This window comes from Podarcis vaucheri (genome assembly GCF_965113315.1).
Source record: "Podarcis vaucheri genome assembly, chromosome: 11".
NCBI lineage: Eukaryota > Metazoa > Chordata > Lepidosauria > Squamata > Lacertidae > Podarcis > Podarcis vaucheri.
Genome location: NC_138749.1, coordinates 65,190,765 through 65,308,901, shown reverse-complemented (window position 1 = coordinate 65,308,901; position 118,137 = coordinate 65,190,765). Strand labels below are relative to the sequence as shown.

General features: G+C 45.5%; 1 protein-coding gene across 3 annotated transcripts; it reads left to right on the top strand.

Annotated features, from left to right (window-relative positions):
• Nucleotides 1-5,258: 5,258 nt before the first annotated feature.
• MAMDC2 (MAM domain containing 2) lies at nt 5,259-88,615 on the top strand. Of its 3 annotated transcripts, XM_082241572.1 has the most exons (14): nt 5,259-5,310; nt 5,402-5,518; nt 33,382-33,653; nt 34,842-34,926; nt 36,220-36,357; nt 53,918-54,174; nt 55,454-55,547; nt 59,266-59,412; nt 61,087-61,352; nt 81,875-81,968; nt 83,665-83,817; nt 85,499-85,758; nt 87,202-87,286; nt 87,830-88,615. In XM_082241572.1, exons 1-14 carry the CDS (start codon nt 5,277-5,279, stop codon nt 87,892-87,894), a joined length of 2,067 nt encoding a protein of 688 aa, XP_082097698.1. In that variant the 5' UTR covers nt 5,259-5,276; the 3' UTR covers nt 87,895-88,615. The 3 variants fall into 3 exon arrangements, with proteins under 3 accessions (XP_082097698.1, XP_082097700.1, XP_082097699.1); XM_082241573.1 differs by lacking the exons at nt 5,259-5,310; nt 5,402-5,518 and adding an exon at nt 10,963-11,156; XM_082241574.1 differs by lacking the exons at nt 87,202-87,286; nt 87,830-88,615 and having other exon boundaries at nt 83,665-83,813; nt 85,499-85,657.
• The last annotated feature ends 29,522 nt before the right edge of the window (nt 88,616-118,137 follow it).

The following is a 118,137-nucleotide window of genomic DNA, read 5'->3' as shown; positions in this document are numbered from 1 at the left end:
AAAGGTTGTAGCCTCATGATTTTGGTCTGTATCTGTTGTTCTGCTGTTGAAGCTTGCAGTGCAGCAATAAAACTGTTAGCATACTTGCAAAGCTAAGTAGAACCTGGTATGATTTCAAATTGGATGGGGGACTATCCAGTGGGGCGTGTTGATATTTCTGCATTTCAGGGGGTTGGACTAGATTGCCCCGGGGCCCCTCCTAACTCTGTAGAACTATGATTAGCAACCTATTCCCTTATGACATTGTTGCATATTATGTCATAGTTGAATCTCTACCAATACTTCACAAGATGATGAGAGACAAAGTCTGTTTTATAACGTGCAGAAAGGTGGTGGAGCTTGGGTCCAAAAACGCAGCACATGTTTCTTTGGTGTGACACAGAAGACGTGTACAAACCGTGTGTCTGTGCAACCTAAACATGTCTATTTGTAACAAATGGGGAACCATTGAAGCTTGTGCCACAGAAGATCTGGCCCAACACTGCAGGAGAGGTGGGTAAGGGAGTTCTCCTGCTGCCTTTGCCGCAGTGCTCTGTGAGCCTTGGTGGTTGAAAGTAAGGTGAAAGGTAGAGGTTTTATAGAAGCAAGACTGAGCCTTCTTGCCCTGTACTGTACATTGTATTGCGATGGCATTTCAATATGTAAACCATTGCGGCTGGGAATCCCTAGTGCTACTCATTGTTGTCCACAAATACAGGGAGAGTTACTACTTTTTGCATAAGTATTCTCCACAATCTCTCTGGATTTTTATTTTCTCTTGCTATTCTGGACTTTGTGCAATGGGGCTTTAGCTCTAAGAGCCTCTAAAGTGATGGGTAACCTGTGACCCTCCAGATATTGGAATGCAGTTGCCATTATTCCTGACTGCGGTCCATGCTGGTTGGAGCTTATGGAGTTGGAGCTCAACAACATCTGGAGAGCCATAGGTTCCCCATCCCTGCTCTAGAGAATAACATACGTACATGTTCAAAAATCTGTTTTGCAGGCCATCTGGCATTCCTTGCAAAAAGTATGGAACGTGCTGCTACACTTAATATATCCCTAACTTACCAATATAGAGATTCACTGAGAATGTTATTCTTTGAATCAAGTACAGTAGAACGTGATCAGACAGTTCCGCTACTGGCAGTGTTGTCTTATTTCATCTTTTGGAGGCAACTTTACTGCACAGGAAGATTTCTTTTTCTAACTCACCCTGAGTGAAATGCATCTACTGACATTTTTAGTTTTCACTTAGCATTCAGTTGCATGTGGCTACGAATATACACTGGCAGGAGAGCAATTTGAGCACATTTGTCAAGCAAGTTCACAGTACAGCTTGTATCGTTTCCAGCATGCATTTGGCAGAACTGCAGCCCAGTTCATTAAAATAGTCACTCTATTGTATATACATTTTAAGCAGATGTCTGTTTTGTTTTGCCCTGAGCAAAAGCTGGCTAAGTGAGAGATCTAAGACAAATGCCAACACTATGCATCATCCTAAAAAACTGGGCTATGGAGAATATCCAGTAAATACATTAATAAAGTGGGCTGAGCTTTGGAAACCAGGTTTGAATATAGACGGTATATGTGAATAAAAGGGCATTGTTGTCGAGCACTGCATACGCATTTGTTTTGTGGGTTGCGGAAGAGTCTGGGTTTAAAATTAGCCAAAAGGCAAGTCTGAACTAGCCCAACTGGGTGGTTTTAAAAAAACCACACACTACAAAACTTGATTTTTTTTGCTTCTCGCTGATGCTAGGCAATGAGAAATTTAAAATATATTTAGAATACAAAAATGTCTAATGGCATATCCTTTTGGAGAACAGGCAACTTGGTTTAAAAAATGCAAACATGGATAGTACGTTTTTAGAAATGATACTGATACCACATTTTAAACATAAATATCTAACATAATTTGGTATGGAATCTAGAATTTGTGGGCATTGTTAATTCAGGATGAAAACTGCAAGAGATAGTTTACATTCAAATGTATGCTTCTTCAGTACCACAGAGAGTATGTGGAGTGTACAGATGTTTAATTGACTACATTTCTTCTTTAACCAGGTCAGGTTTGGGGGAAACCCATTATCAAAGTGACAAAGGGGAAAAATGAATGGCTTCCCTTAAGGCAGAGGGAATAGTGTTGTCTGAGCAGTCTGTATTGTACGGCAATGTAGATGCTGCAAACCAGGGATCAGGAAGATTGGGCCTTCCAAATGTCACTGAATTACAAGTCCCATTAACCCTGGTCATTGGCCATGCTTACTGGGGCTGATGGGAGTTGCAGTTCAGCAGCAGCTGGAGGGCAAAAGCAGTTCCCTCCCCCTGCTGAAAAGTGAGCCTACTTGAAGTTCCTCCTTGATTATAAGCTCTTTAAAGTCTGCTGCCCTTATGAATATGACTGTAGAAATCTCTGTTTAAGCAGCAGGTTATTCAGTGAAATCTTGTACATGAGGAAAAAGTGTCCTTTATTCAGTTAGCCTTTTGGGTGCTGATTGTTAGGGGAGCAAGCGCTTCTGATCCTGAAGCACATACATAGGATGGTTCCGTTTGTCCTGCTTCCCCATAAGTCCACATAGTGTGCTGCCAGACAGGAATCCATCACATACCAGCAAATTCATGTCACACAATTATAGTTGATTGGGGAGGTCTTGCACAACAAACCTGCACCCCTAAAATATTGGAATTTTGCAAGACTGGCCCACTCATGAGGTCAGGTAAGGAGGCCATCTCAGCTGGCAGGATCCACCAGGGCAACAGATCCCGATGTTGTTCTCCCCCCCCCCCCGGCGCGGTCATGATGTAGCAGCTCTTCCTTTACTCGTTCTTCCCTGGCGCCATTTTGAGGTCTGCTTTAGGTGCCAAAATGCCTTGGGCCAACCCTGATTTTTTGTGATAAGGAAAGTGAAGGAAAATGCACTGGGAAGTGTGAGGTAACACTTGCTCTGATGCCTCTGGTATATTTTGTACAGGTTTATTCCATCTTATTGCTTCCTGTTAATGTGGGCTATGGGATTAGTGATCAACAGATTGTTAGTTGCCCTTGAATAGCATTACAGTGGTACCTCGGGTTACATACGCTTCAGGTTACTGACTCCGCTAACCCACAAATAGTACCTCGGGTTAAGAACTTTGCTTCAGGATGAGAACAGAAATCGTGCTCCAGCGGCGCGGCGGCAGCGGGATGCCACATTAGCTAAAGTGGTGCTTCAGGTTAAGAACAGTTTCAGATTAAGAACAGACCTCTGGAACGAATTAAGTACGTAACCAGAGGTACCACTGTACTGAAATCCCCCAGTATCAATTTCAGTTCCCACCTGGAAGGGGAAATTTGGATTATTGTATTAATTTATAATAGTGAAATTGCTTTTTAAAAATAGTTAAAAGGTACTAAGAAAAAATAATCAGAGGAAACCGTTATTAAAGTCTTCCACCACCCCTACAGGAACAACACTGGGGCAATTCAGAGAGGCTATTCAATGGCAAATAAAAACCAGCTTGTGAATATTCTCCTAGCAATGACATGAGATGAGTCTTAATTTAAAGGCACAGGGAAAATCTAAATAGCAATTATCTTTTACTATAATAATAATAAGAAATAAATTTTAAAAACTACAAATCAGCTCAGGGCAGGGGGACATAGGAAGACAGCAAAGAAACACTAGATTGCCATGGACTTAGAAATGCTTTTTAAGGATACTCTGTAAAAAGTGAGTGAATAAAAGATGGCAATTTGAGAGGAAGTGGCTCTTGCAGCACCAGAAGCAGCCAGTTCTCCGTCCAATCTCTGTGTTTCATTACAGAACCTCAAAGGGCTATTGTAAGGAAAGAGAGATTAGGCTGCAAATGCAGGACTGTGTTTACATATGCACAACTGAGAACTAGATTGCTGTGAAATATTTATACACATGCTTTATATTTCAGGTTCTTATCAGTGGAGACTGGGAGATACAGCATGTGGCAAACCAGTTTCCATTTCCTGCAAAACATTCAGTTGTTTATCTTAAAAGCCTTTTGAGATAACTTAAAATGTTTGTGAGTTTATCACTCCAAGGCATTGTTCTTGTTTAGTCGTTTAGTCGTGTCCGCCTCTTCGTGACCCCCTGGACCAGAGCATGCCAGGCACTCCTGTCTTCCACTGCCTCCCGCAGTTTGGTCAGACTCATGTTTGTGGCTTCAAGAACACTGTCCAACCATCTTGTCCTCTGTCGTCCCCTTCTCCTTGTGCCCTCCATCTTTCCCAACATCAGGGTCTTTTCCAGGGAGTCCTCTCTTCTCATGAGGTGGCCAAAGTCTTGGAGCCTCAGCTTCACGATCTGTCCTTCCAGTGAGCACTCAGGGCTAATTTCCTTCAGAATGGAGAGGTTGGATCTTCTTGCAGTCCATGGGACTCTCCAGAGTCTCCTCCAGCACCATAATTCAAAAGCATCCATTCTTCAGCGATCAGCTTTCTTTATGGCTTTATAGCTTTAACTATATGGATCTTTGTACAATAGTATTCCCATGTAATGGATGTCTATTTTAAAAGACCCAGGAAGGGATGGATTCTGCGAAGAAGGCTATGCAAAAGAAAGAAAGTGTGAGATGCACTCTGTTAAGTTGTGGGTGAACATATCAGACAACACAGTGATTCTTCAAACAGCTCTTGTCACAGAACAGAACTGAACTGAAGGGCTCAGTCAGCCTGCTTATACAGAGCTCCACTAGAACGCAACAGTAACCATTTTCTGTAACTATCCAATCACTGAACGCCACTTTCAATCCCTTATTTGCATATGTGGACCTGAGTGAAAACTATCTACAGTATCCCCCTGGTGGCCCAGGGTGAGAAGTTCAGTACATAGCAGACTCTGCAAAGGTTGAAAAGAAAGGCATGAAACCCAGATGATGCTCTCGAACAAGCGGCCCCATGAAGTGGCGTGGAAGGGGGCTGCCCCCCCCCCAGAGGCGCAGACCAAGCCGGGCTGCACGTCCTCCGAGCCCCCGCTGCCATTCCCAGCCCCCCGTCGACCCTACACTTCTGGGGCAGGGGGGGGGCGGGCGTGCTGGAGAGGCATCCGGACTCCGGCCCCGGGGCTCGCCCTTCCCCTGGCGCTGCGCAGCCCCCCGGGAGACCTGGGCAGGGCCTCCGTCCCTGGGCGGGCAGCAGCTGCTGGGCTGGCGGGCCGCCTTCCTCCTCCCTCCCTCCTCCGCCCCCTCCAGCCCGCCGGCCTTTTAACGCCGCTTCCCCTTCGGCGCCTCGGGCGGGGCGGGCGGGCGGGCCAGCCTTTCCTCTCCTTCCTCCGCGGGACGCGATGCTGCTGCTGGGTCTCCTCGCCGCGGTGCAAGGTAAGCAGGTGCCGGAGAGCCGCCCCCGGGCCGAGCTGGGGCTTCTCCGGGCTCCTCCCGCCGACTGAGCGCGCTCGCTTTGTCCCCGCAGCCTTGCGCGTCTCCGGAGCCCTGCGCCTCCCGCCCGCCGGCTCCTGCGCCTTCGAGGGCAGCGCCTGTGGCTACGCGTCCGAGCCGGAGACCCTGCCGTGGACCCTGAGCGAGGAAGGTAAGGAAGATGCTTCCGGTTCCCGCTCCGCCTCTCCGGCTCAAAGATGGCAGAGGAAGGGACCGTGGCGAAGCCTCCGAGAAGAGACGTCTGGTCGAAGCCGGGGAGAAAGCAGGCTTCTCGCACCCGCTCTGGGCGCCTCAGGGACCCCCCTACCCCCCCCCCCCGGTTAAGCCATACAAGAAGAGCGCAGACTAGATCCCATCCAAGGGCTTAACCCAACGAAAATGCTTTGGGAACTTCAGAGCACTAGTCTGCTGTAAGGCAGCTGCTTGTTCGAAAAGGTGAAAGCCCTCTTTAGTTGTTCAGTACAAAACACATGCAGGAGACCCAAGACTGCTCCAGAGGCTCGGCCTCCAGACACTGACATACATTTGGGGGGGGGGGTATTAATATTTTGCTGAATTACCTATAAAGAAGTAAAGTGATGCAGAAAAAAGAAAAAGGGGGGAAAGTGTAGATTCATGTCAGCTGTCAATGCACAATTTGCATCATTTGGAAAGGGAGAGGAGTGCATGTGCAGATGCACATAAGTCGGGTTTCCTTCAACTGGGAGGGAACAGTTACTGTGTGCACATTGGCATCTAGCTAATGCTTTTTTAGAAGTCCCTTTCAAATGTCGGAAAAGGGTGAAAATGCTTTGCAGAATAAAAGATTATTTATGACATACATACACACAAAGTGAAACCGGCAAAACATCCTAAAATCCAAACAGAGAAAAATAAAAGCAGCAGAAAAAATACCACCAGTACTCTCCAGAAAAGAATGTATACCCAAAAGCTAGGTGGAATGAGTGTTTCTGCTTTTTGAAACCTATTTCCAGGGAAAGCCTGGCGCTACCAGTGAAAAGGCCCTGCTCCGAGTACAAGAGTGGCTGGTGAAACCCAGCCAGATGGGCGGGGTATATTATTATTATTATTATTATTATTATTATTATTATTATTATTATTACATAAAAACCTAGCATCCAAAAAGGATGAGAAGCAATTGTCGGGGGGGGGGACCATTTTGTTGAAAACATTCCATGAGATCTAAAGCTTTTAACTTTCTACAGTAGTACCTCAGGTTAAGAACTTAATTCGTTCTGGAGGTCCATTCTTAACCTGAAACTGTTCTTAACCTGAAGTACCACTTTAGCTAGTGGGGCCTCCTGCCGCCGCCGCACAATTTCTGTTTTCATCCTGTAGCAAAGTTCTTAACCCGAAGTACTATTTCTGGGTTAGCGGAGTCTGTAACCTGAAGTGTCTGTAATCCGAGGTACCACTGTATTTGAAAGTGTTCTGCAACCTGACTGCTACAAAAGTGTTGTTGTCTGCTGTGGAGGGGCTGGGTGGTGGTGAAGTTTGGGCTGCTTGGCAGAACCAGTGGGGAAACCAAGTTGGCTCTGTCAGCGCATCCACATGGCCCTGGCTCCTCCTCCTCCTCAGTACCATCCAGGCAGGCCAGGTGTGGGGAGCTTCCCCTTCAAATGTTGCAGAGGTTCCCTTCCCAGCATCCCTGGCCACTGGCTATGCTCCCCGGGGATGATGAGAGATGCAGTTCCGCAAGCTCTGGAGGGCTAAAGGTTCCCCACACCTGAGGCAAGCTATGGCAGCGCCAGGGTCTGAAGAGTGTGCCCCACCATACTGGCCGCTACTGCTCTTCTGTAGGCAGCCCCCCCACCAGGCAGCCCCTCCATAGCCTCTCATGCTTGAGAAGATGCAGAATCCTTTTAAACCCGAGAGCTATATTCCCCCCGGAATGGGCAACGATTTGGGGGCCACATGGCAGTGGTGGGCTGGGCTGAGGCAGAGGGACAGCAAGCGTCAATCTTGCCTTTCTATGGTAAGTAAGTTCCTATATGTAATTCTTGCAGCCTTTTTTATACCCCCCCCCAATCCAGGCACACAAGGTGTTAACGTGGAATCATAGAACAGTAGAGTTGGAAGTGATCCTGAGGGTTACTTAGTACAACTCCCTGCCATGCAAGGGGGACACATCCCAGCCAGGCAAGACGACTCCTGGAGGATGTGGAACGGGCGTTGGAGGTTGAGGAGAGGGCATGGCCTGAAGAGAGACCCAGTCAGGACCGTAGTGGGGGCTTGGGGGCCATAGCCCCGGGCACACAACTTTTAGGGAGCGCAAGCCAGGCGCCCACACACAGGGATCCCTGTCCTACCCTGCACCACCTGGTTCTGGGGGTCTCTGGGCCCCAGAGCCCAGTCTGGCCTCACCTCTTGTCCCCAGGCCCCTCACTGGAGGGCTGCCTGGCCAGCGCTGGGGGAGAGTCTGCCAGCCAGGCTCCTCCCTGTGCGGACAGGCTGGCAGTGCACCGCCCCCCCTCTAGGCTCCGGTGGCAAGGGCTGGCACGGTGGGTTCTGTTTACCCTCCGTGTCCCGCAGCTGCCCGGCGTGTGTGTGTAAGCTGCCCCAGGCGCCAGCGAGCAACGCAACACTGCTGGTCCCAGAGACAGGGAGGGGGGTCTGGAAGGCGGCATTTCGCCCTGAGGCCTGGGCTTCCCCAGCTCTGTTCTAGGGACTCACATGGCATTGCTCTGAATCGATGCACTTGTAGTGTACTGTTTCAGACATTTCTTGTGCTTTATTTTAAGGACAGTTCAAGTAGATCCCTCATAAATTAATGTATTTTTTATTTTAAAAACCTGGTGCAAGTCATTTATTTATTTATTTTATGAATCTCTTCCCATGAGAAATCCCAAAGCAATTTTCAATAAACTAACCTATATAAAATAGTTACATAAAGAAAACAGTTAAAGAATTCCATATATGAGGACAATTTTAAAAATGTAAATATAGAAAGTTTAAAACAACAACAGCACATACATTAACATCAATTCAAATCCAAGACAGGTACCATCTTTAGGAGACCTTGAAAGGACAATAGAGAAGACAACTGTCTAATATGCAGTGGGCGCCATCAGGACCGGGTGGGAAAGGCGAGAGGACTCTTAACCTCAACTCTTCTCTCAACCCAGAGTGTGGCAGCTGGAGAAAGGTGAATTCCTGAGTTCTTTAAGAAAGGAGTGGAAAGTAAAACAGCCAATTGTAAGAATCTAAGGTACTACTGCAGTTGGAATGTTTCACCTCAGAAAAGTAAATTGAGTTCTGGTCCCCTTGCCTCAAAAAGCAGCTCTCCAGTGAGGCATGGCAGCAACATGTGGAACACTTCAGTTTAGAGAAAAGTGAGTAAGAGAAGACATGATAGAGGTGAATGAATTGCGCGGTAAGATGAAAGTGCTCTCTCTGTCTCTCATAATACTGGAACGTGGGGACACCAAGAAGGCTGAATGTTGGAAGTATCAGGACAAAGAAAGTGTTTAGCATATAGCTGGACTATAGAATTCACTCGCACAAGAGGTGGTGAATGGCTATAAACGATTAGACAAATCCATGGAGGATAAGGCTGTAAGTGGCTGCTCCACTTTGGGAGGCAATGTGACCTCCATAGACCAGGCACTCAGGTCCTTCTTGCAGGCTTTCCATCAGCATCTGGGTGGTCACTGCACACCGAATGCTGGACTACACGGGCCACTGGCCTGATCCATATAGACCACTAAGCATTAGCAAGTAGTGTAAACAATAAAACTGCAAAAAAGAAGACAGGTAAAAACAGTTTTCCAAAAGACATTTGGTGCCGCCTTGAGTCAACTCATCCTTCTGGGAAAGCCTGTAGAAATAGGAGAGTTGTGTTTCCTATTAATCTCTCAGTAGTATGCAACCATGTCAGAAGCACAGAATCTATACCAGTTACCGTATTGGCCCGAATATAAGCTGCACCCACAAATAAGCCGCACCTTGAAAAATGAAGGGGGGGGGGAGGAAAAAAACCCCACAATACCAAGGCTGCTTCCTGGGGAGGAGCCACACTGCTTTGCCGGCGACCTCCCCGCTTCTTTCCAGCAGCTCAGGGGAGGCTGGGGAGCAGTGGGCGGTCATGCTCCCAGGCTGCTTCCTGGGGGCTGCACAACTCCCCCCCCCGGAGCAGTCTGGGAGCGCAGGGCAAAGGCGCGCAGCCTGCCACTGGAGATAAGGGGGGGGAAGCTGCCAGCAAAGCAGTGTGGCTCCCCCGCTTCCCCCTTCGTTTCCACGGCTTTTGGGAGGCTTTGGAGCAGAGAGTAGCCACGCTCCTGGGCTGCTTCCTGGGGGGGGGGCACCACTTTGCTGATGGCATAAGGTCCCAAATATAAGCCAATGCGGGTGGCGCTGTGGTCTAAACCACTGAGCCTCTTGGGCTTGCCGATCAGAAGGTCAGTGGTTTGAATCCCTGTGATGGGGTGAGCTCCCGTTGTTTGGTCCTTGCTCCTGCCAACCTAGCAGTTTGAAAGCACATCAAAGTGCAAGTAGATAAACAGGTACCGCTCTGGTGGGAAGGTAAACGGCATTACCTCCGAACTGCCAACCTTCTAATCGGCAAGCCCCAGGCTCTGTGGTTTAGACCACAGCGCCACCCGCATCCCTTAAGGATATTGCTTAAGGATGTTCAAATACTGAATGAACATAACAAGGCAAATTGTCTTATTATTCTTAAACTTGCACTGAATTGATCAGTAAAATTAGATGGGCAGATGTGTCCCGGTTTTAAAAACATGACTGATTTTGTTTTGTTTTCTTCTCTAGTCAGGAATATAATCTGAGATCTGCTGATTTGCCAGTTTGCTAGTCCTGGAGATAGGCTGCAATAGATGGGCAGCTTGCAAAATAGACCTTGTGTATTATGCCATACTTATTTCTCCAGAGTTTAGCGATGTGAGCTGTGGGGGAAATTATGAAGTTTTGTGTCCTTCTGTGTGTGTGCCTCCAGTTTATGGGCACATCTGCTTGTCCAGGCAATATACTGAAATAATAAAGCCAGCATTATGATTTATAAATAGATTGTAATATTTATAAACATTTCTAAAATAAAAAAGACTTCGTGAATTATGCTGCAAAATATTTAAATATTGAGTGAGCATTTGTATAGAAAGATTTTTACCAGAACTATTGAATAGACTTTTATTTATTAAGTTTTGAGTTAATGTATAGATGCTTCAGATAAAAGGTTTGTCAAATGTCAGTTTTTCTTAATTGGTGCACCTGACTCTCAAAAGCCTCTTTGAAACCACGACAGTCTTGGTGCTCATTGCAGCTAAAATGGAAGACTGTTCTCTTTGCCCCACATTGGGCAAAAGGTTTCCTGCACTGCAAGGGATTGGACTAAATGACCCTCATGGCCCATTCCAGCTCTACAATGCTATGATTCTATGAATACTCCTTTAATTGTGTTTTAAAAAGTGATTTTGTGTTTGAATGTAACACAAGCTCTGGGAACTTCTCAGCTAAAATAGCCTAAAATAAACAAATAATGCAACTTATTTATTTATTTTATATTAACACATTTATATTCTGCTTAATATTTTAGAAATATTAAACCAGGGATTTGTGAAACCAGCACAAATGGGACACTCCACATGCAGGTGTAGCTCAGAATACTTGAGGGAACGTTTATATTTCTGACTGAAAGTTCAAATGTTAACTTATTCCATCTCTCTAGCCAAAAGAGAAAAAGAAGGGACACAAATGGTCAGATCAAACTGCTGAAGATTCAGAACAGAAAAGGCTAAATTAGTTGCCACTCTCTGAGGATCCCACAATGTCTTCAGGTCAGCTTTTTACAGCTAACAGATGCCTGGATTTTGATCTTCCTTGAAGGACTGCTTCAGATGTTTTCGTGTTCTTACGGCTTCTTCTTTCTCAGCTTCCATTTACATAAATTCATTATTTAGCTCTCCTCCTGCTGCTTTTCTCTCTTCTCTGGACAATCTTGATATCTCCTGTCCCTCTGAAATCAGATTCACCTCCTTGTAACAATCTTCTGACACACTGTGTCTCTGACTGACCAACCTTCTGGCCTCATTTCACTCAGAACAACCCTACCCTCAGTCTCCTAAAGTATCTCTTGTCACCTCTGTTGTTTGGGCCACAATATAATTACTTGAGAAAAAATTATCTAAGGGTTTTATTTTCAAATTCTCCACAAGTGCTATAGGCCATTCTGCTTGCTGGTTTCTCACAGGCATCCGGATAGCCACTGTGAGAACAGGATCATAGAATTGTAGAGTTGCAAACTACTTTTAATGCTTGAAATTCTTGCTAAGCACATTGGTATACTTATTCTGGAGTGCTGCTATTTGACATGTTTAGTTTTGCAAATTTAGCTCTGGCTGTCACTGGTGAATAGCTTCTGGAGACAAAGCTGAGCCCAGCTGTTGCTTTATGCTGATGAATTTATAGATACAAATCTAGATCCATTGGCCAGTAATAATAGTAATAATAATGTTGTTGTTTAGTTGTTTAGTCATGTCTGACTCTTCGTGACCCCATGGACCAGAGCACGCCAGGCACTCCTGTCTTCCACTGCCTCCCGCAGTTTGGTCAAACTCATGCTGGTAGCTTCGAGAACACTGTCCCACCATCTCGCCCTCTGTCGTCCCCTTCTCCTTGTGCCCTCCATCTTTCCCAACATCAGGGTCTTTTCCAGGGAGTCTTCTCTTCTCGTGAGGTGGCCAAAGTATTGGAGTGTCAGCTTCAGGATCTGTCCTTCCAGTGAGCACTCAGGGCTAATTTCCTTCAGAATGGAGAGGTTGGATCTTCTTGCAGTCCATGGGACTCTCAAGAGTCTCCTCCAGCACCACAATTCAAAAGCATCCATTCTTTGGCGATCAGCCTTCTTGATGGTCCAGCTCTCACTTCCATACATCACTACTGGGAAAACCATGGCTTTAACTATACGGACCTTTGTTGGCAAGGTGATATCTCTGCTTTTTAAGATGCTGTCTAGGGTTGTCATTGCTTTCCTCCCAAGAAGCAGGCGTCTTTTAATTTTGTGACTGCTGTCACAAAAATAGTAGTAATAATAATAATAATAATGCCCTTAATTCTCAGCTCATTTGTAAGCTCCTTATGCAGCCACACTGGTTTCCTGAGATGCCTCACACTTTTCTTTCATGTTGGAATTGTCTGCATTTGGGCCTTCAGTATTTCTCCTTTAAGAAACTCCCATCCATCTTGGACTTCCTTCTCTTTGAGTATTTCTGACCATGGGATCTCACCTAGTAGCTCCTTAAGCTTTTTGAAATTGGCCTTCTTAAAGTCCAGAGTGTTTGCTTTCCCTTGCCTCTGTATCATGAAACCTAGGAGGGCATGATTATTTCCTCTGAAGTTTCTGAGTACCATATTTTTCGCTATATTGGACACAGTTTTTCCCCTCCAAATATTGAGGGGAAATGTGTGTGCATCCTATGGAGCGAATGCAGGCTTGTGCCATAGTCGCGCGCAACCCTCTTTTGGCTAAAGAGGAAGCCAAAACAGCCAGCGCGATCCATCCCGCTGGCTGCCTTGGCTTGTGCCATAGCCGCGCACAACCCCTCCGACAGGGAGAGGCTGCACGGGGCTATGGCTTCTTTAGCTCCACGCAGCCTCTCTCGGCAGGGAGAGGTTGCGTGGGGCTAAAGGTAAAGGTAAAGGTACCCCTGACGATTAGGTCCAGTCGTGACCGGGGTTGCGGCGCTCATCTCGCTTTATTGGCCGAGGGAGCCGGCATACAGCTTCCGGGTCATGTGGCCAGCATGACTAAGCCGCTTCTGGTGGAAGAGAGCAAACACAGAAACGCCGTTTACCTTCCCGCTGGAGTGGTACCTGTTTATCTACTTGCACTTTGACGTGCTTTCGAACTGCTAGGTTGGCAGGAGCAGGGACCGAGCAACGGGAGCTCACCCCGTCGCAAGGATTTGAACTGCTGACCTTCTGATCGGCAAGCCCTAGGCTCTGTGGTTTAACCCACAGTGCCACCTGCGTCCCCTGCGTGGGGCTAAAGAGGAAGCCAAAGCAGCGAGCAGAATCCATCCCGCTTGCTGCCTTGGCTTGTGCCATAGCTGCCCGCAACCCTTCCGGCAGGGAGAGGTTGTGCGCAGCCTGTACGCTGCTCTTTGGGGCTGGGGGGTGGGAAAATATTTTTTTAATTGATTTCTCCGTCTGAAAACTAGGTGCGCCCTATGGTGCGAAAAATACGGTACTTCCACTTTGGTGATCAGTTCTTCCCTGATGATCTCCTTGTTGCTTTTTCCACCTTCTGGAAAATGAAATTGTCAGCAAGGCAATGGATTCAAATTCCACTTTGAATTTGAATTCAGGCTGTCAGATTAAAAGGAGAACAGTGTCAGATGAAAAGGAAGGGCAAGTCTTTTTAACTCCTGTGCCAAGACATCCATTGATCCTGACATTTAGCTCCTGGTAAGGCTGTACTCCTCTTTGGCTTTTGAAGACTGTGGAAGCACACCAACCCATTTAAGACAGCTCCTCCATTATATTTGGCCGTCCCTATCTTTTCCATCAGTTATCTGAGAATGGCAAGCAGGAGTTAAGAGAATCAGAGAAATTGTACTAAAGAATTTCCAGCAGGGATGGCCCCGTTGGAGTCTAATTACAATGTTGTGTTCTTGGGAGTCTTGATCATAGTACTTTTTAAACATTATTTGTGGGACAATTTTAATATAAACAATGGGATTTACCTCTGGCTAATTAGCATAGTGTGCCCATCAAAGGGGCATTTTTCCATCTCCGCCGTGCTATACTGTTGGTCCCTCTCTCACCCTGATCTTGCCACTGTGATCCATAGACAGTCACCCCAAGGCTTGATTATTGTAATTCACTCTACGTGGGGCTGCCTTTGAAGCTGACCCAGAAACTCCAGCGGGCGCAGAATGCCGCGGTGAGGCTCCTTATGGGGTCCCCGCCACGGGATCACATTCATCCAGTGCTATACCAGCTGCACTGGCTCCCGGTGGAGTACAGGATCAGGTTTAAGGTGCTGGTTTTAACCTTTAAAGCCCTACACGGCCTAGGATCCAAGTACCTACGGGACCGCCTCTCCTGGTATGCCCCACGGAGGACCTTACAGTCTGCAAATAATAACATCTTGGAGGTCCTGGGCCTCAAGGAGATTAGACTGGCCTTGACCAGGGCCTAGGCCTTTTTGGCCGTGGCCACGGCCTGGTGGAATGCTCTCCCACAACAGACCAGGGCCCTGCGGGACTTCACATCTTTCCGCAGGGTCTGCAAGATGGAGCTATTCTGCCAGGCCTTTGGTTGGGGTTCAGTCAGACTCCCCTTTCCCCCATAAGAACTTGTATGAAAGTGACCTTCCAACTTTTTGTCACAGGCTAATATAAGATCAGTATAAACAGTTGGGTCTGGTGAGCATTTAAGGTCCCCAACCCTAATCTGCGGGTTGCCATCTGATTAGATTTTACTCTGATTCTGATTTGATTCTAGGATGCATTTTAATTTTTTGTTTGATTTTATCTTGATGTGTTATATAATTGATGTTAGCCACTCAGAGCCCAATTTTGGCCGGGGAGGGCGGGGTATAAATAATAATAATAATGTTATGTACTGAAGTTCTCACCCTGGGCCAGCAGGGGGATAGTGTAGATAGTTTTCACTCAGGTCCACGTCAGTTATTTTAGGCGGGAAACCCTGGGTTGTTGTTGCTACAATGTTGACAGCCGGCTGCCTATAAAAGCAGGCCGGCTGAGCTGTTTGCTGATCAGTTCTGTTCCAGATTACAAAATAAAGAGCTGCTTTGGAGAAATCGCTGTGTCGTCTGCTATGTTCGCCCACAACTTAACAAATAATAATAAAAATAAAAATAAAATAACAATAATATAATTGTTATAATTATGATTTCTTGCACAGAAAGCAATTACTCAGCTCTTGTGGTGTTGGTTTTTCCTACCATGATAACCAACAATGAATTTCCTGGATAACATGCATCATTTGATGGCTTCCTCTTTACTCTTTCTGCATTGCCCCCCCCCACATGTAGGAGGTGGTTTTCACTGGCATGTGAACTTTTAAGGATAGTTCTGGTGTTTTTGTTGTATCTGGCGATTGTCTAATTGTTTTCTTAGACTCACATAATTAACTGTGGAGTTCTATTCTTATCAGCATATATTATATTGGCTCATAATAGCATATCCTAATAAACAAAAGCAGAATGAGAAAACTACAATACCTTTTTTATTCTAATTTATTTTAGTGTAAGTATTGTAAACTGCTATATAACCAAGTCGTGGTGGTGGCTTACAACAGTGCTGATTCAACAGCAACTAGGGCTGATTCCTTTTGATACTATGACATTTAAAACGGGCTTTCTCGGTGATAGTGCCCCGAATGGCCCCCCTTGGGAAGTTCAGCTGGTGCTTGTGCTGTTATCCTTTTGTCAGCTGCTTGAATATAAGCCACACCTTTAAAATTGAAGGGGGGGAGGGAACCCCCCCCCCAAAATCTGAATATAAGCTGCTCCATTCCTCTCTATTCCTGGCTGCATACGTGGGGGGGGGGGCGAGCTGTGTTGCCGGCGGCCTTTCCCCTTTCTCGCTCTCTCCCTTCCTGGCCTTGGGGGAGAGGACGGGGGGACTGCGCAAGGGGCACTCTCCTGGCACTGTTTGTCCCGCGCTCCTGGTTGCATACCATAAGGTCTCGAATATAAGCTGCACTTTAACTTTTCATGGTTGGAATTGGGGGGGAAAGTGAGGCTTATATTCAGGCTAATAAAGTAATTACCGTACTTTTCTGTGTATAACACGCCCCCTATTTTGGGGAACTGCAATTTCAGAAAGTGGCCCAAAGTTGTTGAGCTTTTTTTAATTTTTTGGGCATTCCTCAGCAGCCCTTGCCACAGCCACCACAGCCACCAATCACACTACAAATTGCCAGCTCGCAGCTGCAACCAATCACCCCTACCCACTACCCGTGTAGAAGACGCCCCCACTTTTTAAACCTTCTTTTTGAGTAAAAGAACCTAGTCTTATACATGGAAAAGTGCGGTATTTCCCCAGACTTTTAAGTATTGTGATTTTATAGAACCATCTATAGCATTTTATGGTTTTATGCATTTTAATTGAATCGAGTATTGGTTCTGCTTCTCGCATGCTTTTATGTTTGTTTGTTTGTTTTCCCATAATACATTTGTACACCACCATGGGATCAATGATGATGAAAAGTGGGATAAAATGTTTCTAAATAAATAAACTATAACTAAAACTAGGAGATTCCCAGTAGCATCAAAGTCCTTTCTTGTAATCTGCCTATTTTGATGGCAGTAATAGTTGATGCAAAACCAAAAGTTGGAAGCTGAGCAATGAGTGCTGGATGTTGGACCACGTTTATTTCAGAACCAGGTCACAAAGGTAGAAAAATTATCTAGGTTGCTTTGTGAAGTAAGTGCATGATGGACTTGATACAGCACATTGAAAGTATTCCTGCTGTTGCTAGCCAGATGCTTGGGAACAATACTGTGTTTACAGATATGAAATGATGATGATGAATATGCTTTTCCCTTCCCAGAACTTGTAATGTTCACATAAATGACCTTTTGGTTTAAAGTCATAGGGTTTTAATTAGCAACTAATCTGATCAAGTCGATGAAATAAATTTGACTTGATTAATCATTTGGTTTTTAATAGATTAATCCATTATTTTTTTAAAATACTTTCATAGCACCAAGTCATCAGCACATGTGCCTAGAAAGATTCCCTATTAGGTATACTTATTCCCTCTACCAGAGCAGCACCTTCCCCTTCCTCCGCAAATTTGTCAATAAGCCAAGATAGAAACTGAGCTGCTCTGCTGAACCCCAGCTGCCTTCTGTCCACCTCATTGATCAAATGGCTAAAGTAATAACTGTCCTGAGTGGAAGCGGCAATTTTAAAACATTCACCTTCCAGAGGCCCACAGATGAGGAGAGATGAATTAGCTGAGACCTCCCGCCAAGAAGATAAGCAATGGCAACCAGAGCAGCTGCCCTGTGATGGCCTGGGAATCTGATTCAGAGGCTGAACCTGAGGAGTCCCAGCCTGCACAGGAGTCCCCGTCTCCAGGGCTGGCTAAGCCGGGGCAGGGGCTTGAATCTGAAGGGCCTGCACCTGTGCCAGGTCCTCAGGAGCAAACACTAGATGCATCCACTCTGGCTCCGGAGGTGATCAAGGACCCATTGCCTGCAGGTGCGCCTCTCCCAGCCCCGTCAGGGGAAGGTGAGGTTGCCTCTGGGTCCGGTCACCCTCCAGCCTCTCCTGAGCTGCAGAGGCTCAGGGCCGAGAGGCGGAGGGAACTAAGTTCTCACAGGAGGAGTGCTCGCCTCCAGGCCAGGAGAGGCGAGTCACCTGTGGACCAGGGCTGCCCTATGCCTCAGAGGAGATAAAGGCCAGTCAGCCCAGTCCCAGGTTGCGGGAGCAACATCGTTCCTGCCAGCACTCTGCCAGCACTCTGACCTGCTCTCCCTGAGTTCCTGACCACGCCCGGCCCCTTGCCTTGGACCCTGCTTCGCCCTCAACTGACAGCCTCCAGACGCTTGACCCAAGACCGGACTCAGAACACGCCACACGGTGACCCCCCCCGGGACCAGCACATGCCCAATCTGGCATGTAAAGTGGTACATGCATAGTCTGAGAAGTCCTGAGTCCCAGAATAAAACAAGAAATAATAATGCATTTGTTGTTGTTGGCATCTGCCTGTCTCAAGAGACAATGGAGTGAAGTCAAACCTTTGTGTTAGCAGCACCCAAGTGACCTCCCCAGGACCCAGGCCTGGGCAGCGTGTCTGGAGCTCCTGGGTTGCCCAGATGCCAAGACCCTCCTCGCGCAGCCTGGCAAGAGGCTTGGTCCAAAGGAAAGCAGAGCAATACATTTGGCGCCACCTTAGCTGCAGGAGTTGCCAGAAAGAGGCATACAAGGTGCCATCCAACTGTCTTAGGGACCCCACTCAAGATTTGTGTAGGATTTACTCCTTGGCCTTTTCCACTCCCAAAAATATCCCCCAAGGCAGTGGGGGTGGGGATCAGAGTTGTCCTTCTCAATGATGGGCTGTTTTCCCAGGTTGATGAGCCCCATCTACCACTCACTTCTCTCTACAACATGTGTAGAAACTGCCTTATCGACCATTGGATGTACTATTTAATCATATTAAAAATATTAATCTTTCTGTAGGGCAATTTGAAAGTGATGCCCATGTAGTTATTCTAATATGTGCACTATCCCTAAATGAGCCATTGAATTCCATCAATAGTATATGACTTTTATTACAGACTGCTTTCCTTGTATTGAAAGAAAATATTGTGGGTGGGTGGGGAACCACCAGTATTCTTAATGGTTCCATGTCAGGGGGAGTCCTAGTTTAAAATCTTTGCTAGCTTTAGTAGGTTTGTCATATCCCTGGTCCATCCTCAGTTCCCACCTAGGGGGCCCAATCTGGATGAGTTAAATGGTTAAAAGTCCCTCTATATCCCCAAGTTCTGATTCAGAATTTTGATTCAAATCCAGCCCTTAGCACTGGGAGTTTGTAAAAGCACCTCGAAGACAATGTGTCTAATGCCACATGGACTTGGGCCCTTATTTTTGCCTCCACAAGGTTATAATGGAGATGAATAGCATCTGGGTTAGTAAGCATTCTGTACATTTAAAGTGCTGTGTTAATTATAAAATGGTAGAAATGTTCTTTGTGATTATGTGAAAATTATGGTTACATGAAGTTTTCACTTAAACTGGTACACTTTAATATAAACCAGCTTAGTCTTATTTATTTGAATGCACTTAGGTTAGTTATATGATTTATTTTAAGTTATGTGGATTACAAATAACACATGTCAGGTCATAGTAATGTTAATGGGAGTTTAGGAATTTGTTCCCATATATATTTTGCAGGTTCATTATTTTTCATAAGAGTATATTTATGCAATTGAATGGAAACATCAGAGTATTTTTTTAAAATCAGTAACAGATTGTTCCCTAAATATAGCTACTTTAGTGCTTATTTTAAACTAAGTGTTAAGTCAGGATTGTTATGATTCTAACTTCTATTTTAAAAAGGGCTTTTCACTACAGCTGTCTTATATGGTCATGAAGGCAGGAAGAGGTCTTAGTGCATGGTGGTAAAAATAACAGAAAATGAAGCACCATTGTCAAAACTTTCTTTTATTGCTATCCCCTTATTTATGTTTTTACACATCATCTGCTTTGGAGAATGAACAGAATGTCTAATGCTGTGGTCTTCAAACATGTTGCCTCCCATAAACCTTGTCCGTATCAATTCATGTGCCTCTGAATATCTGCCAAGGCATCCAGGGTACCCTGGACCACAGTTTCAAAACCAATGGGCAGATGCATTAAAAAAAGACTCAGAAACTGTACATGTCAGCAGAAGGCCTGCAGAAGGACTTCCGTTTGTACAATGGGGCTCCTCCCTCCCTCCCTGCATGCCCCCCCATTAGCTCTTGAGTGGTCTAGTGGAACCCCCTAAATAGTGTCCAGGGCCATTGTTCCGTATGGGAAACAGAAAAGCTAGTCCTGACACAATGATTGAAAGAGATGATGTTGAAATCCTCCTAAATAACATCTGCAAAGAAACAAAACACCACAAAACGAAACAAAAAGCCGGGTAGGATAATACACAATACCCTGACATGTGATTGGATGACAATTGCATCCTCTGCACACGCTATAAAAAATGGGGAAAAAAATTATCCAGTAGCACCTTATAGACCAACTAAGGTTGTTCTGGTATAAGCTTTCGTGTGCATGCACACTTCTTCAGATACAGATACAGATAAAAAAACTTGTGTACAAATAAACAAGATATAGCTTAAGTCAATCCTATTAGATATTAGAAATACAAGGTATTGTGTGGTCAAACTAGGTTTGACTCCAAGTAGACCCACTGAAAATTAATGAACATGACTGTTAGTTCCACTAATTTCAATAGGTCTACTCTGAGTAAGATTTACTTGAATTTCACCCATTACTTATAGATGGTAGAAGTTCTATTCAAAGAAGATACCAGCTGTAAAGGTAAAGGGACCCCTGACAGTTAAGTCCAGTTGGGTTGTGGTGCTCTGGGGTTGTGGTGCTCATCTCGCTTTACAGGCCGAGGGAGCCGGCATTTGTCTGCTCTGCAGACAGTTTTTCCAGGTCATGTGGCCAGCATGACTAAGCCACTTCTGGCGCAACAGAACACCAACACCAGAGCAGCGCACGGAAACACCGTTTACCTTCCTGCTGGAGCAGTACCTATTAATCTATGTTCTAATTCCTCACCCACAATTCAGCTGCTGCTGAAAGGATATTTTATTTTTTCCTTTATTCAATAAGCAGAAAAATACTGTCATCTTCCACAAAGTAGATAGAGGATACTACTTTAATGCATTAAATGGACTTATTAAGTGCTAGTAAGTTTCTCACTGGGCCAAGATACAGTAGTTTGAGCATGTAATGCCAATCCTGGCCTGACTTCACTGGCTGCCAATTAGTTTCTGAGCCCACTTCAAAGGCCTTTAAAGCCTTCAATGGCTCAGGACTGCAGTACCTCAAGGATGCCTCTCCCCATGTGAACCCACCCGGACCCTGCAATCATCCAAGGCCCTTCTTCATGTGCCTCCTCTGCAAAAGGTCTGGAGGACAGCAACGTGAGAAGGGGCCATTTCTGCGGTGTCCCCCCTTGTGGAATGCTCTCCCTAGGGAGACTCACCTCGCCTTTGGTACAGATCCAGGTGCCAGGCTTTTGGCTAATGAAGCAATCTATGGCCTTTATACTGGGCAGGAAGTATTGTTTTGTTTGTTATATATTTTTGTGTTTTTATATTGTAAACTGCCCTGTGATCGATGATCGAAGGGCACTATATAAATTTAATAAATAGGGGGAAATCACATTAATTGCATCTTTAGTGAATCTAACTGAATGACTGGGGGAAAAGTTTAGTAGTAGTCTAGTTAAAACTTTTTAAAATAATTGACAACTTATTCTTGGCTGCATCCAGTAATTTAAGTACACTTAAATACACTTAAACCAGTACATCTTATTTTAGCCTGCGACAAGTGTTTATTATAAGCAGAGTGTTCAAATGCATAAAGTCATGGTGCATAATTGTATGCAGAACTGGCAAACTAGATGGCATATGAAAATGTGTGGCAGCTGATTCTCATGCCACATTTTCCATCTACAGTGATCACAAGAGTGCTGTAGTTGTCTTTGTGTTTGAGTACTTGTGATGAAAAGGGCTCCTGTGGCTGAGAGGAGAAATGGGCAGCTGCTTGCATATAAAGAAATCAGATTGGTGAGAGAACCCTATTAATTTCATAGCTGGTTTCAGCAACAAACCTTTCTCCCAACCCTCCGTCCATCCCTCCGCTTTTTAATATGTTAGCGGCAATGCTTTTGGCTTAAGAATACAGCTTCTCCTTTCAGACAGCAAGAAAACTGGAGCATGTCTGTGGTTATAGTTCCAACTGTCTACACCAGTAGGAGTTTGCAAGCAATCTCAGTTTTTCCCAAATGATTTGTACTCTTTTTTATAACCACCAATAAATTAAAAACAGAGTTCCATTTCCACCCCTTATATTGTTCATTGAACTCTAGTTTTCTGACTTTATTTTCTTTAATCAAAATCCATCACGGTGCTGATAAAATATGTTTCACCATACCCAAGAATTTTGCTTTTGTTATTGTTATAAGTTTTGTTGTATGGTATGATTTGGTAATGAGATTCATTTTGTTGAATCTTTTTTGTTAGCATCCAAATCTTTATGATGTTCCATGAAAACTTGAGTATTGGATTTTGAAAACACCAAGGTTAGCTTTTTTAAAAAAAAAAGGGGGGGGAGAATGTGTGCCATACATCTTCTATTGTGTGTGCGCCTTTTTAAAAAGCAACAGCAGTATGACCTAATAGCTTTGAAATAGCTGCTTTGTCCATATTGCATTGAGCTCATTGAAGCAACCTTCAAGGTATTAATTACAAAGCTGGCTCATTTTACTTAACCATTGTTTGTTGAAAACAATAGTTACCCCATTTATGCATACTGAATAATCATTAGATCAGAATTCAAAATGACATTAAAAGATTAGAGAACTGGGCCCAAGCTAACAAAATGAATTTCAATAGGGACAAATGTGAAGGTTCTGCACTTAGGCAGGAAGAACCAGATGCACAAGTATAAGATGGGGTACAGCTGGCTCACTAGAAGTACACGTGAAAAGGATCTAGGGGTCGGTGGACCACAAGCTTTTCATGAGTCAACAATGTGATGCAGCAGCAGAAAAAGCTAATGCTATTCTAGGCTGCATCAACAGAAGTCTAGCATCCAGATTAAAGGAAATAATAGTCCCACTTTATTCTGCGTTAGTCAGACCACACCTGGAATACTGTGTCCAGTTCTGGGCACCGCAATTTAAGAAGAATGTTGAGAAGCTGAAACGTGTGCAGAGGAGGGCGACCAAGATGGTTAAGAGTATGAAAATCAAGCCTAATAAGAAATGGTGGAAGAAGTTGGGTATGCTTAGCCTGGAAAAGAGGAGACTGAGAGGAGACATGATAGGCCTCTTCCACTATCTCAAAGGCTATCACATGGAAGATGGAACAAGCTTGTTTGCTCCTGCTCTGGAGCGTAGCATTCGAGTCATTGGCTTCAAGTTACAAGAAATGAGATTCTGACTAAACACCAGCAACAATTTTCTGAGAGTAAGAGCTGTTTGACAGAGAAACGAACTCCCTCAAGGGGTTGCAAACTCTCCTTCCTTGGAGGTTTTTAAGCAGAGGGTGGATGGCTAGCTGTCATGGATCCTTTGGGTTTCTTCCAACTCTGCAATTCTATGATCGACTTATGGAGACTTGCTTATAGTTCAGTATTTTTTGCAAACACAGCCATTAAGTTTCATCACATTGAGAATGCATCATGTAGGGAAAGTTTTTGGGAAAAATTGCTAACAACATAATAAAATTGTAAGGTGGCTGTCAGGTTGCAGTTCCCATGGCCACCAAGAGGCAGCCATGGCAACTCTAGTGTGATGACAGCCCAGCAGTCAGGTGAGCAAGCGGTCTGGGTGGCAGGAGGCCAAGGCGAGCTGTTTGAAGTAGAGGGGGAGGTGCTCAAAGAGCAGATTGGCAAAGCACTGCCCCCATCACCATTGATCATGGTTGCAGTGGTGTTTAAAGGAGACCAGGATGAGTTTCAGAAAGCAGCGTCATGAGCTGGCAGGACAGTGGGGAGGAGGAAGAGGATCCTGGCGTGACTGGGACACACCAGAACAAGCTGGGGATGGATAAGGAGAGGTTGCAGGCAGGAGTATTTGTGGTATCAGAAGGCAAAAGTACATAAAAGCTTCCACAATCACATAATAAGAAATGCAGTTTTTAAAGTCTTGGAGAAATAAAAGGATTTGTTAGAACAAAAAACACCATGGTGGCTTTCCCCACTGGAAGCAATTATCTGTGAAAAAATTAAATAAGAAATGTAATTGGGCAACATATACAGTGGTACCTCGGGTTAAGAACTTAATTTGTTCCGGAGATCTGTTCTTAACCTGAAACTGTTCTTAACCTGAAGCACCACTTTAGCTAGTGGGGCCTCCTGCTGTCGCCGCGCCACCAGAGCACGATTTCTCTTCTCATCCTGAAGCAAAGTTCTCAACCCAAGGTACTATTTCTGGGTTAGCGGAGTCTGTAGCCTGAAGCGTCTGTAACCCAAGGTACCACTGTAGAGAGACCTGTTAACGGAGACAGATTACCAATTAAAATTGAAGGATTTTCAAGAAGTAAAAGGAAAGTTTACAGATTGGTTACAATATTTCCAGTTAAATTAAATATTTAAAAGTGATAAAAAGAAATGATTTACTTATGAAATTTCAAATTTTCAGAGAGAAATAATTGAAAGTGGTACTAAATTACTATTAAAAATGTATAACTTGCTGTTAGAATGGGAAGCTAAGGATGAAGAGGTCAAGTGTGTTATGATAAAGTGGGCAAAAGATGTAGGACATAATATTCAGATAACAGATTGGGAAAGACTGTGGAAGAATGATCTAAAATTTATGGCCTGTATCTTAAAGAGAATTATATGAAAATGATCTATAGGTGGTATTTAACACCGGTTCAATTGGCAAAAATGTATAAAACAAGAGAAAATAAGTGTTGGAAATGTAAAGAAATAGAAGGTATGTTTCATCATGTGTGGTGGCAATGTAAAGTTATTAAAAGTACTGGGAAATAATATATAATGAATTGAAAAAAATGTTAAGAATAACCTTTGTTAAAAAACCAGAAGCTTTTTTATTACAGGAATGGTTCTACCTAAAGAATATAAGAATTTGCTTATGTATGCAACAATGGCCGCCTAGAAATTGCTAGCCCAACATTTGAAAGAAGACGAAGTCTCCACTAAGGAAGACTGGCAAATTAAGTTAATGGAGTACAGTGGTACCCCGCAAGACGAACGCCTCGCAAGACGAAAAACTCGCAAAACGAAAGGTTTTTTCGTTTTCGAGTTGCCTCGCAAGACGAATTTCCCTATGGGCTTGCTTCGCAAAACGAAGCTTGCCCCGAGGACAGCGGGTCTTCTCTTTTGAAGCAAGGGGCGGCGGGGAGAAGCGATCTTCTCCCTGCAGCCCCAGGTCCGGGGACAGCGGGAAGCGCTTCCCGCTGCCCCGACCTCTTTTGAAGCAAGGGGCTGTGGGGAGATCGCGATCTCCCCGCAGCCCCTTGCTTCAAAAGAGGTCCGGGGGCAGCGGGAAGCACAGCGCTTCTTCCCCGCTGCCCCCGGACCTCTTTTGAAGCAAGGGGCTGCAGGGAGAAGCGATCTCCCCGCAGCCCCTTGCTTCAAAAGAGGTCCGGGGGCAGCGGGAAGCACAGCGCTTCTTCCCCGCTGCCGCCGGACCTCTTTTGAAGCAAGGGGCTGTGGGGAGATCGCTTCTCCCGGTGCTGTGAAGCCGGGCGGGGGGGCGGGAACACCTGCCCCAGCCGCCAGGCTCCGGAGCGCTGCTGCGAAGCCGGGCGGGGGGGGGCGGGAACACCTGCCCCAGCCGCCAGGCTTCGGAGCGCTGCTGCGAAGCCGGGCGGGGGGGCGGGAACACCTGCCCCAGCCACCCCGCTTCGGAGCGCTGCTGCGAAGCCGGGCGGGGGGGCGGGAACACCTGCCCCAGCCACCCCGCTTCGGAGCGCTGCTGCGAAGCCGGGCGGGGGGGGGCGGGAACACCTGCCCCAGCCACCCCGCTTCGGAACGCTGCTCTGAAGCGGGGCGGGGGGGGGCGGGAACACCTTCTGAAGGCGGGCGGGGGGCGAAAGTCTTTGTCCCCCCTGCCTGCCTTCCCAGGGGCTTTTAAATCGTCCCGGACAACGGAGAAGTCCTCTGCTGTCCCGGGGTTTTTTAAAATGCTGGGGGTGGGAAGAAAAGCCCTTGTCCCCCCCCCCCAGCCTTCAGAAGAGGTCCGGGGACAGACTGTCTCCGGACCTGGTCTGAAGGCGGTTTCCCTAGGAACGCATTAATTGATTTTCAATGCATTCCTATGGGAAACCGTGCATCGCAAGACGAAAAACTCGCAAGACAAAGAGACTTGCGGAACGAATTAATTTCGTCTTGCGAGGCACCACTGTATGCTGTAATGGCTAAATTAACTGGGAAACTTAGAAATCAAGATGATAACAAATATTTTAAAAATGGGAAATGTTTATTGTATATTTACAAAAGCAGTGTATGCAAGTAAATTCTTTAGCAGGATTTTTAAAAAAACACTTGTCATATTATAGACAATGTACAAAAATTGGAAGTATTCAGAGATAAAGATTTTATTGATATACGTGAATGAAAATATTATAAAGGAACCAAGGGAGGGGGTGGAGAAAATTCAGGGGATTCAAGTAATCCCATAGAGCGGATTCAATATGGATTGTATATATAGTTGTTTAAAATGTTTTATTTTATGCTTTTTTTCTTTCTAAAAAGTAATGTTTTTGTGAAAATTAGTAAGAATGTTATACAAAAAGAGAGCGAGAGAAGGAGAGGTTGGTGAAGAAAGTCCTGATGGGGCGAGGGAGGATGGTGATGGGATCCGGGTCAGGGCACAAGACCCACCCCAGCCGGACCAGAGCCAGGGGTGGTGCTCTTAGCTGAACAACATTCAGCAAATCCACTGTAACTCTGTGATGCACAATAATTACTTAGCTTTTGTAGCTCTTGTTGTGTATTGAGTCAAAGGATTTTATATCTGTATTATTATTGTCTGTATTTGCATTAGGGTAAAGTAACTGCCTTTTGGTTTCAAAGGGTACAGCTACTATTGGTGCATTTAAGCTGCTGTATTTGGATCCTCTGTCTTATTGGTTTCCTCCAAAAGGCAGGACTGTGATTGCCTGATATTGTTCCCTCCAAAATGTATCCTTTCTTGCTAGTTCCCTGTCCCTATAAATGTAGCTTTCCCCTCCTCAGACCTTAGTCTTGTATGCTTTAATAAAGAAGTGTTACTAGAGAACTGTCTCCAGCATATTATGTCAAGAGAGCTGAAATCACAAACCCCACGTCACAACAACTGGCGACGAGGATGGGATCCAGAATGCTGAGGAGCGGTTAAACGCAGCCCTGCCTCAGAGTCCGGATTGCAGCTAAGAACAAGACTCACTGGCCAGCTGAGAAGACGACCCTGCCCACAGGACAATGGAGAGTCCAACGGTATTGGAGCCCTTCCAGCCATCAGAGCCCCACACGTGGGAAGACTACGTCGAACGCTTCGAGTTCTTCGCAGAGGCTCAAGGGATCACCGATGCTAGCAAAAGAAGGGCCACATTCCTGAGCTACTGTGGGCCTGAGACCTTCAAGCTGGCCAAGGCATTGCTTGCTCCAGCAAAGCTAAGTGAGACATCTCTCAAAGATATTCTTGCCTGCCTAACAAACCACTTGGCGCCTACTGAGACCAAGATGGCTCGGCGGATGGAGTTTCATAAGAGGCAGCAGCATGCTGGGGAGCCTGTATCTGCATTTCTGGCTGAACTGCGGAAGCTCGCTCAGCACTGCGACTTCCAAAATCTGGAAGAGACTCTCCTGGATCGGTTTATCGGTGGTCTGAGCAGCAAGAAAGCCAGAAGACGCATCGTGGCTAAAGAAGAGGTTACCCTTGCTTCAGCCTTGAAGGAGGCCACTGCCACGGAGAATTATGAAAGAGAGGAGCTTGATGCCAGTCGCAAGGCCCCTAAGCCACAGATAGAAGTTGCGCATGCCATGGACGAGCTAGAGGCTACTCCGAGCCAGAGCCCAGTCCGTGGGGTCGAGTCAGTGCGTCAGGCCTGCACAGTGCACAAAGATCACCGAGGCAGGTGCCCAGGTTGTGGCGGAAACCATGAGCGGAAGAGTTGTCGTTTCTGGGATGCTATGTGCCGGACGTGCGGGAAGACAGGTCACATCGCCAGGGTCTGTAGATCGGCGGCGTTGGGAGCGACAGGAGCACCTAGACTGGAGCATCGCAGACCGGCCACAGCAACCCATTTTCTAAAGGACTGCCACTACATAACGGAGATCAACGGGAGGGTCGTGCAGTTCCCAGCGCAAGGCAAGGCACACGTAAAGGTGAAGATTGAGGGTCAGCAGTGCAACATGGAGGTGGACTCCGGATCTGGATTCACTATCGTGTCGGACCAGACCACGAGGACATTCTTCCCCAGGGGTAAGTTGCCCCCTCTGGAGTCCTTCCCGGCAACCTTGCAGTCATACTCAGCGGGCCGCATCCATGTTATGGGAATGTGTGCCGTGAGAGTTCAGTTCCGGGACAAACAGGCTGTACTCAAACTGGTGATTGCGAAGGGCAGTCGCCCCAGTCTCCTGGGCACTGACTGGTTCCCCGCCCTGGGACTGAGTATATCAGGGCTTAATTCAATCCAAACCTGAGATGAGCGAGGCATTATGCAAAGAATTTGCTGATCTCTTTAATGGAAAACTGGGTTGTTATAAAGGGCCTCCAGTTGACTTCGAGTTGGACCCTGGGGTGGCCCCAATCCGACTCAAACCAAGGCGAGTGCCATTTGCACTGCAACCCAAGATCGAAGCAGAGCTGGATAAATTGGTCAAGTTCTCTCACCCGTGGACTCTGCTAAGTGGGAGACTCCAATCGTCACGCCCCTTAAAGCAAATGGGGAAGTCAGGTTCTGTGCAGATTACAAATGCACTATCAATAAGGCACTCAGGGGAAACTCATACCCCATTCCAGTCGTATCACATCTGTTGGCTAAACTGGCTGGGGGCAAGGTGTTCGCCAAAATTGACCTGGCACAAGCTTACCAACAGCTGCCAGTAACCCCACAATCAGCGGAAGCACAGACTATGGTCACACATAAAGGGGCGTTCAGAGTTAACAGATTACAATTTGGAGTTTGTGTGGCCCCAGAGATTTTTCAAGGGCTCATGGAACGCCTGTTAAGAGGTCTGCCGGGGGTCTTGCCATTTTTTGATGACGTTTTGATTGCTGGAAAAGACCCACAGGAACTGGTTGCGCGTGTTCGTGCAGTGTTGCTCAAGTTCAAGGAGGTGGGGTTGCAACTGAAAAAGGAAAAATGCAGTTTTGGGGTGCCAACTGTGGATTTCTTGGGGTTTAAAATTGATGCATCAGGCATCCACCCCACAGATGCTAAGATTAAGGCCATCATCGAGGCACCACGACCACAGAACAAGACGGAGTTGCAGTCATTCCTGGGACTTATTAACTTTTATCATTCGTTCTTACCCCAGAAAGCTTCGGTAGATGAACCATTACATAGACTGTTGCAGAAAAAGAATGTGTGGCGATGGGGGCAGGGGCAGCAGAAGGCTTTTGACTCCTTGCGAGGAATGCTGAGTAGCAGGAGCGTCCTTGCTCATTATGACGAGTCAAAGCCTCTGGTCCTGGCATGTGATGCCTCTCAATACGGCCTGGGGGCGGTGCTAAGTCATAGGGAACCGGATGGGTCGGAAAAGCCCATCTCTTTCTATTCCCGTACGTTGTCGCCCACGGAGCGCAACTATGCTCAAATTGACAAAGAGGCGCTTGCAATTGTGGCAGGAATCAAAAAGTTCCATGATTATGTGTACGGTCGCCATTTCTCCATTGAAACGGACCACAAACCACTGTTAGGGTTGTTCAACCCGAACAAACAAACGCCACAAATTCTCTCCCCCAGAATGTTGCGTTGGTCTATATTCCTGAACGGGTTCCAGTACACCTTGATCCATGTGCCGGGGAAATGGTTGTGCCACGCTGATGCGCTGAGTCGATTGCCCCTTCCTGGCAGGAGCACTGAGGATCCTGCTCCAGCGGAGCACATAATGATGCTGGAAACACTTCCGGGGGCTCCTGTAACGGCTACTGATATAGCTGAGAAAACGAGGAAAGATGCTGTTCTCTCCCGTGTGCTCACTTGGGTGGGGAGACGGTGGCCAGGTGGTCCGCATGAAGACAAATTCAGGCCTTATGCGACTAGGCAGCACGAGTTGTCCATGCATAAGGGTTGTCTCCTGTGGGGAGATAGGGTGATCATCCCAGCACCACTGAGAAACAGGGTTCTTGAGACGCTTCACATGGGACACCCGGGAATGGTCAGGATGAAGTCGCTAGCCCGATGTTATGTGTGGTGGCCTGGAATGGACCAGAACATAGAACAATGGGTACGAACATGCAAGGCATGCCAAGAGGTGCGGCCAGAAGTGGCCAGAGCACCAGTCCACTGGTGGGAGCAGTCCAGATCTCCCTGGAGCCGGCTGCACTTAGATTTTGCTGGGCCATTCCAAGGAAAGGTCTTTTTGGTTATCGTCGATGCATATTCCAAATGGTTAGAAGTGGCGATGGTCCCTAGCATGGCATCAGCTGCCGTAATCAAGGTGTTGAGGCAGCTGTTTGCAACCCACGGGTTACCTGAGACCATTGTATCAGATAATGGGGCAGCTTTTGTATCCCAAGAATTCAGGGCATTCTTGGCTGATAACTTCATAAGAGGGGTCACATCCGCGCCCTTTCACCCATCCTCCAATGGGCAGGCTGAGCGCATGGTAAGAACAGCCAAAGAATCCATTGTGCGCTTAATGGAGGGTAACTGGTCAGCTCGCATCGCGCGAATGTTATTTTTGCAGCATGCGACGCCGTGTACTGCGACGAGCAAGTCACCAGCTGAGCTGCTCTTGGGTAGAAGACTGGTAACGGTGCTGGATTATGTCCACCCGGGTAAAATGCCAAACCGTAATTCAAGAGCAACCCCCCAGGCTGAGACTGACACAACAAGGTGTCTCGCCCCTGAAGATCTGGTCTGGGTGAGGAACTATTCACGAGGTTCGCGGTGGGTGGCTGGTGTGGTCACCCGGGCTAGTGGACCTGTGTCCTATTATGTGACCTTGGAAAATGGGCAAGTGTGGAAGAGACATATAGATCAGCTGAGGCGCCGGGCGCGCAGCAGGTAAGAATCAGATAATTCATCCCTGGCTAACGACGCAGAGCGGCAAGACCAGAGTGAAAATGGCCCAGAGGTGCAGTCACCAGGGGCTTCAGCAAATGAACCAGGGTCTGCTAGTCCTCATGATGATGAGGTACAGATAGGGGACCCTGAGATGTCTGGGACTCCATCTGTTCCTGACGAAACCCCTAGAGCAGCCCCTCTACCACAGGTAACACCCAATCCAGAACCGGCAACACCTGTTGTCAGGAGATCAAGTAGAAGTTGTAGGACCCCACAGCACCTGAGAGATTACGTCTGCTGTGCTCACTAGGGGGGGAGGGGTGTTGTGTATTGAGTCAAAGGATTTTATATCTGTATTATTATTGTCTGTATTTGCATTAGGGTAAAGTAACTGCCTTTTGGTTCCAGAGGGCACAGCTACTATTGGTTCATTTAAGCTGCTGTATTTGGATCCTCTGTCTTATTGGTTCCCTCCAAAAGGCAGGACTGTGATTGCCTGATATTGTTCCCTCCAAAATGTATCTTTTCTAGCTAGTCCCCTGTCCCTATAAATGTAGCTTTCCCCTCCTCAGACCTTAGTCTTGTATGCTTTAATAAAGAAGTGTTACTAGAGAACTGTCTCCAGCATATTATGTCAAGAGAGCTGAAATCACAAACCCCACGTCATAACAGCTCTCCACTTTTATCTCCCAGTCTTTAGGTTAATAAATATGAAAGAGTAAAGGGAATTGCATGCAGTGACAAAATTGCTTTACAGAGCTAACATAACTGTAGTGCAGAGACTTCATCTGCATTTCCGGCTTGCCAGACAGATGATATCGCTTGGTTCTGATTAAATGTCACATTCGATTGAGAACAAACACATTCTTGCTGTATTTTGAGAAGGGGAACAACAAATTCTATAGCGGCATTGACCTTTAGATAGGAGACCTCAGAGACACAATTTTAAACAAATGGCTGTTTGAGACAGAGAAAATGCTATGCTGCTTAGAATGAACAAAGCATTTAAACCCTGAGGGTGCCACTTAAGATATAATTCTGACTGTGGTGCTGTTGTGAATGTACCAAAAATGTAAAATGTCATGGTTTGCATCTACAGAAAAGCTTTCTCATATGTTTAAAGCCAAAATTCTAACCTACAATTGCAGTATAGATTTCGAAGTATACGCTACTTTGATAATAATATGTTGATCTTGGGTAAAAGCAAGATTATTTTGTAATGCTTTGTTTTACTTTGAATGTTAACTGATTACTGCAAGCAGAAATCAATCAGAATGACCTTTTAAAATTCTATTTAGGAATTAAAATACAGTATCTCTTGGCATTTGTTTTTACCTTTTAGGCCCTAACCAGATTTCATACTCTTCACTTCACTCTGAGGAAATAAAATTCAATTGATTTTAAACAGAGATTATATACCTAAATTAAGTGTGCCTGCAGTTATCAACTTCCTTGGAAGTGTGTTTAATAAAGCTATGGGAATAAAGACTGATGGAAGTGTTTCAGTCCTTATGTGGAGGCTGCCAATGAAAAAGGTTTCTGTGTAATGGCGCAGCCACAGGATTGGGACCAAAACATGGTTTGTAGCAACACTGGGGAAGCTTCCCCTCCACCAGCCCCACAGTGTGGAGAGGGCTGCACTTTCACAGGTATTTTGAGATGGATCAAACTGAAATCTAGGGATTAGAATGATTGTGTGGATTCCTGGATGCTTTGTTTTCCTTTGGCTCTCTGATTCAGGCCTGGAGGGAAGCTCTCCAACTTCACTGCTAGCTGGCAATTGTCCCGAGAGAGCCTCTGGGCAGCAAAGGACAGAGCGTGCTGTTCTTTGGGATAGGACGTCCACTCTCCACAGCGACACAGTGCCCTAGTGGTGTTGGAAAGAGAGCACATTGCGTGAAGAAATCATTATAGATTTATAGTTTTAGCTGTCAGGTGACATGATGCCAGCCTCCCTTTGGTCTTGGACTGCTTCAGCTGTTACTCATGCAGTCCAGTCTTGGGCCTGTTTGCCGACAAGCAAGTTCTAGGAACCTCAGTGGAGCTCATAGCTTTGAAGCATGCTTAGTATAGTCATAGTCATAAACATGTACATGTTCCCCTAGATTGCTTATAAATGCGCACAAATTGCTGGGAAATTATTATTATTATTATTATTATTATTATTAATTTATATCCCGCCCATTTGGCTGCATTTTTCCCAACACTCTGGGTGGCTTCCAACACATAAAACCATAGTAAAACATCAAACATTAAATACTTCCCTATACAGGGCTGCCTTCAGATGTCTTCTAAAGATTGTATCCTTATCTCCTTGACATTTGGTGGGAGGGCATTTCACAGGGCGGGTGCCACTGCTGAGAAGCCCCTTGCCTGGTTCCCTCTAACTTTACTTCTTGCAGTGAAAGCAATGCAGGAGGCCTTCAGAACTGGACCTCAAATACATATTTGTGTTCTATGCTGAGTGATACTTTTTACACTTTAGTGTTTGTGTGTCTTTTTTTTTTTAGAGATGGGGAATTCAGCGTATTTTCTAATTTAATTATGGATGTCGCACATAGTTTCTCTGTTACAACTGAATTTTGTTTCTGTATTTCTAGGTCATTATATTTCTGTGGACACCTCACAGGGAACAAATGGTGACACAGCTGTGCTCCTCAGTCCTGACCTATATAGCGAAGAGTGGAGCTGTCTTAGACTGATATATCAGATTGCAGCATCTTCAGAGTTACCAGTAGATCCTACTGCCTTAAACCTGTACCTAAGGGTGGAAGGTGAAAGTTTTGACCATTTGCTTTGGACAACCACTGAGCGCTCCGAGAGCTGGCTCATAGCTAGTCTAGATATACGAAACAGGACAGACAAATACAAAGTAAGTATAACATTCGTATGCTTGAATATCGTCTACATGCATATACATTGAACAGCTATGGGGGTGGGGAGGCTGTGCCCTCAAGGCAGCAGGAGAGCTGTGGGGATTTCCTGCAGAGGTTGTAGTTGACCTCTGTGTGTGAGGGGAGTGGCAAATGCTACCCTGGGTAAGAGAGGGGTCTGCTGTCCCTCTTGTGCACTCATTGTATCCCAATGAACACCTGAAAAGAGCTACAGGAATTGTATTATTATTATTATTATTATTATTATTATTATTATTATTATTATTATTATTACTACTACTACTACTACTACTACTACTACTTTATATTTTTTGAGGAAGACAACTGTTGCAGGAGCTACCAAGGTAATCATATTGGAAAAATCAAAGCTTTTTTGTTGGAATACAAACCGGATTCCTTCCCATTTTGACCTCTGACCAGTGGCAGAGCGCATGCTACCGCTCCCCAGGGGTGGGCATGCAGGGCACGGAGGGGCACGGACCTGGGAGTGGAGCTGTGGGCAGGAGCGCGAGAGCTGCTTCAGCAGCAACCTCGCCAAGGATGGGGTGGCAAAGTTGCCACCGACTTTCCTTTTCTCTGCCCTGGTGGTCCTGGGCCATCGCGCAAGGAAGCTGTCTCCATGGTTCCTTTGTGCGCCAGAGCCAGGCTTGTTGTAGGGGGGCCTGGTTGTGCCCCCTCAAAAACATGTTCCCAGGGCCACAGCTCCCTGTCAGCCCCCCCCCCACGCTACACCACTGTGACTGACTTCATTTATATGCAAAATGAGATTGTGAAAATGCAGATTTTCAGAGTTTATTTTGTTACCAAAATCAAATCTTAAATTAAATAGGGCTATGTATGGTATGTCAGTGTGTGAAATCATGAGCAATTATTTCTCTCTTTCATATACATGTAATCTCTGAACAGATATTCAGGGACTGTACTAGCTGAAGGTGTTAGGCATTGCCCTTTGTTAATAATAATTAATAATAATTTTATTATTTATACTCCGCCCATCTGGTTGGGTTTCCCCAGCCACTCTAGACTGTTCTTCAATAGAGTCTTGCAAGGAAAAGAGTCATTGTAGAGTCTTAATTCCAAAACTGAGATCTCTGCTGCTTCCTTAATTTTAATAAATGTTATGAAAAATATTAGCACTAATTTCCTGTTTTTGTCTTATTTTGTAGATTGTTCTAGAAGGCATCTTGGGAAGAGATATTTTTGCCAGCATAGCAATTTTTGAAATAAAGATAACTACTGGCTACTGTATAGGTAGGTGACTCTTGTAATAATCGACTCTAGTTAAAATTAAAATTTGGTGTTTAACTGTGAAACTGGGAACATTAACTCACATTGGTATAACATTAACATATTCCTTCAGATTGTTTTAGTAGCAATTTATTATTTTTTAAAAAATCCAGAACAAAGTCAAAGTATTGTAACTAACGTTTTATTTATCTTAAACTGAAGAACAGCCTAATTACTCTCACCTGTCTAGGGAATGTTGCACCAGTGCAAAGTTGCTACAGCAAAATATCTGGGATGTAACAATTGCTGCAGAGCAACTTCACGGTGTTGTCATGCAACAAATGAGGATGCAAAATATTTATGGCAGTGGCAAAAAACTTAATAGAGAGAGACGAAATGATTCACACGTGTCTGTAGTTGCTTGTGAGGTCTGGTGATGTTTTTGTGGGGGTATCGAACTGCAACAGAACAGAGTGGGGCTCCTTCTCAGTGGTCACTTTTATCACATATTTATCAACTGAGATAAGCCGTCAAGTTTGGAGGCACTGATCTAATTTACTAGAATAGCAGATTTGGAGATGAGTGTTACTTTTGCCATTCTGTCTTGCTGAGAATCTTGAACCATGGACAGAGCTTGTCTGAGGCCCTTGATGGGACTCTTGGTAGAATAAAGTTATAAACTCCAACTGAAAAGCAGCTGGTCCCTGGTGGGGCCCCTGGCCAGCGCAGCCCCCTGAGGCCTGGAGCAAGGGAACCCGGCTGCCTTTCCGTCCCCTGCTGACATGGGCCTGCATGTGGGATTGGGGAAACTTGGTTTCATATCCCAAATCTGCCTCTGATTCCCTGTGTGGTTTGAACCTCAGGTAGCCCTTTGTAATAGTGAGTATAATAATGAGGCATTGTACAAAACTGTTAAAAACTTTGTTTTGAAAGCAAAATAATAAACACCAGAGTTTATGGAAATGTGAATGTATAGATTTGCTTCCAGCCATTGCTGCTATTAAGTGAAAATTGGCTATCAATGGTGCATTTGAATTTTTCAGACAACTTATCCTGTAGCACTGGAAAGAAAGAAACCAGCCACATACTGACAGTTTGGTTGAAAGTTTAATGAGTGGGTGATGATGGTAACAGGTGGGAGGAGAGTATGGCTCAACATTTGTATATCTTTGTGAATAAAATAAGAAACATACTTTAAAAAAAATTATTAAAGGACTGTGCTGGTTATCGCTAATGCACCAGATGTTTAGGGATATTGTGCAATGAACGGTTGTGCACCATGCTCTCAGAGTTTCATTGTATGCTTTGCAACTGCAGAATGTAATTTTGAAGAAAACCATCTGTGTGGTTTTATGAATCGCTGGAACCCCAATGTAAACTGGTTTGTTGGTGGAGGAAATGTTGGAAATTCACAATCCATCCTTCCAAGAGATCACACTCTTGATGATGAGTTTGGTAAGCAAGAAATATCATTTGCTTGTTCACTGGAAAAGTGTTTTCATTTCTTGTTTCATCTATATGAGGGTCCTTGTTCTCATGGGAATATAAGAGCACAATTGATTTTTAAAAAATAGCATACAGCTTTAGAAAGTACACTGGAAGAAAGAGGGAAGGGAGGGGAATATGCAGACTAAATACGTTAATGGCATTTCTTATATAAAGGGGGCATTCCTCTGGGAAAAAAATCTGTTAACACTTTTTCTGGGGAAAACATCTGTTAACAGTTTTTCATGAAAGTCTACTCCCTAAAATACTTACATATATGACATACATTAGTGCAACTCTGCTCTTGACTATTTTCCAAGTAAATTGTGACCTACATCTTCACTAAATGTTTTCAGGCTTTTTTTTTTTCAAGGGTTGATAGGTTTTTAATTATATTCCCATTGAATAAATTCAGATACTGTGACTTATCTAGGCATTTTTCCAAAAACAATTTCTCTGGAATGTTGTCAACTGTGCATATAGTCCAGACTAATTATTAATTAGCACTGCTAATTAATTAGAACTTTGCTAATTCTAGATTCTCCTGTTTTTTAAGGAAGCTGAGGCTTTGTAGTAGAGCACAGGAAACCAGTGTGTTAGCCTTCAGATGTTGTTGGACCACAGTCCCCAGCAGGCCCACTCAACACGGCCAGTGGTCAGGGATGATGGGAGTCATAGTCCAACAACACCTGGAGATGTTGGCAGAAACTCTATTCCATGAACCACACCATTGAGAAAGTGTTAACTGTAACATACTGTGTAAAGAAACATGAATAGAAAGAATATGTAAACCTGTTCTTCATTTCTGTGGAGACTTCGGCTTTTCTGGGCCCTAGTATTGAATAGCCACGTAAACTCTCTGGGGCAGGTTGGATCTTCTGCTTTTAGGCACCACAGACACAACTAAGAGATGCCTCTTGGTTTTAATGTGGGATTTACTGTCGTTAGTTGTAAGTTGCTTTGAGTTGCCCTGAGCACATTTAATAAATAATAATTCAATAAATAATAAATAAAAACCCAAAAGCAGATGTTGCCCTTTACTTTCAGTGAGATGTAGATACAGATTTTTATTGGGATGCTTATTCCCATTCTGAAAGGCAAATTAGACATAATGTTAAATGCATTTGCATTTAATGTACACCAGCTGCGCTGTGTGATAATTATTGTTATGATACCTGGTAGGGACAGGAAATTTAACCCCTTTCCTGCTGAAGTCCTGACCATCATTGTTCCCAGAAACTGCTATTTGCATTGGGATTAAATGGGTCTGAGAGAATTTGTCCACACAAACAGAACCACAATACAATGGTACCTCTGGTTGCGCACGCTGTGGGTTACGAGCGCCGGTAACCCAGAATTAGCTGCTCCGGGTTGCAAACTTTGCCCTGGGATGCGAGCAGAAATCGCACGCCAGAGGCGCACACGCAGCAGGAGGCAGGCGTGCAGCAGGAGGCGCACTTTCACTAATGGCGCCTCAGGTTAAGTGTGGTTTTCGGTTATGAATGGACCTCTGGAATGGATTCCGTTTGTAACCAGGTACAACTGTATTCACTTGGAATTTTAATCTTGCCAGAGTGGTGCATGCTCTAGTTATCTCCCACTTGGACTACTGCAATGCGCTCTATGTGGGACTAACTTTGAAGGTGACCCGGAAACTACAACTAATCCAGAATGCGGCAGCTAGACTGGTGACTGGGAGCAGCTGCCGAGACCACATAACACCGGTCCTGAAAGACCTACATTAGCTTCCAGTATGTTTCTGAGCACAATTCAAAGTGTTGGTTCTGACCTTTAAATCCCTAAATGGCCTCAAAGACCCAGTATCCCTGAAGGAGCGTCTCCACCTCCATCGTTCAGCCCTGACACTGAGATCCAGTTCCGAGGGCCTTCTGGTGGTTCCCTCATTGTGAGAAGTGAGGTTACAGGGAACCAGACAGAGGACCTTCTCGGTGGTGGCGCCTGTCCTGTGGAACGCCCTCCCATCAAATGTCAAGGAAATAAACAACTACCTGACTTTTAGAAGACATCTGTTTAGGGATGTTTTTAATGTTTGATGTTTTATTGTATTTTTTTAATATTTTGTTGGACGCCGCCCAGAGTGGCTGGGGAACCCAACCAGATGGGCAGAGTATAAATAATAAATTATTATTATTATTATTATTATTATTATTACACGTACATACACATTTGCTATCTAGGAAAGCAGTCTAAATGTCTGCGAGATGAAACGCCTTCAGATCTAGGCTTACTCATGAAGCTCTCTTCATGTGCCCTAAGGGTAAAATAAAACAAATTGCCACCACTCTGAGTCTTTGCAATAAAGCCTGAAACACATCAAAATAAATAGTGAAAGAAGAATATTCTTACTTTTCTTTTACTAAAAGATAAACATTTTAAATTGAAGCAACTTGACCAGAAGTAGAATTTCTGGCCTCTTTAAACATTCAGAGAATTGTATTTATTGATTTGCCTTTTTAAGAAGAATTTGCCACCTTCTGCCATGCTGAGAAGAAAATAGAATATGTTTTTGGTTACAAATAATGCATCTACTAAATGAGCAGAGCAGTGTTGAGATGCCCGCCTTGCAGGGAGCTGGACTAGATGACCCTCGGGATCCCTCCGTCCTCTGTTAGGCTGGCATGTTGGAGCCCTAATAAGAAATACATTCACACACACCAAAGTGAGGGCCATGTCATCTTTTCTCCTACAAAAGTTTATATTGCCTGTGAAGTTTGTTTCCTCTGTTTCACGATCTAGGGATGAGACGGCAAATTAGAGGCTTCTTCAGAGATGTTAAACCACAAAGTATTATATTTGTTCAGTGGAAAGACTGAGTGTAGCAGATGCATTTTGCTCTAAAACTAGAGCTGATGTCAACTCCAGAGGCTACTTTTGCTCATTCAGCAAATTCTGCTTTTTTCATGTGATCTTTTGATGACAAAAGGGAGTTCCACAGCTACGTTTGCAGAACTTTATTTGACAGAGGCAAATAATATATGCAACCTTATGTTAGGATGATTCTTTCTGCATTTTTCTTTTCCTGCATAGTTGAGATATACCCTGAACAAACAAAAAAAAAGCATAATAAAAAAATTCCTTCCAGTAGCACCTTAAAGACCAACTAAGTTTGTTATTGGTATGAGCTTTCGTGTGCATGCACACTTCTTCAGATACACACGAAAGCATGCACACGAAGGCTCATACCAAGAACTAACTTAGTTGGTCTTTAAGGTGCTACTGGAAGGATTTTTTTATTTTGACCATGGCAGACCAACACGGCTACCTATCTGTAAAAAAAAGCATGATTTTGTAAAAAAATTAACAAGTAATGACGACTGAATTTTAAATTTTAAGTTTTTTAATGTTTTTCATATAATTGTTTGCATTGTTTTATTGTTCTATTGTGTGTGTTTTTGTTTGTTTTTTAAAGGTTTTATTTTGTTCTTAAAGGGAGGGGTCAGGGCTGCCAGGAAGTGGGTCCCAGCCAACAAAATGGCTGGGGCAGGTTACACATGGGGGGATGCACTGAGACAACCGATCTCAGTGATCACAGGTAGGAGGAGGAGTTATGCTAAGACCAGACTATCCCTGCCTCCGGGTCTGGTCCTGACTGAACGGATACTGGAATCAGCAAAGGATACCCACATGACCTGAAGGTGCTGCTGTGCAATGCCAGGTCAATGATTCATAAGACCACTGCCATCCATGACTTGATCATGGATGGAGGACTTGACCTGGCATGTGTGACAGAGACTTGGTTGGATGAAGCAGATGGGCCTGTTCTTGCCACTGCTTGTCCACCAGGTTTCTCTTACGCACAGCAACCCAGGCCTTGTGGGCGGGGAGGGGGGTTGCAGTGATTTTTAGGAAGTCATTAGTTTGCACCAGGCGTCCTACTGGGAAGACCCAGTTCTCTGAGTGCATGTTCTGGAAGTTGGGCTATAGGGGCAGAACAGGATTCTTTCTGGTGTACTGACCTCCCCGCTGCACCAAGGATTTCCTGCCCGAGCTGCTTCAGGTTGTGGCGGATGTTCTCCTGGAGACACCTAGTTTGGTTGTCCTAGGGAATTTTAACATCCATGCCGACACGACCTTACAAGGGGCCGCTCGGGACTTCGTGGAAAGCATGGCCTCCATGGGGCTGTCCCTGAATAAGTTTGGCCCAACCCATAGCCGCGGACATGCCTTGGACCTGGTGTTTACCTCTATGGGTGTTGGTGATCTGACATTAAGTAAAAGCGAAACGAAAGAAGTGCCATGGTCAGATCACTTCCTGGTGCAACTGGACTTCTCCGCGACCCTTCCCCTCTGCAGGGAGGAGGGACCAATTCGGATGGTCCGCCCTCACTACTTAATGGATCCAAATGGTTTCCAGAGAGTGGTAGGGGATGCTTTATCCCATGTTGATGGCCTTCAGCTGATTCCCTGGTGGCCCGCTGGAATGTGGAGTTAACCAGGGCTATTGACTGTTTGGCTCCGAAGCGCCCTCTCCGATTGCATGGAGCCCGGACAGCCCCGTGGTTTTCCACGGATCTGAGGGCAATGAAACAATCGTTGAGACGGCTAGAGCGCCGGTGGCAGAAAACTCATTCTGAAGCTGACCGGACACAGGTTAGAACTCAATGTCGAGCCTACCAAGTGCCGGTAGCGACGGCAAAGAAGACTTTCTTCACCGCCTCTATTGCATCTGCAGAAAACAGAAGCAGGAGACTTTTTCAGGTGGTTCGCAATTTAGCGGAACTACCTGCTACATCGGGGCTCAGTACGGGCCACATGATCTCCTGCAATGATTTTGGAAGTTTTTTGCAGATAAAGTCGCTCAGATTCGGAAAGAGGTAGACTCCACAGTCATAGGCGCCGACTCCATGGGGCTTGAGGGGGCCCGAGCCCCCTCAAAAATTCGTTTGGGGGGGCTCAGCCCCCCCAATAATCTCGGGCGGCGGTGGGCGCGTCCGCGGCTTTTATAGGGCGCCCGGCGCGCACCAGCTCGATAACGGGCACCCGCGCGGCGGGGGGCGCCGGGCCGGAGGAGGGGGGCGGCCGGCCTGTCTCCTTGGCAACCCCATTGAGCAGCGCCGGCTCCCCCGGAAGGGCCATTCCCCCGCGCCGCCGATCGCCAACACCGCCGACGCTGTGGCTGCCCGAGCCCGAGCCTGAGCCTGAGCCCGACCCGGAGCCCGAGCCCGAGCCTGAGCCTGAGCCCGACCCGGAGCCCGAGCCCGAGCCTGAGCCCGAGCCCAAGCCCGTCAGTCAGTCAGTCAGTCAGTCAGGAAGGAAGGAGAAATGGGGAGGGAGACGAGGGAGGAAAATTGCGCGCAGGGTGAAGAAAGGAGAAGGGCGAACGAGACGAGCTTCCAACCCAAAAAAGGGCTGGAAGACTGGGAGGATGCAGGATCGGGAAAGAAAGCGACGCCTTCCCCGCCCGCGACGTCGCCCGCTTGTCATTGGCAGCGCAGCGGGCGCCCAGAGGGGCTGGGCACTGGTGCAGGGCCACTCCGCAGCTGCGGAGGACAGCTGCGCGGCTAGCAAGGTGCGCCGCGTAGAGCGCGGCCCTTGTGTGGCCCGGTGGCCAGGCAAGCTCGGGCGGGGACCCCCATGCGAATCTAAGACGGGAGAAGAGGGCAGAGCAAAGGGGGTCCCTTCCCCAACCTCCGGCTCTGAGACTTCCCTGAGCCCCAGAAAAGCGAAAGGATTTTCTCTTCTTCTTTTTTTATAAATATTTTATTAAGTTTTCAAATACAAAGTTAGAAACATACACTGAAGAAAAAAGTAAAAGAACAAGAAAAAGAAAAAGAAGAAGAAAAGAAAACCAACCATTCAACACATTTTTTATATAACTAACTGGACTTCCTCGCATCTCCCTTACCCTGCATTCTTTATAATAAAGATATCAGCAAATTATTACCTTGTTTCGTACCTTATTTTGTACTTTTCAAATACTATACCTCTAAATTTAACATACTTTTCATCAGTTACTTATATCTTAAATTAAACATAGTATTACCTTAGATTTTGACCTTTTCTTACTTAAAATATAATTTCCTGTTTCCCAAATCTAATTGCTGAAGCTATAGTTTCCGAATCGTGTAAATTTTTAACATTCATACAACTTATATTGTTTTTGTAAATAGTCCTTAAATTTTTTCCAGTCCTCTTCCGTTGTTTCTTCTCCTAAATCTCGGATTCTGCCAGTCATTTCAGCCAGTTCCATGTAGTTCATCAATTGCGTCTGCCACTCTTCCAGTGTGGGCAAATCTTGTGTCTTCCAATATTTTGCGATAAGTATTCTTGCTGCTGTAGTTGCATACATAAAGAAAGTTCTATCCTTCTTTAACACTTTCTGGCCAACAATGCCCAAGAGGAAGGCCTCTGGTTTCTTGGGAAAGGTATACTTAAATACCTTTTTTAACTCATTATAGATCAATTCCCAGAAGGCCTTAACTTTTGGACAAGTCCACCAGAGGTGAAAGAATGTCCCTTCAGCCTCCTTACATTTCCAACATTTATTATCAGACAGGTGATATATTTTTGCAAGCTTGACTGGGGTCATGTACCACCTATAAATCATTTTCATAATATTTTCCTTCAAGGCATTACATGCCGTGAATTTCATACCGGTGGTCCATAACCTTTCCCAGTCCTCAAACATGATGTTATACCCAATATCCTGAGCCCATTTTATCATGGCTGATTTGACTGTCTCATCCTGAGTGATTTTCTCTTCAACCTGCCCTCCATCCTCTTGCAGAAAACTCTTTGCCTGCCCTGCCCGTATCTCGTTTTTGCTTTTTAATTCCACACACGCACCCTTCGGACTTCGTGGCAATCGGGCGCGTGGGTGCGTTTCCTAAGAGAGTGAGGACCCCCGCCTCCTCCCCACCTGCTCCCTTGCCAGCCAGCCAGCCGCGCGCCCTAGCCGGAGAGCCCCGACCATCCCCGTCGCGCAATCGGCTGGATCTCCCTTCAGCAGGCCGTGCTCACAACTCGGCCCAGGGACCCCCCAGCAGTGGATCTCCGGCTCAGCTGAAGAATCCGGCAACAAGCCCCCTCCTCCCCAATCGCTCCGCCGAAATACGCTCCAAAACCCCCCAGATAGGCCGTCGGCCGCCAAGTCTAGTGGCGCCCTGAGCGAGGGTCTCTCCCCAACACCGCCACCTCGAACTGCGTTCTCCCGGCTACCCGAGCGAACCAGCGGCAGGACCCCGGTATGGGCCCCCCCAATATTTTTTATAAGTCGGCGCCCCTGTCCACAGTGGGAGCAGGGCTGGGGCAGGAGAGTGCTAGAATCCTGTCTAGTCAAGTTGCATGGGGTCAATTCCAATCTGTTACCTCTGAGGATGTGGACAGGCTGCTTGGACGAGTGAAACCAACCACCTGTCTCCTTGATCCTTGCCCATCCTGGCTTATAAAAGCTAGCCGGGAAGGGCTGGGAGATGGGCTTCGTGGGGTGGTGAATGCTTCTTTCTGTGAGGGAGCCTTCCCAGACCCGCTGAAAGAGGCGGTTATTAAACCGCTTCTTAAAAAAATATCTTTAGACCCAGCCAATATGGCCAACTATCACCCAGTCTCAAATCTTCCATTCTTGGGCAAGGTGATTGAGCGAGTGGTTGCTGAACAACTCCAGGCACGCCTGGAGGATGCGGACCATTTGGATCCCTTCCAGTCGGGATTTAGGCCTCATCATGGGACTGAAACTGCTTTGGTTGCACTGGTCGATGATCTCTGGCGGGCAAGGGACAAAGGTGAAAGCTGTTTCCTAGTTCTGCTGGATCTCTCTGTGGCCTTTGATACCATTGACCACAACATCCATCTGGAGCAGGGGTAGGCAACCTTAGGCCTGGGGGCCAGATGTGCCCCAATTGCCTTCTCAATCCAGCCTGTGGACGGTCCAGGAATCAGCGTGTTTTTACATGAGTAGAATGTGTTCTTTTATTTAAAATGCATCTCTGGGTTATTTGTGGGGCATAGGAATTCGTTCTTTTTTCTTCTTTTTTTCCAAAATATAGTCCAGCCCACCACATGGTCTGAGGGATGGTGGACTGGCCCATGGCTGAAAAAGGTTGCTGACCCCTGGTCTAGAGGGGCTGGGAGTTGGGGGCACTGTTATACAGTGGTTCTGCTCCTTCATTCCGGGCCGTGTCCAGAAAGTGGTGTTCAGAAGCCTGGGCTCTCACTTGTGGGGATGCCTCAGGGTTCTGTCCTCTCCCCCATGCTTTTTAACATCTATATGAAGCCTCTGGGAGAGATCATCAGGGGGTTTGGGCTGGGTGTTCATCAGTATGTGGATGATACCCAGCTCTACCTCTCTTTTAAATCAGAACCAGTGAAGGCGGTGAAGGTCCTGTGTGAGTGTCTGGAGGTAGTTGGAAGATGAATAGCAGCAAACAGATTGAGGCTGAATCCTGACAAGACAGATGTACTGTTTTGGGGGGACGGGGCAGGCAGGTGTGAAGGACTCCCTGGTCTTGAATGGGGTAACTGTGCCCCTGAAGGACCAGGTGTGCAGCCTGGGAGTCATTTTGGGCTCCCAGCTGTCCATGGAGGTGCAGGTCAATTCTGTGTCCAGGGCAGCTGTTTATCAGCTCCATCTGGTATGCAGGTGAGACCCTACTTGACTGTGGACTGTCTTGTCAGAGTGGTGCATGCTCTAGTTATCTCTCACTTGGACTACTGCAATGCGCTCTATGTGGGGCTACCTTTAAAGGTGACCCAGAAACTACAACTAATCCAGAATGCGGCAGCTAGAGTGGTGACTGGGAGTGGCTGCCGAGACCACATAAAGATTAAAGAAAGAACGTATATGGGGGAAATAGTGCAATGTAGTGATAATCTCTTGTAGGAAGAGAACCATTGTTTTACCTCAAGCAAAGAAATAATGCATTTTCCAGGGATTTTTGACATTTATTTCAGCACTGATTATAGAATTGATGAAGCGCCACAGGCTAGGAGGAGGTGTTTTATTATAATAAACTTCTTCCAGACTCCAAGCCAGCACTCAAGGGTATGCAGTCCTCGCATCTTTTTGTTGTTCCTGCTGTTAAAATGCGTGGCACTTACTTAGGGTTGCTATATCTTAAAGAGCAAAAAAGGGACAGCCCAGCTGGGAAGGAGGGGCCCAGCCCCACCAGACCTGCAGCCGCTTTCTTTGGCTGGGGCTGGCAGTGGCTGCAGCGTGCAGAGCAGCCGGAGCCCAAACTGCTCGAGCCAAAGAAATCCAGAAATAAACAACAAATTTAATCTCCCCCAACACCCAGGCATTTCCTTTAAAATTTAAAAATCCTCCGGATGGGCATGTTGGCCACCCAAGAGAGGACATGTCCAGGATTTCCCAGACATATGGCAACTCTAGCACTGCTCCAAGGCAGTGCTAGAGTTGAAGAGTGCTTGAAGTGCTGCTTGAAGAGCAGGAAACATTAAATGCTTGATGATGCTGAAAGATGAAAGGAATAATTTACAGAGCTGGCTCATAAGTAACAGTAGCCTAACTACTGTTGTCTATGTTCTGGTAACCTCAAGGTTAGATTACTGCAATGTGTTATACGTAGGGTTGCCTCTGAAGACAGTTCGGAAACTTCAGCTGGTGCAGAATTCAGTGGCCAGGTTGCTGACGGTTTGTGCATATTACATCAATCCTGGTCCCTGAGTTTGCAGGGAAGCAGTTGAAGAAGGAGCAAAAAGGGTTTTCTTGTGTGTGTGTGTTTCCTTGTGGCTGATTAGCTGTTTTCCCTGTGTAAAGGTCAGAGGGGGCAGGGTTTCTGTTGAGGCAGGGGATTAGCTGTGGGAGGAGCTTATCAGAGTTTGAAGGGAAGCAGTTGAAGAAGGAGCAAAAAGGGTTTTCTTGTGTGTGTGTGTTCTTGGTGGCTGATTAGCTGTTTTCCCTGTGTAAAGGTCAGAGGGGGCAGGGTTTCTGTTGAGGCAGGGGATTAGCTGTGGGAGGAGCTTATCAGAGTTTGCAGGGAAGCAGTTGAAGAAGGAGCAAAAAGGGTTTTCTTGTGTGTGTGTGTTTCTTGGTGGCTGATTAGCTGTTTTCCCTGTGTAAAGGTCAGAGGGGGCAGGGTTTCTGTTGAGGCAGGGGATTAGCTGTGGGAGGAGCTTATCAGAGTTTGCAGGGCAGCGGTGCGCGCCTAGCGGCGCGCGCAGTTAAATCCATCTTTTAGATTTAGGGGAGCTAGTCTCAAACGTTGTTAGGGGAGATCTAGGTGTTTTTTTTGTGTATTTGTCCTGTCTTCAAGCTTTTTATGATGGAGGACCTCTGTAGCCAACCCCAACGACACGATCTCAAGATGGAAGGGGAGGGAACAGCTGCAGTCGCCTGCGATTCCTGCGCAATGTTTGCCATCTTGCCAAAGGTTGCAGGCAGCTTTACCTGCAGCAATTGCATGTTGATTGCCCTCTTAAAAGACAAAGTCCAGCAACTGGAGGAACGTGTAGCTACGCTCCAAAGAATTAGAGAGCTGGAGCTCTTCTTGGAAGCAACAGAGCACACCGTCTCCACCAAGGAGGAGACAGGGGACTCCCCTGAGGAGTCTAGTTCACCAACACAGGAGCCAGATATATGGAGAAACGTGACTCAAAGAAGTAGGAGGCCCAGGGTTCACTCTGATTGCTTAGAAATACACAATCGCTTTGAGGTCCTCTCCCCTAGCATGGAAGACGAAGAGCAGACTCCATTTGAGGATCTCTCCCTCATTACAGTCGATCAGGTATATGAAGACGAGCAGCAAAGTCAGTCCTCAGGGAATGTGCAGGCGACCTTGGAACGGACAGCTCACGAAAGAACCCCGACCAAACCCAAGAGGAGGCGTGTAGTGGTGATAGGGGATTCCCTACTGAGGGGAACAGAAGCAGTGATCTGTGGGCCTGACAAGATGTCTCGGGAAGTGTGCTGTCTCCCCGGGGCTAAGATCCAAGATGTAACTGAACGACTGCAAGGAATCATAAAACCCAATGACAAATACCCCTTCCTCTTGGTTCATGTGGGAACCAATGACACTGCAAGCAATAGCCTCCAGAAGATCAAAAGAGACTACGAGGCTCTCGGCAGGAAATTGAAGCAACTAAATGCACAAATTGTCATCTCATCTGTCCTCCCAGTTGAACGACGTGGCCCAGGGAGAGAGGGGAAAATAGTGGAAGTGAACAGCTGGCTTCGCAAATGGTGTAAACAGGAACGGTTTGGATTCTTAGATCACGGACTGCAGTTTCTTGAAGATGGACTTCTGGCAAGTGATGGGCTGCACCTCACAACGGTTGGGAGAAATGTTTTTGCCAAAAATCTCAGAAACCTCATCAGGAGGGCTTTAAACTGACTAATGTGGGGGAGGGAGACAGTGCTCCTGAAGGTAGGAGTCTATCAATTAATGAAGATGATCATCCAAATGTCATAGACCAAATGGAGCAAACAGCACGTGGACCTAGTGGTGGGAGGAAAAAATCCTTAAATAAGAGACATGGGGGAATGATTAATGGACTTCAATGTCTGTACACTAATGCGCAAAGCATGGGAAATAAACAAGATGAGCTTGAGCTCTTGGTACAGCAAACTAAATATGACATAATAGGCATCACTGAAACCTGGTGGGATAAGTCCCACGATTGGAATGTAATAATGGGGGGATACAATCTATTTCAGAGAAACAGACCAGACAAGAAAGGAGGAGGAGTGGCGTTATATGTCAGGGATGTGTATACCTGTGAAGAGATCCAAGATTTAGATCCTCAAAGCCAAAGTGAGAGTATTTGGTTCAAAATTAAGGGAGAGAAGAATAACAGAGACCTCATTGTGGGAGTTTACTATAGATCCCCAAGCCAAACGGAGGACATAGATGATGCCTTCCTGGAACAGATGGCCAAGCATGCAAAAGGAAGGGAGATAGTAGTAATGGGGGACTTCAATTACCCGGATATTTGTTGGACGTCAAACTCAGCCAAGAGCATAAGGTCAAACAGATTCCTCACTGGCCTTGCAGACAACTTCATTGTCCAGAAAGTGGGAGAAGCAACAAGAGGAACAGCCATTTTAGATCTGGTCCTAACCAATGTTGATGACCTGGTTAGTGGGGTAGAAGTGGAAGGATCATTAGGCGCGAGTGATCATGCTCTTCTGAAGTTTACTATACAGCGGAAAGGAGCAGCCAAGCATACTAGGACTCAATTTCTTGACTTTAAGAAAGCCGACTTCATAAAACTTAGGGAAGTGCTGGGTGAGATCCCATGGACAACAATACTAAAAGGAAAGGGAGTTCATGATGGCTGGGAGTTTGTTAAGAGGGAGAAACTAAAAGCACAACGTCAGGCAATACCAATGAGACGGAAACATGGAAGGTGCCTAAAGAAGCCAGGGTGGCTATCTAAAGAACTTTTAACTGAATTAAGATTAAAAAAGGATGTGTACAAAAAATGGAAAAGGGGGGAAACCACCAAAGAGGAATTCAAACAAATAGCCAGCACGTGTAGACACAAAGTCAGAAAAGCTAAAGCACAGAATGAACTCAGGCTTGCTAGAGAGGTTAAAAGCAACAAAAAAGGCTTTTATGGGTATGCTCGTAGCAAAAGGAAGAACAAAGAAACAATGGGGTCACTCAGAGGAGAAGATGGTGAAATGCAAACAGGGGACACAGAAAGGGCTGAACTACTCAATGCCTTCTTTGCCTCAGTCTTCTCCGATAAAGAAAACAATGCCCGACCTGAAGAATTTGGAGCAAATGATTCAGCAAAGGAAACACAACCCAGAATAACTAAGGAGATAGTACAAGAATATTTGGCTAGTTTAGATGTATTCAAGTCTCCAGGGCCAGATGAACTGCATCCAAGAGTATTAAAAGAACTGGCAGATGTGATCTCAGAACCACTGGCAGTCATCTTTGAGAATTCCTGGAGAACAGGCGAAGTCCCGGCAGACTGGAGGAGGGCAAATGTTGTCCCTATTTTCAAAAAGGGGAAAAGAGAGGACCCAAATAATTACCGCCCAGTCAGTCTGACATCAATAGCAGGGAAGATTCTGGAGCAGATCATTAAGCAAACAGTCTGTGAGCACCTAGAAAGGAATGCTGTGATCACCAATAGTCAGCATGGATTTCTGAAAAATAAGTCATGTCAGACTAACCTGATCTCGTTTTTTGACAGAATTACAAGCCTGGTAGATGAAGGGAACGCAGTGGATGTAGCCTACCTTGATTTCAGCAAGGCATTTGACAAGGTGCCCCATGATATTCTTGTAAAGAAGCTGGTAAAATGCGGTCTTGACTATGCTACCACTCAGTGGATTTGTAACTGGCTGACTGACCGAACCCAAAGGGTGCTCATCAATGGTTCCTCTTCATCCTGGAGAAGAGTGACTAGTGGGGTGCCACAGGGTTCTGTCTTGGGCCCGGTCTTATTCAACATCTTTATCAACGACTTGGATGATGGACTCAAGGGCATCCTGATCAAATTTGCAGATGACACCAAACTGGGAGGGGTGGCTAACACCCCAGAGGACAGGATCACACTTCAAAATGACCTTGACAGATTAGAGAACTGGGCAAAAATAAACAAGATGAATTTTAACAGGGAGAAATGTAAAGTATTGCACTTGGGCAAAAAAAATGAGAGGCACAAATACAAGATGGGTGACACCTGGCTTGAGAGCAGTACATGTGAAAAGGATCTAGGAGTCTTGGTTGACCACAAACTTGACATGAGCCAACAGTGTGACGCGGCAGCTAAAAAAGGCAATGCAATTCTGGGCTGCATCAATAGGAGTATAGCATCTAGATCAAGGGAAGCAATAGTGCCACTGTATTCTGCTCTGGTCAGACCACACCTGGAGTACTGTGTCCAGTTCTGGGCACCACAATTCAAGAAGGACACTGACAAACTGGAACGTGTCCAGAGGAGGGCAACCAAAATGGTCAAAGGCCTGGAAACGATGCCTTATGAGGAACGGCTAAGGGAGCTGGGCATGTTTAGCCTGGAGAAGAGGAGGTTAAGGGGTGATATGATAGCCATGTTCAAATATATAAAAGGATGTCACATAGAGGAGGGAGAAAGGTTGTTTTCTGCTGCTCCAGAGAAGCGGACACGGAGCAATGGAGCCAAACTACAAGAAAGAAGATTCCACCTAAACATTAGGAAGAACTTCCTGACAGTAAGAGCTGTTCGACGGTGGAATTTGCTGCCAAGGAGTGTGGTGGAGTCTCCTACTTTGGAGGTCTTTAAGCAGAGGCTTGACAACCATATGTCAGGAGTGCTCTGATGGTGTTTCCTGCTTGGCAGGGGGTTGGACTCGATGGCCCTTGTGGTCTCTTCCAACTCTATGATTCTATGATTCTATGATTCTATGATTCTATGGTCCAACTGCACTGGCTTTCGATTAGTTTCTGGGCCCAATTCAAAGTGCTAGTTTTGACCTATAAAGCTTTAAATGGCTCAGGACCACAATACCTCAAGGACCGCCTGTCTTCATATGAACCTACCTGGACCCTGAGATCATCTTCCGAGGCCGCCCTTTGTGTGCCTCCCCCTTGAGAGGTGCAGAGGGTGGCAACTCGAGAATGAGCCTTCTCTGCAGTGGCTCCCCGTCTGTGGAATGCTCTCCCCCGGGAAGTTCACCTGGCGCCTTCACTAGACACCTTTAGGCGCTGGGCAGAAACGTTCCTTCTTAACCAGGCCTTGGGTTGACCTGATCAACACCCCACACCCTTTTAAAATGTGGCTCTTTTGGGGGGAGGAAGGTATTATTGGGTAATTGCTCTTATTTTTATTTTATATACTGTGATCCTTTTATGTGAACTGCCCTGAAAGCTTCAAGTATAGGGCAGTATATAAATTCAATAAATAATAATAGTAACAACAACTGCATTTTAAAGACACGTGGAATTATTCGATGTTCTATCAACACAGGGTAATATAGCATAGTTCTTTGTCACCTTTTTGCGCTAAAAACACATTTTAACAATGAAAAATACTAGAAGTGGGATGTCTCAGGGCTAGTTTTAAAGACATATTGTACTCTGGTTCAGATACTTGATTATAACCTATCAATGCAGTAAATTAGTTATAAAGATCTGTTTATTTACTTTGGGTAAATACTAACGAATTGAGCTCCTGTCTTTGTATTCTGTATGGTCACAGAATACAACTTTCTGTGTATAGAATTAGAAATGGATATTGCAACAAACTCCCACGAGAATGGTTACCATAGAGGGAAAAAGAATAAATAGGAGGTGAGTGAGTTCTTAGAATTCCAGAGAGGTAGAAAGTGGCCCCAGCACCTTGCCTGGTCACACTTTTTGGTGCTGAGTACACATAGCCCAGACATTTCTAAATCTTTTTCGATCCAGCATTATGCTTTGGTTTTGGACAAAATTGTTCCATATAATTTGGCTTAGGTTTTACTAATTGGTTGCACCTTTAAAGAAGGGAAAAAAGATGTCCTGATTGAATTATGGTCAACATAAAATCTGTGTTGGAAATGCACCGGGAAGCAGGAGTTTGCCAGCACCATAAAAAGAGGCGCCCACTGTAAAGCCAAGTCTTTTCATAATCCAGAAGAGAAGTGGCCAGTAACTAAAAGTTGACAGTTTGAAAAAATGAGCCAGTTACTTCTGCTACTGTTGTATAATTCCTCCCTAGCAACAAGTATACACAATACAACACAAAAACTTTTCATGATGAAACATGTTGTTGTTTTAGTTTCTAGCCCCACAGTTTTTATGCACGTTAGCTTGACTAATGTCTGATATTTTCCTCTCTCCCTCTTTACCCCATCTCCTCAATGAAATAGTTTTTAAACTTTGAGACTACAAGCAGCCGTGGTGCTTAACTAGGTCAGCCTGGCCCAGTATTTTTGTATGTGTGCCTGAGGTGGAAAATCTAAATGGATCGCCTTTCTGCATATGTATTAGTCCATCGTGGTCTGATTGTCATGTCACACTCAGCCAAACGATGGTTCACTGCAAATGTGCTGGCTCTGGAGGAGATGGTAGCTCCTTTGGTCTTCCCTGGTCCTTTCAGGTCAGCATGGTGGGGCAGCTGAACCAGAGCTGGGCTTGGCCATTCACACCATACATTTCATGCACCCTGATACCACTGTCAACAGTCATTGCTGCCCCCAGGGAGTTCTGGGAGCTGTAGTTTGTTATAGAGAGAGGTTAGGACAGCCCTGTTACCCTCCCTGAACTACAATTTCTCAGAATGATTTAACAATCAATTCCTCTTCATAGGGAACTCTGAGAACTGCAGTACTGTGAGGGGAACCAGGGTCTCTTAACAACTGTTGGCACTTATAACAGCCAACTGTTCCCAGGAAGCTTTGGGGGAACCTTAGTTTGTTGTTTGAACCAGGGATCCTGCTTAAGCTCTCTCCTTATTACCTGTGACCTGTAGCCAAGGTTTGTTTGGATGATATGCTGTATGACACAGAACTAAAAGGATTCCAGGGAGTTCCAGGGTTGTGTTTTGGCTGGAAGATCAGGACACAATGGAGGCTACAGTGTCTTTATGAACTAAGATTTATTTACATTGGCTCCCAGTACGTTTCTGAGCACAATTCAAAGTATTTGGTGTTGACCTTTAAAGCCCTAAACAGCCTCGGTCCAGTATATCTGAAGGAGCATCTCCACCCCCATCATTCTGCCCGGACGCTGAGGTCCAGCTCCGAGGGCCTTCTGGCAGTTCCCTCACTGCGAGAAACCAAGTTACAGGGAACCAGGCAGAGGGCCTTCTCGGTAGTGGCGCCCATCCTGTGGAACACCCTCCCACCAGATGTCAAAGAGATAAACAACTACCAGACTTTTAGAAGACATCTGAAGGCAGCTCTGTTTAGGGAAGCTTTTAATGTTTAATAGACTATTGTATTTTAATATTCTGTTGAAAGCTACCCAGAGTGGCTGGGGAAACCCAGCCAAATGGGTGGGGTACAAATAAATTTATTATTATTATTATTATTATTATTACACATATTTATTATACCTGAGCGTTGATGGAAGGAGTGCAGAACATTGCACCTCAAGGTGCCTGTTGTTGCATCTCCCATGGCTTCAGCAAGCTTGGGTCCAGAGCAGAAGCCAGCTATGCACCCAGGTTTCTCCACGAAGCCTCTTCCAGCATCCCACGTGGAGTTCTGCCCCTCCTTCCTTCCTGCTCTTTTAGTAAAACTCCTGCAAAGGCCACTGTTCTCTCCTGTGGTTACATCATGTCAGCCTCCCCCTCCCAGTTCTCCTGTCTCTGTCCACGCATGGGGGTGGGGACAGTATTTGCATTGTCAATTAATCTTAATGGCCTGTTACTCTTGCTGTCTCTTTGTTTCTTGATGGCACCTCTGTCAGCCAACCTGAACAGGAAAACTGGTATAGCTTGCATTTTTACACTGTGTCTGGCATCTTCCCATAATGCTCCAAATATTTGCACTGGCATTCCTGAAAAACTTGAAGTAGAATGCTCAGTATTTGTTGTTTATAAAAAGTAACACATCCAATTTACTTCCCACTGTTTATATGTTGCAGAAGCCATTTCATTAAGCATTAAAAGAAGCTTCTCTGATTTTTAGGTCATTACATGTATGTGGACTCTCTCTATGTCAAACATTTCCAGGAAGTGGCTCAGCTGGTCTCACCTAGGACAACAACTCCCATGTCAGGCTGCTTGTCCTTTTATTACCAAGTGCAGCAGGAAAGTGGAATTGTATTCACTGTCTACATGAGAGACATAAATGGCTTTTATGAAGAACTTTGGAAAGCAGATGGTTCTGTGAGTAAGGATTGGGTCTTAGGAGAAGTTGACTTCAGTGCACCATATCCAATGGAGGTAAGGCTCCCAATACTGAACTGCACACTTGCTTATTCTACAGTTTGAAAAGTACTATCACATGAAAGTGACTTTTTTATGCCATTCTCTTTTCTTCAATATGAATAGTTAAAACTCATACAACTTGAATGTTCCACTTGAAAGTAGATGTCTTCTGACAAATTGCTCTCTCTCCAATATTGCTGTGAAAACTATGTTTAACATGCAGCCATGGAGTGTGTGTACAGACTTGATGCATTAAACAGTGTATTAAAATACTAAATAGAATAAATTGCTTTTTCTAGAAGATATGATCAATTTCTAGGATGAACCCTAGAAAAATTATGGGTGATCAGTGCAGTTCAGACAGCTTTGTGGAAAGTCCTTCTTCACAATGTTCTGCATGGAATGACCATACGGCTTGTGATGGCTCAGGGTGGGGAGGGGGTCTTCCCATGCTGATGGACTCACATGTTGTTTAAGGGTCCGTCCCAAAATAATTACTATATATTTTAATAATTATTTTTATATTTATAGCCTAACTTTTCTCCAAAGAGCTCCCTCCCTATTTTATTTTCATAACAGCCCTGTGAAGTTGGTTAGGCTGAGAGACTGTAACTGACCCAATATAGTGACACATTGTGGTGACAGTGAGCCTCATGGCAGATTTGAACAATGGTTTCCCAGGTTTTAGAACAACACTCTAACCCTTCTATCAAACTTCCCCCAAAAGAATATTCATATTGGATTTCTTCTATAAGAAAAACACCTTGAACTTTGATAGATACACATATTTCTATTTATGAGCACAATCAGGTTTAGTTTCGCTACCAACAGTTAAATGCTGGCGAATAGACGCATGTGCAATTGCCACACATTATGCTGTACATATGGTGTGCACTTATGAAATCTTACACAAGCTGATGTATGCACAGAGCAATCTGTATACACAACTGTATATCAATCTGCCTGCCATTGTTGGTCATTAGTTGCCTTTTATTTGAGTTATATGAACATCTGCCCCTGAAACAGGCATGAAGAACCTTGGCCTGCAGACCAAATTAAGCCCGCCAAGGATCTAATTTGGCCCATGAGGCTTTTCCCTAAGCCACGGTCATCTTCTCCACATGCCCTGTCCTCCTGCCAGACACCTGGAGGGTGTAGTTTCAAGCATTCCCTCTCATGTGTGGTATTGGGAGTTACGTAGCTTTGTTGCAATGAAATAATAAAACTATCATTATTAAGCTATTAGTTTGATTGGTACAACAATGAAGTTTCTCTACTTGGGTTTTGTTTCCAGGTGATTTTTGAAGTTGCTTTCAACAGTGCGAATGGAGGATATATAGCTCTTGATGACATTTCTTTCTCTCCCGTTTTCTGCAGCAATCGGACAGGTATGAATTTCCTCTCTGAGTTTTCTGATTTGCTGTTAGATTTCAAAATGTTACATGAATTTGCAAGTGCTGTACTTAGATGTATCTTATTTAGTGCAACTTTTTTATTTAATTAGTCGTGTAAATTGGGACCATCAGTAACTCAATAACACAACATTAATGGGGAATAATGGTAATATGTCACCTATAACAAATGACCACAGAGTTAAAAGAACTCTCTCCATTTGTATTTCCATTGTACAGTGGTACCTCGGGTTAAGTACTTAACCTGAAACTGTTCTTAACCTGAAGCACCACTTAACTAATGGGGCCTCCCGCTGCTGCCGTGTGATTTCTGTTCTCATCCTGAAGCAAAATTCTTAACCCGAGGTACTATTTCTGGGTTAGCGGGGTCTGTAACCTGAAGCGTATGTAACCTGAGGTACCACTGTATTTCTGTTATGTGTAATCCCAAACGTAGCAGACGTAGCAAACGTTGGTGATTTGGTGTCAAAATTGCATATAGATAATATTTTTAAATTGGGTGATATATAAGTATTTCAACAGTTTCAAATTTTGCCAAGTTTTGTTAATACTTTGTGCCACCTTTTCTATTTTAGTGCTAACATGATCCAGGTGTCATTTATCACAGAAAAATATGATGCAGGCCAAACTGTGCTCTTGGTATTCTCCATATATGTGGATATATAACAATTTATCTTTATTGATTTTTTACAACAGAAATGCTTTCTTAACATAAGATCGCAATATAAAGTTTCAATTTCTTGTTGATGTACAGTGGTACCTCAGATTACATACGCTTAAGGTTACAGGTTACAGACTCTGCTAACCCAGAAATAGTACCTCGGAGGCCCCATTAGCTAAAGTGGTGCTTCAGGTTAAGAACAGTTTCAGGTTAAGAACGGACCTCCGGAACAAATTAAGTACTTCACCCAAGGTACCACTGTACAACTGTTTCTAAATCATAATAAAGAAAAAACAAAAATATATTCTTTATTCTTTGACTTATTGATGTTCTAATTACCTATGACTTCCCTCCCCTTCTTACTTGGTTCTTTTAGAATTCTTTGTCGAATGCATATCATTGTGAATATAGATTGTTGGTGACCAGCTTATCCACTACTTTTAGATGTTTCTCATTACAATAATTACCGGTAATCTAAACCAGGCAAAAATTGTAATTCTCCACAGTGGTCTTTCACTTTGAATGTATTCCAGTCTTTGCTAAATTTTTGTTTCGCTTGATCCCTTCTCTGTCCCATCAATTTATCCATCTCAGTGTATTCAATCAGTTTGATCTGCCAATCTTTTATTGATGGTATTGTCTCACTTTTCCAGTTATTTAGATCTCTTGGGATCTCCCTCCCGATAATCACTAAAAGAAATGCCTCAGGTTTTGGGGGAAGTGAGATTTTAAACATTTTTTTCAACTTGTTATAAATTAAGTCCCAAAATTCCTTCATTTTTTTACAGGTCCATCAGGCATGATACATCAATTCTACTGCCTCCTTACATTTCCAGCAAAGATCTGAATTATTTTTGTACATTATTGCTAATTTCCTCAGTGTTATATACCAGCGATAGAAGACCTTCATGTAGTTTTCCTTAATAGAATAACAAGCTGTAAATTTAAGGTCTTCCCTCCACAGTTTTTGCCAATCTGAAAGTTGTATGTTATGACGTAGATCTCTTGCCCACTTTATCGTGGCAGATTTTACCTCCTCATCCTTCACCGATCATTCTAATAAGATTTTATACATTTTGGACAGTGTTTTATCGTCATTGTATATCAAGTCTCTTTCAAATCTTGAAAGTTCTTTGTTAAAGCCCCTTTTTATTTTGTTTGAATAGGTCATGTATTTGGTCATACTGTAACCAATTAGTCACTCTACTTTTTATTTCTTCAAAATTATTGAGTTTTAATTGGTTGCCTTCTTCACAGAGAATTTCTTTGTATGTAACCCAATCATTCATTATTTTAACCTTTTTTTACTGTTATGGCTTCCGTCAGCGACAACCACCAGGGTGTCTTTTGTTCCAAGATACCCTTGTTTTTTAACCTGACTGCGTATAGGGACCTTCTTATTACATGATTCGTAAAATCTGTGTGAACTCTCGCTTTGTCATAACATAGGTAAGCATGCCAACCAAAATGATTGTTAAAGCCCTCTAGGTCTAGTATGTCAGTGTTCTCCAATACTATCCATTCCTTAATCCAAGATAGGCATGCACCTTCATGATACAACTCTAAGTTTGGCAGTGCAAAAACCTTCTCTTTCTCTGTAATTTATAACTTATTCTCGACCTCTTGCCCTGCCAAATAAATCTTGTTATATCTTTCTGCCAGGTCTTAAAAGGTTTTACACTGTCCACTACTGGGATGGCTGGGAATAGAAAAAGCATTTTAGGCAACACATTCATTTTTATTGGGGAGATCCTACCCCAGAATGATAATTTTAACCTGTCCCATATTTCCAGTTTCTTTTTATTTCCTTTCAGGTTGGTATATAGTTGTCTTTATATAGATTTATATTCTTTGCCAATATCCAGATTCCTAGATATTTGATTCTTTTACAAGTTGTCAGTCCTGTAAGTTGTTGTAGTTCTCTTCTATCCTCCTCCCTCATATTTATTTTACTAACATTTTGGTTTTTTCTTTATTGAGTTTGAAACCTGTGACTAGCCCAAATTCTGTAATCTTTTCTAGCACTATTGACACACTTTCTTTTGGGTTTTCTGTTGTTATAGTCAGGTCGTCAGCAAAGGCTTTTACTTTGAAGGTCTTATTTCCGATAACTTATATTATTTTTCATGTGGCACCCTGGGAGAAATCCTGCTTTATCCTCATGAATATACTCTTTCAATATGCATTTCAATCTATTTGCTAGTATGTGTGCAAATATTTTGTAATCGTTATTAAGGAGATATAGGCTGGTAATTCTTAACTGATGTTGGATCTGTTCTCTTAGAGAAATATTGATTTATGTGTTTTTTATATGTTAGAGGGCTGTCACATTGAAAACTTTAAATTTCTACCATATATCTTTAAAATGGAGCAACAGCACAAAAATGGATCTATTTAAGCATGATATCTTGAAGGAGTTTTCATTCTTTTTGATATGTTATTAATTTTTATGGGCCATTTTTTATACTTAAAAGAAATAAAGACGACTCAATTTGTCATACAGATGTGAGAGGTTTATATCCGCTCGAGTTTTGCCATATTTATTTAGAGCAGGTATTAATTCTGTCCAGTGTGTAGAGGCAGACTTCCATAGGTTCACTGGTTTGATTTCCTGTTTCCATGTGTACCCAAGGCCATGGGCAGGCAATGGGACCTTAGGTGAAATGGGAGGTCTGGACACATCTCCCAAGAGCCTCCCCTCTTACTTACTTGTTCAGACAACTTGCACTGATGACCTGAGTGGGAAGGCTGCATGGGAGCATGGGAGGCATGCACAGACCTCCCGTCCCCCTGCTGGCCCTGTTGCATGGCTCCCACATATGCCCAGGTGGGTGCAGAGGGACCTTTTAACCGAAAGAGCGTCTTCACATCTGTCTGCCTTGGATAATATGTACAGCTGCCGTTAATGAACAAATAAAACAACATGGATTGTTGTCTTGATGCATTGTTGTTCTAATGCTTGTATTGCTCTGTGTACGCTTGCTTACCATGCAAATTCATTTTATCTCTTCCTTTCTCCTAACTACCTTTCAGAAATTTCCTTCAGTCCTTCACAGGCAAGTTGCAGTTTTGAGGAGGATCTGTGTAATTTTTATCAGGATCGCAAGGATGGCCCTGGCTGGAGCAGGGTCAAAGTAAAGCCTAATGCATACAGGCCAGGAGACCATACTACTGGCATGGGTAAGTGACAAATCTTCTTAACCTGAAGAACAAGCAGAACATACAGATGAAGTACCTCAATGTTCTGAACCCAATCGCACATTGCCATGAAAGTTTTGTGGGAATTCTGGAACTCCCAGCAATTTTTCCAAACTATTTTTCTTAGGTTGGCACAAAGAATAGACAACAGCAGCCCATGAAACAAAAGCCAGAGCACCAAAACAGGCATCACTATATTCTGGTGAAATGCCTTCTGGGGGCGGGGGGGGGGAGAGAAGCTGGTATAAATAGGAGGGGACAGGGGATCTAGCACTACTAATCGCAGGGGATTAAGGTACTGAGAAGCTGGTGGGATGGCTCGGTTTGGACCTGTGGGAACTGCCCAGCCTCCAAAATGCAATTCTCCCTCAGCTTAATGTTTCTCAGTTACAGGGTATTTTTTAGGGGTTTGGGAAACACTGGACATTCCTCCAAAGAAGAATGGGTAATGAAAGTGTGGGACACATGATAAATTGCAGATATTGCATACACTGCAGATGAGTAAATTCAAGTTTGATAACCAGTAATATAACAAATAATATGATACACATAATAAGTTTTTACTTACCTGAAAGGCAAAAACAGGATCAGTGATTTACTATGGACAAACACCAGAAAATATTGTTTCTGGGCAGCTGGAGGAGATGGCACACATGGGCTGAGGTTTGAATAGCTATTATAAAAACTGACTAAAAGGTGTTTAGCTCGGCTTTCGTGCCCCATCAGTTTTCTGAGAAGAGAATCAGCGGTCACATGGTGGTGACTGAAATCAAGATCAAGTGATAAATGCAATTCCTTGATATTCTGAAGTTGCTTTAAGTCCAAAATCCCCTGTTAACAGCTGCTTCATTAAAGGCTTAGTAAATGAAGTACTATTTAAGAACTCTCATAAATAGCATTTTCTCTGACCTCATTCCTCTCTACCTGTGTGTACGTCTGCCTGCCATTTTGGGATTATACTTCATGTATCTGGTGAAGTGGGTATCTATTATCTTCCATAATGCATATTATAGTATTTAAGGTGCCATGAGAATCTTTGTTACTTTACCTCAGAATACCTTTTCTGGTAAAAATGAATTTTACCAAACTACTTCAGATAGAGACTGGCTTAACCTGCAGTCTGTACTCACCTGGGAATAAGCCCCATTGAACTCAGTGGGTGTTACTCACTTCTGAATAGGATTGCATAGGATTGCACTGTCAATCTGGTGAGCAGTGAAGTGTGGTCAGTGACACAGCAATATGATCTAAACTATAATTCAGTATCCGACAATGTGTTCAATAGAGCTTTAATATCTACTGAGGAGCTGCTTGGGGGAAATGTGTTGTGTGATTTAGCGTCACGTCTGGAGGACCTTGGAGCCGAGTCAGCTGCCACCTGAACTGGTGAAGCCAGTAAGATTGAAATGTCTTGATCTTCAATAACACCTGGTAGTTGGCTAAATGCGATATAGGTGAAACTTATTTGGGAGGTTTTCTTTCAAACACTCATTTAGAAACATGGTGTTATATAATCAGTAATGGTTATAACTTGCAACTATGCCAGCAGAAATTTTCTGTAAATCTAGAATCCAATGAAATGCCTAAAAGTGTCCTAAAATGAGGTGATGGAATGAGTTGGCCAGAAATGTTTTTTAACATTGCATTGTTTTGCAGGTTACTACTTGCTAGCGAATACAAAGTTTACATCACAACCTGGGTACATTGGCCGTTTATACAGCACTACTTTGCCAGGAAATTTACAGTATTGTCTGCGGTTCTATTATGCCTTATATGGCTTTTTCAAAATGACTGATGCCCTGGCTGTTTACATCTTTGAAGAGAACCATGTGGTACAAGAGAAAATCTGGTCTGTCTTGGAAACTCCCAGAGGAGTCTGGACGCAAGTGGAGATTAGCTTCAAAAAGCCCATGCCTGCCAAGGTAATGACCAGTAATTTCTGTATGTCAGATTGCAGGGTTCCAAAGTAAGGCATGATATTTTCCCCCTTCTATTATTTTCCATTGAAACTTCCCTGACAGATGGGAATGTGATCACAGATAAAGATTTAGCCACTAAATGGGTTGAGTAGAAATTGGTTCTAAAGGCAATTTCCCAATTAATCAAACCAAAATTTGATATTTAAATTGGATACAATATGAGCACCTCTCCCAGGAAAGAGAGACACCAGCCACTACCTATTTGCTATAGGGTTCACCTCAATTTAAACTTTCCTATTGAGAACCCTACAACTGAGGTTAAGAAAAGAAAGGAGCCAATAATGGACAATATAGTTTTGCCTAGTCGTGTGACAACCTTATTGTGTTTGGCTGCTTGAAGGCCTGGGCAGGGGGGGGGGGGCTGCAATTCTTTACTTGTGGAATTATTGAGCACTGATAAGTCTCCATTAGCACAAGCATTTCTGGTAGGGGTGGTGATGTGCTGCACTCTCTGCAAATTGTTTGTCTATTACATGAAATAAGGCTTCTTCTTCTTCTTCTTAGAATCATAGAATCATAGAATCATAGAGTTGGAAGAGACCACAAGGGCCATCGAGTCCAACCCCCTGCCAAGCAGGAAACACCATCAGAGCACTCCTGACATATGGTTGTCAAGCCTCTGCTTAAAGACCTCCAAAGTAGGAGACTCCACCACACTCCTTGGCAGCAAATTCCACTGTCGAACAGCTCTTACTGTCAGGAAGTTCTTCCTAATGTTTAGGTGGAATCTTCTTTCTTGTAGTTTGGATCCATTGCTCCGTGTCCGCTTCTCCGGAGCAGCAGAAAACAACCTTTCTCCCTCCTCTATGTGACATCCTTTTATATATTTGAACATGGCTATCATATCACCCCTTAACCTCCTCTTCTCCAGGCTAAACATGCCCAGCTCCCTTAGGCGTTCCTCATAAGGCATCGTTTCCAGGCCTTTGACCATTTTGGTTGCCCTCCTCTGGACACGTTCCAGTTTGTCAGTGTCCTTCTTGAATTGTGGTGCCCAGAACTGGACACAGTACTCCAGGTGAGGTCTGACCAGAGCAGAATACAGTGGCACTATTACTTCCCTTGATCTAGATGCTATACTCCTATTGATGCAGCCCAGAATTGCATTGCCTTTTTTAGCTGCCGCGTCACACTGTTGGCTCATGTCAAGTTTGTGGTCAACCAAGACTCCTAGATCCTTTTCACATGTACTGCTCTCAAGCCAGGTGTCACCCATCTTGTATTTGTGCCTCTCATTTTTTTTGCCCAAGTGCAATACTTTACATTTCTCCCTGTTAAAATTCATCTTGTTTATTTTTGCCCAGTTCTCTAATCTGTCAAGGTCGTTTTGAAGTGTGATCCTGTCCTCTGGGGTGTTAGCCACCCCTCCCAGTTTGGTGTCATCTGCAAATTTGATCAGGATGCCCTTGAGTCCATCATCCAAGTCGTTGATAAAGATGTTGAATAAGACCGGGCCCAAGACAGAACCCTGTGGCACCCCACTAGTCACTCTTCTCCAGGATGAAGAGGAACCATTGATGAGCACCCTTTGGGTTCGGTCAGTCAGCCAGTTACAAATCCACTGAGTGGTAGCATAGTCAAGACCGCATTTTACCAGCTTCTTTACAAGAATATCATGGGGCACCTTGTCAAATGCCTTGCTGAAATCAAGGTAGGCTACATCCACTGCGTTCCCTTCATCTACCAGGCTTGTAATTCTGTCAAAAAACGAGATCAGGTTAGTCTGACATGACTTATTTTTCAGAAATCCATGCTGACTATTGGTGATCACAGCATTCCTTTCTAGGTGCTCACAGACTGTTTGCTTAATGATCTGCTCCAGAATCTTCCCTGCTATTGATGTCAGACTGACTGGGCGGTAATTATTTGGGTCCTCTCTTTCCCCCTTTTTGAAAATAGGGACAACATTTGCCCTCCTCCAGTCTGCCGGGACTTCGCCTGTTCTCCAGGAATTCTCAAAGATGACTGCCAGTGGTTCTGAGATCACATCTGCCAGTTCTTTTAATACTCTTGGATGCAGTTCATCTGGCCCTGGAGACTTGAATACATCTAAACTAGCCAAATATTCTTGTACTATCTCCTTAGTTATTCTGGGCTGTGTTTCCTTTGCTGAATCATTTGCTCCAAATTCTTCAGGTCGGGCATTGTTTTCCTTATCGGAGAAGACTGAGGCAAAGAAGGCATTGAGGAGTTCAGCCCTTTCTGTGCCCCCTGTTTGCATTTCACCATCTTCTCCTCTGAGTGACCCCATTGTTTCTTTGTTCTTCCTTTTGCTACGAACATACCCATAAAAGCCTTTTTTGTTGCTTTTAACCTCTCTAGCAAGCCTGAGTTCATTCTGTGCTTTAGCTTTTCTGACTTTGTGTCTACACGTGCTGGCTATTTGTTTGAATTCCTCTTTGGTGGTTTCCCCCCTTTTCCATTTTTTGTACACATCCTTTTTTAATCTTAATTCAGTTAAAAGTTCTTTAGATAGCCACCCTGGCTTCTTTAGGCACCTTCCATGTTTCCGTCTCATTGGTATTGCCTGACGTTGTGCTTTTAGTATCTCCCTCTTAACAAACTCCCAGCCATCATGAACTCCCTTTCCTTTTAGTATTGTTGTCCATGGGATCTCACCCAGCACTTCCCTAAGTTTTATGAAGTCGGCTTTCTTAAAGTCAAGAAATTGAGTCCTAGTATGCTTGGCTGCTCCTTTCCGCTGTATAGTAAACTTCAGAAGAGCATGATCACTCGCGCCTAATGATCCTTCCACTTCTACCCCACTAACCAGGTCATCAACATTGGTTAGGACCAGATCTAAAATGGCTGTTCCTCTTGTTGCTTCTCCCACTTTCTGGACAATGAAGTTATCTGCAAGGCCAGTGAGGAATCTGTTTGACCTTATGCTCTTGGCTGAGTTTGACGTCCAACAAATATCCGGGTAATTGAAGTCCCCCATTACTACTATCTCCCTTCCTTTTGCATGCTTGGCCATCTGTTCCAGGAAGGCATCATCTATGTCCTCCGTTTGGCTTGGGGATCTATAGTAAACTCCCACAATGAGGTCTCTGTTATTCTTCTCTCCCTTAATTTTGACCCAAATGCTCTCACTTTGGCTTTGAGGATCTAAATCTTGGATCTCTTCACAGGTATACACATCCCTGACATATAACGCCACTCCTCCTCCTTTCTTGTCTGGTCTGTTTCTCTGAAATAGATTGTATCCCCCCATTATTACATTCCAATCGTGGGACTTATCCCACCAGGTTTCAGTGATGCCTATTATGTCATATTTAGTTTGCTGTACCAAGAGCTCAAGCTCATCTTGTTTATTTCCCATGCTTTGCGCATTAGTGTACAGACATTGAAGTCCATTAATCATTCCCCCGTGTCTCTTATTTAAGGATTTTTTCCTCCCACCACTAGGTCCGTGTGCTGTTTTCTCCATTTGGTCTATGACATTTGGATGATCATCTTCATTAATTGATAGGCTCCTACCTTCAGGAGCACTGTCTCCCTCCCCCACATTAGTCAGTTTAAAGCCCTCCTGATGAGGTTTCTGAGATTTTTGGCAAAAACATTTCTCCCAACCGTTGTGAGGTGCAGCCCATCACTTGCCAGAAGTCCATCTTCAAGAAACTGCAGTCCGTGATCTAAGAATCCAAACCGTTCCTGTTTACACCATTTGCGAAGCCAGCTGTTCACTTCCACTATTTTCCCCTCTCTCCCTGGGCCACGTCGTTCAACTGGGAGGACAGATGAGATGACAATTTGTGCATTTAGTTGCTTCAATTTCCTGCCGAGAGCCTCGTAGTCTCTTTTGATCTTCTGGAGGCTATTGCTTGCAGTGTCATTGGTTCCCACATGAACCAAGAGGAAGGGGTATTTGTCAGTGGGTTTTATGATTCCTTGCAGTCGTTCAGTTACATCTTGGATCTTAGCCCCGGGGAGACAGCACACTTCCCGAGACATCTTGTCAGGCCCACAGATCACTGCTTCTGTTCCCCTCAGTAGGGAATCCCCTATCACCACTACACGCCTCCTCTTGGGTTTGGTCAGGGTTCTTCCGTGAGCTGTCCGTTCCAAGGTCGCCTGCACATTCCCTGAGGACTGACTTTGCTGCTCGTCTTCATATACCTGATCGACTGTAATGAGGGAGAGATCCTCAAATGGAGTCTGCTCTTCGTCTTCCATGCTAGGGGAGAGGACCTCAAAGCGATTGTGTATTTCTAAGCAATCAGAGTGAACCCTGGGCCTCCTACTTCTTTGAGTCACGTTTCTCCATATATCTGGCTCCTGTGTTGGTGAACTAGACTCCTTCTCAGGGGAGTCCCCTGTCTCCTCCTTGGTGGAGACGGTGTGCTCTGTTGCTTCCAAGAAGAGCTCCAGCTCTCTAATTCTTTGGAGCGTAGCTACACGTTCCTCCAGTTGCTGGACTTTGTCTTTTAAGAGGGCAATCAACATGCAATTGCTGCAGGTAAAGCTGCCTGCAACCTTTGGCAAGATGGCAAACATTGCGCAGGAATCGCAGGCGACTGCAGCTGTTCCCTCCCCTTCCATCTTGAGATGGTGTCGTTGGGGTTGGCTACAGAGGTCCTCCATCATAAAAAGCTTGAAGACAGGACAAAGAACTTCCCCCACACAAAAAAACACCTAGATCTCCCCCAACAAACGTTTGAGACTAGCTCCCCTAAATCTAAAAGATGGATCTAACTAGGCGCGCGCCGCTGCCCTGCAAACTCTGATAAGCTCCTCCCACAGCTAATCCCCTGCCTCAACAGAACCCTGCCCCCTCTGACCTTTACACAGGGAAAACAGCTAATCAGCCACAAAGAAACACACAGACACAAGAAAACCCTTTTTGCTCCTTCTTCAACTGATGCCCTGCAAACTCTGATAAGCTCCTCCCACAGCTAATCCCCTGCCTCAACAGAAACCCTGCCCCCTCTGACCTTTACACAGGGAAAACAGCTAATCAGCCACAAAGAAACACACAGACACACACAAGAAAACCCTTTTTGCTCCTTCTTCAACTGATGCCCTGCAAACTCTGATAAGCTTCTCCCACAGCTAATCCCCTGCCTCAACAGAAACCCTGCCCCCTCTGACCTTTACACAGGGAAAACAGCTAATCAGCCACAAAGAAACACACAGACACAAGAAAACCCTTTTTGCTCCTTCTTCAACTGATGCCCTGCAAACTCTGATAAGCTCCTCCCACAGCTAATCCCCTGCCTCAACAGAAACCCTGCCCCCTCTGACCTTTACACAGGGAAAACAGCTAATCAGCCACAAAGAAACACACACACACAAGAAAACACTTTTTGCTCCTTCTTCAACTGATGCCCTGCAAACTCTTCTTCTTCTTCTTCTTCTTCTTATTATTATTATCTATACCCCACCCACTCTGAGCGGCTCCCAACGGAATAATAATAATAATAATAATAATAATAATAATAATAATAATAATAAAGCAACATCAAACATTAAAAACTTCCCTAAACAGGACTGCCATCAGATGTCTTCTAAAAATCAGATAGTTGTTTATTTCCTTGACATCTGCTGGAAGGGCGTTCCACAGGGCGGGCGCCGCTACCGAGAAGGCCCTCTGCCTGGTTCCCTGTAACTTGGCTTCTTGCAGCGAGGGAACCGCCAGAAGGCCCTCGGCGCTGGACCTCAATGGCGGTGGAGACGCTCCTTCAGGGATACAGAAATGTACTGGGAGCCAATGTAGGTCTTTCATGATTGGTCTTATGTGGTCTCAGAGATATTCTTGGCAGCCTGCCCAGAAACATAAGTCTTCCTCACAGACAGCCTGTTGATTGGTTAACAGTAGGTATAAGATAAGGATTGGTTGAGCTCAACCAATCAGTGTTATACTGTAACAGAGCTGCTATATATATATATATATATATATATATATATATATATATACACATATATATATATATATGCCTGCATTCTGAGAGAGTCTTTCTGTCTGTGGTGGTTAGAGTATGAGGGATTGGTTAATGGCAGTTTGCTGAGAGAGTGTACATGCTGTTAACACTCTGTATCTGTATCTGTATATAGTAATCTATGTGTTTCTTACTGTTTTCTACAATAAACACTAGTTGTAGCTTTCAAGCCGTTCTTTCCTTCATTGTCCAGAAGGACAGTGTTCAGACTTAAATTGGCTTCCAATGACATTGCGTATTCTGTGAAGCTCACACCAAAGGAAGCATGTGGGTACAAGATCTATTAGCACACTTTGCTTGCAATAAATCTCTCAAAGTTATGTGGTCTCGGCAGCCACTCCCAATCACCAGTCTAGCTGCCGCATTCTAGATTACTTGTAGTTTCTGGGTCACCTTTAAAGGTAGTCCCACATAGAGCGCATTGCAGTAGTCCAAGTGAGAGATAACTAGAGCATGCACCACTCTGGTGAGACTGCCTGCGGGCAGATAGGGTCTCATCCTGTGTACCAGATGGATCTGGTAGACAGCTGCCCTGGACACAGAATTGACCTGCACCTCCATGGACAGCTGGGAGCCCAAAATGACTCCCAGGCTGCACACCTGGTCCTTCAGGGGCACAGTTACCCCATTCAGGACCAGGGAGTCCTTCACACCTGCCTGCCCCGTCCCCCCAAAACAGTACATCTGTCTTGTCAGGATTCAGCCTCAATCTGTTTGCTGCTATTCATCTTCCAACTACCTCCAGACACTCACACAGAACCTTCACCGCCTTCACTGGTTCTGATTAAAAGAGAGGTAGAGCTGGGTATCATCCACATACTGATGAACACCCAGCCCAAACGCCCTGATGATCTCTCCCAGCGGCTGCATGTAAATGTTGAAAAGCATGGGGGAGAGGACAGAACCCTGAGGCACCCCACAAGTGAGAGCCCAGGGGTCTGAACACTCATTCCCCCCCCCCACTTTCTGAACACGGCCCAGGAGGAAGGAGCGGAACCACTGTATAACAGTGCCCCCAGCTCCCAGCCCCTCAAGACCAGGGGTCAGCAACCTTTTTCAGCCATGGGCCAGTCCACCGTCCCTCAGACCATGTGGTGGGCTGGACTATATTTTGGAAAAAAAGAAGAAAAAAGAACGAATTCCTATGCCCCACAAATAACCCAGAGATGCATTTTAAATAAAAGAACACATTCTACTCATGTAAAAACACGCTGATTCCTGGACCGTCCACAGGCTGGATTGAGAAGGCAATTGGGGCACATCTGGCCCCCAGGCCTAAGGTTGCCTACCCCTGCTCCAGATGGATGTTGTGGTCAATGGTATCAAAGGCCACAGAGAGATCCAGTAGAACTAGGAAACAGCTTTCACCTTTGTCCCTTGCCCGCCAGAGATCATCGACCAGTGCAACCAAAGCAGTTTCAGTCCCATGATGAGGCCTAAATCCCGACTGGAAGGGATCCAAATGGTCCGCATCCTCCAGGCGTGCCTGGAGTTGTTCAGCAACCACTCGCTCAATCACCTTGCCCAAGAATGGAAGATTTGAGACTGGGTGATAGTTGGCCATATTGGCTGGGTCTAAAGATATTTTTTTAAGAAGCGGTTTAATAACCGCCTCTTTCAGCGGGTCTGGGAAGGCTCCCTCACAGAAAGAAGCATTCACCACCCCACGAAGCCCATCTCCCAGCCCTTCCCGGCTAGCTTTTATAAGCCAGGATGGGCAAGGATCAAGGAGACAGGTGGTTGGTTTCACTCGTCCAAGCAGCCTGTCCACATCCTCAGAGGTAACAGATTGGAATTGATTTCATGCAACTTGTCTAGACAGGACTCTAGCACTCTCCCGCCCCGGCCCTGCTCTTTCCAAATCTGCATGACTTTATCTGAAAAAAAACTGCAAAGAGATGACAGTACCAATAGCCATATTTCAAAGCACTCAGCATTAAGTGCCTTCAGCATTTTTGCTTCAAGGCCAGCTAAAAAGACAAGTAGGAGCAACATGAACAGTTTTTGATGAGCAATGGGAACTACTACCGATGGTGAGAGAAGTTATCTGCTTTGATATGGGTGCTCTGCAGAATGGGAGAGGGAGGAGAGATCTTGCCTCTGTGTAGCTGGAGCTGTTCATGCGTGTATGTATCTATGTGCTGTCCCTATGGATGAAAGTTGTCAGGGAGTACGGTATGACTTACATATGAAAATCATGTGAGGTGTACAAAGTATGTTTCTGCTTTAGCTCTCCATATTCCTTACTGCTATTTCTACCTGTTTCCATATTCTAGATTTGGTCTTCTCAAAAGAAGCAATGCCTCAAGGTCATTTTATTATTAGGAGTAGGAGTAGAAGTAGAAGTAGTATCCTCATCACATCTTTAAGATTTCTTCAACTAAACAAGTTAGTAGCATGGTCGTGTGAGTTTCATTCTGTTTGCTATAAATATAAATAGTGCACCCTCTCTCTCTCTCTCTCCTTTTTTTGGGAAAAACCTAAAATATTACAGTAAGAAAAGTGAACTAAATATGCAAGCATTAAATGGCAACTTGGATAAGTGGTAGCACTTCTTGAAAACATTTAGGGGTTATAGTGGGTGGCAAAATAACAGTATAATGCTATGAGTCAAAAGACCCATGGCATATTAGGTGTCATCAACAGGAGACTCATTTTCATTATTGCTACTAATAATACTAAATAAGGTAACACCATGTATGTACACAGTGCTTTGCAAAGTCAAGAGGGGAGGTCCCTGACTCAAGGGGATCACAGTCTATAGTGCAATCTTCTTCTTCTTCTTCTTCTTCTTCTTCTTCTTCTTCTTCTTCTTCTTCTTCTCCGGCAATTACTCATAGCTAAGTAAGATTGTCTTCCATAAACATGGTTTTAACATTGAGTCCGTAAGTGACTGTGGAGGCCAATTCTGGATCCACACGTCCTTCCACAGCGGGGATATCGGTTTCCGGATGGGAGTTGGTCCCGGTGAGGGTTTGCCAAACGTGCCTTCCTCTTAGCACGTTTCTCCCCTGCGTCCTGAGTTCGAGTGTCTTCAGAGTCCATAACACCTTTGGTCAAGGCTGTTCTCCAACTGGAGTGCTCACTGGCCAGTGCTTCCCAGTTATATATAGTGCAATATAGGAGGCATTACAGAAGAGACAAAGGGTCCACACAAGTAAGATCACACCTTGAGTGCTGTGTACACAATAATATGTCACCAGCAAAGGGGGCGGCGAATGTTTGTGGTTGCAAAACTTTTACATTGAATGAAGAACATGTAGAATTTATAATTTAGTGCACAGCATTTTCTTACAGGTCCCATTTGTAATCTCAATGCAAGCTTAATGAAAATCAGTTGATATTTTCCTGTTCTTCAGCTTTGTTCCTTCTCATGAATCTTCATGCCTAGCACTTGTTTGAGCTGGCCTGTGGTTGATTTATGCAACTTTGATTTCCTGGTTGTCTATGGAAATAGTAAATAGTCTATACAGCCAAGTTGTATTTTGGCCATCCTTGAATGTCAAATAGAGTGAGAGAATCAGAAGTTTCCATTCCATCCTTTTTAGAACCGTCCTGGTTACATAACTTTTGTAGTTGGAAAAACCTTCCAAAACTTTTTAGCAACTTATTTTACTCCATGCTCCTCCACACTGTAATGAGTACATCATGCAAATAGTAAATGAAGTCCATACTTTAGCTTTTGGTGCAGCGTTTTGTGAACATATTTGTTCTCTGAGTCAAAACTGCATAACGGATGAATGAAAGAACTCTTGTTTCTGAGGCTGTGTAGGGTTTTCCAAGATATGTTTGAATTAGCTGTTTCAGGCAGTTACTGGCTGGAGTATTTTGTACAGAAAAATTAGCAAGTAGGCCATGGATACAAAATGTGATTGGCCATCTTAGAAAACTCTGGAGTGTGAGTTTAACCAGATAAGCGATAAATCAATAAAGATTTTAACAGTAAATACAGCTAACAGTTCAATTTAAAACAAAAATAAGAGTATCTGTAGTTAATAGTTCACTCTCTGTCCATCAACAAAGTAAGGACTTAATGCTAAAAAAATCCCTACATCATGAGAGTTATTTTGCTGGAGCCCAAGGATGAAAAGGGGCAGAATCTTTAGGATTTTTTAAACTACATGTTTTCCTAAGGAATTCTACCCTGTCCAGTCAACACTGTTGCTTTTTGGAGGAACAGGGATCTAGGCCTGATGAAGCAGTGAAGATCCCAGCATGTTCCAAATTTCGGGGGGCGGTAAAAACACCAGTACAGTGGTACCTCGGGTTACAGACGCTTCAGCTTACAGATGCTTCAGGTTACAGACTCTGCTAACCCAGAAATAGTACCTCAGGTTAAGAACTTTGCTTCAGGATGAGAACAGAAATCGTGCTCCGGTGGCGCGGCAGCAGCAGGAGGCCCCATTAGCTAAAGTGGTGCTTCAGGTTAAGAACAGTTTCAGGTTAAGAACGGACTTCCAGAAGGAATTAAGTTCTTTTTTTAAAAAAAATCATATTTATTGAAGTTTCCAAAACTCAAAAAAGAAAGAACAAAAGAAAAAAAATAAACCTTTACAATTAAAGCCTTATTTTCATTAACATCTTTCCAGGACTTCCCCATCCCTCTCCCTATTGTATTCCCCTTTCATTAATTTAGTTCCACAAGTTCTTACTCCCAATTTAAAACTTATTTTGTTTAACCCAATATTCAATTTAGTTATATAACCACTTTCCCTTTAAATTCCACCATCCCTCATTATTAAAAGAAAGTTTTTCCCCCAAGGTCCACCCCAATTTCCTTCCACGAATTCCCTTTTTTGATAAACACGTCCAAACAAAGTAAAAAATATAAAAAGATTCAAAAAATAGTTTTACACCCTTTGGATTCCAAATCTCCCCCCACCCTTCCCTGGTTTCGATTCCCCATGTCCATCAGTCTATCTACTGTCAGCCTGGAGATCTCACGTCCATAGCCGTTTTTTTTCCTTTCAGTTCCACCTTGCCGGTTTTTATAATAATGTTTAACTTCAGACGCCCAGTCTTAAAGAGGCCCCTGACAGGCCTTTGGTTTTCCTTGGTCTTTCACAATAATTTGGCTCCTCCCTTGTTCTTTCCAAGTCGTCATCAGTCCTTTGTTCTTTTTTCTCACTTTCTCAGGTTTCTTTTCCTGTTCCGCTGCAAAAACATTCTAATTCAAAAATTTAATACCTCTACAGGGGTTGTTGTTAGTTCAGGAACAAAAACTTACGTCCAGTCCCTTCCATTCTTCAATAGATAATTCTATTGTCTCCTTTAATATAGACACCTCTGTAGACAAAATACTGTTTTGTTTTTGCAGCTTTCCCAGAAGATAACAAGTCCTGTGCGATCCCAAGGATATTTTTCCACTTACGACCGTTCTTGTAATGTCCCAAAACCCCTCTAGGGGGATTATAGTAACTTTGTTTCCTCAAATCCAAAAGTCAGATTGTTATTCCTTATTTTCGACAATTTATATCCAAATTGTAACAAAACTAACCAGCAAAGTCCTCATAGCAAAGTCCTCTTTATATTCTCCAACTTTGACAGCTACTTTGACAGCTGTCAAAGTCTCTGTCTCTCTTCACCAGGCTCTCTCGCGGATCGCCCCGGTTCCCGGGGGGGTTGCACTTTAACTCTCACCACCCACTCTTCTCCTCCAGCACAGTTCTTATAATTTCCCATCGTGGAATTAATAATTTTTATCAAATAAACAGAAGCAAGCTCCTTTCTCGACCTTAGTTGCCAAATCCTTGTTTTAAAGTGTCTACAATAGGGGGGGAGACTGACTTCCTTTTTGCATCTCCCCTGCTCGTGCCGAATCCGATTTTCCCCCTTTTTTTCTCCTTTTAAGTCTGATTTCCTAATTACTCACAGGTTGTTGTTTATGGTCCAAATTTTCAATAGAAGAAGTCAGCGCTCTCCGTCGAATGGCATGCGGCTTCGCTCGGCAGGGAAAGCAGAGGACTCAGCACCACGCCACCCCCATCCCCCGCTCCGTAGCCTTTAAAAAGGCTCCTTCGCGGGTCGGGGGGGCGCTAACGGTGCCCGCCGAGTCAACCATGTCCACGGGCTCCGTGCCCGTGGTTTTTGAGGGTCCCCGCGTCGCCGGCGCGGTAGGACCCAACCCCTGCCGAGCAGGCTCCCTCCGGAGCTCGGAGGGAGTCCGCCATTCAGCGATGGCGCCAACCTGGAAGTCCCAGAAGGAATTAAGTTTTTAACCCAAGGTACCACTGTCCCAACTTAAAAACAATAGATCATTTATAATAAGCATAGACAGTTCTGTCTTGAAACCGGTTTGTCCCATAACTGCTCTAAAGGGACCACTTCCATGTTGTACTCTTGCAATAGTTTCTCAAGTCAGAACTTTCTTATTTGCTGTCAGTAATTTTTCCATTGTTGTAGAAAAAATTGGGATTGGCTTTTGCATCCCAACCTCCCAAGGCGCAAGTCCATGATTGGTCAGAGAAGAATGAATGGAGGCAGGAACCAGTAGAAGGAAAGCAGGGAAGATCTTTAATTTCCTGCTGCAACAGAGTTCCCCTTCTCTTGCAAAGAGGTGAGGAACCAAAACAAAGGTGTGCAAAAACTTTTAAAGACTTTAGAATTTGCCCAACCCCTTAGCCATAAGCTACCCCAAACACATCATACACATCTACAACAGAAATTTGAGAGTGCGGCTTGTCTCCTGTCTTACAAGCTACCTGATGTTGTTGTTTAGTCGTTTAGTCGTGTCTGACTCTTCGTGACCCCCTGGACCAGAGCACGCCAGGCCCTCCTGTCTTCCACTGCCTCCCGCAGTTTGGTCAAACTCATGCTGGTAGCTTCGAGAACACTGTCCCACCATCTCGTCCTCTGTCATCCCCTTCTCCTTCTGCCCTCCATCTTTCCCAGCATCAGGGGCTTTTCCAGGGAGTCTTCTCTTCTCATGAGGTGGCCAAAGTACTGGAGCCTCAGCTTCAGGATCTGTCCTTCCAGTGAGCACAAGCCACTCCAGTATCCCTGCCAAGAAAACTCCATGGACAAAGACAACAGGCATATAAAAGCTACCTGATAATGGCTACTAATTGCATTACCTGGCCAGTCTGGGGCATTCTTTTGAGTTGGTAAATTCTTCAATTCTTGAATCCAGGTCACAGGCCTACAGTGGTATCTTGGTTTACGAACTTAATCCATTCCTGAAGTCAGTTCTTAAACCGAAACCGTTCTTTAACTGAGGTGTGCTTTCCCTAATGAGGCCTCCCGCTGCCAGTGCCCTTCCACCGTTTGGCTTCCGTTCTTAGACCGAGGTACAGTTTACAAACCAGGACACTACTTCCGGTTTTGTGGAGTTCGTAAACCGAATCGTTCGTAAACAAGAATGTTCTTAAACTGAGATAGCACTGTACTGGGAAAGTTTCTACAAGTTATTTCCTTCTGCAGAGGAAATATTTAGAGTCATTAGGAGAGCCAAAATGGCTTTTTGGATTGTGTAATTTTCTCAGGGACTATTTCCTAAATTCTGAAGGGTAAAGGATTAGTTTTCTGGAAACTAATGTGAGTCCACTATGTGTGTGCCCCCTAAAATTTTATCATACCATAAATATATTGTAAAACATTGAATTTTCTCCTCAATTTCTTGTTGGTAACTGTGTAAGAAAGGGGGAGGCTAAGAATAATTTCGGTTTAGGACAAAATATTTCCCTGTTGTAAAAAGAATTAAAGAGGTATAGTTTCACCAGTGAAGAAACAGACTTGTAAAATTAAGACACGGGAAGTCTAATTGAATGCTGAGGACTTGCTAAACACATCACTATCCTATTTTTCTGTTCAGGTAGCCATTTCTGTTGCACTCTGTAACTGTTTGAATATACAGGAGATGCAACAGGAATAGTTTCCAGCCTTGGTTTTCTCTCAGGGCTCTTTTCTCCTTCATTCTTCAGTGCTGCAATTGCTGTTCCTTTTTTATCCTTGGACAGAAAAGCATCTGCATAATTTGTCCGCATTATACTTTAAACATGGGATACTGGAGATCTGATATCTGTGACTATATTTTATTTTGGGGTGCATTTATATACAACACAATCAGCCATGACTTCTGGACAATTCACATTACAATTCAGTAACCAAGAAATACAGATACAACCAATTAACATCTACTAAAACAATCAGTATGAAACCTGTATCAGCACAAAGTCACTGATAAGCCAACACAAAGCCTTATGAAGCAAGAATAAAACAGTTGTAAGCATGTGGTCATTATCCACTTCCTGCTGTACTCCCAATTAAATTATTCCCATAGATACTGCCCACATAGCACTATATTCACTCACAAATAAAGTGACATTGCTGGATTTTCTGTTGCAGAAGGGGAAATGGAGTCTCAAAAGCAGTACAGTGGTACCTCTGGTTAAGTACTTAATTCTTTCTGGAGGTCTGTACTTAACCTGAAACTGTTATGTACTGAAGTTTTCACCCTGGGCCAGCAGGGGGATAGTGTAGATAGTTTTCACTCAGGTCCACGTCAGTTATTTTAGGCGGGAAACCCTGGGTTGTTGTTGCTACAATGTTGACAGCCTATAAAAGCAGGCCGGCTGAGCTGTTAGCTGTTCAGTTCTGTCCAGATTACAAATAAAGAGCTGCTCTGGAGAAATCGCTGTGTCGTCTGCCATGTCTACCCACTATTCAACAGAAACTGTTCTTAACCTGAAGCACCACTTTAGCCAATGGGGCCTCCCGCTGCTGTCGTGCCGCCGGAGCACAATTTCTGTTCTCATCCTGAAGCAAAGTTCTTAACCCGAGGTACTATTTCTGGGTTAGCGGAGTCTGTAACCTGAAGCGTCTGTAACCTGAGGTACTTGGTTGACAAGTGGGTCCTGAAAGAATGAGTAATAAGTTGAACCAATTTAAAAACATTTGAGAAGTACTGGTATAATGGTTAAAGTGTCGTCCTAGGACTGGAAATACTAGTATCAGACATTGGTCCAGTATTTCTACTGCCTCACCAGGACCAGATGAAAAAGGAGGAATGTTTACATGGCTTCACGCAGCAGCTTCATGTAGCAGTTGCCACAGGGGAAATGCAGACTCTGAAGATGGAAGCCGCCTGACCCCATGGAGTCCGGAAGGAGGGAGCAAAAGGCTAGGCGGGAGACGTCCCCGGACGGGGCTGGGGGTGGGGAGTTGGGGGCACTCCTCAGTGTCTTTGGTGCGCACAAGTCAAGGGTCTGGCTGGGCCCTAGAGAAGGGGGGTCAGTGGGGTGAGAAGGAGTGGCAGGGGTTTGGGGAGATTGCGGTAGGTAGGTATCAGCTGTGCAGAAAAGCCTGTCTGGTGGGGGAAAGCAAACTTGGACTCCTGTTTTTCGATTGGAGAGGGGAAGATATTTCAGATCCCCTTTAGTGTCTCTCACATCCACACTCTCACATTCATAAGGAAAGGAGACCTTTGGGGTCACTTTGACTCCTGCTCTGTGCACTTGGATCTTCTCTGGGCGGGATTTCAGGGGCTGGATTCTCTTTTACACACACAAATACTGGGTTCTCCTGCATTTCCGTGCAGTGCATCTGCCAGAGACAGATTAAATTTGCTTAATAAATAAATCTATTAAATCTATTAATTGTGTATATTAAATAATATTGACTATGTTGTGAACACTTTAATTAATGATATGGAGCTGCCTGTATACTTCTGTGCTCAACTCATCCTCTAAATCCTGTTCTTCTTTCTGGAATTCAAAGTTCTACCGCTTTCCTAGCCTCCTCTTTGGCAGTGAGGCTCAGAGCAGAGATCCTATTACAGTATTTTGACTCATGCATTGTAGGAAGGTACACATGTGTGTACTCAACACATTTACAAATTGTAACCATGTTTTCTGATAATTTAATATAACCTCTGTGGAGGGAAAAACAGTATCATTGCAGAAGTGGAAACCCTGATATTTAAAAATTATTCTGCATTGTGTGCATACATGCAGTTCATGTTTCTGTTTGTGATTTGTTTGGTTGTGCCAACTGGAAACTCTCACCGATTTTGTCCTCACATCATAGATTTTTTTTAAAATCAAATGAGAAGACACATTAGATCACAGTAGTTTTCAGATACTGTGGCAGGAAAGAACAAGAAAGATGGCTGAAATAGCTAGTGTGGGTATCCTAGGAGACCAGGGTTCAAATCCCCACCTTTGCATGAAGGTCCCTGAGTGACCTTGGGACAGTCACCACCTCTCAGCCTGTGCTGCCCCACAAGAGGGTCACATGGGGAGGGGGAGAACCATGTGTGCCAGCTTGAGCTCTGTGGAAGAAAAGTGGGATAGAAATTAATAATAAAGAAATAATGGCTAGAGTGTTGGGTCTGAAGAAACATAATGTAAGGGCAAATCACTACATTAGCTTCAGTAAGAATGGAAATAGTTTCTCATTTGATGTTGAATATATCACAGAAAGCAAGATACGGTACTTCATGCGGTATGATTAAATGTGAGATATTGTTCAGCTGTCATGCTACATTAAATTGAAAAGACTATGCAGATTTAGATCCTCTTGAGAATTTGTAATTTAATTCATGTGATTGTTCATTGGCAAGTTTTTGAGGAACTGTTTGCTTGGAGACCAAAGGGCCAACAGAAATAATTCTTGTTGGCAGGTCATCTGCAAGATACATTAACCAGTTGAAATGGCAAATGGAAGTATGCAAAGTCAACATTTGAAGAGCCCCCACCCAGATTCAAAGTTTTTACAAAGTGCACAGGGATTTCAGTTCCATCTGTTATAGATGAAGAAGCAGAATAATTGCAGAGATTGTTCAGATGCTGTTCAGAAAACATATTTATAATTGTATTTGTTGCCTCTTGCAAAAGGGCTTCTTGCTTCAAGCATAAAGCTGTCAAGTATCAGTGGAAGAATTACTACCTGCAGTGGAGTCTCAGCCAGCAGACTTTGGCCTTTACAGTGGATGCTCGGGTTGCGAATGTGATCCGTGTGGGATGCACGCTCACAACCCGCAGCTGCGTGTCTGCGCACGCGTGGGTTGTGATCCGGTGCTTCTGCACATGTGCAAAGCACGATTTAGCGCTTTTGTGCATGCACAACCACCGAAACCCAGACGTAATCTGTTCCGGTGCTTCCGGGTTTCAGCGGTCTGTAACCCGAGAAAACGCAACCTGAAGCGTCTGTAACCCGAGGTATGACTGTATTTGCCAATTCTGCTACTAATTATCCTAAAAAAGAATTAGCTTTCTGGTTTGTAAAATAGGAGGGGGAACAAATGGTCTTTTGTTAAGGTCTGGCATGCAATTTGCATTATTCACTTGCCTACTGCCTTTCAGATGGTACATGGAAAAGAATTTTTTGTTTCCAAATACATTAACCCAGCCCTGGAAGCAATGTTTGTTCTGCTTGCAAAGGCTACTTTAGATTATTCCCCGTGGTGGCTGTGTTCCCATAACATGCCATTTGTGTTCAGAGGCTTACCACGGATGGAAGATTTTTTATTTATAGGAGTGGAGAAACTCCCCCTTTCTCCTTCAGTTGTTTCATCTTTTAAGTATAGGGTAAAAGTGATCAGGTAGCTCCCCTCACACCAATGTATTGATCTAGTTAAATTGTATAGTGTCCATCTTACTGTATTTCCATTCCGGAGACCCAATAATTGCTTCACCTGTCTGCCCATAAGCTTTGCAATCTTATACTATTGGCTTTAATATTTATATGTTGTTATTAGTGATGTTATGAGAATACATGCCCCCATGTATAAGACGACCCCTATATTTTGTGACCGGGGGGTCACCACCGCCAGTCGCTCTACAGCCTGCACACCACTGCAAATTGCATGCATTGCCATGGCCACCAATCATATGCATGGTCACCACTCAAAGCCCACCTGCCCACTAGACGCAACCACACACGCCTCAACATCCAATTGCCATAGTTGGAGCCAATTGTCAGCAGACCTTGCCGCAGCAACCAATCACAAGCCGAATCGCAGCTGCCAATCTCCTGGCTGCTGACACCAATCGCCCAACCCCCCCTATGCTATCTGTGTATAAGAGGACCCGCTATTTTTGCCTATTATTGCTAAGGAAAAAATATCTACACTGAAAAATATGGTAATATTTTGGAGAATATTCTCGATTAATGAGAATATTAGAGAATTTTCATTTAAAATAGAATCTTCATTTTAATGCATTGAAAATTATAATAATACCGTATTTTTCGCACTATAGGCACCGACCCCTCTCGCTCTCCAGGCTTCAGGAGAGCCCCACCGCCAGCCCCACAAGCTCAGGGGACAGCGGGAGAGGCGCAGCGCGCCCTTCCCGCTGTCCCCCGACTTGGTTAGAAGGCTGGCGGGGGGGGGAGCCTGCTCCTCCCCGTCGCCAGCCCCGCAAACTCGGGGGACAGCGGCAGGGGCGCAGCGCGCCCTTCCCGCTGTCCCCCGACTTGGTTAGAAGGCTGGCGGGGGGGGGAGCCTGGTTTTGCGGGAGGCGGGGGAATCCCCCCGCCTCCCAGGAAAGCCAGGAGAAGCCGTGCAGCCCTTTTAAAAGGCGCACGGCTTCTGCCGGTTTTGCGGGAGGTGGGGGAATCCCCCCGCCTCCCAGGAAAGCCAGGAGAAGCCGTGCAGCCCTTTTAAAAGGCGCGCGGCTTCTGCCGGTTTTGTGGGAGGTGGGGGAATCCCCCCACCTCCCAGTAAAGCCAGGAAAGCCCTGTGCAGCCCCTCCGCCAAGGAGAGGCTGCACGGGGCTAAAGGGGAAGCCAAAACAGCGAGCGGGATCCATCCCGCTCGCTGCCTTGGCTTCCTCCATAGCTGCGCGCAACCCCTCTGCCAAGGAGAGGCTGCACGGGGCTATGGATTCTTTAGCCCCACGCAGCCTCTCCCGGGAGGGAGAGGCTGCACGGGGCTAGGGGAAGCCAAAACAGCGAGCGGGATCCATCCCGCTCGCTGCCTTGGCTTGATCCATAGCTGCACGCAACCCCTCCGGCAGGGAGAGGTTGTGTGCAGCCTGTACGCTGCTCTTTGGGGCTGCGGGGGGGGGGAGATTTTTTTTCTTGAATTCCCCCCCTAAAAACTGGGTGCGCCCTATGGTCCGGTGCGCCCTATGGTGCGAAAAATACGGTACATTTTATTTATACCCCGCCCTCCCCAGCCAAGGCTGGGCTCAGGGCGGCTAACAACCAATAATAAAAACAAGTTGAATGAATACAACTCGAAAAACAAGATTAAAATACAACATTAAAACATTAAAATACAGCCTCATCACAGGAGGAGAAAGGAAAAAAAAAGAGGGGGAGGGAATCAAATTGACTCCAAGCCAAAGGCCAGGTGGAACAACTCTGTCTTACAGTCCCTGCGGAAAGAATTCAGATCCTGCAGAGCCCTGGTCTCATGAGGCAGAGCGTTCCACCAGGCCGGGGCCAGTGTTGAAAAGGCCCTGGCTCTGGATGAGGCTAATCTAACTTCCTTAGGGCCCGGGACCTCTAGGGTGTTACTATTTAGGGGCCTTGAGGTCCTCCATGGGGCATACCGGGAGAGGTGGTCCCGTAGGTACGAGGGTCCTAGGCCGTGTTTATTCAAAAACATGTTTATTCATGGGTAAACTTGTTAGGATGGCAACCAAAATCTGTACAGATACTTTTATTCAATGGGACAATGCAGTGAATTCACGTTCTTTGATTTTTTGCACCAAACTTGAAATTGAAAATTCAACGGGAAAGACTCACATTAATCACTAAGCCTGCCACTAACCGTATATTTTCCATCAACTTTGAATTCTAATTATGTTGTGTATACATCACTGTATGGCCAAGGGTATAGCATTGCTAAGAATAAGGTCACACCAAAATAGAAAGAAAGCTGTTACACAGGGGTCGGCAACCACAAGCGGCCCACGGGGGTGGTTTTACCAGCCTCCGAGCCGCCTGCTTGGTGAGTCCCCGCACGCTGCGCTAAACCGACAGCACAGCGTGGGGACTCACTTTTGCAGCACCGGCAATCAAGTCTGCACAGATGCCAGAAATTGCACGCACTCAGGCGAGGGATCTCCACTGGAGTGAACTGGCCCAGACAAGGTAAGCCTTGCCGACCCCTGCTATTACATATGGTTGAAATTACTTACACCAGCAATATTACAGCTTGACTTATTATTTACTAGATTTTTAAAATGTGGGTTGTAAAACTGGTTCTTACATTAGAATTTAGTTTGTGGAGAATATTCGCACCTCCCATCACTAGTTGTGATAAAATATATTTTATTGCCGTCTGATCCTTTGGGATGAAGTACTGCCTAAAAATGTAAATAGTGAAGAATATTTTGTACTAGAGCTAGTCAGGATTTATCATACATTCAGATAAATATAAATGTTACTTAACATAGGCTTGTGCTGAGATGAGACCACATAGGAACGCCTCTCTTTTCAGACTAAAATTATTCAGATGTCTTCAGCAGAGAACACTAAAAAAGAAATGCAGGAAAGCTCTCTTCCTAGAAAAAGGAGACTACAAGGACTGATAAAACAAAAGCATTTAAAAAGTAACATCTTTTCTATAAATTTCAGGTGGTGTTCGTGAGCTGGTGTAGAAGCTTTTGGGATTGTGGACTAGTGGCACTAGATGATGTGTCAGTGAGTTTAGGAAGCTGTCAAGCAGCTGGTAAGTTAAATATGCATATGGTGTCCACAGGGTTTCTAAGAATTATCTCTTATTATGTCTCTTATAGAATTCCCTAATTAATTCCATATTTTTCTTTCAGAATATCTCACAACATACCACAAAATGTTTTAAAGATTTTATTTATATATTTCAAATTGTTATTGGTACATTATTTTCCAATTTACATTTAACTTGACCTCCCATCTACCCCTCCCTCCCTGGTTTTCCCCATTTTCCAAAATAAGCTCCATGTTGTTGTTATTCTATACCTTGCCTTCTCTAGTGTTTTCAAATATATATTTTATTGCTTATCTTACTTGCGTTTTAGCTTAGTTTACAGTAGTTTTTTTTTAATCCTCGATTTCTGTTTCTTACCACAGTACATTATCATTGCTCAGTTAGTTGTAAAGATACAAATTAAGTCAAATAACTATGCATCTGAGCATGCCTTTACTCAGCAATATGGAAATGATAAATGGATTCACAGGCTTTACTCATATGTGTATTGTGACATATGGGTTACATCAGTCCCAATCCATGAGCAGCACATGCATGGAAATCTCACCATACCAAGCACATTCCCAGCCTAAACCCACACGGACACCCAAACCCACCTGAATATGCAGGCGTGCTCTGTCCTGGGTGCTCTCCTATTAGTGACCTAAAATTAAGTAGTGTGGGAACAGAGAAGCTGTGGCTGTCCAAGACATTGTTGGACTGAGCCCCCCTCGGCCCCCAGCCAGCATGGCCAGTGGTCCGCAGTGCAGGGTGTTGTAGTCCAGCAAGATCTGGAGCGCCAGAGATTCCACAGCTCTGAAATATAGAACACACAATACTTGCACCGGAGAAAGAGCAGCCAGCTCACACTAATGCTAGCAGTTCATTCAGGAAAATGATGTTAGTGGTTGCTGGGAACACTGGGAACAGGCCTCTGCGCCCTTGCCTCCATTGTCCCACAAGCCTGCCTTATAACTGCCTTATAGCCACATCCATAGAGCGGGATGATGTTGCTGATGAGTAATAGAATGTATTCAAAGGGAAGCGGCAAAGAATATGGATGCTTTCCTTTAGCACATTAAATTCCCATTATATCACACTTGTCATGAGATGAGCCTGCAGGGTTTCCTCCCTGTCTGCTCTGAAAGCAGGAACTTATGGAAGGCCAGAATGAACTGTGCTTTCTGCATTGTGCAAGATGAAATTTGAGTCCTCCCATGTCAGTAATGCTTACTTTCTGGGGTAACACTTCCTAAATGTCCACACTGGCATTAGAGATCCAAACTGTGAGTAGGGGGAAAAATCCCATGCAAATATATAATTAAGGTCATATTCTTAAGTCTCCAGGACTGAGGCAAACTAGATTTTCAGTCAGGCCTGCATTTTCCTCAAGTACATTATTTGTCCATAAAGTTTATTTTAGAGTGAAAAGCAGGTGTGTTTTATGGTTTAATGCTGTTTTATGTAAAGGGATCCAAAGCCATTTTGCTTTCATAATTTCAGAAAGTAGAAAACCTTGGAATGTGTCATCAGTGTTGCTTTTTAAAACTGACAAATTCAAATAGATTAATGGATACTGCAAATTTTAGGTAACAGGTAAAGTTGGTGATGACTTCCAACCACAATGCCATATATGTGTGGTATTTCAGACAGGGTTGGACCTACTTTGAACTGTAACTCTGTAAATTCTTTGTTACAGATATATTGCCTGCTTTTCCTGGAGAATGTACTTTTGAGCGAAATGAATGTGGGTTCATTCAGCAAAATAGAAACCGGAGTGGTTGGCATAAGAGAAGAGGTCAGACACCAACATCTTACACTGGACCCAAAGGAGACCACACTTCTGGGGTAGGTGAGTTAAACTGTAGATTTTTAGCTAGAGGGCATTGACTAAAATATGGAAGATCAGAGAATAAGACAGAAAGTTTTCTTATCCAATACATTTTAGGTAAGGCAGGACTCTCCAAAGTATTTAGAGGGGATAATTTCTTTTATAATGTACATGGGTCAATAAACCATAGTTGTTTATTCTGCAAAGAGGACTTACACAGTTAAGAACCCAGACAAACCCCTTTAAACAGGTTTTCTCTCTTCCTATTAACAAACAAAAAGGCTGATCTTACTATGTAGGTTGCTTTGTGCATTAAAGAGACCTGTAACAGATTATTGACAGTCTCATTTCTTTTTCAGTCACTTCCAATAAGCCTGGGCAGGAAAAGAACAACACTTGAACACTCAAGCCATTATAAAATCTGGATTATTTATTCCAGTACCTTGACATTTTGCAAAGAGTCTGCCTGGTGAGAGCTCTGAGGTGGCCAAATTATGAAAAGCTAAGAAATAGGTTGATAATAGAGCTGTGGAAATATTTTCCCTTTAAGTGCAATTTTAACCTGTTAGGATGTCCATTTTTTGTGCACCCATAACATACCACCAGTTGAGATTCTATCAAAACTTCAGGAAAGCCAAAGGGAAATAATTCATAGAATTCTACAATTTTGCCTCTACTGTATCTTCAGTAAAAATATTTAAAACATGGGTATAAAAACAACTAGAATTAGTAATAAGTAATACTGAGGCAACATCAGATGCTATTTCTACAGTTCATAGTTCTGATTTTTAAAATGATGCACAAACTTGTGTTTTAATTTAGATGATCTTGGATTCCTAAATTTTCAATTTTCTCAGCTTCATTGTGTCACAGAAGACTAACTTAGAAACCAAATAATGTGTTGTTTAACAGTCTGTGTGCCCCAGTCGGTTTCGTACCATCTTCAATGGATTCTGTGGAGCGAATGCAGGCTTTCGCTGAAGCCTGGAGAGGGAGAGGGGTCGGTGCGCACCAACCCCTCTCGCTCTCCAGGCTTCAGGCAGCTATCCGCAAGCCTTTGGAGCGCGGTGGGAGTTCCCGCTGGGCTCCGAAGGCTTGCGGATAGCAGCCTGCAGCCCGAAATAATTTTTTTTCTTTATTCCCCCCCCAAAAAAAACTAGGTGCGCCCTATGGTCTGGTGCACCCTATAGAGCGAAAAATACGGTACTTAAAAAAACACTTCCCAATAATATTTCTCCAAGTTCAAAGAATCCTCAAGCACATTGTTAACTAATGCAATTCTGTGCAGCGATATCCATAGCACCCAACAGCTGTTCTTGCTATTCTTGGTCTCTTTCCATCTGCTGAGATTGCTATCAATTCTTATTTCTTTCAGGATTGACTGGGGTGGTCAATAGGAGGGGGGAGAATTTTTTCCCTTGACAAAATGAGTAGCAAAGAAGAGTGGAATTGTAGCAATAGAGGCAGGAATATATGAACTTGTTGATTATTAGATGCAGTTGTAGTTTGAACATAAAAAACTGCTGCCACTGATGATTGTGAAATGGCGACACTGTGAGAAAGCAATGCCTTGGTGCACTAGGCAGCTCCAGGAAAGTCTAACTGAACTGTGGACAAATTAATTCCTTATGCAGAACACGCCCCAAGGGTAGGGTACTCATTACAGCATTTATGGAGGTGTGCATCTTTTTCTTTTAAAAAGGACATTACATGTACATAGAGGCATCCAACATGATCTATGGACAGAAGACACAGCTTGTTTCAAGGGTATTACGACGGACTGTTGGACATCAGTGTCTTACATTTTTTTATCACATGTATGGCTCTGGAACAGGGCTATTAAATGTTTATATGAAAAAGCATGGTGATGAGGACGAGATCCTCCTCTGGAGAAGGCATGGCGAACAAAGCATCACATGGTTGAGAGGCCAAATAGAATATACATGTGATAGATCTCATCAGGTAAGTTAACATTGCAGCAATGGATCCCATTGGGGATGTTTGTGACATGTTATAACTCACTTTTAGTTGCTAACACACATGCTGCAGTCTTGCAACAGAGTCTGAAGCAACTCAAATGAATGGAAAAGAACCACTGTTGGAATTCGGGTTCCTTAACTCGCTTCACTTCCACCTTAGGGTTCATGGCGAGGAGGCTTGTTATCTCTTTGCAATGCAGGTAAATCCACTACAGGATTATGTGCTTTGGTTCCATAGCCAAGGGAACAGTTTTTTCTTTATGGATTTAGGTAGCAATAGCCTGAGTAACATTGGGTTGTAGTCCCAAACTGGCCCAGGTGTGTTCCCATGTCGTCACTTTTAAAAGTAATGTGGGAAAAACCGTGTACACATCTAGCTATTTAAACCAACACAGTGAAAATAACTCAGTGGAACAAAAATAATTTTTTCAGCTCAGTTCTCCTGATTGGCCTTGTCTGCAAGTACAAGTAACCTTTGAGTGGCCCAAGCAAGGGAACATGCTGACTCAAGTTAACAGTGAATAACTCTGAACCAGCTGATCATATAATATAGGTGGGCTTTCTTGGCAACAATGCCATCCTTGTACCTGTATGCTCAGAAGTAAACTTCATTGAGTTCCATGGTACTTACTCATAGACCTGGGATACTGCTATAATACAGACCTGGCTGGAGCCACATATGAAAGCTGAAGAAGCAGAAGGGATACAATCCTATGCAAACTTGGAGAAAGTTCAAATAAGCACAGTGGAACTTGCTTCTGTAAACCTGCTCTGTATGCTGATCTAATGGTGCAATCCTAGGCATACCTGCTCCGAGGCAAGTCCCACTGAATTCAGCGGGACTTACTCCCAGGTAAGTGGGAATAGGATTGCAGCCTTAACTGTACCTGAGAAGCTACAACACGGGTAATAATAATTGGTTTTTTTCTTTAAGTTAAGGTATCTATCTGCCAGGCAGTCCTAAGAGAATATGTTTAATGTTCTGGATGCAATAAAGAAATAAAGATTTCATTAAAACACATTGGCCTGGATCCTAGCTAATGTGACCAGAAGGAAACCAGTGTAAGGGGACTTTTTGTCTTCCTTCCAGCACATCCAATGGTCACTGGAGGGTCAGAGAACCCTCCTGAATAACACGGAGTGGGAGGTGGATGCTGAAGTAGGGGGGTGGGGTGGGAAGTTTCCCAAAATTCAGTAGGGTAGTTCCCCCTCCCACATCACAAACCCTCCAGAGAGACTTTTCAGTGGGTACAGAGGGTTGGAGTGGATGGGGAAGTCCATTTGCATGAACTTCTTTGCATTAATTAGGTTCATGGCTAAAAAATATTTCAGTTGACTGAAGAATTTCTTCTATATATACTTTTCAAATTATTGAAAACTTTACCTTCAGAAATATTTTAAAAATTGTATTTTTTTAAAAATACAGATTATATTTGAAGCAGTTCGTGGAATATCAGTAAGAAGTGACATTGCCATTGATGATATTTTATTTCAGAGAGGACCTTGTAAAGGTAAATTATATTTACTTTAAGTTCTTCACTTCATTTCTAGTCCCTCCCCCACATTTCTAGTCCCCCCCCCACATTTCCTGGTGATAGATGACTATATGAACTACAAATAAAGCAGTACAGTGAGGCAGCTCCTAGTGGCACTTGTGTGTTGAATCCATGTAGATGTAAACATACCCTCAACTTGTTGGTGGGGTGCTTCCCCAACCCTTCCAAGCAGATTTGGGGGTGCATGGCACGGAGGAGAGAAAGGAAAAGTCCTGTTGCATGAGTGAACCTCTTAAGTCAAATCCCGCCTGTTTCTTTTGTCAAATGATACCAACTGCTTGAAACTCCACTAGGCTATTATTTGAATGAATTTCATTATTATGGCTGGAATACTATACCCTCCTACCTGGGAGTAAGCTCCATTAAAGCTGATGTGACTTATTTCCAAATAGACAGGTATAAGTTTGCACTGTGTTTGTTTTTCAATAGTAGCCCATGTTAAAATGATTATCTATAGAATAGTATGCTACTTCAAATATTCCTTTCCTCCACCTCTAGAAACAGGAGAAACCATACTGCAATCTTCTGGTTATTCTGCCGATTTTAATGAAATTGAATACTGAGCTCCGCAGAAGCAGATGGAATATCACCTTGCTTATCTACAATAGGAACTGCACAGCTCCCTCCCTGCTCTCAGTTGTAGAGTGATAATTATTGAACTATTTTGTTAACAGCGTGAAGGTATGGCAAGAATTCAGCCTTGCCAATGAAGTTACTGACTCAGGGTTTCCCTCACTTTGTTTTTTATTGTATTTTATTTTGCATGTGACATCAGTTATTCTAAAGGGCTATTCATTTCGCACAGAGTGTGAAGTAATAGACAAATGTGTTTTTGGTAAACATTTTTGGGCACATAATTACAGAAAGCAAAATGGACAAAATATATAATTTGTCATTGTGTTAACTAAAACTGCATTCAGTGAATGTCTTGTCTTTGGCAAATTATGGATTTAATTTTAGAATTTAGAAAGAATGGAGAAAATATTCTTAAAAGTTAGTAATATTCTGTAGATCAAATGAAATAGTTTTCAATTGTTGTTCAGGAAACCCAATCACTTCAGGGAACCCATTTATAAAAATATTAAGTATAACATATGAACGATCTGGGTAGGTTTTTTTGTTTTTTGCTATTTCTTGCTAAACAATTATTGTAATGAATCCATTTGTCATTCCAGCAGCTAACAGATGAACTGCTGTAAAGGTTCTGTTAAAGTGTTGATTACAATACATAAACAGTGACCTGCATACATTACAGCAGACTGGAATGCAGGTTGTTGTGTTTTTGTTGTTGTTGTTGTTTTAGCTTTATAGACTTGTGCAGAATTGTCTTTGTCATACTCAGCCACAAACAATCTGCCTTCCTGTTAGAAATAGATGATGCCTATTTGATTGCTGAATATTTTCTATTTTATAGATATGTATGGGTGTGTGTTTTGTGTGCGCATGCACATGTATTTACATCACGTTTTTCTATAATTTGGAACAAGGTAATAAAATACAATTTAAAATAATTTCTCTGACTCCACTTAAGTGACTAGAAGTGGCTAAAATATATTTTCAAACCTCACCCATGCACTGGTAACTTCCAGACCAGACTGTTACAATAGGCTACTTTTGAAAAATAATAATCTGGAAGATATAGCTAGCCCAGTGTGTGGCAGCTACTTTCTTAACTAGGGCTTGTTGCAATGAATACAGTCGTACCATGGAAGGAGAACAGAATCTCCAAAACGTTCGAAAACCGAAGCACGGCTTCTGATAGGCTTCAGGAAGTTCCTGCAGCCAATCGGAGGCCACGGAAGCCTCGTTGGACATTCGGCTTACGAAAATAGTTCACAAACCAGAACAGTCAGGTCAGGGAACTGACATCGGAGCCAGAGGCTCTCAAGCGATGCTGGAGAAGGGTCCAGCAGGGAGAGAGGCAGCTCATCAGTTGGGGAAGGAAATCAGTGCAACACCAGGGATAAAGGGGGGCAGATGGGGGAATCGGTGAGAGGGCTCCAGGACTCCTCGCCGGACACCAGCGGGGAGAGCACGGGTCCTCCACTACCCACACCCTACCTGTGCAGAAGACTTCCGCGCAGGGAGAGTAGGAGGAGACTTGGCGTCAAACAGCTTTTATGCTGGAAAAGGTTTAAGAAACGCCCACTGACGGATTCTGCTAGCAACTGAGGCAGCCATGAAGTGAAGGGCTGTCCAGACAGAAAGGGTTTAACAAGGCAACATAGCCAGGAGTGGCGGCAACTTACGCACAAGCAACCCCTATTATTATTACAGCAGTCCGTCAGTCTCTGACGTTGCTTGTGTGCAGCGACAGGCAGGCAGCATAATGAGCCAAACCGGAGAAGCCGGCGCCACGGAGGGAGCAGCTGGAGTGCAAAATCTGGTGGAGAGGAACCGAGATTTGGAACAGCATGTGGCTCTTCTGACGGCGCGGTTGGACGAAAGGCGGGCTCACGATGCACAGGTCAGACCCACCCCCGTAGCAAGGAAGGTACCGGGACTGGTACACAAGTTTGGGGGGGAAGCCCCAGGACTACAATGCGTCCCGAACGGAAATAGAGTATGCTTTGGAACTGTAGCAGAAGGACTTTGCGGACGATGGGGAGAGGTGGCCTATATATATTGTCGGGCATCTACAGGATGGGGCCAGGGAATGGATCAGGCCCCTAATGGCAATGCAAAATGCCGCCTTGAAAGACCTTAGGAAATTCTTCCAGGTGATGGATGCGATGTATTCCAGTGATGTGCAGCAAAGTGTGACTCGGCGGGAACTGATGGGCTGCAAACAGGGGAACCAGTCAGTGAGAGACTACTGGTCACACTTTGCAATGCTGGTCCACCGTCTCGGGTGGGATCTGGACTCTGAACCTATTCAAATGTTGTTCGAGGAGGGGTTGTCCCCAACGGTGAAGGACGAGCTGTCCCGCGCGCCCCGCCCGCAGTCGATGGATCAGCTGACCAAGGCTGTGCTTGCGATTGGAGTGAGGCAGGAAGCGCGGGCTCAGGAGAAACGCGAAGCGAGAGGGGAACGTTGCCATGACTACCGCATTCCTGAAATACCAAGACAGCTTTCCCAGGAGGCTGAGCCAATGGAAATAGGTGGCGCGCGTGTGCGCGAGGTTTCAAACTCCAGTGAAGGTCGCAAGAGGGAGGGAAGGGATGGGAAAACCACCTAGAAGTGTTTCCTCTGCCAACGGCCAGGACATTTTGCCAGGGTCTGGCCCGGCAAGGGATGGTGGGAGCTGCTGGCGGTGAGGAGGAGGGGGAAAAGGGGCAGGAGCAGGGAAACGCCAACGCTTGGCTGCCGATCAGCGGGCACAGCAGCCAGGCCAGCAACCAATAGAAGTGCCCCAGCTAGACCCTCCCAAGGTGGCTATAGCCATAGAAGTGGTGCTAGAATTCCCGAATGGGCACCCAGTCAAGGTGAAGGGGCTACTGGATTCAGGCAGCTCCTGCAATTTCTTCAGCAAGGACTTCGCCCTAGAGCACCAGCTCCACCTGCTGCCCCTGGATTTTCCCTTGCAAGTGACCACCATTGATGGCAGGGAGCTTCTGGGAGGGGAAGTGACGCACCAGACCCCACCAATGAGAATGAGGGTATCCAGGCACACGGAGACCATTGCCTTTCACGTAGCCACACTGGCAGGACCCCCAATAATATTAGGGATGAGCTGGCTGGCACTACATGATCCAGTAATGGCATGGCATCAGCGGATGGTCACCTTTGGGTCAGCTTACTGCTTGGAATACTGTCTGGGGGGGGGAACCCCAAGGATGACAGTGGCCAGGGTGGCTGGGATAGCTATGGAGCCGAAAGGGGAGGTGCCACCCCAATATGCTGACCTGCAGGAGGTCTTCAGTGAGAAGGAGGCGGATAGACTACCCCCCCCATATACCCTTTGACTGCCAAATCAACTTGCTCCCAGGGGCTCAGCTGCCGGTGGGTAAACTGTATGCCATGTCGGACAGGGAGATGAAGGAGTTGCAGGAGTTTATTGACAAGAACCTGAAAAGAGGTTTCATAAGAGAATCAAAGGCGGTGGGGGCAGTCCGGTGTTCTTTGTGGACAAAAATGGGACTAATCAGCCCAGATTAGTCATAGATTATAGGGCGTTAAACCTCGTATCAGAACCCGTGACCTTCCCAATGCCCCGGATTGACGACATTTTAACACGGGTGAGGCAGGGGAAAATTTTTACCAAGCTGGACCTCAGGGGAGCATACAATTTGATTAGGATGAGGGAGGGGGACGAATGGAAGACCACAATGTTCACCCCCCTGGGGGCCTTTGAGTACCTAGTTATGCCATTTGGATTACAGTCGGGCTCCGCCTGTTTTCAAACTTTCATGCACCACGTGTTGGGGTCCCTGCTGTACAAGAACTGCGTAGCCTTCTTGGACGACGTCTTAATCTATTCGGACAATGAGAAACAACATGTCAGAGATGTCAGGGAAGTGCTAAAGAGACTGAAGAAGCACCAGTTGTGGGTCAAGCTGGAAAAATGTCAGTTTCACGCCAGAGAAGTCGAGTTTCTGGGGTACAAGTTGTCAGACAAAGCTCTAGCTATGGACCCAAGCAAGGTGCAGGCGGTGCTGGAATGGAAGGCCCCCAAAACCCGGAAGGATGTGCAGAAGTTCCTAGGGTTCAGCAACTTCTACAGGAAGTTCATCAAGAACTTCGCCCACTTGACAGCACCCATCACAGATTGTCTCAGTAGCAAAAAGAAATTCGTCTGGACAGAAAGTGCCCAGGAATCCTTTGAAAGACTGAAGAAGGCGTTCGCTTCAGAAGAGCAGCTCCTGCACGTGGATTTGCAGAAGCCAATGTGACTGGAGACCGACGTGTCAGACCGAGCCATCGGAGCGGTACTGTTGCAGCCAGGGGCCCAGCAGTGCTGGAGGCCGTGCGCCTTTTTCTCGAGGAAGCTGAGCAAGTAGGAGCAAAACTACACGGTGTATGACCGCTAATTGCTAGCAATTTATGCAGCATTTTGACGATGCAGACATCTGCTACTAGGGGCGCAGCACAAGATCCAGGTGTGTACGGATCACAAGAACTTGGAATACTGGAGGACTGCGCGAGTACTCAACCAGAGACAGATTTGATGGGCACAGGAGTTCTCCAAGTTTTCCTTCGAGATCCGGTACATACCGGGAGAGGAAAACGTAAGAGCAGATGCTCTCTCCCGGAAGCCGGAGTACATGGAAGGAGAGGGACCGCCGGAAGTCAGACACATGTTCCCCAAGAACCGATGGGTGTGGGGGGGAGTGTTGGTTGGGAAACGAGAACTGGCCGGGCTTACTAGAAGTGACGAATTCGCTCAAACCAAAATCGGAAATCTGGGAAGGAAGGGAAAACCATGGATGGTTTGAGGAAAAGGAAGGGCTACTGTACTACAAGGGGGGGCTGTACGTACCGGGGGAGACCTTGAGGGGAAGGGTACTCAAACAACTCCACGACAGCCCAACAGCGGGGCACTTTGGTCAACACAAAACCATGTTGCTTGTCACCTGGCAGTTCTGGTGGCTAAGGGTAAGGGAAGATGTACGGGAGTATGTACGGGGTTGTGACCGCTGCCAGAGGGCAAAAGGGGAGAGGGCTGCCCCCGCAGGGTTACTAGAACCCTTAACCACTCCGTTTCCTGCTTGGCAGGGGGTTGGACTCGATGGCCCTTGTGGTCTCTTCCAACTCTATGATTCTATGATTCTATGATTCTAAGACCCTGGGAGGTGGTATCCATCGATTTTATGACAGATTTGACCAAGTCAAGGGGGAAGACAGCAGTCATGGTAGTGGTCGATTTACTGACAAAAATGTGCCATTTTATAGCTTGCTCACATGCGGTCACGGCAGAGGAAACAGCCAGGTTGTTTGTGGATCACATCTTCAGGCTACATGGGGCTCCCTTGAGGGTTATCTCCGACTGCGGGAAACAATTTACTTTCCGGTTCTGGAGGAAGCTCATGAGCTTGCTGCGGGTCGAAGTGGGCTTCTCGACGGCGAGATACCCGGAAACCAACGGGCAAGCAGAAAGAGCAAACAGTGAGAGGCAGAACGATTGGGTAGAGAAACTAGTGCTGGCTGAATTTGCGTACAATAACGCTGAACATGTGTCCACGGGAATGAGCCTGTTCATGGCCAATTATGGGTGTCACCCCAGGGCCTTCCTGGGGAGTGGGGAGGAAGGGTGGAGCGTACCTGCGGCAGAGCAGTTTGTGAAAGAAATGGAGGCCCTGCACCAGCAACTTAAGATGAACTTAGAACGAGCCATGGAAATTTACAAGAGACAGGCAGACAGGCACCGTAGGGAAGGGGAGACCATACGGGTGGGGGACCGGGTGTGGTTGTCAACCCAAGGGTTACCCTTTAAGGGGGGGGTGCAAGAAGGTGCAGCCAAGGCGGCTGGGGCCGCTTGAGGTAACACAGCAGGTGAACCCTGTGGCGTTCAAGCTCAAGTTGCCTGACAGCATGAAGATACACCCGGTGTTCCATAGGTCCCTACTCTCACTGTACAGGGAGGGGCGGGAATTCCCGGGGTGAGAGGGCGAAGTCACCACACACCCGCAGATAGAGGAGAGGGAGCACCACAACCGGGCCACGGAAATACTCGATTCAAGGTGGCGAGGACGCCAGGTGGAGTACTTGGTAGCTTGGGAGGGAGAACCCGGGTCGGAAAACACGTGGGTTCCCGCGGAGGCAATCAATGACGGGTATCTTGTGGAGGAATTCCACCACCTGTTTCCGGACAAACCCAAACCACTAGCGAGATTCTGGGAGGAGCAATTTGGAACCACAGACGATGAAGAGGATTTTGTGGGTTTTTCTGCCTCCGAAGAGGAGGGAGGAGAGGCTTCGGAGGAAGAAGAATCAGACTGGGAGGCCCACCCCGCGGGAAGGGATCAGAGCGGGTGGGAAGCGGGTTTTGAATCCTCAGAGGATGGCGACAGCTCCTTCCGGGGGTTCTCCGCATCGTCGGCCGAAGAAAGGGACGAAGTTGGGTCAACAGGTTGGGCCGGGGGTGGAGGGGGTCCTGGGGGGGAGGTGGCTGTCAGGGAACTAACATCGGAGCCAGAGGCGGAGGGAAGGCTCCCAAGTGATGCTGGAGAAGGACCCAGCAGCTGGGGAAGGAAATCAGCGCAACACCAGGGATAAAGGGGGGCAGATGGGGGAATCGGCGAGGGGGCTCCAGGACTCCTTGCCGGAGACCAGCGGGGAGAGCACGGGTCCTCCGCTACCCACACCCTCCCTGCGCAGAAGACTTCCGCGCAGGGAGAGTAGGAGGAGACTTGGCGTCAAACAGCTTTTATGCTGGAAAAGGTTTAAGAAACGCCCACTGACGGATTCTGCTAGCGGCTGAAACAGCCACAAAGTGAAGGGCTGTCCAGACAGAAAGGGTTTAACAAGGCAACATAGCCAGGAGTGGCGGCAACTTACGCACGAGCAACCCCTATTATTATTACAAGTCACTTCCGCGTTTGCGGCGTTCAGGAGCCGAAACATCTGAGAACTAAGCTGTTCCAAAACCAAGGTACGACTGTACTTATGTTTCAAGAACTTCACTGGCTTCCAGTTGGTTTGCATGTGTAATTCAAACTGTTGCTGTAAACTGTTGGGAGTTCTAGGAACACAAGACCAGCTATTCCTATATACGGTAAGTCTGCCTCTGCATGTTCCGAGACTGTAATGATCACTGCACGGATTGGGTTTGGATTGGAAGGCTCTGATGAAGAATGAATAAACTTGGGTTAGAAAGGGGAAATTCCCATTTCTTCCTCAACTTAAGCAACATCCAAAAGGGGAGCAGGAATGTTGGCTCTATTCCCTGCTTTCTGTGGAATGGGTTCAGTAGAATCTAGGGGGAGGCTTTGAGCAGTGGGAGGTGGGGGGAAGCAGCAGCTGAGTAGGATGCCATATGGTGCCACCTTTACAGGTGGTGCAGACACCCCACCCCAATGGAGTACAGGCAATTCTTGTTTTGCACGGGGGTTACATTCCGGACCCCCACACGCATCAGCAGGGCCCACATAAAGCCTTCCGCCCTTTTAGTAACATTTTAGAGTCACTTCTGGCTTGGGCGCCATGAGCACACATGCATCCATCGGCCACAGCATGTATGCATTTGCAATCCTGACATTTCCACAAGTAAGAGTGCCACAACTTGTCTTTAAAAAGAACTTTTCAAGCACCGTTATCACTTCCATCTCACTTACCTAGATGGAAGCAAGATCTGCTTTTGGGGTGGGAGCCTGGGATGACTGAAGGCCCTGCTCTAATGGGAAACACATAACATTTTAAGATCATACCTGTTCCAGTGTAACCAGGAGAGTAACACAGCAAAGCTTCAGGATCTTCAACCTTTTCTGTTGCCAGCCATTTCAGAATTGATGGTGAAGAAAACTGCTTGCCCACACAGTTCAAAGTGAAGTGTTTCATTGCCTCAAGCTAACAACACAGTTATTTACACAATATACATAGTTACAGGTAGGTAGCCGTGTTGGTCTGCCACAGTTGAAACAAAATAAAAAAATTCCTTCCAGTAGCACCTTAGAGACCAACTAGGTTTGTTATTGGTATGAGCTTTATCTGAAGAAGTGTGCATGTACACGAAAGCTCAAACCAATAACAAACCTAGTTGGTCTCTAAGGTGCTACTGGAAGGAATTTTTTTATTTTGCTTCAACAATATACATATTTAGGAGATACTGGTGCATCATAGACTACAGACTAACAAGTACAGCAGAACTTTCCTAACTTTTCATGTTGGTGACATACTTTTTAGACATGCATCATTTCAAGCCACAATAATTCAGATTTACTAACAAACCAAAGGTTAAACTAACCCTTTTCCAGCCCCGGGAGGAACGTGGGGAGCATTCGCACAACACACCTACATTTTGCAGCCGACACAGTAAGGTGTCCTGACACAGTTTGGAAAGCTCTGAAGTACAGTAACTTAAAAGGTCTTAAAAGGTTGTGGTAAAAATGGTAAAGAGACTCAAACTGGAAAGAGATCCATACAAAACTGCTGGATGCTGCTGGTTATATGTAAGACACACAAACACACTTTGGGTAAGAAAGCGGGGGTGGGGGGATGAGTCATGCCAGAAGCCTGTGGCCTTGAGCTCTTTCAAGAGCCCCACCCCAGCTGGCATCCTAACCCTAAACAGAAATCAGACATGGGGCAAGGCAACACAGAATTTTGACAGAATTACAAGCCTGGTAGATGAAGGGAACGCAGTGGATATAGCCTACCTTGATTTCAGCAAGGCATTTGACAAGGTGCCCCATGATATTCTTGTAAAGAAGCTGGTAAAATGCGGTCTTGACTATGCTACCACTCAGTGGATTTGTAACTGGCTGGCTGACCGAACCCAAAGGGTGCTCATCAATGGTTCCTCTTCATCCTGGAGAAGAGTGACTAGTGGGGTGCCACAGGGTTCTGTCTTGGGCCCGGTCTTATTCAACATCTTTATCAACGACTTGGATGATGGACTCAAGGGCATCCTGATCAAATTTGCAGATGACACCAAACTGGGAGGGGTGGCTAACACCCCAGAGGACAGGGTCACACTTCAAAACGACCTTGACAGATTAGAGAACTGGGCAAAAACAAACAAGATGAATTTTAACAGGGAGAAATGTAAAGTATTCCACTTGGGCAAAAAAAATGAGAGGCACAAATACAAGATGGGTGACACCTGGCTTGAGAGCAGTACATGGAAAAGGATCTAGGAGTCTTGGTTGACCACAAACTTGACATGAGCCAACAGTGTGACGCGGCAGCTAAAAAAGCCAATGCAATTCTGGGCCTCATCAATAGGAGTATAGCATCTAGATCAAGGGAAGTAATAGTGCCACTGTATTCTGCTCTGGTCAGACCTCACCTGGAGTACTGTGTCCAGTTCTGGGCACCACAATTCAGGAAGGACACTGACAAACTGGAACGTGTCCAGAGGAGGGCAACCAAAATGGTCAAAGGCCTGGAAACAATGCCTTATGAGGAACGGCTAAGGGAGCTGGGCATGTTTAGCCTGGAGAAGAGGAGGTTAAGGGGTGATATGATAGCCATGTTCAAATATATTGTCAGGGAACTGCCATCGGAGGAACAGGTAGTGGAAGGGCTCACGGAGGCTGGGAGGGACTCAGCAGCGGAAGCAGGCACCAGCAGGGGGAGAGGTGGGTCTCTGGTGGAAGGGCTCACGGAGGCTGGGAGAGACTCAGCAGCTGAAGCAGGAACCAGCAGGGGGAGAGGTGGATCTCTGAGGGAAAGTGAGCAAGAGGGAGGGCTCAGGGACACGTCCAGCGAGAACAGTGGGGAGGTATATGAACCTCCCATAGGGAGACCCACTCCTCGCCGGAAACTGTCACGCCGCGAGTCCAGAAGACGTGTTTCCGTTAAGGAGCTTTTATGTTGGAAGCGATTCCGAAAGCAACCACTGTCGGAATCTGCAAGTGACTAGAGCAGCCATGTCTGAGGGGCTCTGTCACAGACAGAGGTTTGTGGGCTTGCACAAACTCTGAGGGACTACGATTTTACGCACAAGCAGCTCATCATCCCATCACAGCATTCCGACAGTCCCTGTAAGCTGTTTGTGCAGGAGAAGGCATCATGAGCGACCCAGCCGGAACCGGAGAAGCAGGAGTTGGAGCGGGTCCAAGCTTGGAAGAAAGGTACCGGGCGTTGGAAATCCAACTGGCGCTGCAGACGGCGAGGCTTGAGGAGAGAAGGGCTCAGGATGCAGACAAGAAGGGGAAAGCCACCCAGTTCACCAGAAAGGTACCAGGATTGGTGCAGAAGTTTGGGGGGGACCCCAAGGACTACCATGCCTTTAGGACAGAGATGCAATATGCCCTCAATGTGCAGTTTGATGAATTCCCTGACGAGGAATCGCGAGTGGCTTTCGTGATTGGGCATCTTGAAAGGGGGGCGAGGGACTGGGTTAGACCCCTGATGGCAACGAATAATGACGTCCTAAAGGACACAATGAAGTTCTTTCGTGCCATGGATCTGATGTTTTCCAGCGATATTGAGCAGGGAGTGGTGCGCAGACAGCTAATGGCTTGCAAGCAGGGAAGCCGATCTGTCCGTGAGTACTGGACTGAGTTCACCATGCTGGTTCACAGATTGGGGTGGGATTTATCGGCGGAACCCATTCAAATGCTATTTGAAGAAGGGCTTGCTTCGGCTGTGAAAGAGGAACTTTCCCGGAGTCCCAGGGCGGTTTCTATGGATCAGCTGACCAAATCTGCGCTGACCATAGGAGCGCGCCAGGAGACGAGAGCCTTGGAGAGGCGGGAAGGGAAGGGGGAACGTTGGAAGGAGTTCCGCATTCCAGACATTCCAGAGCCAACTTTCCCGCCGGCAGAACCGATGGAAATCGGAACAGCGCGCGCGCAGTTTCAAAGCCCAGTGAGGGGGGAAAGAAGGAGGGAAAAGGCGCCCGGAAATGCTATCTCTGCCAACAGCCAGGTCACTTTGCCAGAGTCTGCCCCCAGAGGAAGGAATGGCAAGGGATGGTGGGAGCTGTTGAGGGAAGAGAGGAGGAAAAACCGGAGCAAGTAAAAGCCAACGCCTGGCTGCCACCGTCGGGGCACAGCAGCCAGGCCAAAGAGCAGTGAAAGTGCCCACGCCAGAACCTCCTAAACCTGCCCTAGTGATAGAAGTGTCACTAGAGCTGCAAAACGGATACCCTCTAAAGATAAAGGCGCTGTTGGACTCAGGCAGCTCCTGCAATTTCATGAGCAAAGAGTTTGCAGCTGAACACCAGATACAGACGATCCCTTTAAGCAACCCCCTGCAGGTGACCACGATCGATGGCAGGGAGCTGTTGGGAGGAGAAGTCAGCTTGCAGACCGTCCCAATGATCATGAAGGTGGCAAGGCACACCGAACTGATAGCGTTTAATGTGGCCACCTTGGGAGGGGCTCCTATTATTTTGGGGATGAGCTGGCTGGCGTTACATGATCCGCTGGTGGGCTGGCATCAGAGAGTGGTTTCCTTTGGTTCCGCACATTGCTTAGAACACTGCAAGGAGGGAAAGGGTTCAGCAGGGGCCCAAGCTACCCTAGCAGGGACAGAAGTAACGGAGAAAGTGAAGGTACCACGACAATACGCAGATCTCAGCGACGTGTTCAGCGAAAGGGAAGCTGACCAACTACCCCCGCATAGACCCTTTGGCTGTCAAATCAATTTACTCCCTGGGGCACAGCTCCCTGTAGGAAAGTTGTACGCCATGTCAGACAGAGAGATGCAGGAGCTAAGAGAGTTTATTGACAAGAACCTGAAGCGAGGTTTCATCAGAGAGTCCAGAGCGGTGGGAGGTAGCCCAGTGTTTTTTGTGGATAAAAAAAACACGGACAAGCCGAGACTTGTGTGTGACTTCAGGGCTTTAAACGCAGTGTCAGAACCAGTGGCCTTCCCTATGCCCAGGATTGACGACATTTTGACCAGGGTGCGGAAGGGAAAGATTTTTACAAAGCTGGACCTAAGGGGGGCGTACAACCTGATACGTATAAGGAAAGGGGATGAATGGAAAACCATCATGTTCACCCCTTTGGGAGCATTTGAATATTTAGTAATGCCCTTCGGCCTACAAGCAGGCTCGGCGTGCTTCCAATTGTTTATGAACCATGTACTGGGGTCTTTGCTTTACAAGAATTGCGTGGCCTTCCTAGATGACGTGTTGGTGTATTCTGAGAATGAGGAGCAGCATGTGAGAGACGTCAGAGAAGTTTTGAGCAGGCTGCAAGCCAACCGGCTGTGGGTGAAACTGGAGAAGTGTCAGTTTCATACCAAGGAGGTGGAATTCCTGGGGTACCGCCTGTCAGACAAGGGATTGGCCATGGATCCCGGAAAGGTCCAGGCAGTGCTGGAATGGAAAACACCCAAAACAAAGAAGGATGTGCAGAGGTTCCTAGGGTTTGGGAACTTTTATCGTAAGTTCATCCGAAACTTTGCTCACCTGACGGCGCCCATTACAGACTGTCTCAGCAGTAAGAAGAAATTCGTTTGGACTGAGGAGGCGGAGCGAGCATTTGAGGAACTGAAAAGGGCCTTCGCCTCTGAAGAACAACTTCTGCATGTGGATTTACAAAAAAAGATGAGAGTCGAAACAGACGCATCAGACAGAGCCATAGGGGCGGTGCTTCTTCTGCAGCCAGGGAAGGAGGAGTCAGAGTGGAGACCGTGTGCCTTTTTTTCGCGAAAGCTGAACAAATTTGAGAGGAACTACACGGTGTATGACCGAGAACTTATTGCTATTCATGAGGCTTTCCGGAGATGGAGGCACCTGCTAATTGGCGCACAACATAAGGTGCAAGTGTGCACTGACCACAAGAACCTAGAGTATTGGAGAACGGCACGAGTGCTCAACCAACGGCAGTTGAGATGGGCCCAGGAGTTCTCCAAATTTAACTTTGAGATTTGTTACGTGCCAGGCCCAGAGAACATTAGGGCGGACGCTCTCTCACGCAAACCTGAATATTTGGAGGGGGAGGGAGCACCCGAAGAAAGACATGTCATTCCAGAGGACCGCTGGGTGTGTGGGGCGGCATTGGTGGGGCAAAGAGAACTGGTAGAGGGAACGGAGAATGATGAATACGCCCAGGACAAACTCAGGGGTCTCAGGAGGGAGGGAGATAAACCCGGAGGTTTTGAGGAGAGAAACGGGGCATTGTATTACAAGGGAGCGTTATATATACCTGAAGGAGATTTGAGGGGGAAGGTACTCAAGCAGCTGCACGATAGCCCCACAGCAGGGCATTTTGGGCAACACAAAACCATGTGGCTGGTTACCAGGGAATTTTGGTGGCCCAAGGTCAGGGAAGATGTGCGGGAGTATGTGAGAGGTTGTGACCAATGCCAGCGAGCCAAAGGGGAGAGGCGGGCGCCGGCAGGGTTATTAGAACCGCTACCCACACCTGAAAGACCATGGGAAGCAGTGGCAATAGATTTCATGACTGACCTGCCAAAGTCCAGAGGGAAAACAGCCATCATGGTTGTGGTAGACCTGTTAACCAAAATGGCCCACTTTATAGCCTGCTCACATGCTGCCACCGCAGAAGAAACAGCTAAATTGTTTGTAGAAAATGTGTTTAGGTTGCATGGCGCCCCCTTGAGGGTGGTTTCAGACCGAGGGAAACAATTTACTTCCAGGTTCTGGAGGAAGCTCATGAGCTTACTGCATGTAGAGGTCAATTTTTCGACTGCCCGGCATCCTGAAACCAACGGGCAGGCGGAAAGAGCCAATGGCATCCTCCAGCAATATCTGAGGTGTTATGTCAATGACAGAGAGAATGATTGGGTTGAGAAGCTGGCGTTGGCGGAATTTGCCTACAACAATGCGGAGAACGTGTCCACAGGGATGAGCCCCTTTTTGGCTAATTACGGGTGCCATCCCAGGGCTTTCCCAGGAGGGGAAGGGGAGAGATGGAGCGTTCCAGCTGCCGAACAGTTCGTAGAAGAAATGGAAGCGATCCATCGTCAGCTCCAACTTAACTTAGACAGGGCCAAGGAGGAATATAAGAGGCAGACAGACAGAAACTGAAGGGAAGGTGAAACCATTAGGGTGGGGGACCAGGTGTGGCTGTCAACCCAAGGGTTACCATTCAAAGGGGGTTGTAAGAAGTTAAGACCCAAAAGATTGGGCCCATTTGAAGTCACGCAACAGGTCAACCCAGTGGCTTTCAGACTCCGGTTAACGAACCACATGAAGCTGCACCCAGTTTTCCACAGGTCGTTGCTGTCACCGTATAAAGGGGACAGAGAAGGGAGGGTCACTCGGGGACCAGCAATGGAGGAAAGGGAACACAGCTACCATGTAGCGGAGATCCTCGATTCCAGGTGGAAGGGAGATCAAGTAGAGTATTTGGTAATGTGGGAAGGGGAACCGGAGTCGGAAAACACCTGGGTCATGGCAGAGGATGTCAATGACGAGGTTTTAATAGAAACTTTTCATCAGAGGTTCCCACGTAAACCTCAGCCTGTAGCGAGGTTCCGGAGGGAATACTTTGCCACCACCGACGAAGAAGAGGAGTTGGAGGGGTTCACAGATTCCGAGGAGGAGGAGGATTCAGCGAGCCGGAACGGCGACCGATGGAGGGAAATGTTCGAGACGTCTGAAGATGAAGAGGATTCGTTTTGGGGTTTTACCTCCTCACCGCCCAGAGGAGAGGGAACGGGAGGGGGTGAAGGGGGCCCTGGAGGGGAGGTGGATGTCAGGGAACTGCCATCGGAGGAACAGGTGGTGGAAGGGCTCACGGAGGCTGGGAGAGACTCAGCAGCGGAAGCAGGAACCAGCAGGGGGAGAGGTGGATCTCTGAGGGAAAGCGAGCAAGAGGGAGGGCTCAGGGACACGTCCAGCGAGAACAGTGGGGAGGTATCTGAACCTCCCATAGGGAGACCCACTCCTCGCCGGAAACTGTCACGCCGCGAGTCCAGAAGACGTGTTTCCGTTAAGGAGCTTTTATGTTGGAAGCGATTCCGAAAGCAACCACTGTCGGAATCTGCAAGTGACTAGAGCAGCCATGTCTGAGGGGCTCCATCACAGACAGAGGTTTGTGGGCTTGAGCAAACTCTGAGGGACTACGATTTTACGCACAAGCAGCTCATCATCCCATCACATATATAAAAGGATGTCACGTAGAGGAGGGAGAAAGGTTGTTTTCTGCTGCTCCAGAGAACTGGACACGGAGCAATGGAGCCAAACTACAAGAAAGAAGATTCCACCTAAACATTAGGAAGAACTTCCTGACAGTAAGAGCTATTTGACAGTGGAATTTGCTGCCAAGGAGTGTGGTGGGGTCTCCTTCTTTGGAGGTCTTTAAGCAGAGGCTTGACAACCATATGTCAGGAGTGCTCTGATGGTGTTTCCTGCTTGGCAGGGGGTTAGACTCGATGGCCCTTGTGGTCTCTTCCAACTCTATGATTCTATGATTCTAACACAAGAGGCAAACCAAAGCATTCCATCAGTCTTCTCCGATAAAGAAAACAATGCCCGACCTGAAGAATTTGAAGCAAATGATTCAGCAAAGGAAACACAGCCCAGAATAACTAAGGAGATAGTACAAGAATATTTGGCTAGTTTAGATGTATTCAAGTCTCCAGGGCCAGATGAACTGCATCCAAGAGTATTAAAAGAACTGGCAGATGTGATCTCAGAACCACTGGCAGTCATCTTTGAGAATTCCTGGAGAACAGGCGAAGTCCCGGCAGACTGGAGGAGGGCAAATGTTGTCCCTATTTTCAAAAAGGGGAAAAGAGAGGACCCAAATAATTACCGCCCAGTCAGTCTGACATCAATAGCAGGGAAGATTCTGGAGCAGATCATTAAGCAAACAGTCTGTGAGCACCTAGAAAGGAATGCTGTGATCACCAATAGTCAGCATGGATTTCTGAAAAATAAGTCATGTCAGACTAACCTGATCTCGTTTTTTGACAGAATTACAAGCCTGGTAGATGAAGGGAACGCAGTGGATATAGCCTACCTTGATTTCAGCAAGGCATTTGACAAGGTGCCCCATGATATTCTTGTAAAGAAGCTGGTAAAATGCGGTCTTGACTATGCTACCACTCAGTGGATTGGTAACTGGCTGACTGACCGAACCCAAAGGGTGCTCATCAATGGTTCCTCTTCATCCTGGAGAAGAGTGACTAGTGGGGTGCCACAGGGTTCTGTCTTGGGCCCAGTCTTATTCAACATCTTTATCAACGACTTGGATGATGGACTCAAGGGCATCCTGATCAAATTTGCAGATGACACCAAACTGGGAGGGGTGGCTAACACCCCAGAGGACAGGATCACACTTCAAAACGACCTTGACAGATTAGAGAACTGGGCAAAAAACAAACAAGATGAATTTTAACAGGGAGAAATGTAAAGTATTGCACTTGGGCAAAAAAAATGAGAGGCACAAATACAAGATGGGTGACACCTGGCTTGAGAGCAGTACATGTGAAAAGGATCTAGGAGTCTTGGTTGACCACAAACTTGACATGAGCCAACAGTGTGACGCGGCAGCTAAAAAAGCCAATGCAATTCTGGGCTGCATCAATAGGAGTATAGCATCGAGATCAAGGGAAGTAATAGTGCCACTGTATTCTGCTCTGGTCAGACCTCACCTGGAGTACTGTGTCCAGTTCTGGGCACCACGGTTCAAGAAGGACACTGACAAACTGGAACGTGTCCAGAGGAGGGCAACCAAAATGGTCAAAGGCCTGGAAACGATGCCTTATGAGGAACGGCTAAGGGAGCTGGGCATGTTTAGCCTGGAGAAGAGGAGGTTAAGGGGTGATATGATAGCCATGTTCAAATATATAAAAGGATGTCACATAGAGGAGGGAGAAAGGTTGTTTTCTGCTGCTCCGGAGAAGCGGACACGGAGCAATGGATCCAAACTACAAGAAAGAAGATTCCACCTAAACATTAGGAAGAACTTCCTGACAGTAAGAGCTGTTCGACAGTGGAATTTGCTGCCAAGGAGTGTGGTGGAGTCTCCTACTTTGGAGGTCTTTAAGCAGAGGCTTGACAACCATATGTCAGGAGTGCTCTGAACAATCTTACTCAGCTACGAGTGATCACCAAAAAAGAACAAGAAGTGCAATTAACACCAACATTTAAATTGCACTAACAGAAATGAGGGAAACAGGGCTTATTCTGTAATGGTACCACAACTGCCTGGCCATCCCTCTCCTTTCTTTTAGATTGCAGGTGAAAACAATCTGGGAGAAGAGGACAAATGGTTCGAGGAAATGATTTGTTACTTGGAATTAAATATATTCAGCACATTTTGTTAGTTGGTGTTCAGAAGCAGGAGAGAAGGCAACTCACACAATCAAACTCTCATTCTCCCATCTGTATCTCCCCTCTTAAATATCTGTGTGTCATAGGACAGAGAACTCTTGCAGCTGGAGAAATGCAAGGGCACGATCTGTTGAGTGAGCTTGTAATCTATTTCCACAGCATTGAAATTTATGAATAAATAAATGCATTGCTTGATTGTAAAAAAACCACCCCAACCACTCAAGGTTGTTTACAAAAAAGATAAAACAATAAAACTATCACTAAGGAATATCAACAACGATAATTGAAGAAAACCCAAAAATTAAAATAAAAAACTGAAATTAGAATCCGCTGGATCCTAGGACAGAGTAGTAAAAATTACATAAAATTACCTAACAACCATCTAAAAAGAAAAAGAAAAAAGCAACAGCAGCTGCCATTGCCTAATCATTCAACTTTCCCTTCCATTTGACCAATGCTCAGGATTGGGCTTAGAAGATGACAGTGGGCAAGTGGCCAAAGACAGTGTGAGAAAGGAATTGGGGTCCCCTTAGGGCAAGAAACCCTCCCTGGAGTTAGAAAATCAAAGTAATTATTGGCCATTTGCCAATCTCCCCTTCTCGTACAAGGTTTTTGATCAAGTGGTTGCAGAGCAGATCCACAAGCTATTGAAAGAAACTGGTTTGCTAGATCAATTCCAGCCTGGATGAGGCCTGGACAAGAAACTTCTTTGGTCACCTTGTATGATGACCTTTGTTAGGAGAGACAGGGTAAAGAGGTCCTTGTTAATTCACAACCTCTCAGCAGCTTTTCATACCATCAACCATTGTATCCATCTGGAGCAGCTGTCCGAGTTAGCAACACGAGAATGGGCCTTTTCTGTGCTGGCTCCCCATTTGTGGAACGCTCTTTCCAGGGAAGCTCAGGCAAAATCATTCCTCTTCTCCAGGCCTTTGCCTAATTAAACAATCTGTGGGCTTTTAAACTGGGGGGTTGGGATTGTTTTAGTTTGTTACCATGGTATGTATTTTTATACTATAATCCGCCCTATGATCCTCAGATGAAGGGCAGTATAGAAATTTAATAATAGTAATTATTCTGATCTTAGGTGAGACCTCTCAGAATCTTAAATTGAAGATGCTCCTGAGAAAATAGTTTCTGGGCTAGAATCTACATGGAAAGCAGTAGTGGGCCAAGACTTTGAGAGTTCCCTTGCCTCCTGCTTAGGTTTGTGCTACTGCAGCTAAAGTCGGGCCCAGTATATACAGCAAGTGGGGAAAGGTCAGCCACAATGGGGAGGAGGAGCATGACTGCAGCGTGAGATGTTATAACTGCTGGTATGGGTCATCTTTTCTCATCCAGTCCCCCTAACAGTTTTGCTGCACTGCTCAGTTTTATAGTTTCTTTTTTATTTATGTACTTCCTGCCATTTTGCCAAGGAATTCAAAGTTATTTACAATTTAAAAATTCTAAAATACACACTCTCCCACGCCAACCAACAATAAAGCAGTATTTGGTCAGGCAAATATTACTTCTTTTCAGGAGCTGAAGGCAAGAACTCTAAGGTCTGGGCTCCTCTTAGTTCAAACGGTCATTTACTCATTTACTGGTTTTGGGTGGCATCACTGGTCATGTCTCAACACCTCTTCAAGAGAACAGTTCCTATCTCTTGTACTGCTTGACAAAAGGAGACTAGTAGGATACAGAGAACCATTACTGCAGCTTATATATAGTAAATCATTCAGTAAGCTGGTGGTCTATATCATCTTGCAACGAGGATTTTGCCTGGTCAGATGTAAAATGGTCAGGCTTCCAAGTCACCATCGTAACTCCAAAGGCCAATGCTCTAATCATAGGCACCATTATCTCATTATCTGGAGTACTACTGAACTCAACAGGACTTACTTTTTTTAAATATAAATATTTTATTAAGTTTTCACAATAGACAAGCATACATAGACAAAGAAAATACAAAATCACAAAAAACAATACAATACAAAAATACAAACATTAAACACATCAAAGGAAAAAGAAAAAAAGATAAAAACACATATAGTAACAAAAAAGAAAAATTTCCTCTTTCTTAGTTTCTTATTTTCAATTAGCTTATTTTCCCGACTTCCTCACATCTCCCGTTCTTGTATCCCTTTTTTAAAAAATTAATTCAGCAAATTCATATCCTATTAATTTATCTGTTGTTAGTCCAATCTTACATTTTACTTTGTTGCTAAAGCCCCTGCGATTCATTTCAATGTCCTTAACATTCATCAATTTTACAGTATTTCTGCAAATAAATTTTAAATTTCTTCCAATCTTCCTCCACCGTCTCCTCTCCCTGGTCTCGGATTCTGCCAGTCATTTCCGTCATCTCCATATAGTCCATTAGTTGCATCTGCCAATCTTCCAAGGTGGGTAAATCTTGTGTCTTCCAATGCTTTGCGATGAGAATTCTTGCTGCTGCTTTAGCATACATAAAAAAAGTTCTATCCTTCTTTAACACCGATTGGTCCACTATGCCCAGGAGGAAGGCCTCTGGTTTCTTCGGGAAAGTATATTAAATACCTTTTTCAGTTCATTATATATCATTTCCCAGAAGACTTTGATCCTTGGGCACATCCACCAAAGGTGAAAGAATGTACCTTCAATCTCTTTACATTTCCAACATTTGTTATCGGGCAAATGATATATTTTTGCAAGCTTGACTGGGGCCATGTACCACCTATACATCATTTTCATTATATTTTCTCTTAAGGCATTACATGCCGTAAACTTAATCCCGGTGGTCCACAACTTCTCCCAGTCAGCAAACATAATATTATTACCTATGTCTTGTGCCCATTTTATCATCAACAGGACTTAATTAATCCGTTCCGCAAGTCTCTTCGTCTAGTGGTTTTTTCGTCTTGCGAAGCAACCCTATTAGCAGCTTAGCAGCTTAGCGCTATTAAAGGCTTAGCGCTATTAAAGGCTTAGCGGCTATTAAAGGTTTAGCGGCTATTAAAGGCTTAGCGGATTAGGGGCTAAAAGGTTATTAGCGGCTTAGAAAAAGGGGGGGAAGCGGGAAAAAATCGGAACACTTGCAAGACGTTTTCGTCTTGCAAAGCAAGCCCATAGGGAAAATCATCTTGTGAAGCAGCTCAAAAACGGAAAACCCTTTCGTCTAGCGGGTTTTCCGTCTTGTGAGGCATTCGTTTTGCGGGGCACCACTGTATTTCTAATGACTATCCTTTTGATCCTTGAAATATTTTTCTATTGGTTTTGCTACAGCCATTCTCTGCACTAGTGACTTCTTTTCTTAACTAAATTAATTCAAATACATTTATAATAATAATAATAAATAATAATAATTTATTATTTATACCCCGCCCATCTGGCTGGGTTTCCCCAGCCACTCTGGGCGGCTTCCAACAGAATATTAAAATACAATAGTCTATTAAACATTAAAAGCTTCCTTAAACAGGACTGCCTTCAGATGTCTTCTAAAAGTGTGGTAGTTGTTTTTCTCTTTGACATCTGGTGGGAGGGTGTTCCACAGGGCAGGTGCCACTACCGAGAAGGCCCTCTGCCTGGTTCCCTGTAACTTGGCTTCTCGCAGTGAGGGAACCGCCAGAAGGCCCTCGGCGCTGGACCTCAGTGTCCAGGCAGAACGATGGGGGTGGAGACACTACTTCAGGTATACTGGACTGAGGCCATTTAGGGCTTTAAAGGTCAGCACCAACACTTTGAATTGTGCTTGGAAATGTACTGGGAGCCAATGTAGATATTTCAAGACCGGTGTTATGTGGTCTTGGCGGCCGCTCCCAGTCACCAGTCTAGCTGCTGCCGTTATGTTTACTAGGGGTTGCTTGTGTGCAAGCAGGGCAAACCTCTCCCTGGCTGGCTGCTAATGTAAACTTTATCTGTCCGTAGAGCCACTCGCCCATGGCTGCCTCAATCATTGACAGAATCCGTAGATACTGCTGGAGTATTCCGTTCGCTCTTTCGGCCTGTCCGTTAGTTTCTGGGTGCCTCACCGTCGAGAAGCTCACCTCGACCTGCAGTAAGCTCATGAGTCTCCGCCAGAACCGGGAGGTAAACTGTCTTCCGCGATCAGAAGTTACCCTCAATGGGGTGCCATGCAGCCTAAAAATGTGGTCCACAAACAGCCTGGCTGTCTCCTCTGCCGACACTGCATGCAAGCAAGCCACGAAATGGCACATTTTAGTCAGCAGATCGACCACTACCATTACCACTGTTTTCCCCTTGACTTTGGCAGATCTGTCATAAAATCAATGGACACCACCTCCCAGGGCCACTCCGGTGTTGGTAAGGACTCCAGTAACCCTGCAGGGGCGGTCCTTTCCCCCTTTGCCCTCTGGCACTTGTTGCACCCTCGTACATATTCTCATACATCTTCCCTTACCTTTGGCTACCAGAACTGCCTGGTGACTAGTAGCATGGTTTTGTGCTGGCCAAAGTCCCCAGCTGTTGGGTTGTCATGGAACTGTTTGAGTATCTTGCCCCTCAATACCTCTCCTGGCACATACAGCGCGCCCTTGTAGTGCAGTAGCCCTTCCTTTTCCTCGAACCCCCCATTGTCTTCCTTTCCACCTCTGAGCTCCCATATTTTTGTCTGAGCAAACCCATCGTCTCTGGTGAGTCCTGCTAGCTCCTGTTTCCCTACCAACACTCCCCCCCACACCCACCGGTCCTCAGGGAACGTGTCTGGCCTTCAGAGGCCCTTCCCCCTCCATGCATTCCGGCTTCCTGGAGAGTGCATCCGCTCTGACATTTTCCCCTCCAGGCACGTATTGTATATTGAAGAAAAACTTGGCAAACTCCTGGGACCATCTGACCTGTCTCTGGTTAAGCACGCGCGCTGTCCACCCGTATTCCAAGTTCTTGTGGTCTGTTCGGACCTGCATCTTGTGCCGCGCCCTAACCAAAAGGTGTCTCCGAGACTTCCGGGTTGGCGCCATCGCCGAATGGCGGACTCCCTCCGAGCTCCGGAGGGAGCCTGCTTGGCAGGGGTTGGGTCCTACCGCGCCAGCGACGCGGGGACCCTCAAAAACCACGGGCACGGAGCCCATGGACATGGTTGACTCGGCGGGCACCGTTAGCGCCCCCCGACCCGCGAAGGAGCCTTTTTAAAGGCTACGGAGCAGGGGATGGGGGTGGCGTGGTGCTGAGTCCTCTGCTTTCCCTGCCGAGCGAAGCCGCATGCCATTCGACGGAGAGCGCTGACTTCTTCTATTGAAAATTTGGACCATAAACAACAACCTGTGAGTAATTTGGAAATCAGACTTAAAAGGAGGGATTTTTTTTTTTTGATCCGGCACGAGCGGGGGAGATGCAAAAAGGAAGTCAGTCTCCCCCCTATTGTAGACACTTTAAAACAAGGATTTGGCAACTAAGGTCGAGAAAGGAGCTTGCTTCTGTTTATTGATAAAATTTATTAATTCCACGATGGGAAATTATAAGAACTGTGCTGGAGGAGAAGAGTGGGTGGTGAGAGTTAAAGTGCAACCCCCCCGGGAACCGGGGCGATCCGCGAGAGAGCCTGGTGAAGAGAGACAGAGACTTTGACAGCTGTCAAAGTAGCTGTCAAAGTTGGAGAATATAAAGAGGACTTTGCTATGAGGACTTTGCTGGTTAGTTTTGTTACAATTTGGATATAAATTGTTGAAAATAAGGAATAACAATTTGACTTTTGGATTTGAGGAAACAAAGTTACTATAATCCCCCTAGAGGGGTTTAGGGACATTACAAGAATGGTCGTAAGTGGAAAAATACTCTTGGAATTGTACAGGACTTGTTATCTTCTGGGAAAGCTGCAAAAATGAAACAGTATTTTGTCTACAGAGGTGTCTATATTAAAGGAGACAATAGAATTATCTATTGAAGAATGGAAGGGACTGGACGCAAGTTTTTGTTCCTGAACTAACAACAACCCCTGTAGAGGTATCAAATTTTTGAATTAGAATGTTTTTGCAGCTGAACAGGAAAAGAAACCTGAGAAAGTGAGAAAAAAGAACAAAGGACTGATGACGACTTGGAGAGAACAAGGGAGGAGCCATATTATTATGAAAGACCAAGGAAAACCAAAGGCCTGTCAGGGGCCTCTTTAAGACTGGGCGTCTGAAGTTAAACATTATTATAAAAAAAACAACAACCGGCAAGGTGGAACTGGGAAAAAAAAAATGGCTATGGACGTGAGATCTCCAGGCTGATAGTAGATAGACTGATGGACATGGGGAATCGAAACCGGGGAAGGGTGGGGGGAGATCTGGAATCCAAAGGGTGTAAAACTATTTTTTGAATCTTTTTATATTTTTTACCTTGTTTGGACGTGTTTATCAAAAAAAGGGAATTCGTGGAAGGAAATTGGGGTCGACCTTGGGGAAAAACTTTCCTTTAATGATGAGGGATGGTGGAATTTAAAGGGAAAGTGGTTATATAACTAAATTGAATAGTGGGTTAAACAAAATAAGTTTTAAATTGGAAGTAAGAACTTGTAGAACCAAATTAATGAAGGGGGAATACAATAGGGAGAGGGATGGGGGAGTCCTGGAAAGGTGTTAATGAAAGTAAGGCTTTAATTGTAAAGGTTTATTTTTTCTTTTTCTTTTGTTTTTTCTTTTTTGAGTTTTGGAAACTTCAATAAATATGATTTTGGGGAAAAAAACAAAAACAAAAGGTGTCTCCATCGTCGGAATGCTGTGTAGATCACAAGCAATTCTCGGTCATAAACAGTGTAGTTTTGCTCCGACTTGCTCAGCTTTCTAGAGAAAAAGGCACAAGGCCGCCATTCCTCCTTGGACCCGGGTTGCAACAGTACAGCTCTAATGGCTCAGTCGGATGCGTCTGTCTCCACTCTCATGGGCTTCTCTGGATCCACATGCAGGAGCTGCTCTTCCGAAGCGAACGCTTTCTTCAGCATTTCAAAGGATTGCTGCGCTTCCTCTGTCCATGCGAATTTCTTTTTGCTGCTGAGACAATCCGTTATGGGTGCTGTCAGGTGAGCGAAATTCTTTATGAACTTCCTGTAGAAGTTGCTGAACCCTAGGAACCTCTGCACATCCTTTCTGTTTTTGGGGGCCTTCCATTCCAGCACTGCTTTTACCTTGTCTGGGTCCACGGCTAGTCCTTTGTCTGACAACCTGTACCCCAGGAACTCGACCTCCCAGGCGTGGAATTGGCATTTTTCCAGCTTGACCCACAACTGATGCTTCTTCAATCTCTGCAGCACCTCCCTGACGTCTCTGATGTGTTGCGCTTCATTCTCTGAGTAGATTAAAAGGTCCTCCAAAAAGGCCACGCAATTCTTGTACAGCAGGGGGCCCAACACATGGTGCATGAAGGCTTGGAAACAGGCAGATCCAGATTGTAATCCAAATGGCATGACCAAATACCGTATTTTTCGCTCTATAATACGCACCCGACCATAACACACACATAGTTTTTAGAGGAGGAAAATCCGTAGGCATGCCACCCGTAGGCATTTCCTCCATAACACGCACAGACATTTCCCCTTACTTTCTAGGAGGAAAAAAGTGAGTGTTATGGTGCAAAAAATATGGTACTCAAAAGCCCCCAGGTGGGTGAGCATGGTAGCTTTCCATTCGTCCCCCTCCCTCATTCTAATCAGATTGTACGCCCCCTGAGGTCGAGCTTGGTAAAAATCTTCCCCTGCCTCACATGTGTCAAAATATCGTCAATTCTGGGCATTGGGAAGGCTACATGTTCTGACACCAGGTTGACCCCACGGTAGTCCACGGCCAATCTGGGCTGATTGGTTGATTTTTTGTCCACAAAGAACACTGGACTTCCCCCCACTGCCTTCGATTCCCTTATGAAACCTCTCTTCAAGTTCTTGTCAATAAACTGCCTCACCTCCTGCATCTCCCGGTCGGACATGGCATACAGCTTACCCACCGGTAACTGGGCCCCTGGAAGCAGGTTGATTTGTCAGTCAAATGGCCTGTGGGGGGGCAGTTTGTCTGCCTTTCTCTCGCTGAAGACCTTCAAATCTGCATATTGTGGCGGCACCCGCCTTTTTTCCTCCAGAGCCACCCCAGCCACAGTCATTCTTGGTTCCTTCCCTCCCAGACAGTGTTCTAAGCAGTAAGCTGACCCAAAGGTGAGCGACCGCTGATGCCAAGACACCACTGGGTCATGTAGTGCCAGCCAGCTCATTCCCAGTATTATTGGGGGTCCTGCCAGCGTGGCCACGTGAAAGGCAATGGTTTCCGTGTGCCTGGAAACACTCATCCGCATGGGCGGTGTCTGGTGCGTCACTTCCCCTCCCAGCAGCTCCCTGCCATCAATGGTGGTCACCTGCAAGGGGAAATCTAGTGGCAACAGGCTCAGCTGGTGCTCCAGAGTGAAGTCTCTACTGAAAAAGTTACATGAAGAACCCGAATCAAGCAGCCCATTCACCTTGACCGGGTGCCGATTTGGGAGTTCTAGCACCACTTCAATGGCTATGGCTGCCTTGGGAGGGTCAGGTCGGGGCTCTTTTACTGGTCGCTGGCCTGGCTGCTGCCCCTGCTGGTCGGCAACCAGGCTTTGTTGTTTCCCTGAGCCGGCCCCTTCTCCTCCTCCTCGTCGTTGCCTGCCGTCCCCTTCATGCCCTGCCAGGCTTTTTGTTGGGGACAGACCTTAACAAAATGTCCTGGCCGCTGACAGAGGAAACACTTCTTGGTAGTTTTCCACTCCTTTCCCTCCCTTTTCCTGCCCTCACTGGTGTTTGAAACTTCGCGTGCGCGCGCTCCATCTGTTTCCATCGGCTCTGCTGCTTAGGAAGGCTCCCTCGGCATTTCAGGAATGTGGTTGCCATGGAAACGCTCCCCCCTTATCTCCCTCTTTTCTTGAGCCCGCGCTTCTTGGCGTACACCAATCGCAAGCACAGTCTTTGTAAGCTGATCCATTGACTGCGGGCGGGGCGCTCTGGACAATTCACCTTTCACTTCGGGATTCAAACCCGCCTCAAACAGCGCTTGTACGGGTTCAGAATCTAGATCCCACCCGAGCTTGTGCACTAACATTGCAAAACGCGACCAGTAGCTTCTGATAGACAGACTTCCCTGCTTGCACCCCAGCAGCTCCCTCCGGGTCACACTTCCCTCTGCCTCGCTGGAGAACATTGCGTCCATTGCTTGAAAAAAATAATTTAGGTCTTTCAACGCATCGCTCCCCGTCACCCTCAGGGGTCTGATCCATTCTCGCGCCCCATCCTGCAGATGTCCAATAATGTACGCCACTCTCCCTGTCATCAGTAAAGTCGCTTTTTTGTAATTCCAAAGCGTATTGAATTTCAGTTCAGAAAGCATTGTAGTCCTGGAGCTTCCCTTCAAACTTATTTACCAGCCCGGGGACCTTCCTACCTATCGGGGTGGATCTGACCTGTGCATCCTGAGCCCGTCTCTCCTCCAGCCGCGCTGACAGAGTAGCGACATGTGCTTCTAGGTCTTGATTCCTCTCAACCAGACCTCGCACCATAGCTTATTGCTCCGCCTCTTTGGCTGGTCCTGTCTGGCTCATCGTGCTGCCTTCCCCAGGGTGCGCCCGAGCAACGTCAGGGACTCACGGATTGCTGTTATGTTTACTAGGGGTTGCTTGTGCGCAAGCAGGGCAAACCTCTCCCTGGCTGGCTGCTAATGTAAACTTTATCTGTCTGGAGAGCCACTCGCCTGTGGCCGCCTCAATCGCTGGCAGAATCCGTGAGCGGGCGTTTCTTAAACTTCTTCCAGCATAAAAGCTCCTTGACGCCCAGTCTCCGCCTTCCCTCTCTGCGCAAAAGCCTTCTGCGCAGAGAGGGTGTGGGCAGCGGAGGACCCCTTCCTTCCCCGCTTGTCCCAGGCAAGGAGTCGTGGGACTGCCTCGCCACATCCGACTCCTGCACCCCCTCTCCCCTGGACCTGCGTTTATTCTCTTCCCTAGAAGAGGAGCTGCTTCTCCTGATCCCTGGAGGCTCTCTATAATCCCTCTGGCTTTTGCTCTCTCCCTCCGGCACTGATGGCAGTTCCCTGACATCCGCATTCTGGATTAGTTGTGGTTTCCGGGTCACCTTCAAAGGTAGTCCCACATAGAGCGCATTGCAGTAGTCCAAGCAAGAGATAACTAGAGCATGCACCACTCTGGCGAGACAGTCTGCAGGCAGGTAGGGTCTCAGCCTGCATACCAGATGGAGAATGACTCCCAGGCTGCGCACCTAGTCCTTCAGGGGCAGCTACCCCATTCAGGACCAGGGAGTCCTCCACACCTGCCTGCCTCCTGTCCCCCCAAAACAGTACTTCTGTCTTGTCAGGATTCAACCTCAGTTAGCCACCATCCATCCGCCAACAGCCTCCAGACACTCACACCGCGTTCACTGGTTTTGATTTGAAAGAGAGGTAGAGCTGGGTATCATCCGCATGCTGATGAACACCCAGCCCAAACCCCCTGATGATGTTTCCCAGCGGCTGCATGTAGATATTGAAAAGCATGGGGGAGAGGACAGAACCCTGAGGCACCCCACAAGTGAGAGCCCAGGAGTCTGAACACCACCACTTTCTGAACACAGCCCAGGAGGAAGGAGTGGAACCACTGTACAGTATAAGGGACGCGGGTGGCGCTGTGGGTTAAACCACAGAGCCTAGGATTTGCTGATCAGATCAGAAGGTTGGTGGTTCGAATCCCTGCGACAGGGTGAGCTCCCGTTGTTCGGTCCCTGCTCCTGCCAACCTAGCAGTTCGAAAGCACGTCAAAGTGCAAGTAGATAAATAGGTACCGCTCCAGTGGGAAGGTAAACGGTGTTTCCGTGCGCTGATTGGGTTCGCCAGAAGAAGCTTAGTCATGCTGGCCACATGACCTGGAAGGTGTACGCCGGCTCCCTCGGCCAATACAAGCGAGATCAGCGCCGCAACCTGAGAGTCGGTCACGACTAGACCTAATGGTCAGGGGTCCCTTTACCTTTTTACCAATGTATAACAGTGCCCCCAGCCCTAGAGGGATGTTATGGTTGATAGTTTCAAAAGCTGCTGAGAGATCCAGCAGAACTAGGAAACAGCTCTCACCTTTCTCCCTAGCCTGCCAGAGACCATCGTCCAGCGTGACCAAGGCAGTTTCAGTCCCATGATGAGGCCTGAAACTGGAAGGGATCCAAATGGTCCACTTCTTCCATGTGTGCCTGGAGTTGTTCAGCAACCACTCACTCAATCACCTTGCCCAAGAATGGAAGATTTGGGACCGGGTGATAGTTGGCCATATTGGCCACATCTAAGGATGGTTTTTTAAGAAGCAGTTTGATAACCATCCTTTTCACTGGTTCTGGGAAGGCTCCCCCACAGAGGGAAGCATTCACTACCCCGCAAAGCCCATCACCCAGCCCTTCCCGGGTAGCTTTATAAGGCAAGGATCAAGGAGACAGGTGGTTGGTTTCACTTGTCCAAGCAGCCTGTCCACATCCTTTAGCACTCTCCTGCCCCGGCCCTGCTCCCATGGTGGAGTCTACCTCTTCTCAAATCTGAGCGACTTTATCTGCAAAAAACTTCGCAAAATCATTGCAGGAGATCATGTGGCCCGTACTGGGCCCCAATTTAGCAGGTGGTTCCACTAAATTGCAAACCACCTGAAAGAGTCTCTTGTTGCGGTTTTCTGCAGATGCAATAGAGGCGGTGAAGAAAGTCTTCTTCGCCATTGCTACTGCCACTTGGTAGGCTCGACACTGAGCTCTACCCTGTGTCTGGTCAGCTTCAGAATGAGTTATCCGCCACTGGCGCTCTAGCCATCTCAGCGATTGTTTCATTGTCCTCAGATCCATGGAAACCCACAGGGTTGTCCGGGCTCCATGCAATCAGAGAGGGCACTTCGGAGCCAGACAGTCAATAGCCCTGGTTAACTCCACATTCCAGCGGGCCACCAGGAAATCAGCTGAAAGGCCATCAACATGGGATAAAGCATTTATATTTCTATGTCTGTCTTTGTGGACAGATAAAATATTCCACTATCTTTTTTCCCCTCTGAACAAAATGGTATTTAAAATTAAGTCATAAATGTCTCATCAATAGACTTGTAAAATTCTCTCTCCTGTAATGAATATTATGCTGACCTCTGGTGGAGACTTCAAGAATATCTGCTGCTATGGAGTTAATAGAATGCAGATCAAAAGTCGAAAGGGGGCAGTTAGGAAACAGCAAGGGAAAAGGACTTGGGAGTGTGACAGGTTGGAGAAGAATAAAAAACTGGATAAGAGAAAAAGAGCAAAAGAGAGGGAGAAACACAGAAAAGAGGAAAACTGCAAGAACTTTCTATGACAGACTATAAAGTCAGTGATGGGTAACTGACACTGTTGTCACATGACAGTGGTATGGGGCTGGGTTTATGTTGTTGCTTAGTTAGCTAGTTGTGTTAATTATTTTACTCTATTATTTTTATTTCTAAAATAGCATGTTGGGTTTTAACATTGTACACTGCCCTGTTATTTCATTATAGTGTGATACAGAAACACTTTAATATCAAGGGGTTAGGTATCTTAGTACCATTTAAAAAATCCTTTCATAAAGGTGTTACACTGCAATACAGTCGTAACTTGGAAGTTGAATGGAATCCGTTCTGGATCACTTCCAGATTTGCAGCATTCGAGAGCCAAAACTTCCCAAGTTCCAGGGCATTTGGGATCCAAAGTATGACACCAACTTTCAAAGACATCCACTCTGAGGACAAAGAACCGGGGGGCAGGAATAGGCAGATTCAAATACAGACGTAGCATGCTTTATTCCAGCAAAAATGTAAGCCACACTCACTACTAATCTAGGACTCTCTATTCTAGTCCCAAAGTTTGTTTTGTGTGTGTGGCATTTGCATTTCTTTTCCCCTTTGTTTCAAGTGACTGCTGCCTTAAAATGATTTAATGGGTCATTCCATATCAAGTGATCTGATATTTAACCTTGTGTCATTCAATTTTCTTAATATTTTGTATACTTTTTGAATGCTCAAAACTAAGTTAAAATCTAAAATGTTAATTTTTAAAATCTCATTTTTTAGTTATGAGGGTTTGAAATT

Excerpts from the sequence above, each read along its gene's own strand:
- MAMDC2 (XM_082241572.1), top strand. The coding sequence starts at position 5,277 with ATGCTGCTGCTGGGTCTCCTCGCCGCGGTGCAAG. Across the intron at positions 5,519-33,381 it reads GTGGACCCTGAGCGAGGAAG|GTCATTATATTTCTGTGGAC; the intron begins GTAAGGAAGATG and ends CTGTATTTCTAG. Across the intron at positions 87,287-87,829 it reads TCAGAGAGGACCTTGTAAAG|AAACAGGAGAAACCATACTG; the intron begins GTAAATTATATT and ends CTCCACCTCTAG.